This window comes from Agelaius phoeniceus, chromosome 2 (assembly GCF_051311805.1).
Source record: "Agelaius phoeniceus isolate bAgePho1 chromosome 2, bAgePho1.hap1, whole genome shotgun sequence".
Lineage (NCBI taxonomy): Eukaryota > Metazoa > Chordata > Aves > Passeriformes > Icteridae > Agelaius > Agelaius phoeniceus.
The window spans coordinates 49921274-50055796 of record NC_135266.1 but is presented as its reverse complement, the minus strand read 5'-3'; the positions used below and the strand labels follow the sequence as shown (position 1 = coordinate 50055796).

Genomic DNA, 134523 nt, shown 5'->3' with positions numbered 1-134523 from the left:
AAAAAGGAGAATAGATAAAAAGTGGTGATCTTATATCAGTCTATTTCAATACAATGTAAAATATGATTCCAACTGTTTATCATATGTTTTCCTTTGAAACTGTATAAGAGTAGAAGGTTGGAGGAATAAACCTCTGTAGAGTTTGCTTCTACATCTTAAATAAAGAAAATTCTAAAGATAATTTTATTGAAAATTAATATTTATTTGAATATTATTTTGGTTTGCATCTGATAGTACATTTAGAGATTAATTATTTAGAAGTAAACATAAAAGTATTAATATCTGAATTTTACATGACCTCATTAAAATACAGTGTAGATTATACTTTCTAATAACTTTCAAAGTACTGATATTTCTTCATAAATACTCATGAAACAATTTCTAAACACAGTCAAAATCTAATTCCCCAAATTTAATATTTGAGGCAGAGAAAAATTCAATTAAAAACTACTTAGCAGTAGCCATAATCATGGAAGAAATCAATAATATTAGCAAATGTAAGAAAAACCAACCTTTTTTATTTATCAGTATAAGTTCAATTTTAGTGTAAGCATTTTAAAATGCATTGTCAAACCCATCTATAAGAAGGGCTAAAGTGAAGACCTAGGAAACTCCACTCTCATTAGTCTTAGTTCAATTTTTGGGAAAATAATGGGATTAGTCCTCCCAGAAACTACTACCCTCCAAATGAAGCAGGTGACTGGGAAAAATCAGCACAGATTTACCAAAGGTGAATCACGCCAGATTAACCTGAATACCTTCTACAACAACATAACATCCTCTGTCAGCATGGGGAGTGCATTGGATGTTGTTTGCCTGGACTTCAACAAAGCATTTGACACTGTTTCCCACAGTTTTCTCCTAGGCAAACTGGCAAGATACAGGCTGGATGTGATCTGTGAGATGTGTAGCAAAGTGGCTGACAGGCTGCACTCAGAGGGTGGTGATCAATGCTTTTGACCCAGGCTGGCAGTCTGTTACCAGCAGGGTCCCTTAGGGATCGATATTGGGCTCCAGGCTGGTAAACATCTTCATAAATTATCTGGATGAAGGGATTGAAAACACGCTCACCAAGTTTGCTGATGATGCCAAACTGGATGGTGAGGTGGACTTGTCAGAAGGGAGAGCCCTTTGTCAGAGACTGAAACAAGCAGGAAGAGTGGGCCAGCAAGAACTGTATGAAGTCTAACGAAGGCAAATGCAAGGCCCTGCACCTGGGATAACATAACCAAAAAACCTCAGGGCAGGCTGGGATCTGTGTGGCTGGGACCAACCTATCTGTGAGAGACCTGGGGGTCCTGGTGGACCACAATATGAACACGAGTCAAGCTGCAGCAACAAAGGCAAATCAGGTCCTGGACTGCATCCATGAGGGCTTTACTAGCAGAGATAAAGATGTGGCCACCCACTGTATTCAGCATGTCTTAGGCTACACTTGGACTACTGTGTCCAGGCCTGGAAAGGTGCAGACAGGCTGGAGAGGGTCCAAGGAAAGGCCAGAAAGATGATCAAAAGGCTGGAGAACCTATCCTCTTGGGAAAGATTGAAAGAATTAGGTCTTTTCACCCTGGAGAAGAGAAGGCATAGGAGGGACCTCATCATGGTATTCCAGTACCTGAAGAGCGGCTACAAAGACGACAGAGTCTCTCTTTCCACTAGGAGCCCCATGGAGAAGACCAGGGGCAATGGGTGCAAGTATCACCAGGAGAGGTTTCATCTTGACATAAGGAAGAAGTATTTCCAATGAGATCAGTCAGTCACTGGAACAATCTCCGCAGGGATGCAGCAGAGTCCTTACCACAGGAGTTTTTTTCTAGAAGCAATGCAGCAGGATTCCAGACAATCTCTGTCACTGCCTGGTCCAGCCCCAGGAGCACCAATGGAACCTTGATGACAAGGACTGGTGACATAGCCTGCCTGCAGGAACGCCACATAACGTCGGCGATGAAGAAGCAGAAACGATGAAGTAAACCCTGAAAACAAAACTTTAATAATGTACAAATGAAGGGATAGGCTGCACACGATATAGGGTTACTTCAAAGACCTCAAAATAGGGAAAACATGACAATATATACAGTGCTGGCTGAGGGAACAAATGAACAACAAGAACTACAAACATTACCTTATATGGAGAACGTAACTAACCAATAACAAAGAAGAACTCAGAGCATCACCTTATTTGGCATGAACATATTAACATAACCTTTCCCATGATTCCATGCACCTCTCCATAACTTAGCTGGATGTTATCCTTCTTAGCATCCTGTTTCCATGGTCTCAGCTTGATGCCACCTGTGTACTCTGTCAAGGCCAGGTCACTGTCCATTCCTGCTAGTCTGCCTCCCACAATTATCATCTAGGCCCCCTTTCCTATGAAAGGCTGGATCAGGTAATATTTCATGTTCCCTTCCTGCAGACTGTGACAGCCTGCTTATTTAGTTGTCTTGTATAAACATCAAGTCAAATTATTTCCAGGTATCTTGTAACTGATAGTACATTTCTGTGAGAAATTGAAATGATGTTTTAATTAGATGGTGAAATGAACATCTGAAGCAGTCAGCTGCAGAGTGAGGATTACAAATTCCTTCCCTCATTTTTTTTGTTTTGCATTGAAAATTTTAAATTTGTATTTAATAAATGTAGGCACTCTGGAGTTCAGAATAAGCATTTAACATTAGATGCAAAACTATCTGAAACAGCTACTAAAATACTTTTGTGACCTAGTTTGGGGAAGAAATAGAATATTTCCACATTTTATGGTAGGGCAGACATATATAATGAGTCTAATATAACAATGGAATTATTTTTATTAGCTCATCTGTAGTAATTCTGTGTCACAAAATTCTTGGTCAAGGACACTGAATCTTATAATTCTGATCATGATGGATGCTATAAATCATGAAATCTCACTGAACTCAATATGTTAGAAACCTGAATCTCTCCTGAGAGAAAGGCATTGCCTGGTAATATGAGCTTTTTATTATTAATCAGAAATGTCTTTGTTTTGCCTTAGTGGACTTCAGTGCTTTCCACTTAGTCAGTGTGGGATCTATCATGAATCAGAAATGGAGCATTTGTCAACAATGCAATGATGCTCTTTATTTTAAAGTGCAGTGGTATGTAATAGTAGGAGCACCATGTCCTGTGTTGGTCACTGTGTTCTTAAAAAACTTCAATGAACTGGAAAGTGTACAGAGGAAATCAAAAGAATGATAAGAGGGTTAAAAAAGTTTAACTATGAGGAAAGGTTGGAGAGCACAGATACCACTGTGAGACCACTGATGGTTGTCTTTGAATGCTCATGGTGATTGAAGGAAGTCCCTGATGACTGGGAAAAAGCAGATGTTACATACTTTTCAAAAAGGGCAGGAAGAATGATAAAGTGAACAATAGATCACTCAGTCTCCCTTCACTCTCTCGGAGGATTACAGAGAAAGACCTCATGGAAATTGTTTTCAAGCCTGTGACAAGAATGTGTTTGGGAACAGACAGCATGGATTTACCAAGGCCAAAGTATGCTTGACTGATTGCCTTCTTAGATGCTAGCGCCTCTTTGTATGGGCTGGAGGGAGTGGTGTGAGTCATTTGCCTTGGAACAAGCAAGGCCTTTGACAATAGTCTCCCATAACAAACATGTGGCCTAGAAGAGGAGATGCAGAGTGGATGGAACACAAACTGGATAGAAAACAGTCTGAAACAGGCTTTAAGGTAGTGGTCAACAAATTGAACTCTAACTGGCAGTGATATTCCTTGGTATTGTTATTTAACCCCAGATGGCAGCTCAGTGCCATGCAGCTGCTCGCTCACTCCCCTTCTGCTGGGATTCTGGAGAGAACTGGAAGGGTAAAAGTGAGAAAACTCATGGATTGAAATAAAGGCAAAGGAAAAAACTGCACATGCAAGCAAAGCACAACAAGGAATGCATTCACCATCTCCCGTGGGCAGGCAGGCATTCAGCCATCCCCAGGAAAGCAGGGCCCCAATATGCATTATGGTGACTTGGGAAGACAAACACAGTTATGCCAAACATCCTCCCCTTCTTTCTCCTTCCCCCAGCTTTATATGCTGAGCATGACACCATATGGTGTGGGGTATCCCTTTGGTCAGCTGGAGTCAGCGGTGTCCTATCCCAACTTCTTATGCACCCCCAGCCTCCTCACTGGTGGTGTGGGGTGAGGAGCAGAAAAAACCTTGACACTCTGTGAGAACTGCTCAGCAGTAACTGAAACATCCCTGTGTTATCAACACTGCTTCCATCAGAAATCCAAAACATAAGCCCAAATCAGCAACAACAAAGAAGATCATCCCAGCCAAAACCAGCACAACTAGGGGCCAGTATCAGGATGATTCTTCTTAATACTTTCATGAGACAAACATGATGGAGTTTAGCTAAAGCAAATGCAAAATCCTGCATCTGAGACAGAACAAATGCACGCAGCAAAATATGCTGCTGAGGCAGCAGTACTGCAAAAAAGGGGTGCTGGTAGCCAAAAAATTGAATGTGAATCACCAGATTAGAGTGTAGGTAGCAGGTCAAAAATATTAAAGAAAGTATTTATTCCCCTTCACCTGGCATTTTGAAGGCGACATCTGGTATATTATGTTCAGCTTTGCATGCTCCAATACTAAAGTTAGTCCAGAAAAATGTCATTAAGAAGATTGAGTGACTGCAGCACATATTGTATGAGATGGAGTGAACTGGATTTGCTTGATCTGGAGATGAGAAAGTTAAAAGGGGGTTAAATTTCTGTCTTCAGTAACCCCAAAAAGCCAGACTCTTGTAGGAGGTGAACAACAAAAAGACAAGAGGTATTTAATTGCCACAGGTTGCAATAAAGAAAATTGTAACTGAACATGAGGAACAAAATTTCAAAGTGAAAATTGTTAGGCACTTGAATAGATTGCCAAGAAATGTAATGAAATTTCCATCCTTGGAAGTTTCTCTGAAGAACCCTATATACTCTTCCATTCTGTTCACTCTGTTGTTAATGCTTCTAAGAAAGAGAAATTGGTCAATATGTTTTTGGTTAAAAAAATAAAATCTGATCTTCTCTACGAGCACAAGAAAGATCTTTGAGATACTTTCCAGAACTTCACTTCTATGAATCTTTAAGGCTGGCCCTACAAAACAGAAATTGTGTTTTGCAGCAGCTAGATGTTGGATTCTTTGATAAATATTAAAATTTATGCCTGCAAATAAGATGTAAGGAATAAAGCTTTGTCTGGAGTTCTGGAGTATTCAGGCACCTAAGAACTGGAGTCACAAAAAACAGTGTGTGGATGCACACTGTGAAATGTAAATAAACATAAATGTATACATGACAGATAAACTTTTAAAGTTTAAGGAATTTATTCAGCCGTATCTGAACTTATGATATGGTCAGTTTCTGCCCATAGTTGGGACCTATGGCAGAGTTGTGTGCTTATGAAAATATTACAGAGCACAAGTAGAAACTAGACATTGACATGTTCACATGTTGTCTCTGGCCTTTTTTGTTTTTTGGGGTTTTTTTTTTGTTTTTTTCTTTGTGGTTTTTTTTTTTTTTGTTTTGGTTTGGGTTTTTTTGTTTGGTTTTTTTTGGGATTTTTTTGTATTCTTTTTGGTTTTTCTTTTGAATCAGCTGTTCAATTGTTAGTATACTCAGCAAGGTTAGACAAGACACTGGGAGAATTAATGCCAAGTCAGCATTTCTTAAGTGCTTTGAAGATAAAAGACAATATAAAGCACTAATTATCAGTACTAATTAGCATCCCACCAAACATGACTCACTGACTGGTTTTTCAAGTCTTTAAAGGGTTGTCAGCAATCTTCTGGAAAGCTTGAAAACCTTTTTCTCACAGAGAGAAAGTGAGAGCTGGAAAGCACTGATGTAAAGCCAGTGAACAGCTCTGGGCTTGTCTGACTCCAGTCAGAGTAAATTCAGTGAATCAGAGTCTAACCTTCAATTTGGGACCACTATCCAAGCCATGTAGGTAATTGTTAAACAAATGTATGGGGTCAGGCTCATAACTCATACAATTCTAGGAAATTAATATTCGCTTATCCAGGGTACCCAATGAGTCTGCTCAGTAGATACAATTGACTCCCTGGCTTCTATCCCTGAGGATATTTTTCAGATGATAATGTTGAACTTATTCCCATGCAAGTCCAGTTGCATAAGAGTCCTGTCTCTTTTTCATCCTAGATTTTTTCTGCAGCTAAGGTAGGACACAACCTATCAATTTTAGGGGTGTTTTCTGTGTGTGAACTAGGGGGTTTAGATCTAATTATATTATACCTAGAGCTAGATATGATTGATAGCTATCCAGAGCTGGAGATATATTCAGATGCTGAAGTGTGTGGATGACATCAGCAGCTTTCTCAAGTCCTGTGACTGGGCCAATTATCTCTCTGTTAAAGTAATAGAAGCCCTCAAACTTCTTTTAAATGTAGAACATCTACATTATAGAAATAGACTTGAGCAGGCTGAATACCATCTGTGTCTATCAGGCAAGTTTAAGTTTAATGTCCCCATTGGCCTAATCAATGACAGTTGAACTGAGCAAGCCTAACACACGTGAGAAGAACTAATCCCTTCTCAAAATGTGATAGAAGGGTCTTAACGAGACAGAGAGTTGTTAGTGATGCCTCTCCTTGCTCTATTGTCAGTGTGTGCTGTGTGATGTTACCATTCCACGTTGGAGCATTTGGGAAGAAGCAGCTGGTTGGCTTGAATACCATCATCTCCCTGAGGGATTCAAATCTGTATCTCTAGAGAGTCAGCCTAAACAGCGGATGCTCTGTTTTGAGAGCAGATGCTTTCCATCTTATTTCCCAAAGAGGTGCCAGCTATTGCAGCAAGAACTTCAAAGTTTATTGCACCATAAAAAGTTAATTGAATTTCCTCCTGTGCAAACCATATAACCATTATGTTGTCTTACAGGAAATGTCATTCCATTTTGTGAGGAACCTGATCCCATCATTTATCACTGGGCAGGTGTTTTTTTATCAATTAATTGTTGCCTGATATAACATTTGATAGCCTGACACTTCCATCGACCTATTTCAAAGGACAGGGATTGCCACACCTGCATTTTGTGTCTGCACCTAGCTTTCACTGCCTTGGAGAGCCTGTCATGGACAAAGGCAGAGGACAGCTTAATTGCTCGTCACAGGCAGGCTTGGGCCAAAACACTTGGTTTTTTAAGACTGTTGCTCTTTTAGACATGCATTTAAATTCAGGACATGTGGGAAACATGCAGAGTTTAAAGAGTTGTGCAGAAACTGAGGAAAGATTATGAGAATCTCAGATTTAGATTTATATATACAAGTATATATGCAAGTGCTTTTTAGGCTTCTGCCCAAGATCTTATTGTAACTACTAAAAATAATTCATGACATCTGTCTGCAGGCGCAGTTTTAAATTGCAGCTGCTTCTCATTCATAAACTTTCACGTGTGTGTGTTCAGGGTAAATACATTCTTCAAACCTTTATTGATTTCTGGGATGAACAGATCTGACAGTAAGAGGAGACAGAGCTGCTAACTTCTGCAAGCTTCCAAGATTTAATGTACTTTCTATAATCCATGAGAGTATGAAAAGACTGGCCTTAGCCTATTAATTATCAGCATTAACACATAAAATATAAATTAAGAATCACAGAATGGTTGGAAGGGACCACAGCGGGTCATCTGGTCCAAGTTCCCTGCTCAACCAGGGTCATTCTAGAGCACAAAATATAGAACTTAAGATATAAATCAAATCATGCATTTCCTTAGACAAGTGGTTTTCCAGAAAAGTGATTTTTTTTGCATTGTTCCTGAAGGAGAAAATGGAAAAAACCTGGAATTACTGTAAAAGGAGAAGTCCAAAAAACAGCTTACAATGTTAAGACTCTAGAGGCTTTGGAAGGAAATGCTGTTACAGGCAGAGGCTGTAGGCAGTAAACATCTTAATTGTTTAGAGTTAGAGGTCTTAGATGCTTTTAGGCATTTGTGTCTATGAGCACTCTACAAGAAAATTGGGCTGCTGACCTGGAAATCATGTGCTTGGAAAGGAAGGAATTTGGAGCTTCAGAACAGGAACCATTGTATCTGACTTCATGGAGCATGCTGCTGCAGAGCAGAAGCATTTAGAAATGTACCCGAGTTCTGCCCTTCTCTGAAGCTCTGGTGCCTTCACAGGCTGCATAGAAATGTCTTCTTATGCCACAAGTGCACCGTCTTGAATTCCATGTAAAATACAGTGTATATGTCTCCTGTGCAGGGCCAGGAGCTGGAATCAATAATCCCTGGAGGTCCCTTCCAGCTCAGGATATTCTATGGTATCTATTTACTTCTAAGAATCATGTAAGGCAGTTTTATTTAATCGATGTATAGGTTGAATTATTTTACTTTTTCATATTTTAACCCATAATTTGGGATTATATCCAAGACCACCTGGAAGAAGAAAATAAGAGTTGAATGGATTTATCTTCATAGATTAATTAGTGTCTTTTTATATGTGGTAAAATATAAATATTGGATTTGTGATGGCCACCAAAATGAAAACCAAATACCACAATACTAGCTTTGTTGTCACATTTGCACAGTTTCTATAACCCACAGCCATTCATGTTCTTGCTTACAAGTTGCTAAGGGGATTCTTGGGTTTTTATTGGTTTGTTTTTGTTTGTACTTTTTGGGTTTTTGCTTGCTTGTTTGTTTTGTTTTTGTAGTTGTTTTTTTCTTTGTTTTGTTGGGGGTGTTGCATTTTATGATCCTATTTTATCATAGTTTTGAGCATACAGGTCATATCTGGGAGGCTAATCAAAGAAGGATGAGTGCAGAAGGCATTTAATTTACACAAGTTCTCATGGTGCAAGTGTTAATCCAGATTCCTGACAGGCTTTTCTGGGAACTGTCTGGATCTTCAGTCATATTCCAGTTCGGGATGCTGATGGAACTTGAACAAGATTAAAATATCTGTTGGGAAAACTGAAAGTAAATAAACTGCTTGAAAATTTAAAACATAAGGTGTTGAAAGGAAGAGGTGGGATGATCCTCCTGTTGTCAGTGAGGCTGCAAAAGCATATTATCAAGCATAACATTAGGGGCAAAAATAATGATGCCAGAGGGCTGTTCATTAGTCACTTGTTGTGAAATAGAAGGAGTTGTGTACTTTGAATGGCTCTTTGCTTACCTGGAAGTGATAACAAGGATTGACCTTATAGCAAAACAAAGCTTCTATAGAGACATAGTGAACTGCTAAAGAATTAGTAAAAAAAAAAAATCTCTATTATTAGCTAAAAAACAAGATAGTTGAGATATGAAAGAGAAAATGAATTTTCAGTGGAGAATGAGCAACTAATTTACCTTAATTAAAGAAAGATGAGATCTGAAATGAGCTTGAATCTTACTGCAAAGGCCTTCTAGTACATATAATGCACTGCCATAAAGAGAAAAACATAATATTCATGGTACATTGCACTTTTATTTCTTCAGTTTTCTACTTAAAGAAAAGATCTCTTCCCCAAGAAATGCATAAAGATGTCGTATTGCAAATACATGTTTATGTAATTATGTGTGTGCACATAAATATCTCCCACCAGAAAGGAAGGTGAGTCATTTAGATGCTAGTATTATCACTTCTGAGCAAAAGTTTTAGGCATGTATGTCTTAAAGAATCATCATCAGATTTCACTATCTTGACTGCTCCTGCTGTCTCAGATTTCATGATCACTGACTCAGTGATTCAAGCCAAGAGCTCCTATTTCTGAGGGGTGACCTCACTGTCGGGATGTGAGGAGGATGGTGGCAAAAGGCATTTCTTTCAAAGCTCCACTATTTACTGGGCAGAAAATAATTCAAAATTTATTATGCTGCTGAGGAATAAATGAAAGAGAAATTTTGAACTTGGTAATCTGGTTAGGACCTGGAAGGCAGAGACTGGCATTACAGTGACTGAATTGCTTATGTGTGCTAAGTAAGTGTGGGCCAGTTTTAGTTGTTTATGCACCTCTGATAGTCTTCTGAGCTGGGAGATGGTCCTGCTTAAAGAAAAAACATTATTTTATTCCATTATTCAGATTGAAGATGGAGGTATGGAGAGACAACTTACTGCGAATTGAATGAGAGCAGTTTGGAAAATCAGTACTGAGCCCTAAGAGCAGCAGTGTATTCTCCCAAGGTTTCTTAAAGTGAACTAAGGCAGGCTAGCTAAAGTAAACTAGAATTCAACTGTGTTTTCATATAACCTTAAATTTACAGCTGAAGGTGATATCTTCTTAAACAATTGGATTTTTTTTGTTGTAGGATTGCATATGACAGTCAGCAAACTTTTATACCATTGTTATCAAACAAGTATTCATAGCAACTGATTAACACCAAAGGGCACTAATAAAAACTTATTCAATCATCTCTCCTAAGCCAGGTGTTGGAAAATGATATTTTTCTTTGTCTGTACAGCTCATGTATTGGGAAAATTAAGTTTTTTTCATTTGGAAAAATATTTCTCCATTTTTCACTCAATGTGAGCATTACATTCATTACAGCTAGCTTGGCTGCCTTGGCAACACTAAGATCAATATAGGTCCTTAAATAAAATTTTCTGGGTAAGTTCTTCATAGGTCACAAAGAGATAAATAATATGCATTGCAAAACAAAAGAAAATACAGGAAATTTTAGTTCCATACGATAAGAAACTTCACTTTCATTATGCAATGTGTTTAAAAGTTAGTGTTAAGTTCAGTGATACTAAATTTTGGGTTCTGAGCATGATCAATTCAGAACATTTTGTACAAACAACATTGGTATTTCAGATTTCATAAAAAATGCCAACAAGAAGTAAAAAAATTACTTCTCAAAATTCCTTCATCAGTCAGAACCGATTAAGGGCACTGGCTTAGGATTCTGACATTTTCATTAAACCATATGATATAAAAATTAAAAATGTGTTACTTACAAATAAAATATCTCGCTACTGTAGCTGTGAGAACTAGAGAGCAGTAATTTCAATAAAGAAATAAAATACTGTTCATCACTCTTCAAAGAATTTTGATATATTTTCATTATTCTGTTATGGCTTAACCTGAGCCAGTAGCCAAGCCCCATGCAGACACTTGTTCACTCCCCCACCAGCAGAGAGACTGGAGAGAGAATAGGAAGAAGACTCATGGGTTGGGATAAAGGCAGTTTAATAGGGAAAGCAAAAGCCTCACATGCAAGCAAAGCAAATGCAGGAATTAATTCACTGCTTTCCATGGGCAGACAGGTGTTCAGCCATCTTCAGGAGAGCAGGGCCCCCTCACATGCAAGGGTGACACGGAGAAACAAACACTATCACTCCAAACACCCCTTCTTTTTCTCCTTCTTCCCCCAGTTTATATACTGAGCATGATGCCCTAGGGTCTGGGATATCCCTTTGGTCATTTGGGGTTACCTGTCCCAGCTGTGTCTCCTCCCAACCTCCCAAGCACCCAAACTCCCTCTCCAGTGTGTTGTTACAGAAAGCAGAAAAGGCCTTGGCTCTGTGCAAGCCCTGCTCACAATAACAAAACCAGCCCATTATCACCAGCCCTGTGTTCAGCACAAATCCAAAACAGAGACCCATACCAGCCACTGGGAAGAAAGTTAACTCTGCCCCAGCCAAAACCAGCACAAATGCCAAAAGAAATACATGGAGACTTGAATATTTTATATTTCAGACCTATGAAATTAATTTGGAAGTTTGTCAAGCTAGGCAAAACTGAAACTGACCTGCTTGAAAGAGTTTGCATGTGAGAGAATAATGAGAAACCTTACATAACTTCAATGTTATGTAAAAACCAAAATTTTCCCTTCTTTAGTACTTAGTTTTTAATTGTTTGTTTGTGATAACTGGTGTTCTACAAGATGTTCTTTTGGATTGGAAAACCACCTAAGTGGATGTTTTATTATTAGCTTATATTTTAAAACTTTAATGTGGAAATTAATTTTTCATTTCTATTGCCACAGTTTTTATTGGTCTCATTTTATTCTTCATACTTTCTCACATTCCAAGTAAGCCTCTTGTGCACATGTTAAAAAATACAAGTTAACAAATACTGGAATAACAGAAGTGTTCTTGCTTATTTTCACTTACCCATATTCTGAGTGGAACTAGTTAATAATGTTATCAAAAGTAATACTCAGGTATCTATGTTCTACAATTTCAAAGATATATTTTAAAATTAATAATTTTGTTTCCTCACAATTCATGGGAAGTCAACATATTGCTCTTCTTTTCACGGATAACAGAAAAATAAAGTTGTTGTGGAAAACATAAGCAGAACTCTAAGGAAACCCCCATAAATTAGATAAATACAGTAGACTAGATAAAATGATGAGCAACTTAAGTGCCTGAAAAACATCTAGATTCAATATATTTGGTGTTTAAAATTATTTATTTATGTATTTATTTTCTAATCCTCAATTCCTGCACATGCATCTAAGAAGCCCATTCGTGAGAACAGGACAGGTTGAACTGAACATTGATAGTTAACATGGTCCTGATTTTGTTTTAACAATGCAACAGAGGACATTTGATCTTGCACCATCTAATTTCATGATAGAATTGTGGCAGGTCTGTACTCTTGTACTAGATTAGGATGACAGCAGAAAGGAATAAAAGCGTATCAACTTTCAATTCAATTTTTATTTCCGGGAACTAACATTGCAACATATTTTTACTTGGATAAAATTGTATGCAAATCAGTGGGTTTTTCTGGGAAATGCTATATGTCATAGCAGCATTTGAATAAAAGAGCAGCATTTTAAATACATATAACTAGCAGCTTTTCACTGGTGTCTTTATTGGTAACTTTGTTTTCCAGTGATAACAGAAATTACTAGTGAGGAAATGGGGGTGACAGCCCCTGAAAATTGATGGTTTTATGGATCCTTGATTCATAGAAATCAGATATGGAAAGGAGTTTTCATGGTGAATCATCTAGTATAGTTTGCTGTCTGTTAGAAGTTTTTTTATTCTTTTATGTTGCAGCATTTTAGTGTGTTAAGTGAAGGAGCTTATAATTGGCTCCCTTGGGAGAATATTTTGAAGTAGAGATTTCATTGGGCCTCGTTTTATTTACATATATAATTGCTCATTTTATTTACACATGCAATAACATTGAAGTTAATAGGACAAGATATGTTGGTACCAAGGAGATTTTTTCATGATATCCACTGTCATTGCTACTCTTCAGTTTCAACTGTTTTTCTTAATAATTTTTGAAAATTGAGATATATTCAATTAGTTACCACTTGGTGAGCTTTTTCCTTACCACAAAAAATTATATAGGCTAGTTTTGAGTTTGCATGATCTTTGAAATAAGCTTGAGGCAGGGATGGTTTACTGTCATTTCCCAGGGAACTTTATAAAAGGTAAATATATAGAAGTTACTAGATTTGAAATTATTAACTTCCTTTATTTCTATCCCTGCCTAATATTTTTTATAATTTTCCTTTCTTTAACATTTCTTAACAAGTTATCAAGAACTATCTGACAGCTTCTTGGTGTCAATATTTTTAATCTAGATACAGTTTAGAAGCTGTGACTGTGTAGGTGGCTTATTGTGGATATAATCAATATGAGCTGAGGCATGTGAGAAAAGAAATCTGTCTCCTGAATATTTTTATCTTTCTCACATTCATTCTTAACTTTCTACCTACTTTTCTTTTTGTACCTTCCCTAGAACCTTTTTTTTTGTTTATCTCTTTGCTCTCTTCCCCAGCAAAGCTGCAGATGACAGTATATTGCAGCTTCAGGGAGACAAGGAAAATATTGCACTAAGGCCACCGACATGCTGTTGGAGACTGATACCTATATTGGCCTCAACACCTTTGGGAATATGTACCTGGATGACAGAGTAAGAGCTGGAAACCCAAGGAAAATAACTGTCAAATAGAGAAAAATAATTTCTGAGAGTGACTTGAATTTGTGAAAATACCATGGATGATTGTGCCCAAGAGGAAAGTGATCTATTCTAAAAGTACAGCAGGGAAAAACACATTTGTCGAGTTTGAGTTGCCAACAGAGTGAGCTAATGAAAGGAGTTGGCCAAATAGACTCTATAAAAGCACATTTCCAGTCTTATAATTGAGAAATGATAATTTGTTTAAATTGGGGTTTTTTTCATTCATTTCTCTTAGCATTACATGAATGGATACAGCCTGTTAGAAATGCATTTGGAAAGGAAAATGCCATATATACATATGCCATATCCCTTTGGACATATATAATGCAGAAGTCTAACCATGTAATCTTTGGACCAAGTATAGTCATCCTGAGAGCTTTTAGGGAATTCACAAACGACAAGGAGATAATACTCTAAAAATAGAGAATTTAAAGAGATCAGACTGATGAACATCAGCTAAAAATCTGAATGAGCATATGTTGCTCCAGTAATTCTGAAGGGAACAAGTTACAAAAAGTCAAGGAATAGCTTTGATCAGTGGGAAAAGAAGAGGTACAATCTTAAGGTAAATGTTCTTAAATAAATCATCTATTAAGAGTTGTTACAATCAGAACAGGGAAGTGAGATCCTACTTGGGATGTGGAGTACATATATGTGCATCACATAAAATGAAGAGAATAAATGTGGTTAAGAGTGGGATGGAACAGTCAGGTGGGTAACATTTTTCAACTTAAGTAGGAAATAGTGCTTTTTCAAGGGACAAGGGAGAAGACAGTGTGCTGGAACCACAGAATAATAGTGGTGGGAAGGCAGATTAATTCATTTAGCCAAAGTCCTGGCACTGACAGCTTTATAAGCCCAAGTCATAGGCTGTATGGATGATGCCAGGAGCCATCTCAGGAAAGTAAGAGGCTACATAGCTCCTGGAGTAAAAATGAGAGCTGAGCTGGAATTCCCTTTAGTGTCCATAGCTATTGGTAACAGTCCACATAGGTATAGATAAATTGAATAAAAATGTGTATCTGCAGACTCGTAGGCAGGATGACTTGATTTTCACTGCCCATGAGTGATGTTCTTAGGGGGACAACTGAACAGGAGTTCATTTCTTCCACTGGAGTTTTCACTGAGGTCATACCAAAGATGAAGGCACATTATCAAAGCTATGGGAGAGAAAAATTTTAGTCTAGATTAGGAAATGATAGAAGCATAAGTTTACAGGTCAGTCTTAAAGGCTTAACATAGAAAAGAAGAAAGTTACTGTGCCAAAATGGTGATAGAAATTATAAAGCTGTATTTTAAACAGTTTAGGTGTTTCATCTAACACAGTAGAATAGATTTAGATGCAAATGATGGTCTTGATGTCTTAGTACACAAATGAAATAATGATTTAACTTTCTTTATGGAAAATTAGTTCACAGATTTAGAATATTGATAGCATTGAAAATAAAGTGTGATTTTGAATTGAAAAGAAATGAGATATTGCCTTTAATATAAAAGATACATGTAAAGGTATTCAAGCCCTCAAAATGCTCACAGAACGCGTTGAACCTAACTGGTGTCATGGTGTAATCCCAGCTGGCAGCCAAGTCCCAGGTGATCACTCATTCACTCTCCTCTGGTGGGATGTTGAAGAGAATTGGAAGATAAAGTGAGAGCACTTGTGGGTTGGGATAAAGACAGTTTAACAGGGAAAGCAAAAGCTGCACATGCAAGAAAGCAAACCAAGGAAATCATTCACCCCTTGCCATGAGCAGGCAGGTGTGCAGCCATCCCCAGGAGAGCAGGTTCCCATCACAGGAAGCAGTGACTTGGGAAGATAAATCCCAATATTCAATCTGGACATGCGACCCTGAGATGAGCTCAGCTGGTCAGAGCATGGTGCTAATAACACCAAGGCTGGGGGGCTGCTCCCTGGATGGGCCATTCACTGAAAGTTTGGACTCAATGATCCTTGTGGGTCCCTCCTAACTCAGAATATTCTGTGATCTGGGAGTATTTACAGAACATGCCCCTCTTCCTCCTTCTTCCCCTGTCCTTATATACTCACATGATGCCGTGTGCTGTGGGGTATTGCTTTGGTCAGCTGTCCCAGATGTGTCCCCTGCCAAGCCCTTGTGCAGCTTCAGCCTCCTTGCTGGTGGTGTGGGTGAAAAATGGACAAGATCCTGACCCTGTGTAAGCACTGCTCAGCAGTGACTAAAACATCTCTGTTGCAACACTGCTGCCATAAGAAATCCAAACCACAGCCCCATAGTGCTGTGAAGAAAACTAACTCCATCCTTACCCAAACCAACACATTCAGGGGCCTATGAATAAGGGTTATTTACTGTTGTGTTCAAGGTCTCCAATAGAATATAAGCAAGTATTGGATGTTGTGTTTTTAAATGGGGAATTACCAACTAAAACTAGGAAGGTTTCTTTTTTTTTTTGTCAGTGAAAAACTTTTAGCTCTTCAGGCATCAGCTTGCAAAGAGGTAGAGCAGACAGGTTTAAGTGAGGTGATGGACAGTAATACATGTTTGAACTTGGTTGTGGCCAGTTGGGAAGACCTTACTGAGAGAGTGAAAGTGGATGGATAAAGGTTAATATGAAATATGAATTTTGAAGTTCTTTTCTCTTAAGATGGAGAAAGAGACAAATATAATTTTTTTTTCAGGAAAGCAGACTTGCATAAACTCAGGGAAGTGATAGATAAGAAGCTAGGGAAAGTGAAGTTACAGAAATAAAGAGCACAAAGTCTGATAGACTCTTAAAAGCAATTTATGGGTCACAAACACAGAACTCAGTGCAAAGAAAGGCTAGAAATTATGTTACACCACAAATTTAACTGGGATATGAACTCTTCAGCAACCTCACACGCCAGAGGGGATTTCTCAGAATTTCTTAAGGGTGAGTATAGAAGAACAACATGAAATTGTAGACACGAAATCAAAAAAGTATAAAATTTATATAAAGCATATAAAAAGTATATACTTTTATAAAAAAGTATAAAATGACATGCAGTTATCAGGAGGTAAAAATAATCTGAAAGCATACTGGTATTTAGAAGATTAAAGAAAGATCTCTACACAAAGGGATAGCATATCCAATAGTGGAATATCCTGAGAATTCTGAGTGTTTAAATGTCTTTTTTTTTTTTTTTTTTTTATTCAGCAAAATACCTAATTGGCTAACACAATTAAGACATATGGAAATAGAGGTAAGAACCACTGTACTATAAGTAAAAAAGAGGGGAGAGACTCATGAGTCTTTTTCAAATCTGTTCAGTCAAGTAAAATTCCCAGCAGGAGATTCAGCAAACTGAATGGGACCATCTCAAAGCCGTTAGCGTTTATATCTGGGAACTCATGCAGAATGGATGAAGTCCCAAAAAACTGTAAGAAGGCAAAAATAGTACTAATCCTTGAAAATTGTGTGGGGGAAAGTAACCCAAGATACTATATACAACTAATCAGCTTAAATTCATGTAAGAACACAATAACAAATAAAATTATTGAAAACAAGATGTAAAAGTGAGAGCTTTCATCAATTTGTCCATTACAGATCATGTCAAACCACATTATTTGTCTTTTTGACAAGGTAATGGGCTGATGGGTAAAGAAGGAGCAGATATGATTTATTTTGACCACGGAAAGGCTTCAGGCACCATTTCACATGACAGTTTCATGCAGGACCTAGGGATCAAAATAATCCTACTGCAAGGCTGCACAACTAGGTGCAAAAATAAAGCTCAGGAGGATGGTTTCAATGGCTTAGGGATGGATCAAGAAGGGCTGCACAAAAGCCTATCTGAGGCTGGACGCTACTTAGTGCCACTCCTAATGTCTTGTCTCAAGGACAGAGAGGGTGTTTTCTACTTTTGTAAGCAATACAAATTTGTCTATGAGCACTAAGGATAACTCAAAGTGATATTGACTGACAGGAGTCAGTCAGACTGAAATTGTTATGTTTGAATTACATAATGAAGAATGAAAGGCTTTACACATTGGTAGATAAAAGTCAAGTGCAGAAATATAACATAGAGATGGCTGTCCCAGCCATAATTTTTCTATGAAACAACTGGCTTGTTGATTAGAAACCAAATGTAACTTAAAGTAATATTTTATATGCTAATTAATTTTTAAGGCATAATGTTAAATAGATAATAATGGCTGGAGAATATCTCCCTGTGCCCTGGCCTTTAGTCAGATATCTCTTCTCTCTTCTCTTCTCTTCTCTTCTCTTCTCTTCTCTTCTCTTCTCTTCTCTTCTCTTCTCTTCTCTTCTCTTCTCTTCTCTTCTCTTCTCTTCTCTTCTCTTCTCTTCTCTTCTCTTCTCTTTTTTCTCTTCCACCTATTTCATCATTTAGCAGTGGATGCTCCATTTTTGCTGTTGTCTTCTGCTGTGTATCATAGTACCATAAGCTTCATTTATCATTTCTTCAAAAATGATTAGGCGAATTGAAGCAAAATCTTTTATTCTTGGATGGCCCTTGTTCAACAGCCAAGAAAGGTAGCTTGTGTCAGAAATTCAATGCCCTATTTATTTCTAGTTGATGGCTACTGCATTTGCTTGAACCTCAGGCTACTTAACTGGTGATACTTTTGAAGTACTGCTGTGAATATTACTGCTTTCTGCCTCCAGGAGAGTGGGGCCACTCCCTTGTCAAACATGTAGAGTGAATTAGGCTTAGCTGATAGTTTCCTGGAGTTTAGGAAAGGATTAGGCAGTTGCTTGAGGTCAGGTCCAGGGGCCTACCCCTCTATAAAGGTCCAGACCCTGGCCTTAGAAATGTATTTGTATAAAAAAACAAAGAAAAAAGTAAATATATGCATATCTAAGTAATTATTCATATACTGTATAAATTTGTACAATTTCTAGACGTATATGTATTTAAATTTTCTTACATTTCGCATATGGAGTGTTTAAAATTGAGGAGTTGGTTATCTCTAAATATTTGAACTGATTGAAATCTGAAGACAGTGTTACTCAGCAAAACGAAGCAAATTAATGAAATTTAAGAAGATTATCTGGAAAAATGCCTAGGGCTTGAGATCTATTACACTATAGTGGTCATTCTTAAATTAGACTAGACAGAGTAGTAATAAAAGCATATTAGCAAAGTGTTGAATGCTTCAGTGTTAGGTCCATAACACATAAATATGTGAGAGGGTATGAGGGAGCTGTGAAGTTACCCAGCTGTCATTAGAGGAATGAAAGTGGGTTTGCACCATAGATAAGCTTCCACAGACGACAGACTGCCTATGATCTCAGACCAACAGACCTAGAATTTAGCTAGATTTTTATCTATTTCTGGAATTAAAAGTCTGCTCTTATGAAAGCTGTCATGTATTTAAATGTCAGACCTTTGCTACCATAAGCATTTTTACCCCTTGTGTTGATGTTCTAGTGAGAGTTCTTCCTAGAAAAATTAGTTTGCTCCACAGTGAGTCACACAAGAGCCTGAGGAGTGTAAAATATTTAGTATGAGCATGATTAGCTTTGTATACAATGGCATAAAGATGAAGGTGAACTGCACACAAATTATTTAAATTGTTTTAAGGCAAGTATGAAGTATTAGCATTTTCTTAGTTAGAACAGAGATTGTATTTACATAATTTGTCTTGATTGTAAATCTTCTTGCAAGGCCCTGGGAGATGGTACAGAATCATCTTCAGAAATGTTTTCACTGCATTAGTATTGGGAAGTATAGTAGACAGTGGGAGGGTGTTCAAACAAGGTACAGCCTAGACAAGGACTCAGTGAGGTTTTAGCTTTTATTGAGGCTTTAAAAGATCTATTACCAAGAACTATCAAGATTGGCATATCCAAATAATGAACATTTGATATTCACAGTTATTCCAAATGGAACAATACTGAATTGTGATTGTATAAAGCACATGCATTTGTAACTAGAATTGAATGGCATCTGTCTGTTTTGTTCCATTTTCTTTGTAAACATGTTTTAGCTAAATTCCAATGACAGATTTTTTAATGAACAAGATCTTTCCTTAAATAATGACATCATAATTAGGATCATATGCACAACATGGTAATGTTTCAATTCTGATATTCTTTTTACACCTAACTTCCATGTATAGTTACTAATATTTCTTTTGTGTTGAAACTTGCCTGTGAAGTTGAAACTAGTAAAATAAAATGCAAAAACTGAAAAATTATCTACAGACTACTTTTGTTAGTGAAGTCTCTGAAGCACAAGCTTAATATTTGACAGATCAGTGACTTTTCTGATTTTTAGAATATGACATGTAAGGAAAATGATGGTCCATTGGCTGCTTTTTTTGTTTTGTTTGGTCTGGTTTTTTTTTTGTTTGTTTTGTTCTGTACCAACTCTATGCCACTACATTTTGTGAAAAATCTGAAGAGAGAATAAGTTTTGTTTCCTTACAAGGAAAAGATTCTAAGCATATTCTAAATATAAGCATAACTGTTATGTGTGTAGAAATAATACTTGTAAGTAATAATCAGTGCCATGGACAATTGAGACTGTATTGTCCCAAGACTTGCTCAGCTCCTATTGAGAACTGAGTGAAATTTGATGATACAAGAGCTCTTTAAAAAATGTGCTACCCAGAATTTACATGATGTCTCTGTCTTTAAGCTCCCTATCTAATTGAGATACTAGACTGTGAGGTCACTAAACTCTACCTAAGTCCCCTAGAGAAACCCAAGAATCCAAGCATTTTAGTCAAACTTAATCCATGTAAATTGTACTGAGGCATGCACAAAGGTCAGTGTTTTCATTCTCAAAAACCACAATGGACACAACAGGGCCTTTTGTTTCACTGAAGGCTCATCACTGTAACATGTACAAAAGAACTGGGAAACCTGAACTCCTATCATCTCCAGCCTGAGGTGATTCATTTGCACATAGGTCCTTTCATGAGGACACCTTCACCCCTATCAAAGTGTCTTAGTTTGTCTGGAGAGTGGTGTCTCCATTCTTCTTGAAACCAGGATATATTGCAGCCAAAAATGGGGAAGGTATAAAAGATGTCAGCTCAGTAATCCAGGGGCTGGAGGCACCTGTACAGTTGTTAAATCAAAGACCTATCTAAGGGAAACTGTACTGGTGGTTAAGTTCTTATGAAAAAGACACGTTTCCTATCTAATTAGCTGCCTACTCTGTAAGAATAGTCAGATTTTCTAGGTCCTTTGTGACCATATCTGTCTAATCTGTAGTGTGGAAGACATCTTTTTGGTGTGTGCCTTTACATGACTGTCTTTTCACTCCTGTGAAAATTACTTATTCCCATCAACTGCACAGCACCCATCTCACCTCTGGCACCCTGAGTAATTCCAGTTGATCAAGGTGCTGAATTGCTGGACGGTATCAGCCAAAGCATCTCTGATCTCAGGCACACAAGGGAAAAAACCATGGGTCTTCTACATCTTAAAGGCTCCATCTAAAAAGTTAATACATAGAAACACACACTCTTGCTTCTGTAAAGGTCTGGACTGTGACTCCCATGTGGATGCATGGGATTTCATGCACAAAAGAACAGGGTTTAAAATATGCAGCTTTTTTTAGGATAGCTGTTCACTGCTCTAAATTCAGGCAGCTCTTTCTGCATTCTGCATCGAGGTCTGAGCTCTGTTCTGACCTGCTGCACTGGAGCCCTTCCTCTGAACCTAACCCTAATCCCCTTTTCATAATATAATAAATATGATATGATTGATATGATATGATATAAAATAATCCTTTAAAAGGAGCTAGTAGAAGCACAGAATCAGAGAGGCCTGTCTATTGCCTGAAACTATTTCTAACTGCCTTTTGAAAGTCAACAAGAGATTATTGGCAGTTATCAATTGCTCAGATGTTACTATTTTTAAAAAATCTCAGATGAGATAAAAAACAGACAAGGAATCTTAAAATATTTCATAGAATTTACCAGGGTTTCTAGTTCTTTAGTATTAGACAACAGGCTTAAATGGGACTGAGCACTAGGAAAGCTTCAAAACAAAAATCTGTAAGGGTGAATACATGAAACTTTTCAAGTGTATTGGTATTTGTAGTAATATTATTACTACTCATAATGCAGTAAGTGCATACTGTATTTGGTGATGTATGAAAAAAACCCACAAATAAGTTAAAATTATTACCTAGGAAATTAATTTGTGCCACAAAATGGATATCTTGTCAATTAGCAGCAAAACAAAGACACCTTTTATCGCTCTAAATTTTTATTGAGTATTTGGGTTTCACAAGTTTAGTCTGGTCCTGGCACCTCTCTCAGTGCAGCCGATTCTGTCCCTATTCCTTTGATTGAAAGAAGAGGTTGATTGTGTTATCCATATGAGCAGCAGGCTGAATAACAAAGATTAAAGGGCACATGATTGTGCTCTTGCCAGTGACAACAAAAGAATAGTGGCATGTTGCCACCTTCTATCGTTATAAGCCTGCCTGTGATTCTCCCCGCTGCAGTTTCGAAAGGGGAATTTTAGCTTTAGTTAAAGCACAAGGTAAGATTTTGTGAACTTATTCAGTAGTACCAAATAATAATGATTAATGTATTTCAGAAGTCTTTCTTTGAAATGAAAGACATTTTCTTGCAGTTTTTAATCAGTTTAAACAGAACATCCTGTTGGTAAGAGATTGAGCTGCTATTACTGGAATGTAGTGCAAAGAAGACGTGATTGACTCCTGTAATCTGATCAAAGCAGGTGGAATTTTTTAAGATTCTGTGGAGACTCCAGCAGGTAAAAGACTGTTAGACTGTGTGTACAAAATGTGTTGATACTTGCAATAATTCTGCCTCTATCCAGGCTGAATTTATTTGAATTCTCTCATGCAGTACCTACAGAATAGTTTCCACAGTTTGTGAGATGGGACACTGCAGATTAGGGTGTTCTTGGCATGAAATACACACATTCCTGGTGTGATATGTGCTTTGTAGAGTTTGTTAGGAGAAAGGAGCCATGTTGATATCAGATTAACATCTTCTGATGATCCAAGTATCACCCAGTGAAATGAGTTGATATTTCTGTCTGCTATAAATAAAGGTTTGTGTGTTTAGTTAAACATTTTTGTTGCATAACAAAAGAACTTTTTTGTTTCTCATGGCTTTATTTTATTTATATATTCTTGGTTGATATTTATTTATATTTATATAAACTGTCTTAAGCAATTAAATTTTATATTAAATTAATTTTTTCCATTGTTTATTTATAAGCATCATAATTTGCATAAGTGTATCAGTCAAGGTTAGCCAAGCTACTGCCAAATTTTCTGACTTGCTGTTCATGATTGTCTATGATGCTGGCAACTCAAATCATAAGATGTCAGTTTTGTTTCCTAATTAAAGTCTCAAGAAGTAACAAGTAGTTGCTGCCCACAAATTAGTTTGCTCACACATGCTTTGCTGCACTTGTGATTAGAGGACATGTCATACATACAAATATCCATTCTAATAAGAAATCCTTCATGAAAAGCTTCATGAACATTGAACCATGAGATAAAAGCTTGACTGAGCAAAACATCTGTTGATGAGTGCCTTCTAGGTGCTTGAAAAATATTTGACTGAGGCAAGCATCCACTGTGAGATCTAATTTGCAAGAAATGTTGTAAAATGTAAATAAGGCTGCAGTTTATTATAGAGCTTGCAAAGAGGCTGTTCTTCAGTAGCTGAGTAGAGTGAACACACTAAATAGGCCTATCTTCAGGAACCTGAACAAACTAAAATCTTTGGTTAAATATTTCTTTTTCTGTGTAAATTTTTGCATGAGTTACTATTTCCCTGTTAAAGCCTCAAATTATAAGATATCTGTTTATCCAGCTTCTCTACCGTTTTCCGATTAGATAACGAAGTGGTCCCTAATATCTGAAAATTCGTTGTGCTAATAATTACTAAATAATTCCCTTTCACCTTTTATTTACATAGCTCCAAACTACAAGGAGATTTTAAAGAAAACTAGAATCCAACAATGTTAAGATAGATTATTTCCTATTACATCTTGGAGTTGAATAGACCAGAAAATACAGTTTCTTAGTATTTCTCCTCAATTTATGTCTGTTTTGTTATTCCATGTACAGGGCATATTCCTGCTAGGCTGGGAACGTTAGTAATTAAGTAATATCTTCAGTAATTCTCTTGAAACAATCATTGCATTAGCAGTTAGAGGCAAAAGGTGTGGGAAGCAGCTCTTAAGTACCCAGTTGGGGTGAGAAAATGTTGAAGAGCTGAGCTGGGAGATTTATGGGGTCCCTCAGGCAGTTCAAAGCCATATCTCCCCTTTTAGGATAAGGCTCACAGCACCCATCTAGAAGAGTGAGCAGACCTATATCCTATCATAACCCCTGGTGCTGGGTCAGAATTACCTTGCTGGTTAAGGTTTTGCCTTAGGAGTCCTTGTCTTAGGACTTTTGTGACAATGCCAAAGTTTAGGAACAGAGAATGTTTCAGAGTACGTGTTTATAGGTTTGCCATTCCCATAGCTACTTCTTCTGATTAATTAGCTAGCATTAATTAGCTAGTCATTCATTAATGACTTAGCAGCTGGGTGGCTTGTACCTTTCTCTAGGAATCACATTAATAATGAAAAAAAGCAGAAATTTTATATACAAGATGATACATATTTATATTTTATGTTTCAAATCTCTGAAAATCTGATGCCAAGTTTCAGCAGAGAAGCTGAATCATGTTATTGAAATAAGACTTGCTGCATGTGGCATCCCCTGATCAAATAAAACAAACCCAAATGAAAATATAAAAATAGTAGCTTATATTAATGAATCTTATTTATGTTCATTTATGTTTAGTTAGAATTTTGCATGAAGTGCAGCTAAAAAGCTGATCTTCTTGAATGGAAATCATTAGTCCCTACAGAGGAGAAGAAGAGGAAGGAGGATCTTTTAAAGTGACAGCTGATTTCTGCAATCTATTAATGATTCCCTTGGAGAGTTTTTGAAAGCTTCCTGGAGACAAATGAATAAGAATTACAGCATCAATAGTTTTCTCTTGGAAGGCACTGTTGCTGCAAAATTCCTTGTTCCAGGCAGAGTGGGAGGTGTAATTTGCAAGCAGCCTTACTCCCTGCAACCTGAGACCACAAAATGTGGACCACATTAGCTGAGGAAGAATGCCCACATCCCTGTGTACTGAGCTCATATGTCAGCAATTACTGCATTGCCAGTCTGCTCAAGTTTGGAACACAAGTAAATAAGCAGATGTGATAGCTCTGCTTTAGTCAGGCTTGCAACTAGAGGCCACCCTGCTAAGCATCCTTGATGGAACTGAGTGAACCAGCATGAGGGTAACCAAATGAAAATTCCGATATAATGAAAAATCACAATTCTTTTTCACACTCAGATATGTTGCAAAGCATTTGTAAGATGTATCAAAGACCTCTGCTAAAGTCTAATCAATCAAAAACTATAAGAATTCAAAGAATGAGGTCTTTGGGTAAAAAGTGGGGGGGGGGGAAAGGCATATCTTTGTTGAATACATTCTGGGGTATTTAACTTCTGGAAGTTTAAAAAATAGATAATTTTCATGTCTTGTTCTTATCCATCTTCCTGAAAGGTATTGTAGTCTAAAAACTCATCTGCCCATCACTTGGGGAAATGAATTGTTACCTTCATCTCATCGTTTGTCAGAATTTGCCCTGTGGGTTTGTAACGAAGTTTGCCAGCATTAATAATGAAACAATTGCATGGTGTATTTTTTTCTGGGAAGTTTCTGACATGATGTTTATGCAACAAAATCACCTTGAATTATCACAGTGTGTGGGCAAGGTAACCTAAATAATTTCCAATTTATTTTCAGCATCTCTTTCAAAACTTGCAGATGTCTTTCTGTCAGTATTCTGCATTATGTTCTACAGCAAAATTTTAAGACATATGAGTAGCCAATTTAAAATATTTTCATGCTGGACCTGACAAAACTAGTTTTAAACTTCAGCTGAAATGTTCTGCATAGACCTAAGAATCTGTTTGGGCTGTGAGATAGTTTGGCACTGCACAGTTGAAGCAGACATTCTTACAAAAGTGGTCATTTGTGCACTTGCATTTTGTACCATAACTGGTCCATGTAGCATAACCTGTCTTTCCAATTTTCAGGGGGCTTTGATGAAACCCATGTAATGATTCCTCCTCATTTCCAGTTAGCAACTTGAATTTAAAATTTATGTAAAATATAATAACGATTTTCCTTGTTTTTTAATTCAATGCAGACAGAAAACAAGACAAGAGAACTTCTGTGTGATTGTAAGTGGGAGACAAAAACATCCACAGGATTCATCCATAAACCAACTAACCATCTATCCATAGTTTCTCTTCTAAAATGTAGGTCATATTATTAAATACTTTGCTTATGGTTTAAGTTCCAAGTTCCAAGCTCTAACTTAACAGATTACTGCACTTTTAAGAAGTTATCAGTAAATTTGAAATATGTTTTAAATATGCAAGTTGCCTTGGGATTTCAATATTCATATTAATACTCAAAATGGAAATTATTTCAAATACCTAATTTAGATCTATGAATATTTAAAAGACTAATTTAATGTGTAGGTTGTACCACAGTGCCTAAAGACTGTTTGTAAATGAGTGAAGTTTAATGAGATGGTCTCTGTATTTTCATTTGCAGTCATTTTAAAATATAGGTAATTTCTATGGAGTACCACATGGAGTTTTTTAGCCTATGTTTTGTTAAATATAGCATATATGTAGATATATATTTAAATAATGCAAATTACTTAGCATTTATTATGTTCTTAACACAGTAAACTGATGAATCATGTCTGCATGGGGCTCTGGTGTGCTGTTTCAACCAAAAATGAGCACAAAACCACAGACAATATCGATATAAAATATTCTAAATAATCATCTATACAAAAATATTTAAATACTTTTTGACATTAACATGTTAGGAAAAGGCACAGGATTTGGGGAATTTATTTTACAATTTTTACTATGAAGGCCTCAATCATTCTTCCAGGTTGCTACTCATGCTGTCAATAAATTAATGTTTGTCTGTCACAGAAATTGTAAAAATTACAGTCCCAAGACATTCTTTCAGAACTGAAACAGTGATATATAATTACTATGATTGATAGACTTGTTTTATGAAATAAGAAACAGAAATCTAAAGGAAGAGTACTGAATTGCAAATATTATATAAATCATTATGAATTACAATTATAATAAATAATAATCCAGGTATTTGACTTTTTTATCTGCACAGCTGTAAATGCTATCAATCATGATGGCATCCTATGAACACAAGGAAGGAAATAATGATCAGCCACAAAACATGGGCTTTTCCAGCTGCAGAGCGGAGAAATGGCTGCATGGTGTTTCTATAAACTTGGCCATGCAGGTGACAGCACTGTGCTGAGTGCACCTCTGGTACTGCCTGGCTTTCCTCTCAGTCCAGCAAATGCTCTCCTAGAAAACACATGGAAATAAAATGTTTTGGTTATGGTGGTGAAAACTGCTACCATGCACATCAACCAGGAGGATGCTTTCAGCTAACTCATCCTGCCCTAGAGCCTCCTTGGAGTCCCACGGGATTTTCCTTTCTCTGCTCACAAAACAAACCTGATCATTTTTCACGCTGTTTATTTTGTTCTTGAAAAATTCTGAAACCATGAGAGTACTGCATTTGTAAAGTATGAAACCAGAAGCATGAATCCAAGCATTCCCACAGAAGGGTTTTCAAAGAGAAGAGGCCTTCCAAAAGCTTTGTGTTGTACCTACCAACCTGCTGTGGATGCAGCATATGCTATAAAGCAGGTAAAATGGCACTACATGCTAATGGATGCGGGTTCAATACCAAATTCTCTTGTTCTGAGGGAAAGCATGTCTTCAAAACTGTGTTCTAGAAACTGGCATACTGCATGTGCATATTCTTGCTACATTAAGAAAAAAAGAAAACAAGAGATAGCCAGTAAACTTTGTCTTTTAAAATAACAATGATAACATACTTAGTTACTTTCTTCATTAACCGTGAGATATTAAAAAAGGGAGAACTAGTAGCTACAACACAAAATTTGTATTTAGAAAATCCTTCTGATTAATATCACATTTTCCAAATTCTGACCAACTCTTCATCTGTTTTCTGACCAAAATTTGGTCATATATTACTTTAAAAGTTGTAATGGAGCTCAAAGCTACAAACCATTTCAAACATGAATGATTTAAACTCACACAAAACTCAGATTTACTTTGCATTTATATTTGTACTCCAATAAGAGAAAACATGGTGTGTAGCAAAATTAATTGAATGAGTATTGAATACTTCCTTGGTATTAACTGGAAAGCAAACATAAGTACAAGTATGGGTTTTTTTTTTACTCTAAGTTAGATAAATACTAGGACAGTATCATTGCAAGTAAGCCATATATAATAAATCTTAGATTATGAGCAGATGTGTGTTTCCTTTTTCTTCTTTCATTTGCATCAATTTTTCTTTTATCTCATCATATTCAGATGCCCTGTTCTGAAATTAATACAATTGAAATATTTTCAGGTTTTTTGGAGATAAGTACATATCATACCCTTCCACCATAAAGCAATTTCAAAGAAAATCTTCCAACTTTTTTTAAATGCAAGTGTACATATATCTAAATGCCTACACATATATTCCTTTACTGCCTACACTTTCCTCAAACCATCTGATTAGAAATGGTTTCCATTTAAGATGCATTACATCTAGCAGAATTTATTACCTTACTTAGAGGCCCTAAAAAATAAGTTCTCTTGTCCTTTGCATATCCACTAACACACAACTCAAATATCAAAAGAGTATTTGGAGTAGTTCCAACAAACATAAGGAATCAGGCTTCTCTTAAAACTTGGTTGAAAATGTCTCCTTTCTTACTGAAGAGAGCTAGAAGAAGGAAAGGAAATAATTCTTTTTCCAGTAACCCAGAAGAGTTGCCATCCACCCAACCTGTGTAACTGACTCAGTAATGTGTTTGAAGGAGGTAGAATCTATTTGTTTAATGGCAACATCTTAACAGCAGGCTCTATCCTGCCCCATGTCAAACCTGAAAGCAGTTCAAAGCTTTGGGAAGCAAGAAACTAGCAGAGAAAGCAACACTACTACACAGAAATGCCAAGAATAATTATTGAATGTTCAAAATCTGGCTATTGTGCTGACATGATTTTACTTTTAGCAGTCAGGTAAGTATGAGTCTTGTTGAGTTGTGACAGTGGTGTCACTAAAAGTGCCATCACTTTAAAAAGTCATTTGCATTCATACAAAGTTCATTGAAATAAATAATGTGGACCTATATTTTCAAGAGAACATTATGCAGATGGCAAGACCCTGAGCTTGAGCAGTGGGATTTGAGATGCCTTTTAGTTAAGTCTAGACACTTGCCTGCTTAGCATGCTGGCTGTTTTCAATTCCATTCTGAGACATCTCCCTTCACTGTGACAATGCAGATCATTCTCAGGAGACATTTTATTACATCACATTACTTCATCACATGATTTTTAGGCCTCTAAGTTCCTTCTATGGATTTGTCTTAAAATGATCATCTCTGACCTTTTAATGTGAATTATTTTATGCAAAATGGAAGTTAAGCATCATTCTGAAGGAATAAAATTGCTTTTTGCCATTCTAATTCAAATATATTCTGTCATTGTATTGACAATCAGTTAAAGCAACAAAATCCAAGCTATTTCTAAAAACATATGTATATATTTCAATATAAGGCAAGACAGCCTGTGCTGAACAGAGGTGCCATGATACTGCAGTCAGAGATTCTGAGCTATGGGCTAAATGAAGCCTTATCAAAGAACCTCAGTAATGAAATCTATTCCTGCTTGATTTGCTACAGAAAATGCATTTCTGAGGAGAGGAAACCTTTATTCACAAATATTTGTTTTTTGAGCTTATGGGTTATGGACTTTCTGAGCTTAGCATTAAGGGTTTGAGAGCAAGACCGTGTGTCCTCCACAGCTCTGTCAGATGTGCTTTATGCTGGTCACAACCGGTAGAGAGAATTCTACTTCACAGAATGGTTTGGGTTGGAAGGGACCTTAAAGAAAATCTAGTTCCAAACCCTCTGCCACAGAGAGGGATATCTTTCACTAGACCAGGTTGCTCAGAGTCCCATCCAACCTGGCCTTGAACAACCCCAGGGATGAAGCATTCACAACTTCTCTGAACAATCTTTTTCAATGCCTCACCACCCACACAGCAAAGATTTCTTCTTCATATCAACTCTAAACCTCCTCTCTTTCAGTTTAAAGCCATTTCCCTTGTCCTGTCACAACAAGCCCCTGTAAAAAGTCTTTCTCCATCTTTCTCATAGGCTCTCTTCAGGTACTGGTAGGCCTCAGTTAAGTCACCCCACAGCCTTCTCTTCTCCAGGCTGAACAATCCCAATTCTCTCAGCCTTTCCTCACAGGAGAGGTGCTCCATCTCTCTAAACATCTTGGTGGCCTCCTCTGGACATGCTCCATCAGGTCCATGTCCTTCCTGTGCTGGGGACTTTGCTGGATCATGTCAAGCCTCTCACCCACCAGCATTCCCAAAGTCCCTCTCAGCAGGACTCTCTCCATCTGTTCATTCCCCAGCCTGTGTTGGTACTGGGGGTTGCCCCAGTCCAGGTGCAGCACCTTGCACTTGGTCTTACTGAACCTCATGAGATTCCCATGGCTCAGTTCTCGGGTTCTCAGTCCAGGTCCCTCCAAATGCCACTCCATCCCTCAGTGTGCCAACTGCACTGCTCAGCCTGGTGTCATCTGCAAATTAGCTGAGGGTGCACTTGGAATCTTTGTCTATGTCATTAATGAAGATATTAAACAAGTTTAAACAGTATGAGCCCCTCAAGGGACACTGCTTGTCACTGACATCTGTCAGGACTCTGAGCTGTTGACCACACTCTCTAAATGCAATTTATTACTATCCAAGATCTACTTACAATCTAGTTACTACCAAATGCAATGCAGGTTGGCCATATATTTGCAAAGTCAATTGCCTGGGCCTACATTTAATATTAGTGAAGTTCAGCACTTTTTTAATCCTCTGAGCCACGCCAGACCTCTAGCAATCCTATGATTAAAGAAGTAATGCATTGAAATGAATGTTTTATTTACAGCCCATTTTACCTGCAAAACGTTTATTACAATACAGTAAAGTCATGCTTGGGTATCTTACAGAGTTAAGCATATCTTTGTTTTAGCATTTAATTTGTGACGTTGTAGTATTTCCGTGAAATATCACCAGGAAAATAATCTATTTTTCACTTAGCTCTATTACCTCTATAAGCCTTTGTCTGTACCATGACCTTGTATTAAGTGTGGTTAGATGCTGTCTGTTAGCTGTCAGTCTGAACAGTTCTTTGAAGAGTGAAAGGAAGTGTCTAATTTGTACCTCACATTTATTAATCTGCTGTATTATTGTGTCAAACATCTTTCCAAAGTTTGTGATGTGCTGTGGTTTAACCCCAGTGGGCAGCTCACCCCAAACAGCTGCTCACTCCCTGCCCCACCTGCAGGATGGGGGAGACACTAGAAGGAGAAAAAGTGAGAAAACTCATGGGTTGAGATAGGACAGTTTAACAGGGAAAGCAAAAGCCACACGTGCAAGGAAAGCACAACAAGGAATTCATTCACTGCTTCCCATGGGCAGGCAGGTGTTCAGCCATCCCCAGGGAAGCAGGGCCTCATCACAAAAAATGATGATTTGGTGTGGAGGGATAGAATGTAAGAGAATAGTGCATAAGGTAGTCTCACCCCTGAGGAGTTGCAGCTGTGCTAATCACCAAAGATTAGGAACAGGCCTGCCTTTAATAGGCCACAGCTGTGTCCAATAAGAAGACAAGTGCTACAAAAGAGTGGGTTAGCTGGTGGAGAAGGGTACTGGAGTTTGTAGGCTGTGCTGTGAAGAAGAAGGAGTCAGTGCTGTGAGGAGCTGCCTGTGAGAAATCACCAAGAAGGTATGGAACTTTGCAATAAGATGACAACAACTTGGGATGACAAATGCCATCACTCCAAATGTTGCCCTTTTTCTTCTTTTCCCCCAGCTTTACATGCTGAGCATGATACCAGACAGTAAAGGATATGTCTTGGGTCAGCTGGGATCAGCTGTCCCAGCTCTGTCTCTTCCCAACATCTCATGTACCATCAGCCTCCTCTCTGGTGGGGTGGGGTGAGGAGCAGAGATGGCCTTGGCTCTATGTAAGTACTGCCCAGCAACAACTAAAACATCATAGTATCAATCTTGCTTCCATCAGAAATCCATAATATATCCCTATACCAGATACTATGTAGAAAATGAATTCCATCCCATCTAAAACCTGCACAACATGTTAAATACAAAAGTCAAATCCCAATTTCACCGTATTTGTTATGCCTCCCTTCAGGAGCTTCTGACTTTTTAAAGCCAGATCACATATTTGACTTTGCACTTGAGCTATAAATTTATCCAGGGTATTTCTTGCTGCAAAATCAGAATTGCCAGATAATTGATTGGGTTTTTTTCTCACCTTTTTTGTTAAATTTGTTCAAGATCTGGCATTTTAGACTCCTGTATTCTGAGACACCTTTCCCTCAAATGAGTCTTACTTCCAATTTGGGACAATGCTTTTTTTGGGAAAAAGCCAAAGCAAGAAGGTTTGAGCTGGCAAGACATTAAAAAAAATGAACAACCTTAAAGCTTCAAGAAATAAGACCTGAAATATTTATTCAGAAAAGTGTGCCAACTTTTGAGCTTTTGCTCCTCAGTCAGAATTGTAGGTAGAGGTGCCACATACCCAGGAGTACTGACTTCTGTAGAATCAGAGTAGGCAAATGCAACTGTAAACCTGCTGTCCAAACACTCAGGAAAGCACCTCAGTTTCTGAGGGCTACTGCTTCTAATGAGCACCATTTTTCAAAAAAATTTTTAGTTTTGGAAGGCTGAACATTTTCACATAAGCAGCAAAGACTCACACAGTGATCCTTGCTGCAAAGTTAGAAGTGCTTAAAATAAACCATAGGGGTTTTTAAAATAGAATTTTGAGACACTGTAAATGCAGACAAATGGATCATATTTTCTTAAAATCAGATTCAACATTTAAATATGCACTGCTAAGCTGTATCCTTTTCCTGGTTTTTCCTCATTTTTTAGTTTCTCTTTGCAACTCAACACCTTGGTATGATATATAACCTCATGATATATTACTATTTTCCTTTTGTGTGACAGTGTTCACAGGGGTTCTTGGATGAGGCAAGAGACGAGAATGTTGACTTCATGTTCAGAAGGTTTGATTTATTATTTTATGATATATATTACATTATAACTATACTAAAAAGAAATAGAAGGAAAAGTTTCATCTCAGAAGGCTAGCTAAGCTAAGAGTAGAATAGAAAAGAATGATAACAAAGGCAGCTGGCTCAGACAGAGAGAGAGAGCCAGATCTGCCATGACTGGTCACTAAATCCAAACATCCACAGGAGACCAATCATGGATCCACCTGTTGCATTCCACAGCAGCAGATAACCATTGCTTACATTTTGTTCCTGGAGCCTCTCAGCTTCTCAGAAGGGAAAAATCTTAAGATTTTCACAAAAGATGTCCGCGACACTTTTGTAATAATTTTCAGTGATACATAATGTCAATTTTCATTTCGTTAAAATAAAAAAATAAAGAAATTATGACATTGACTTAATGGTTTCATTTGAGTTTTGGGGGTTTTTGGTAAAAAGATAAAACAGAGGTTTGGTGACAAATCAAATTATCAAAAAGAAGCTCTTGAAAGATTCAGCATAGCTGTAGAGGTAAAGGTATGCAATTAGGAATAATTAGGTGAGGCTTCTGATAAACACAGGACAATTGTGCAATTAGGAATAATTTGGTAAGGTTTCTGATAAACACAGGAACAGTCAGTAATCTGTCAGTGGTGTCCCATCCAAAATAACTAATATATATGTTAAAATGACAACTTACATATTAAAACTGCAGTTCTAATCAAAATATGTTCTTGGTTACAGATGAGTTATCATTGAGTAATTTATTTAACTTGCTAAAGACATTCTAATGAAGGCAGCTGTAAAGCGGTTTCACAGGATAGTGGCATGAATTGTAAGATAATGTGAGACTTCCCATATTTCCTGTCAAATCAGGGTCTCTCCCTCAGCAGTACAGTGGGGCCAAGAGGTGAGAAAAACTTGTCCGCATAAGAGATAAAATAAGTATAAAACCATGTTACAAACTGAAAACTCAGGGATCCAACTGATGAAATGAATTCTCTATGAGAAAGTTTTTCTGTCTGGTTTGAGATAGATTTATCCATCAATATGTATTGGTATATATTTTAAAAATTGCAGAGGACTTACTGTTCCACTTCCATCCCAATTATTCAATGGAAGTTGAGTATGTTTGTGGTAGAGAGCAGCCTAGGAGAAACCATCAGGCAGCAGAATCAGAGCCTCATTGTGCTGAACAACCAACAGATGAATCAAGCTGACAACTGAGAGGTGACTATTTGCATTTGAAAACAGAGTGAAATGAACTTGCTACTCTGAGGTCTTAATCTTTCTACCTCTAATCCTGCAGGTAGCTTAATTCAAGTCAATGGCATCACTTGCCTCAGTAAAACAAGCAGGATTTAGCTCTTCCTCAGTGCTGTGCATTGATTAAATGAGGGGCAGAGAGCACTGAAACAGACATACAACAGGCTTGCCTTCAACTCCTTTGTGTTTGCCTTAGGAAGACAGGCACTCAGAATTGTTATTTTGCCTTCCAAAGGGCAGATTGTGCATGCTGCTCTTTTTATATTTTAGTCTTTCATCAGGAAGTAATGAAAGACAATGCACTTTCCTCTACAAGGCTTGTTTACACTGGAGAATTCACCAGTGTATTTATGATGGGATATAATCAGACCAGTGTAACAACCTAATACTGATATGCCAGAATAGTTACATCAGAAATTTCTCCATTTTAGACAGTGCTTTTGTTCTGAAATTATAAACATATGACACATGGCTGCACTGCTACACCTACAGAAGTCTTCATCCACTGCCTAGGGATTATTTCCTATGTATTTTAAATGTCCTCCTGCATATTGGTTGATGCTCTTGTTGAAATACTCAATTCTATATTTACACAAAGAGCTCCAACAATCGCCATGAAATCTCCTCTAGTTGAGTTTATCACAGGCACCCACAATGCCTCCTACCAATATAATTCGGGGATTAACCCCCATCCAATAGGGAGTTTGGAATTGCATATGACCGTCATATAAATCAGGGCAATTGTATGATCAGCCTTGACCTCTCCACTGTGATTCTTGTTAGACCTTTCTCTCCCTTATCTCCAAAGCCATCACTTCCCTTCTGGCTAAGGACCAGAACTAACTCAAGTCTTGTGACAGTGACAAGTTTTTCCAGAGAAGAAGGTTTCTAGGAGCGTGGTGGGATCCCATGGGGATAAGAGATGAGAGAAGAAGATCTGTAAAGGCTCTAAGAAAATCACAGGTAGGACCAATAGATAGCAAGAGAAAAGAGGTATGAGATCCCATGAATATGAAACACCTTCATTCCTGTCTATGGCCACTGCTCTCCTTCAGACTTTTCTCATTCCTGTGGTGGCCTGGATAACCATGTTGCTTACCTCTTTTTATCCTCCAGACTCTCTCAAATCGTACAAAAAGCAGAAGAGGCAAGGCAAGGCTATTCCGTGGAAGAAGGAAAGGATGTAAAGCACAGCAAAGTCAGAATGACACCATACAGTTGTAGGCATGTATTCCTCAGGTGGAACAAAAAACTTTATGGGAAGAGACAAAATTTTCCAGTGTAAAGCAACTCCTTGGCCATCTCAGGAACAGACAAAACAATCCATCCTGCCATAAAATAGCTGCAGGATAATCTGTCCTGGAAAGGAGCTTTGTAGAGAAGGACCTGGGGGTCCTGGTGAGCACCAAACTGTCCATGAGCCAGCAGTGTGCTCTTGTGGCCTGGTGGTATCCTGGGGTGCATTAGAAAGAGCTTTGCCAGAAGGATGAAGGAGGTGATCCTGCCTCTCTACTCAGCCCTGGTGAGGCCAAATCTGGAGTACTGTGTCCATTGTGTGGCTCCCTGGTACAAGAAAGACAAGGAATGAGAAGAGGATCCAGTGGAGGGTTGTTTTAGAAGATTGGAGCAATTTTGTTATGAGAGAGCTGGGCCTGTGTAGCCTGAAGAGATGACTGAGGAGGGGGTTTTATCATTGTATACAAACATCTTAAGGGGAGGGGTTGAAAATGTGGGGCCAGGTTCTTTTCAGTGGTGCTGTGACAGGACAAGGGGAAAGGTGTGCACACTGAAACACAGGAAGTTCCATGTGAATATTTGGACAAATTCCTTTGCTCTGAGAGGGACAGAGCAGTGGAACAGGTTGCCCAGAGAGGTTGGGGAGTCTCATTTTCTGGAGACATATGAACCTGGTCACAATTGTGGGCAGCCTGCTCTAGGTAGACTGGCTTTAGCAGGGGGTAGGACCAGATGAACTCAGAGGTCCCTTCAGCCCCAGCCAGGGCTTGAGATACTCTGAGATACAGGAGAGCCAGTACCGGATCCTACTTGAAACCACAGGGCAAGAACTTCAAATGCAATGATACAAAAAGTGAAAAGAAGAAAAGAGCAGCACCTTAGCTGACCCTTATTTATCTTCCCCACTCAATAATTTTCTCCTTGTTAATTTTTCCACTTCATCTGCAATGCTAACAAAATATTCCACTGCAAGCTTCACACCTGCCAACACAATGATTCCCCCCTTTACCAGCTCCTTTTAAATCTTGGGTTGGGAACAAGAGGAAGAGAAAATTAGAACCATCAGTAACTGTTTCTGGGCTGTTCCCTTATCAGAGATGTAAATTGCATCATATGAGCCTACATGTAATTTTCTTTATTAATTTTCAATGTTATAATAATTAGGCTAAAAGCAATAAGCTGGGACACGCAATGCTGTTATCTAATGTGATGTCTCAGTGCTGTAATTCCAACAAAAGGCAGGGTGAGAGGTATTGTGAGTCATTTTAAATAATTCTGAAATAGGAGAGGAAATAAAACACTGATTTTTTTTTTGTCTTGCCTTTTTTGTAGTAAACAGCAGAGCAAATGTTCTTCTAACCTAAATGGGAATGTAAAATGAGTGCTGTATCATAGCAACAGCCAGAGGTTTGTCTCAATATTTGAATGATTATGAACATCTTTGTTAAGTGTGTAGTATACTGCTATGTCATAAGGAAAACCTAGTAAATTACTGCTATAAAAGTGAGCTGTTGAAGCTGAGTATCTTAGATTCCTTAATGATGGTATTTATTTAGCACTGCAAGAGTGAATTCTTATTCCCAGGCATCCTTTTTAATGACAGGAGACAGATCATAAGAAGATGAATAATAAGTCCTGTTTTACTGGGAGCAAAAACTCTCAGTTGTGCTTTGAAATTGTGCTTCACAATTTTCAAATCAATGTGCAAAGTAACCTTTTTCAGGAATAAGTTTTCATGTCTACTGTTGAAACTGGGTGAATTGTCAATGAGCTGTAATGGGGAAAGCTTGTTTTATTGATTTTTGTGGCAAAAATAGCATCTTTATTAGCATTTCATCTGTATTTGTCCAGAACAGGGGTTTTGTGGTAGGCTGGAGTTTGTTTTTTTAGATGATTTCTTGCACCAGGTTACTTAAGTCTGTTTTGTCCAGTTCTTAAATATTGTGTGCTGCATCCAAGCAACACACCTAACATTTTGAAAAGCACCTAAATGGGTTCTTACACCAGGGCTGCATTCACAGAAAGATGTGCTGTCACAAAATGTGCCTTGCAGAGACACTGCTGGCACATTTTGTAGCACCATGGGATGAGAGCACCATGCACACCAGGAGACTGTGATGTTTTTGTGTGTGCATGTGTGTACAGAATCAGGGCTTTTGAGGGGGAAGCATAAAACCTCATCAAGTCAGATAAAGAGCTGTTGCAGCTGCTGGCCAGTAAGACACATGGGGGAAAGGTATCTTAAAAACGACAGCAACATGACCCTGCATGCAGTACTTGCATTAGTCTAGGATCCAGAGTAATGAACCTAATTGGACACCAGGCTTCATTTGTGTGCTGACACTCCCTGTCACAAGTTAATTGTTTTATTCAAGGTAAAAAATATTCAACAGGAAGAACTGAGAGCATTCCCTATTTACAGGACAGCCTTCTTACTGCCTGAAAAATGGAAATGGTTATGAGGAACATGGAGAGTAGAGCTGAAATCATGTAACACAGCTCATTACCCTTTAGATGTACTTTAAGGAACAGAAATGGGCTTTGAGATGTGCCTTTAATCTGTAGGAATCAGTTAGTATTTCCCAGTGGTGAATGCTGACTGGAAGGAGCCACTTGTTCCAGCTGTGACCACACCTCTGCTTGTTCGACTCAATGAACTTCCAGACAAGGTTACTGTTCTTCAGTGGGAAGTTTGGAGGAAGAAAAAGCATCCCCATTCTTTAGCCCCAGCAGGTTAATCAGTTTTTCCCTAAAACTTCATGACAACTGGTACTCTGACCACATCAGATTAGTTAGGGCTTGGCAGCACCCCCATGGTTAACCCATGAACACCACTTCCCATCATAAGGGAACCTCACCACTTCATCCCATTTTGGTGCTGAGTGCCAGTCTCTAAATGCTAGTCAATGGATATGTTTATTTTGTGAAATGCTGATTGCTGATTTTGGGGATTTATTGGCCTTAGCATGAACTGGCTGCTCAAGGTTGGCTTTCTCTGTGGCAAATCACTTTTTTTTTGGGTTTTTTTTGGAGCTACAGTATTTTGATCTCATTCTAAACTAAAAAATATTGATTTTGCTAATGATGTGGGCCAAACTCATCTAATACACTCCTTTATAGAAGCTCTGACAAATACAGAGAGAATGTAAGGAAAGATAATAGAGAGGCTAAATAGGATATGCATGGAATATCTTAATTTTGCTACAAGCTGGGCTAATTACCTCTAATTCCTTTTAATGAAAGGGTGATAAATAAAGCTATAGTGAAGCTTTTGTCTCTTGTCCTTTCTTTGCTTCAGTGCTGGTATTTCTCTATTGTCTTTCTCCCCTAATTTCTGTAACTGTATGAGAAGAATCTGGCCCTTTCATTTTAAGGAAGAAATCCTTGAAAGCAGAACTCTACTCTGGCACTAAAAACTATTGCAGAGTACAAAAGACAACAATTTCCCTGAGCTGGTTTCAGGAGGGTACCTGAAGATGTCACCCATCCATGGAAACAGCTTGTCTGCACTGTAACATTACTTTTTTTGGAAAAATGGGTACGTTCATTTTTCCTGAACATGAAAATTTGACATGTTTGAATCAAGTTTCTTTTCCCTGTAACCATCCTCTCCCCTCAAATTGCTATTGTAGAGGTAGATTTTCCTTTAAATTAAAATGAGACTTTCAGAGTGCCCCTCTATTGTGTAATAGCATTGGATAATGGCCTGTAGTCCTTTGTCACTGAAAAATACATGCTTTCAGCTGAAAAGATGCATTTTTCTTATCCTTGGTCTCTCTTCCCAGCCTCTTTGAAATCTGAGAAATGATGCAGCAGATGCTGAGCTGAAACTAGAAGACATATATGATTTAAGTGTCAGTTGCCTGGTATTTTTTGACTCATTCTTTTAGTTCACTATGATAGAAGACTGCAGCTGTGCAAATTAAAATAGAAATCTTAAAAAGATCACATTTTTTATTTCTTTTTTTTCCCCCAGCTATTTTTAAAATTTTCAAAACTATATATTCTTTGTCAAATAAAATCAGTATTTATCTTACTATACTTTTTTACATGCTATTTTTATAATTTCCAGGCAACTACAGAAGAAATAAACACAAACAGCCAGTGTGTTCCATGTTTGTTTTCTATTTATTACTGTGTCATGGGCAAAATGTTTGGGAGGATAAACTCATCATCAAAATTTTGTTCTGTTAAATTGGCCAATTCTTAGTTCTGTTCACAACAGCCTCAACAGATTCCAGGGAGACAAAAGAGTTGGTGGGCTACATTCTACCTCTTTTCCACATGGGAATTTGGGAATGAGGTGGGGTTTTATAGTTGATGACATCACCCATATACCAGCACAATGATCATTTGTATTGTTTAACCATGGGCCATTAGCTATTGCTTGGGAATGTTTTAAATATGAATATCCTGGACACCACTGCTGTGTGGGTTTTCTTGAAACTCACCCTTCTGTGTAAGGAGTAATATATAAGAGTAAAAATAAATAATTTGGCTGTGCTACAGCTAAACAGCGTATATTTATAAGGGAAGCTCCCTGTATTGTTATGTGCTTCGATGATTGCATTTCCTTTTATTCTGTTCTCCTAAAACTGCTACAATCACTGTGCCAGTTTGGTTTCAGTGTCATGATTCAATCTTATAGCTCAAAAGAGAGAGTCCAAGGAATGATGATTTATAAAGCTGAAAATTCATTTGAATGCTTACCAAAGAATACTTTGTAGCCTTTGCACTTGCTGCTTTTCTATTTCAGATTCTGTTTTAGGGTACAATCCAACCCGAATGCATTAAGGTCAGACTATTTTTCTTATTTAATTCAGCTTTTCAAATTTGAAGCAGACTCCACTCCAGAAATGAGCAGCCCAACAGTATATCTTACTAATATCAGAAAAGGCAATGCCTGAAGGGGTTGCAAAGATCAATGAGGGAGCTTTGGAGAGATGACTGACATAAACATTTCAGCTATGGAAAGGAATGAAGCTATTGAAGAGGGAAGAAGTCACACTAAGGAACCAGAGACCTCTAAAACAAAAGATTCGGCTCCAATTCTATTGAAGATACAGTAAAATCACCATGATTTTTCTGTAGGCTACAAAGAAGGCTTAGGTTTCAGTTACTTTGTTAATAAAAGTCAGTCCTCCACATATAAAGAACCAAATGTTTTCAGAAAGGTGAAATATTTTGCAATATTTTGGTGCTCTCTTGAGGCATTCTCACATCCTCCATGTGAAGATTGATTTTTCTTCCTTTTTTCTACCCATCACCTGATCATTTTATCCATTGGATTGATTAGAGATTATGTTGCTGTGATGGTTAATCACTTGTGAAGGATAAAAATATGACAATGGAGCTGGATGAGTTAAATTTAACGGGTGTGTAACTGACAGGCATGTACAGGATAAGCACTTTTATTACACACTTCTCAGCGCCACTCAGTTCACAGTGTGCTCCACAAATATTGGCAAGGAAATATGTCATGTGCCAGGGAATGAGTAAGAGAGATTTGTGTGAAATATGGATGCCAAGAATGTCTATTTATAGCTCATGAAAGACCAAACAATAACCAATTACAAAAAACAACAGAATCATTCCCTCAAACCAAAGGTGGATAAATGATTTTTGCAGACAACTGACAATACCAATAGCCACTGAAATTCCTATGTGGTCAAGAACCCATGGGTAAAGAAGTGGCCTAGATCTGTGGAAAAGAGGTTCATGCCATGACAGAATGAAGGATGAAATCATCTTTACTTGTGCAAAAGGCACTCCAGCATCTTAAATATAAAACTGTGTGTTAAGCTCTGTTGGAATCGGGAAAGGAGCAGCTTTTTCCCAACTAGAAAAAATAAATCTGACTTGTAGTTCCAACATTCAAAATAAGGCAGCAGATGGAGTTGCTAGGAGACAGAAGGCAAAGAACAAGAGCATGAATGTGCTCTAGTGTCTCTACACAATAGCAAAGAGTATATGAAATGAGCTGGGGCTTTAGATCTCACCATCAGCTATGACTGTTACAAGTGATGAAATGCAGTCTTTGTGCTAACCAGAATGCTTAATCTGAACAATTTTAATAAGGAGATCTATGAGAATTGTATTATGTGATATTTAATGCTGCTCTGCAGGCAATCCTTGTAACCAGGGAATTACAGTATAATTCGGACAGGAGGGACCTTGGGAGGTCCAGCCCAACCTCCTGCTGAAATCATGACCAGCTCTGAGGTCAGACCAGGATGCTCAGGGATTTATCCAGTCATCTCTTTCATGAATGGAGATGGTGTAACCTCTCAGCACAACCTGCTCCTCCTGACAGCACTCATGGGAAGAAAGGTTTTCCTCATATCCTCTCTGAACCACTCTTGTATTAATTTGTTAATTAATACAAGCTGGCTGCTGCCTCTCAGCCTCACACCTCTCACTGTGGCTCCATCTCCTTAGTGAAATCCCTGCAGGTACTGAGGGCTTCTGTCATGTCCCTCCAAAGCCATCTCTTCTCCTGACTGAGCCAGCCCCAGTCCCACAGCCTCGCTTCATGGGACAAATGGTCCAGCCACAATCATCCTGGCTGCTCCTGCTGAACTCACCCCTGTTTATTGCTGCTTCCTGTACTGAAGGCCTAAAACTGGACACTCTTATTCACGTGACCTAAGAAATGCTGGCTTTTCTCCTGCCAATACAGTTCTGGATGATGTCAGCCATCCTTGGCATCTTTTGCCAAGGTGAACTGCTGGCTCGTGTGTGGCTCATGCCTAATTTTGAGCCCACCAACACAGGAGGTCAGCAGGAGCCTGCTGTCTCTCCAGGGATTTTTGTTGTCTGGCCAATATAAGTACAAAGAGACAGTGCAAGGTGGAAAGAGTAATAGGGTCATGTGCAATGTTGATGAAATGTGAAGTGAAAGTAAAGCCTGTCTGAGAAGTTGTCTTGGGAAAGATGAAATGGATAAGGAATGAAAGAAGTGTCAGTAGGGTTTGATTGTAGCACACTTAGAGTAAGAATGATTTTGTAAGAATTAATTTTCTTGGAGAAGAATCTCAGGTAATTTTACCACCACTGAATAAGAAACCATCATGAAATGGGCTTTGTGAAATAGATTAGAGAACACGTTTAGAATATAGGTATTAAAATATCCATTGAATGCTTAAGTTCCTAATCTACTTTTTATGATAATTTTAATTGGTGGAAAAAATGAAAAAAACCTATCCAGTTATGGAAAAATATTCTATTTCATAATATATAAGAAGAAAAGAGTTTATCAGTTATCGTGTTATGAGGTCATCAGATTTTCAGACAGATGACTGTAGAACAAAGAAATATGGTGAGCAATATCTAAGTCAGTACTTAATTGGTTCTGAGTGGAGAAAAATTGCCAAAGAAAAAAGTTTGCTGGAAGAAAACTGGGTGAAAGGCATAAAGTAGTATAGCTCTTATGTGAATTTTAATAAATTACTTGAATAACTATCAATTATTTCTTTAAGTATTTATTCCAAAAGAAGTTTTCAATTAATTGTCAGTTTATTTGAATAATAACTCATAAAACTACAAAGATTTCCACTTTTGAGCAATTTATTGAATGTAGATGATGTAGAACTCTACTCGTCCTGTGTAGATTTCAGTTATCATTCTAATCATAGTTGTTAATGATCAAAGAAAATCACCAAGCTTGAACTGTGTGTTTGTGTTCTTGTGCAATAGGTTTCAGGTAATCACAGAGCTGATATAAAGAAAAGGAAAACAAAACCAAAACACCAAAAACCCAAATAAAAATAAAAGTAGATAAAAATAACAAAATTGTTTACAGATTCTACAAAATGCAGATAATAAAGCATCTGGACAAAACCACAAGAAGGACAGAAAATAGAAACAGTCATTGGGGTGAAAGTGGACAATGAATCTGGGAGGAGTCACCAAACAAGAAAAAGTAGGGTGTGCATGATGCAGGAATCTGTACACAGCACGAAGCTCCAGGGCAATGCTGGTTAACCAAACCTGATCTACAGCATTCAGCACTGGCTTTATCAGTGGTTAAAAGAAAAACAAACAACAACCCCCTCAAAAAATAGGCAAGTAAGTAAAGTAAGTAGGGCATGCAGTGCATGACTGGCTGATACTAGTTCTCAAGCTGAGACTTAGAAGGAAATGAACTTCAAATAAGCTTCAGTAGTTGGCATAACCAGACTTTTCTCAGTTGCAGCTTCTCTGGGTTTGGCTTGCACACAACCTCTGTCTGAAAGGATTCAGCAGGGAAAGGATGATTGTGTCTGTGCTGGTCCCACCACCTGCTCTAAGGATGGATTCCCACTTCTTCAATCAGGGAATTGTGTTCTACAACTTGCTGCACGCCCCCTCGAGCAGCCTGGCCCTATCTATAGCACTAGGATATGACAGATGCAGCAGCTATCCCTTGCAGCCACTTACTCCCAGGCATCTTAAACACTGGTGTATGTGTGCAGGATGCCAAGGGTGTGTTTGCATAAGGAGTTATGTATTACGACAGCTCACTGCCTGCTAGGAAGGGGTTGGAAGGCTGGGCCAGGTGGAGGTGATGGGAGCTGGCTTGCTTCCACCCATAATGCTTATTGGAGCAGGCCCTGAGCTGGTTTTATCATTGAGTCATTTCCAGGTTTAGCTGGGTGGATACCAAGTTGCTCCATGAAGGATCCAGCATGTGCACGTGGGCAACAGGAGCAGGCCCAACTGACAGCTCAGATGTAGCAGAACTCATGTTTGCCAGGTGCTTTAACTCAGTCTTAACACCTGGCAAGACTTCAAAGTGAAAATAGGCACATCTCATCTAGGAAAGCAAATGTTCACAGTCTTCACTGCAGTATGGAAACCTTCTTTCTGCTAATTTTCAAGTCTCCTCATCCAGAGTACTATAAATATTTACAATATTTCCCCATGCGCCTCTAGAATGTAAATACCAAACTTGTAGAGAAATAATTTAATAAGATTCAAACCCAGCACATGCGTTTTTAATACCAGTATAAAAATAAATAGCTGATAATATCCCTGATTTTATTATTCAGGGACATTATATCTGTGCTTTAAAAGGCAGAAAATCTAGGATAAAATTAGATAAGAAAAAACATTAATTGAGTGGGGAGAACACTTTGTGGTGCCTGCATGCTTTGTGAAGGGAACAAGTTCCCTAAGTGCTCAACAAAAGGTTCACCAAGTCAGCTTTGAGGGGAAGAACAAGGCTCTGCACTTTCTTTCTGTCTTGGCTGAAGGAAAGTTAGGAGGGAGCAGAAAGCAAACTTCCCTCATTGCGCTGTGGTTCAAGAGTTCCTTGATGCCTTTGCAGCCATAAAAAGGTGGTGTAGATTTTCCATTCCTTTCCCAAGGGTGATAGTGTGCACTGAAAGCCAGACTGACTAGCACTTCATGGTATGGCACCACCAAGCCAAGTACAGCATCTGAATTGGCAGCCTGTGCTCTGAGTCTTTCTGTGCCTTGCTGCTTTTACAAAGCCTTTTTCTACTGGTGATGTACTACTAAAAGCCTCCTCCTGAAGACAGGTTTTTTTTTCCTTCAGGGTGGGCACACTTTTAATTTTAAAAGTTGAAATCATAACATGGAGTTGTTCTCTTTGCTTTTTCCTTTATAATTTCAGCTCATGCTCAAGCATTGAAAAACTAAGATTCAGATCTCTGCTGCTGGAGAGCTCAGCCCCACCTTCTTCACATCCTAGAATAATCCTTTCTCTACCAGTCAGCTTTGGGTTCACATGCTCCTTCCTTCTGTTTCTGGAGCTGTGGCACTATATAATTCTGCCATTTATTTGTTTCTCTGCATGACTTGTAGCCCCATAATTAGATTACCTTTTCAGAGATGAGAGTTGTGGATTTGAGTCTCCATCGGGTTCAGGACAAAAGCTGGAATATGTTCCAGGTCCTGGTGAGTGTCCTAATATTTGTATAATTTGACACAGAGTGGGTAACACCATCACCTTTGCCTTTAGAGGTACATAAAGAAAAATTACAAAGCCCATTTGCTATTTTTATGGAACCTCACTTTATTGCAGATTGTATTATTTTTAGATCATGTACTGGATTGGGATCTTTGTGGAGGTGAAGCAGATGGAAGGTATCAGGTTATGGTTGGTGTGACACTTGAGATACGTATGTTAAGCTGATCCTCATAAAGCAAATTAATGCCAAACAAGCAGGTGATTGGTGAGTCTGTGTGATTTTGGGGGTAGGGCACATAAAGCAGACTTGCTCTTGCAATGCTGGATACAGAGCCACATATTCATTCTCAATACTGCTCCCACCCCAGGCTCTTTTAGGTGGAAAGAAAACAGATCAGCTCTGGAGGAAGCCTCTGTTCATCTTTCTCTTCACATGCACATCCCTGGTGTGTCTGTGGCACTTGGCACATTGCAGTCTGTCATCATTCCACAACTTGGCTTCCTGTGGTGTGAAATCATTAGCTGATTTAGACTTGTCAGGATTAGCTCTGCCCCGTGCTGCCGTGGGAAGACATCCCTGTAGAGATGAGTTCAAAGCAGTGCTGCCACCTAGACAGCAGATGCCACAGCAAGTGGCACTGGCAAACTAGGACAACAAGACTTTTCTCTCCTCTGACCATCTTAGCAAACCTTTCAAGGTATCTCCATTATATTGTTAATTTCTTGTGACTCTCGCTGGAAACAAAATTTGCTTGGGGGTCCCTATATTCCTTAAATTTGTGTATTCTGTATGTTGTTGTCATAAATTTTTATATGGGTGTGGCAGTATAATGAAGATGTGGTAAGGAGGTAATGGGTGAAACAACAATTTCATAAGGCAGTAAGAAATGCTGTAAGATGATCTCCTGTTTTTCATTAGAATCTAGTGTGTTATTTATCAGAGAAAATGCCATTGCAGAACAGGTTCATACAGGAAATGAAACTTCAGCAAAAGTAGATGGCAGATAAAATCAACATTCAATTCAGCACACTCTATGTAAAAGGAAAATACCCACATCATTTTGGGCTCAGGGACATGCAAAATCTTTGCTGGTTTGGGGTTTAAATTAATAGCTACCTAAAACAGCTGTAAATATGCTTTAGTGGTACCAAAACTAAATTCATCTTCTAATTAAATGAGATAGTCAAAACCTAGCACTTAATCTATCTTAATGAATTCCTAAAGAAGGAGTAGTGTTTAATAGCCTCTTTTGACTTTGTTGTATTAAGAATGATAAAGGAAAAGAATTTAAACTGGTGAGTCTAAATGAGGTTTTTTTCATTTACAAGTGCAATTGAAATAATCCTTATTTGTTTCAAAGTAGTTTTAAAGGTGATAGAAACAGGTTTTTAACCTTGGCAATAATCTCCAAAAGGGATAATGATATAAAATTACCACTCCCTCCTCCAACACAAAGCAATTATTAAAATGTGTCAATCTGACTTCTTACTGCAGAGGTAGTGAACCTAACCAGTAAATTCAAATTAATAAAGAGGGCTTATTTTTGCTACTGAACTTGATGGTCAGCTTTGTGTACAGATAGAAAATCCATTTGAAAAGATTATAAAGCATGATAATTTAGGAGATGTGCACTTGCTCCTTTCCATTCAGTTTGATGAGTCTTTTATACATCACAATAGTTTGTCTAAAAGAATTGGCAAATTTGAGGGAGTTTACTCAGCATTTTGGATTTATAACGAAAGTCCATGACATGGAAAGCTCATCTTGGTTTGCTGTAATGCCAACAGCTCCCAAAGCCCTGAAATATAGTTGACCAAGATACAAAGGAACACAAAAAAAATTTTGAATCTTGAAAATATTGAACACATCTGCAAACACTGAGAAATAAAAAAAAAAGAAAATCATTGGACTTTTAATGTCAAAAATGTGCTGCGAGGAGCCTATGTCCCCCCTCTTCTCTGAGCAGCTCATCCATTTACTCCATCTGCTTTCCTCTCTACTCAAATCAACATTCCTGTTCTTCAGGATATAAGCTGTTTTTCACCTCTCTGGCTCTCTTGGCTCTTCCACAAGTGTTATTAATGTTGGGAGTCATGCTGATTTCATCCCATTCCTAGTAGTAAACACCACAGATTTTGTCTCATCAACACAGGGCTATCCCTGTACTTGCAAATACAGCAGTGCCAGGATCCTTGCTTCAGTCCTCTCTGGCCAGCTGGCATGGACTAGTCTTGTTCTTACCACTGAAGGCTCATAAACAAGTTTGCTACATCCCAGCTAACTATTGGGAAATAGTGCATGGCTTTTTCTAACTCTAGGGCTAAGCTGAAGATTTATTTGGGAACTGGTCAGGGCCTCATACCAGGGACTGTTTTACTTCTTTAACAACAGAAAAGGTAAAAGCACAATGCATCTGTCTGCCAATATAGACATAACCAGGTGGACTGCTTTTTAAGATACTCCTGGATCTCTTTCTGGATCCAAAGTCTCCTCTGGAGATGGTGGGAAACCTTCATCTCTCTGCTCCCAGCCCAGGCAGTAGCAATACAAGCACAGGGGGACCCCCTCAAAAATATTTCTTCACTATCCTTGTCCAAACTGTGAAAAAGGGAGAGAAGTCTGACTTTTGTTGTACAGGGACAGTGTTGCTTCTTTTTTACCAGCAGTGTCTTTATTGTCTGTCCCTTTTGGGAAATAAAAAATTTATCAGGGGTCAGAGTCTGAAAGTTTTTCAGAAGGGAAAACAACACAGCACAGCAAGGAGGTTAATTTTTAGAAGATTCATTTCAACCAACACCTTCAACAATCTGGTAAAATCTTACATGTTTCCTAGTAAAAGATATTATTTCTTTATTTCAGATAAAGCAGGTTAACAGCCTGATATTTCCAACCCAATGCAAAGAGAGCATTATGAGAGCTGAGGCGGAACATGAGTCCCACGCAAATCTGACTCTCTGAGATTTATTTCTGTAAACTGACAGCCACAAACTCCAAATCATGAAACTAAAGTGCAAAAAAAAATTCCTCTATTACAGAATATCTTGCATAATATTAAGCTTTAAAGATTTCAATTTCTAATTTTATCATAGCTTTTTTATTTTTTTTAAAGTTTTTGTCACACAGCAAGAAGGGCAGGGTTGCCACATCCTTGCATCTTGTGATGTGGTATGTAAGTCAGCTGAGTCCTAGTGTGAAAAAGAAAACAAAGCGTTTCTAGTTTGCCCCAAACACTTCTTTTAAATGTAGTACATTTAATTCATCATGGGCCTGTCAGATTTCAGGCAACAGAATAAACAGGCTTTCAGAGATGCTGATCACTCCAAGCATGACTTTATTTTTATATTGGAACAGTTTTTAGTTCTGTTTTTTGCTACACAGTAATTTCCTCAGTGTTTTTATGCTGAACTGAGGCTTGACAATGTTTTCCATTGGAATGTAACACTGTCATCATGTAAGGTCAAAAGGGAAAATGCCAGTCGGTGTTTCCCAGTGATTGTACACATGTAACATTATTTCCTTTCATTGAAATCAGCTTTTATTTCTGAGAAACAACTGTTATTTTAGCTTGCATCACTGCAGATATTATTAGTCATAAACCTATGCATCTCTTTATGTCTTATGTTCAATAGTCAAAGAAATATTCCTTCCTTCCTTCCTTCCTTCCTTCCTTCCTTCCTTCCTTCCTTCCTTCCTTCCTTCCTTCCTTCCTTCCTTCCTTCCTTCCTTCCTTCCTTCCTTCCTTCCTTCCTTCCTTCCTTCCTTCCTTCCTTCCTTCCTTCCTTCCTTCCTTCCTTCCTTCCTTCCTTCCTTCCTTCCTTCCTTCCTTCCTTCCTTCCTTCCTTCCTTCCTTCCTTCCTTCCTTCCTTCCTTCCTTCCTTCCTTCCTTCCTTCCTTCCTTCCTTCCTTCCTTCCTTCCTTCCTTCCTTCCTTCCTTCCTTCCTTCCTTCCTTCCTTCCTTCCTTCCTTCCTTCCTTCCTTCCTTCCTTCCTTCCTTCCTTCCTTCCTTCCTTCCTTCCTTCCTTCCTTCCTTCCTTCCTTCCTTCCTTCCTTCCTTCCTTCCTCCCTCCCTCCCTCCCTCCCTCCCTCCAAAATAGAGATTGAAAATTCTTTCTTTTATCTGTAAACTCTTTAAGAGTATCTGTGTACAAATCTATTATAGTCTCTGCTAGAATCCCTCCAAGTAGTGTTTAGAAGCTTTTAGAGAAGGAGAGGATTGGATTCATTCATTCTTAGATTTATTTTGAATCACAGCCTTTTGAATGACAGAAATGCAATGCCCATTACCTTGGAGATGGACACATCTGCAAATCTTTTAAATAACAGAGTATTGCTTGCACAAGCTGTAATTTAAAGGTTGAAAAACCTTGCATCATCCCTGAAATATAAAACCACAGATGCTCAGTGGTTTCCCAACACTACATTTTACAAAGCTCTGAGCCAACTCCTTAAGTAAGCCCTTATGTAGTCCTGTTCAGTCCTTTTGAAGAGAAATGAAGGGTATCTTTTTATTTCAGTATGAATTCGTCTGAATAGACACAAATTAAGAATATATCTCTTTTGTTCTGTTTGATCACTGGAATGTCAGTGGGAAATGAATCTTCTTCATTACAAAATAATTTCCCTTTCACACATGACCTTGTCTGAATACATTTTTAGGCATTTTGCACTTGCCTAGTGCTATATTATCATATGTCTCTAGCTGCAATAGCCTGTGGGTTTATATCAGAGGTGAGATGTCATAGGACTCTAACTCTCTACGATAATTGTGAGGGTTTTAATTATTTCTGAAATGTCCTTTAAATCCCATTAGAGACCGAGGTCCAGCTACAAAATTGAGTCACACATCTCATTCTTGATAAATGATCTTGATGTGATTACTCTTGGTGTTTGAACTCTTGCAAGCCAAGCAACTTTGCTGCAGGAATGTCATTAACCACAAATAAAGGAGGCTTGATTATTGTTTCTATTATGTTAAGATATCATGTTTATACTGAGCAAACTCTCCAGTGAGCTTCAGTGAAGCACAATGCACTTGGAATGGGCAGGTTTGGCCCAGTAAATATCCCTGTAGAACCATCAGCTCTGCTCCTACAAGCAGTAGATGTGGCTGTGTTAGCATGGCAGTGGCCCAGGGTGAGTATTCCCACCTCCAAGGAAGGGCTAATTCCCAAAAGTGTAGTGCCACATTGAAACTGCATTCTATTGCAATTAGGCTAAAGCAAGCTGCAATATCTTCACACAGTGATGCATTTCAGCCACATGCACACCCAGATATGTGCAGCAGGTAGAGACTACTCATCTCCAGAAGTATATTTACACTTCAGTGTTGGTGAACCTTGTGTTTATCCCAGGTTCCAACACCTTGCATTGCAGATGTGTTATTTTAGTCTGATGTGGAGCAGGGTGGTTCCAGCAGGGGGATGGGGGATGTAACTGTGAACTGCTTTGCACTGGAGTCCATATTATATAAAATGGATATGGGCCTGTACATACTCCATCCCTGCAATACAGGAGCCTTCAGGCTTTGATTGGGGTAAGGAAGACAGAAAAACCCTGTCCACTCTACATTATAAAAAAGCTGTCCTTTGTTAGAAAGATTCCTGGATCAAACACCAATTTTTGCATGATGTGGCCATTTTAATTTTCTCTCCTGTGCCAAAAAGAATAAATTTTTTATTTAGGTACCAGTGCGAGGTGGGTGGTTAGAAATACTTTGACTATTGAACAACTTACAAATGGAATACAGATAACTTTCACTGATTTGGATGGCAGAAGCCTCTTACTTCTGAAATTCATCTTAAAACTAGAAATCAGCTTCTCTGTTGCTACACTTTGCAGTGAAGTCATAATTGTGTGTTTGACATTAGTCTGTTGCCATGGATAGTAGGAATCAGGGTAGGATGTGATGACATTAAAGGTCACTTCAATCTCTAATAGCTATGGTTCTGGAAATGACTAATGGCATTGTGCTGCTACAAATGTAGAGCTGGAGCAACATGATGAACTGTAACTGGCTCTTGTATAAGTATAAATACCTCTGAGATTTAGAAGAAAGGATGACAGAGCCCTGTTAAAAAAGTGAATGGGTTTATTTTTCATCTTGTTCCTTTCTGAAAGAGATTGCATACCTGGTGATTGGAGAGGGTCATTTTGTTGGTACAAAAATGCAACAGCAAGATGGATGTATCAATAAATGTTATCTCTGGTATAAACCCATGGTTATATTTAAACTGTTAACTCTGGATAATTATTTACAGGAGATTTTCTTGGACCAATAAACATCACTATTTTGGTATCTCAGAAATTTCAAGACTCTTTTAAGATGTGGCTCTTCTCATCTGATCATAGGAAATAAGGGATAATGTTTATTTTCAGAAGGACATATTTGAAGTGTCTAACTGAAACCACGGAGTTCCAGCTTGATTTGGAACAGTTGGGCTTGATTTGGCAGAAGAACATGACCGAGTCATTCTGGATTGTTAACACAGTCCTGGTGATTATGTCAGAAAAACTTTAGGGGATGGGAAAGAGATGGAGCACAGATTTCTACTACAGAAAAAACTGTTAAAACAAAAATAAACTCAGAATATGTAAATTGTGGAGGCTGTTTTGTAGAACTTCTGTGATGCTCTAGTATAATCCTTTTATTTACTTATGCAGTTCATCAGGAAATTAAAAAAAATTCTATAAAACAATATATATGAAAAAATCAAATACAAAGTTTTTCCACCATCCCTCTCCCTTTTTTTTTATATTTTCTTCCACTTCCATTCCCTTCTCTTCTATTCCCTTTCTCCCTCCTTTGCTTCCTCCCTTCTTTCCTTCCTTCCCTAAATTTTTAAAAGTGAAGGCATTCTATAAGCTGTCCTTCTGTTAAGCTGGCTGTTTTACCACTTAGTTGTGTAACCTGTGATGTATTTATTAATCATTCAGTGTTGCCACATGTTTCATTGCACATTTTGCATTCCTGAGAGCTGTTTGTAGGTGGTTTCCTGCGTTTGCAAATCTGGGCAATCCAGCCCAAGCTGCTATTCCCTGCTGCTGAGAAGAGGGGGAATCTCCTGGCCATTTGCAGACACAGTTGCACTTTGCCTGCAGCAGGAAAATAACCAAAGGAAGAGTAAATCCTTTCTTTAATCTTGAGTGCAGAGGTAATTTTTTCTCCAGTATTAAGTTTCCTTCTGAGGATGCACAACTGCACCATTGAAGCATCTGTCTTGTGTCTTGGCACATGCTAGAGATGATCAAAACAGCAGTTTTCACTTAAAGAAATAGAAAAGCAGGGTTGCAGAACGTCCAGGGATGAGTATAAAACCACAAAGCAAGGAAGAATCACAGGAACCAAACTATATCAAATGTGGTTTTTTTCAGCAGTTTGCCAGTGTGCAAAATGACAAGGTAGGTCAGGGGACACAGTTCTGAAATAGTTTAGTCACATGTGTAGAATTGGGGCATGTAGATTTTTTTGGTATCCATTTTTTGGTTCTATAGATAATCAGTCCAGCCATAAAAATAGTGTTGCTATTTTCCATGGCAGTGAGAAGCAGCATTTTTTTACCAATATTTTTTGTTACTTATGAGACAAATTTAAACTCTGCTATTAAATGACAATGAGTAAACCTTGGCATCTGTTCATGAGAAAAAGATTCTCAAAATGAAGCTGATTCCATTCATACTCATACTACTTTTATACAAACATAACTTTGAATCAAGCAAAGCATTTCCAAAGTATTTCTATAAATTATGAATTAATTTCATGTCATCAGTATAGAGAAGGCAGACATCCCCAATACACAAATAATCATTGAAATACATATTTAAGGCACTTGATTTTTTCAGGAATTTGAGCTCTCAAGTATTGCTTGTGAGTAATCATCAGTATCAGTAACATCCACAAGATTTATTAATGCCTTGCTAAAAAGCACTGATGTAACTGTCCAGCACTGTTTTCCTTTTCATATAGGGAGATGAAAATCCCAAGCTCTGTCATCATCAGCTGGCTTGCGTCCAATAATTTAAAATGAATTTAAGTGATCAAGAACTGGGCGTGAACTTCTCTTAAATATCAGGAGAGTAGGTAATAAAATAAAACCAATCAGTCAGATTGTAGCAGCTCTTTTCTCAGTCCTAGTGGGAGGAGAGGGTGAGATCACTGGTTCTGTGAAGCTGGAGTGACCAGCTGACTTCTTTGTCTGCTTGCCTGCGTGCTCTTTTCTGGCCCAGCAAGAGACAGGCATTGCTCCCTGCTACCGGGTGAATAAAGGCTTTTCCCATGCAGCCCCTCTGCACAATGAAGCTCAGAGAACTGGTGACAGTTCATGTCTCCATAATTTTGTTTTTTCTTATGTCGCACCTGTAGAAAGAAGTGGGTTAATTAATGAGAAGAGTGATGCACAGCTTTACTTCTCATTGTTATGGTTCTGAGAAAAGCCTCGTGAGAGCACTGGGAGTAATTATGTTATATTTCCTTCTGGTTTAGCTACCAGCCCTGGATTTGTTCACAGCAGACTTTACAAGAATTTCTTGCCGTCTATAAGACTGGCATTCATCCTCGATGTCTTGGAATAGTTTAGGATGTGTCATTTCAATTCTGAAGAACAGATTTGCTGAGCTACCTTCTATGAATGAAACAATTGCACCACTGGGAGTTTTCAATTTTTTTTTCTCTTAAAGTTTCATGTGTCCATACTGCATTGTAATCGATGGCATGATTTTGTGATTTCTTTATTCAAGACCAAAAGCAGTTGATTTCAATTTATATACAACATGCATTTTTATTATTTATCTTCTCTAGAGTGATAGAAGGTACAGTACAGTAGGTTAACACAAAATGCTACAAACTGAATTCCTAAAATACAAGTTACACTTCTATATATTGTGTGTAGTAAGACAAGATTTCCTTTTTCATGTGCCAAATCTGAAGTCAAATAGGCTTCTATTTAAAGCACAGCTATGAGAAGATATGTTCTCAGTCAAAATTCAGCTTGGTTTTGGATTGTTTATCTAAAAACCATCTAAATGAATTAATCTAAATAGAACAATGAAAAAGGAGTTGTGTCTACTTGTAACTGAAAGTCTGTTGTGATTTCCTGTACTTTGAGGAAGCACCAGTCAATGAGAATTCCTCAATAGTTCCTGTAATTTCAGCTGGAAAGGAAAGTATTTTTAAGAATCTCCAGTTAGAAACAGCAGAGAGGGGCTTAATACACTGTAGTTACTCTGAATTAAGATTAAAATGTTGCTTGATAGCCCCTGGCTTTTTTTAGTAGCAATTATTCTGAGTGCATGATAATACTTGTAAGTGACTGTGTGTGCTTTAAGCTCTCCACTCCTTGATATGCTCTTGAACTTGTGCCACTTTGCACAGGGCACTGAATCAAAGGTTCTGATGGGGTGACAGAGGACTGACATTACAAAATTAACACGTCCTGAATTACTATCCAAGAAACACAGACAGTGTATATTTTTAGAGTTACACTCATTGTTAACTGACATTAAATACACTCTTGCCATATTAAAATGCTCTTAGGGCTGCTACTTAATGATTCACTGTGATTTTATGATGGCGTATGCTAAATATTCTAAGAAATTTTCAGTTATGAACTAGCTAAATAGGAAAGAGTTGTATCAACCTAATGTATTATTATATAAGTGGTATTTTCAGTGCTGCTCACTGAGTATTGTCAGATACTGGTCTATTTGGTTGTATGATATCATTACAGTTTATGAAAGCCAAGACTGCTAAGAGAAATTTGATGTAAAGACAATTAAATATGAGTATGTTCATGCATGTGCACACCTGTGTATGCAGAGCTCATAACTAACTGCTTTCAGTTATTTTAGTTACCAAGAGGGAGACCAGCATCCAAAAGCTAAGCAAGCCACATGGATAAACTGCTTTTTGCTTTAGGTAAGTCTTCAGCTTCTAAATATTCCTTACAAGCAGCTCTGCATCTAAGATGCTTACATTTTAATCAAGTGCTGTCAAACTTTTTGTTGACTAACAGAGAGATTAACCTATAGCTGTTTACTCAAAGATCCAATAGCAAATAAATTTTACAGTGTTAAAGGATAGTGGAAAATTATCTGAGAACCATTTGAGAATTCTTTCATGCCCTGCCAGTTTGATGGTCTAATTTGAGTAATGAGCAAATTTTTTTTTATGCCCTGCATACGGATTTTGGAACTACCTGGGTTGCAGATTTAACATCACTGCAAGGATCCAGTTTTCTGCTATCTGTGATAAATGTATACTACAGTGGCTGATAAATTATATTATCCACTTTACCTTACAAAAATGCATTCTAATATAAACAAAATTCAGAGCAGTTCACAGTTTACAGGATGCCAATGACCTTTACAGGATGTCAGAGTAAAGATCAAAGGGTTATTTTTAATCCTAAAATATTTTAGGGACGAAAATGCACAGATTCATAAGTAGATAAGTAGGTGATGTAAGTAGCCACTCATGGAGGAATCCTGACTTCACTTGAGTCAATCTTCTTATTTCTTTCTGTCTTCTTTTCTCCTTGAATTTTCTTAATAAACATTTTGAAAACTGTGTTTATATCTGTTCATTCTGCTTATTTGAGATAGCAGGATTAGGCAGAGACTGCAAAGAATATAGCCATATATGTCTGTTTCTGTCTATGACCACCTTATTTCTAAACATTTGAAACACAAATTCCTGATGTCCTCCCATGCAAAAGCACAGTAGCAGTTTGTCTATTGAATATATTTATATTTATTTAACATTCCATATATGAAATTCCATTTTTACTATGTCAATTAGTAGTAGCTTCTATGAATAAATATATCTTACTGCTGGTCACCTGCTTAAAATCCAGTCTGTCTGCAGAAGATATTCTCCGCTGCCAAGACTTTTGTGGTATGTGTGATATTAAACCCAGGAAAGCAATTGCTATCCTCCTGATGTATAGCACAAAGACATACTCTAAAGAACTCAGCTGAATGACTCTTGCTTTAACACAGCTACTGACCCAGAAAATAAAAAATTAATATGTAAATATTCCAGATAACAGTATTAGCTGGAATTTCACTTGGTCAAAACAAACAAGAATATAAAAGCAGCCTGTTTGAGGAAACAGGACAGGAAACAAGGAAATTTGTCATGAGGGGTTTTCTGGTAGAAGATACTGGCTCCAGATGCAGAAGATTTAAAGAAGTGGCCAGAACAGTACAATAGAGAGGAAAAAACTGGGTTCTGAGGGAAGTCTCCTCCAAAGTGATCTGCAGTGTCTTGAGGCACTGCCATTATTCTCTTGAGATCAATGGGATTTTTCCCTTGGCTTTACAGCAGCCAGGATCTCACTTTTGATGCTTATCACTCATGCTTGACCTCGCAGGCAGGGAAGTCATTGCAATTTCAAGTGCCTCAAAAAAGAACCTGTGCCACATGACTGTTGGGCTGAGCATGAAGCCAGTCTTTATGTGTCAGAGAGGCAGAGATACACTTAATGCATCTGAAGTGCTTTAAAGTCAGATTTCTGTATCAGATCCCTGTGTTTACAGAGCAGGAGGAAAGCTGGGCATGTCTGGATTTATCCCACATGTTGACTCACAGCTCTCCTATTCAGAGCCAAAACCACTCCTAGTAACACTTCCAGTCACCAACAGCAACTGCCAGCCAGCAAAAGCAGATAACAGCAGAGGTAAACTTCCAGTCTGCTTTAGCCTGAAAACTTGAATCTTGGTGGAAAAGGGATTTTAGCTGTTGGAAATAATTGGAAACACATCAGGCATCCTCTATTCAGTGGTCAAGTCTTCAAAGGCTTTGTGAGCAGTGGAAGTTTCTGCATCTGGACAGCTCTCCTGAGCTACAGTCTTCAGTGCCAAAATTGGTAAGTCCGTGTTGTAGCAATAAGCTTACCTGAGAAACTTTAAATGGGAATGAATTTGAAATAAAAAAAGAACATCTGTGCTTGACTTGCACCATTTTCCATATAATCTCTGTTTAATTTAAGAGTAGAATTTCCCCTGTACTCCTGCTATCTGTAACATGGGCTCTGACTGTTCTGAAAAGTACTTTTTTCCTTCTTATTTCAGAACCAACATGTGAATTCTTTAAGTTGATGTCATGAAACTGTTCAGTCATGTAGCTAGACTACTAAAAAGTCCTATTGATACAAAATCCACTCTCTAAATATTTAGCAGATTTGGAAAAATAGGATAAATTGAATGCATGCCAGTATCTTCTGACACTATTTCAAGCAGAGATGTTAGTGAATGTACACAAGAACCTCTTAAAGATGTGTTTAACAATTCCTGTACTTTATTTAGGAATTCATCACCTTTCAGTTGTAAGTAAAGGATGAGTGACACTCTTATTATATTGCAAGGAGATTTTCATGCTATTTAATGTGTGTCTTCTCCAAAAGATAAACATAATTATAAGGATTGGGATGACCACCTCATGAGGGACAAAGGACAAAGTAGACACTATTTGTCCAATGGAATTTATTTATTTTTTTTAACTATTTTCAAAAATCTTTGAGGAAATATACAGTACCAAATGGCAGGTTTAAATTAATGGCAACTGGCACTGAATTCCTCAAAACCTTTACACAACCTAAGGCTTTACTTTATAATTGCATTAATGTCTTGACCTATCTAACCTTCATTGTACACATCATGCACAAACTTCCTTCAGGATTGTGGACAGGAGGTTTTTGCACCTATCTGATATTAGCTCTTTGAGTTTAGCTTAGATTTGTTCCTACAGAGTTTAGAAAATGTGTTTGAAATAATTTAAACTAACTTATTGAATATATTTACCCAGTAGATAGAAGATTATATTTTCTTGGATCTGGAACAATGGTCTTAGTTACCCCCAAGCTTCAACAGGTTTCAAGTTCAGTTCAGCTTTTGATTTGAATTCCATCAGTATGAGTACTTGCTCTGGCATCTGAACCGATTGACTAAGTCACCTCAGGCAGTTGAAATCTGCTTCAGTTTGTAAAATTGGCTTGAGATATGAGTGGTCTGGCCTTTTCTTGGTTAAAAGGTGGGCATAGATGCAGAACTTGGGCAAAAATACATAATGAAATTGAGCAGCTTATTGGTAATCACCAATGTTTTAGCTAAAGAAAAAAAAAAAAGAAGAATTTGGAAGAAGTGAAAATGAAACAGGGTAGCAGTCACAAACAAAACAGCATGTCATGCACTCCAAATAAAACTAGAGATGTCCCTTGCTGTTGTACCAGCTTCTTAACCCAGACCTTTCAGGCTCTGCAGACAGAGCTGAAAGGGTGAGGGATGACCAGGTCAGGCTCTTTTGAGGCTGCATAAATCATGACTATATCCTTTCAAATGGATGGTCTTACACTATTGATCTTGGAAGTAACATGAGAAGGCCTGGGTGTCCCATCCTGACCACGAATGCTTGGACCAGAACTGCTGTGGTGTGTCTCACCTCTGCTTTGTGGTTTCCAGTGTAAGGCCACATCATTTCTCCTCATTTTTATGAGCTTTTGCTGCAGTTGCATACAGACTTTTCTGTAGCCAAGTTTTCCACAAGCAACATAATATATAAAATATGGCTGCCATCCAAAGCTAAATATTGTTCCAGTTCTCTTTCCTGAGATGAAAAAAAACCCCAAAAAACATTATGATAGAGTCTCCTAGAACTGTCTGATAAAAGGAACAAAATTAGGGTAACTTTTCTAGCTCTGATTTTCTTGTTGCATAAGCAAGTGAAAGGAAAACATTACATTTCTATTTTCACTATTTTGTTTGCTTAGAATCTATAACAAGGAAATGGGAGCAGACAAAAGCAGCAGTATATATTCAGCATAAAATTTTGCAAAACTGCAATAGCAATAGAGGAAAGATTGCTATGTGCCTAATTTCCATGGAAATATTTGAAGAATACCCAACAGAAATGTATCAGAGCACTGTGAATAAAGATATCCCAAAATTTAAAGCAAGAAATTAAAAATCAATTTTAAGAAGACCAAGGATAATATTTTCTTTTATTCTTGTGTGAAAGAAGAGAGAATGACAGAAGCCCCCCAACAAAATGAAGTAGATTTTAGCTGCCATTCCTCCCTTCTGGGATCTGTCACGTTTGTTGAGAAAAGCTCTTCCATTTCTTGTGCTGAAGGGTCGATATTGGGTCTTATTTTCATTGCTCTGTTTCCACCTAGTGCTGAAAGTGCACATTGCAGCGAGCTGTGCGTATGTTCTAGAACCCAGAACGGCAGTTCGGTGTCGCTCTCTCTTTTCAGGGAATCTGCAGTACAAATAAGCACGTGTAAGATTAAATATCACTTTTATAAAAAGCACCCGTTCCCAGAATAAAGTCTGTCAAGTGTCTATATGGCCTTTGCTGCATGATCTGTGCAGAAACACGAGTGTCAGTTATTTGGTTTAACTCTCAGAATCCCTCTTGTGGATGCATTTTTTGGTGGTAGTTCTCTTGTTAACTGAAGACAAATTAATGCATGTGAATAAAAAGGACCACAATAATTAAGAGACATTCATTATGCTCACAGGCAAAAGTGCATGCTCAGGATGTAGACTAGAGGGGGATTGCTAAAACACCTGGAAGCTCTGAGCTGGACTCATCTGGATAGTCTTTCCCCATATAGTTCAGGGTATAAAGCACCTTTCACAATTTATAACAATCATAACTTTTTAGTAACACAAATAGAGGATTCAAAAACTTGATGGTGTTGCAGGATGAAAAAAAATGAGAGATTTTGTGATAGACTATGAAATTTGTAATTTTTCAGGAGGTTGAAAAGAGCTGAAGACACAACTTGTGGATTTACCTTGTCAAATGTAGCAGGAGGCTTATGGACAGATGCAAGCATACACAGAGAGGACAAGTGATGTTTTAAATAATTTTCAGGTTCTAAGACAAAATTGGAATGATATGTATGGTTATAAAAAGCAAAACAGCTAAATAACTCTTAGCTGTACCACAGACACCATCTGAAAAACACAGGATGGTTATTTCTCCTGGTGTCTGATGTGTGGGAAGATGAAACCTCCTGTTCCAGAATTTGTAGTTTGAACATTTTCTTTAGGAAAACGGTTTGAACTCCTGCATTTCCATTGTGCTTTCACTTTCAGCATGTGCAAAATATGGATGAGATAATGCCCAGACTAAGAAACTGCCATGTCCTTGGTTGAGGAGAGCGTAGTAAACTCTGGTTTAACAGGTAGGAGGCAGCACAGCTGTGGCCACCTTTCCCTGGGTAAAATCAGGGTACCAATCACAAATGAAACAACATGTCATAAGCTCTGAGTAAAACAAGAGAGGCCCCTTTGTACTACACCAGCTGTGATAACATTTGTTTTATAATAAAGCTTCTGCACCTCCTCTGGTGTATTATGTGCCCAGCACTGACTGCTGCATTAAGCCACCCTGAAAACCTGTAGTTCACCAAACTCCTTTTAGGTCACCTGGATACTCCTCTCCCAGTTTAGATGTGAGGCAGACACCAAGCTAGTTGCTTCAAGCCATGCAGATACCTCTACAGAGGCATATATGTATGTCAGTAGGGAACTCCAAATACAGTGATCTTCCTACAGAATTTACATTTTTCTGGGTAGAGTCAACAGGCAGGCTGAGGTCTTTTTTACAGTTCCAGTTTTAGATTTAAATTTCATTTTACAGAACAACTTGTTTAATCTTTCAAAAGACTAAGTGCATAGGACTGTCTAGGTCAGTACTTTTCTAGCAGAACCTCCTTGTTAAAATACTGTATCTCCTTTACCACTGTGGACATTGCTATGAACTCTGAGCTACAGAATCCTTCGAGTTTACACCAGTTTCTGTTATGCAGCCTTCTTGCTTGAATGGCAAAATCAAAATTTATTTACAGTCAAATTCTCCTTATTTGTGAGATAATATTAATTAAATAATGTTTTTAATGGAAAATGCATGAGGAAGTATAAGTGAACAGCACTACTGTATTATACTGTTGCTACCTGAACTCCTCATTCCTGAAAGCAAGTTTCCTGCATTGAAGCATAGGTTTGCTTTGGTTTGAGTCCTTAAATGATCTGGCAGGAAATGTAAACTAGGGAAGGGATTGCTGTGGATGTAAGTGCAGTAGAGAAGGCAGCCCTTGAAGAGGGCAGGGTCTGTATGTGGGGTCTGTGAGAAAGTCCCACCCCTCTGGAAGCAGCTGTTCTTGTCTTGGATCACAGTAAGATGAGGGGCTGTTTTATTCTCTACATTTACCCAGTCAGGTGAAGACTGTCTGAGTCTTGTATTATTTCAGAGAGAGTGTGTCTTTCCAAGGGGATGGAACATACGACTTTGTTACAGGAGAAAAACCTACTGCCTGTGTCTGAAAGCAACTATCAACTGGTGCAAGCAGAATAAATGAATTTTTGAAAGAATGTGAAGCCTCAGTATTATCCAATATAATTAAAATTAGTACTTTTACTTCTAAATAATCTTTTGTAATAATATGTTTACAGTTTCTTGCCATATCTTTCAAGGAACTGCTCTTGGCAAAATAAAAGCTTATTTCCTTAGAGGACTGTATTTATGTAAATACTTAATAGATGATTAAATTAAATTAGCACTATGTCTCCTCTTCAGACTTGTCTATATAATCCTGTCCTGTGATCTTTGCACTAATGAGTATTTGGATGAAAAAATGATTTTTTTTTGAGAGAGAGTGTAGAAAATTAAATCAATTAAATAAATTATCACACTTAAAAATAAGGGGTGACCCTGCTTCAATATTTGTAACATTTCAATGGCAATATCTTGGTTTGAATTGCTCTTTTCTGTTGCAAAGGGTGGTAGGAAGAAGCAAACTTCTGCTTTTAATGTTTTCCTTTAGAGAGTCATGGACACATTAGATTAGACCTACCCACCATCCAGGACAGTAATTTGCTTCTGATGGAGCCTGGAGGGAGATGCTTCAGAGGAAGGTGCAAGGACCTGCAGTCAGAAGTAAGGGCACTGCTCTTCCTCTAATATTAATATTAAAGTAATATATCTGTCCATGCAGCTTGAGCAGCCTCCTGAAAATTCATCTTGTGGTGCCAGAAATAATGAATAAACCCTTCACAGATTTTTCTGTCTATTACACTGAGTGATTCTGAAACAGCAGAAGCTCTCAAGTCTGATCCTTCTTTGAAGCTTCAGTGTTACAGAATGGAATGGCTGCTGAGACTTGAAGGCATAGCATGGGGCTAGGAGGCAGGGGCAACAATAGCTGGGGCACATCCCAGTCCAAGATCTGTAAAAATTCATACCTGGACATGCCTAGGTATGTTTACTGAAAATCACTATCCACTGAGAGAGGTGAGCAGATATTTCCTTGTGTCTGTTCCAAGGGATTAATCTAATCCCTTGTGTTTGGTGTTGCTCTATGATGATTTCAGAACTTGCACTTTTCTTGGTCTTAATCTCAACTTTCTCCCTGAATTTATGGACAGAACTTTCAAAGGTCTCAACAATAAAATTGAAGAAGTTTGAGGAAGGTCGGGTATAACCAGAGGATATGTGACCTCACCACACCAGTGACTTGTCTGCCACTTTACACTCAAACCTGAGTCAGGCTGTCTCTGCCTGCCTTAAATAATGCATGGAGCCAGAGATCCCTGATTATGGAGCCACCTGAAATTCCCTTTCCCTTTGTGCAGTCACCTAGGAGTAGTCAGTGCAGAATTACTGAGGGCAGAGAATGCCTTACATCTGGCTTGCAGGAGCCTTATTCTGAACTCTACCCATCTGGAACTGGAGACAGGTGGGTGTTCACCACCATTTCCTCAAGGTATTGACTAAGGACCACTCCATTAACTGCAAATTGATGAGAAAGTAATAGAGAGGATGTGTGGCCACCTTGGGATCAGAGACTGCATGAATGGCCCAGGGGCCAGAATTGAGACTCCTCCCAGCTGTACCATGGCACACTTTTCAGGACAACTGCAGAGAAAGCTTGTTATGTGGAACTTTAATTTTGTACACGACCATATTTAAGCTCAGTAAACTAATATTTATATTATACATACATTAAATTTACTGTGGAATTAAAACACATAAATAGTGCTTAAAGTTTCACTCATCTGCATACTATCTATGAAGTCTGCTTCTAGTATGTGGTCATATATTTACCTGAATGCATATTCTGTACCTTGTTGATAAATCAAAGCAGTTATTTTACCTTCCATAGTACTATTGCTAATGAGATACAGTACATCTGTACTCTGATTAACTTGGATGTTGATCACGGAACAACTTCTCTAGTACTTACATAAAACTGCAACTGATTAAATACCTCAGTGGAAATACTGCAATAAAACATGCCTATTTATTATGTTCATCTCCTTTGCTTCTAATACAAATTTATGCTTACATTTAAACATCTTCCTGTGTATGAATTTTGGATTTTGGACTTCTAATATTCTTTCTTTTTGCAAACTTTTTAATAGTAATTTCTGTCAAAACTGAAGAATGAAAATAAATCAGTACATTTTAGTAATTACAAGAAATTATTTAGAAGGCAGTAGTGAAGATGGTTTACATTTAATTGACTTTATAATTATAGAGTTGCCAATGTATGGGTGATTACCTCCTTCCTTCTTGTTTGTTATTAAATGAAAGGTTCATGGAAGCCCTTAATTTTTTGCTGCATGGTTGTCAGAGATGAGATGTGGCAAGAATGGGACAAAATGAGGAAGGAAGCAGGTTAATGCTGTCGCATAAAAAGAAGATCTATATAATTAAAGAGAGAAAGCACGGGCTTCTTTTCAAAGTTATTAATTCTGGCTTGGTCTTCCCTCTGGGTAGTAGCAATTTATATGGTGTATATGCTGCTTAGGGAGAAGAGAAATTGGCTTTCATCACAAGAAGCGGGATGGTCACAAGTGCTTTAGAAGGTTGAATCTAATCTGGTAAAGGCACAGTGCTGTATGCCAGGGCTTAGTGCTGGGGCTGATACTGCTCTCCATATTTATGAGTGATCAGGATGAAGGGGCCCAGTGCACCTGCAGCAGGTTCACAGCTGGTACAAACTGGGCAGACTGGCTGGCGTGCCAGTGGTTGTGCTGCCATTCAGAGGGACTGAAACAAGATGGAGAGCAGGGCAGAGAGGAATTTCAGCTTCAGCAATGGTAAAGGCAAGCCCTTATATCTGTGGAGGAATAACCCCAAGCACCAGTACATGCTGGGGACATGCTGGCTGGAAAGTTGCTTTGCTTAAAAGGTCCTTGGAGTGAAAGTTTTCAGAAAATGGAAAACCAGATGATCATGAGCTGCCAAGACACCCTTCATGGCAAAAAAGGCAGCAGCTTCCTGGGCTGCATTAGTAAGAGCATTGCCAGCAGGATGAGGAAGAGGATCCTTTTTCTCTTCAGTGTTGGTGAGGCCACATCTGGAGTACTGTGTCCAGTTCTGGATCACCCAGTACAAAAACATTATGGTTCACTGGAGTGAGTCCAGTGCAGTGATGATTAAAGTACTGGAGCACTTTTAACTACTTTGGAGGTCAGACAGCTTCTTTTAAACCTCAAGTGACAATAGTTCCTGTCATTCAAATCCTATCCTCAAATTTTACCCTTCCCAAAAGTGCCTGAAAGATATCAAAGACCATTTATATGAAAAAAGTGTTAATATCAGACAAAGATGCTCCATATGGAAAAGGACATGAATTGGTAATAATTGGCAAATCACCCATATATACCAAATTATGTTTTTACTAGCCTTTCCCATACGTATGCATGTAGAGATCTGAACAAAATGTGATTTGTAGATGAAAGAAAAGCTAATGTAATACTTCAAGAAACTTTGGACACTCTCAGAAAGGCCATAGATGGTTCCTTCTAAGTATTAGAAAATCCTTTCAATTGAAATCCTGTGGGACACCTCTTGTATTAAGAACACTGTAGCTGTTAGGACAGGGAAATTACTAATAACAATCACTTATAACAATAAGACTGAATTTAGAGAGAGGTTAAAATATTGGTTTTGAGGGTTTTTTTGGTTCCAATTGTTACTAAATTAAGGTGCTAACTTGAAAGAGCTGGTTTCCTGACTGATGTAAACCACTCAAACACGCTCTGGCAATGGAATGGACTTGGTCTACCTGGAATATTTTTTTTCTCCACATGCTTTGCTTCAGTCCTTTTGATTATGAGACTTGCAGTGAATTAAATCTTGATATTTGGTGATCTGACCTAGGCAATCTAGTTGGAGAGCACAGCCAAAGGCAGGACAGGCCAGGCACAACTGTTACTTTTGGTGGGAATGTGGTACTAGATCAGTTTAAACTGATAAAGAAAGCACACCCTTGCTGTTCACTGCAAAACCTATTGTCAACACCCATTTACTGGATCACTGCACTGTGCAGTTAGATAAATTACAGAGATACTGGTTCATGACAATCTCTGTGGTGTTTCCTGAACGTGCAGTCCCTGCAGTGATACCTTTGGCTGTTTAGGAGGCTGACCTTGAAAAACCCTGAGAAAAAATTGTATTGAGAGGCTATAAATGCCATTGCCCTCATGCCCAAACTTCTGAGTTTTGCTTGTTTGTGGCATTGTCTTCCAATCACTTGGTTCCCTTGTTTGCAACTCATCAACCCTCTTTCCTCATCTTCTGTGTTTGCCTTTATTTGCTCCTTCTGCAGCATAATTCAGATATTAATCTGTCCCAAACACAAGCCATGTGGATGGAATAGCTGACATACCATGCATTGTTCATGACATAGTTCTCATGCAGCACCACTGCTCATCCTGTCTCTCTTCATTTGATTGCAGTTTTTCCAAAGTGTACAATTTCTGGACAAAGAATTTTCTATTTTTTACACAAACATCTCTACCATTGCTTAAACCAGAAGGAGACGTTAATCTTCATTTACAAGGATACTGTTCTTGAAACCCTTCATGAACACTGCCATGGAGGATTTGCATTGTCAGGATATGAAATCAGACTGATCTTTGACCTTTGAGATCCTTTCTTGCTTCCATTTTTCCTTTGACATATTTTTCCTTCAACATATTTTTCCTTCATTCTTATTTCAAATCCTCTTCAGTTACTTCGATACCTGCTTCCAAATTTCAGTCTCCCTCTGTTCCGTGTCTTCCAAACAGTGGCACTTGCAAGGCACAACTCCACTCTCTCCTATTCATGGACTAAGTGTTGCTCTGGCAAATAAAGATTTGTGAGCATGTCATGGTGCTCCCTTATTACCTTTGGAAGGGGGAATTTAGAAGATGTATTTACTCAAATAACTAAATACTGAACAGGTTTCTTGGGAAGAGGTCATGACACAAAGTCTGACAGAGTTCAAGAAGTGTTTGGACAATGATCTCAGTCATGGGGTGTGGTTCTTGAGGATGTCCCATGCAGGGCCAGGAGCTGGACTCCATGATCCTGTGTGTCCCTTCCAGCTCAGGATATTCTATGATTCTCCCAGACCTTCTGGTATTGAATGTTTTTATTTTATAGAATTTTGAATAACATTGCAAGTACTATAGCATAATGCCACAGGAGAGAGAAATAAAATTAACAGATTTACCAGCTTTGGGAAGAAAAGTGGTTTCAAAATGTTGCCTAGGGAATAACATTGAATCCTTCCAAACAAAGACTTCAGTTTTGTTTGCAATAACGGCAAACGGCTTTTTGTATGTACAGAATTTTGTATATACACTCCGCTCAGCTGATTCTATTCTCCTACACTAAACAAGCTATTGAAATGGATATTCCAGACATCTCTTGTGAAATCTGTTTAAGAAAGTTTACTCTTATTTTCAATTCAATTGGAATTTTCCTTAGTTCCAGTAGGATATCCAGAAGAAGGAAATACCCACTAGGTCTCCAAGGCTCAAAATCAGTGCTATGTCTATAAAAGATTTAAAATTATGTCAATTCTCCATGCAAAACTTCCAACAAACAAAAACCATTTAGGTTCAAAATCATGTCACTTTTCCAAGGGTCCTGGGAACTTGCAGCCCAGACTTTGTACTGGGGAGTTTCAGACCTTGAAGTGGTGGCCCCAGTAACACTATCAAATAACTATTATACAACTCTGAGCAGAGAAATTGTTTGATCCAGAAGCTGCTTGTCCTCACCACAGCTATTTTTTGCAGAAAAACCACAAGATTTTACTGGCTGAACTCAATGGCATGTGCATTGAGCTCTCCAAGGAGTTCAGAGAACAGCAATTCTGGCAGTTTCGTTTCCCCACTGATGGCAAAAATAAAGAAAAAAAGGAGAGCAACAGTGTGACACAAAACTGCTACACTGGATTTTGTGGTATTGCTTAAACAGAGAGTCAGTGTGCAACTCAGCTGTTGTAACCACAGAAACAGAAAATGTTATTTGGAAGGAGGGAGGATGTACACCAAATCTACTATGTTTCAAACCTGACAGTGTTTCTTTAAAATGTTCTTAAACCTGTTTAACACACCCCTACTCTTCACCACTCCCTGGGAACATGCACCACTTATAGCAACTTGTAAATCAAGAAAAACCAAACCCAGCAATTTATTCTCCAGTGCGCACTGGATATTTTCACACACCCAGCTTGGCCATATAATTAAGTTACAACAAAGCTCACTGGCTTGGAGCTTTCTGCTTCAACCTAAAATGAGTTCAGCACTGTGAATTTAGAAGTCTCAAATATTCTGGAGCAGAATTGCTTCTTTCAAAGTTATATTAAGAAAACTAAGAAAAATTTTAGAATTCAAAGATTGTGATTATGTACAATGCTATGAGGTTCTATTCACAAATTCATAGAAGATGCCAAAACTCATTTATACTGTTTTATCTGGAGGTCAAGGATGTGAACACAGTGAATATAGACACATACAAGTAAAGCAATTAAACACTAAAATACAAGTTTTACTGTTGCTATAGCTAGAGAAGTCAAATGCAGAAAAATATGACATATTCTTTCTAGGAATGAAAGTAATATTTCCTTAGTACCTGTGAGTGAAAGGGATGAAACTGTCAGGAAAGCACTTTTTTGTTTGTTTGTTTTTCTCTCCTCTCTATTCTTTCATCTTAAAATTTCTTTGTGTGTCAGACTCCTACATGGACAGATTATAGTGTTCTAGACACACTTTTTGTGTGAAGGGCTACAGTGCAGTAGGGAGTTTTTATAGATGCAGTACTGTTGAGGCTGCAGAATAAGCTAGAATTTTGTCCAGACAGAGAGAAAAAAACCCTGCACCCTCATTTCCTTTTCCTTTTAATATAACAAGAAGCCATTGCTTTCTGCAAGAGAAAAAAATATTTGAAATTCTGCTATTACATGGAATTCATCTGACATGTATAGGTACCTACAGTGTAGGTGCCTAAATCTGACTTGTCATTTTTAGGCTTCCTTTCAAAACAGTGGAGAGAAATAGTAACTTTCACAGCCCAAGCCTCTGACCTACTTTAATCTGCTTTTATGTGATATTACATTAGGGGTGTCTTGAGTGATAAATTTAGAGATAGGAGACTAGCTTTTGATGTAGTCTAGCTTTTTTTGCTAAATAGGGCCTGTGATGGAAAGTCTCACCCAGCTCTGAGGAAACAAGTGTTTGAAAATTCCTGTCACTGCTCTGGCGTCTCCTTCATTGAGTAGAATTCAAATTCTTTACTTACACATTAATTGGCATTTAGCTCTCCCAGGCTAATAGCCTGAGAGATCCAGAGAAGATGAGCTAATGGAGAGAGAGATCCAGAGAAGCCTACACCTGAAATTACTGGGTTCTTCATGTTATGCTCTTACTGCACTGTGGCAGGATCTGGAACCTGAGGAACTTATCTGGGCCTCTGTGATTACATCCAGATAATTATAATCATTCTGTTTTAATTCTTTCCCTTGTAATATCACCCAAATTATTTAAAAATCATCCCATTTCAAAGCCCAGCCTTGTTTTAATTTCATTTAGCAGCAGCAACAAAAACAAATTAAAAACTTTCAATTCTTTTTCATGTACTGAACATTAAAACTCATGCAAAAGTTCTTTTTTCTGCCAACATTCTTTCCAAAGTACTCACAATTTGGAAAACAATTTTTAGAAGAATATAATTTACTCAAAATAAAAGGGAAGGAAAAATTGATATTTAAAATGTACTGACTTTGATACCAGTCTATTGGCCAGTTTATATCAAAGGACAAGTTTTTTGAAAAGGCAAGAAGAAAACTCAGTTATTCCTTCAGCTTCCCAGCTCATAAGGCCCTGTTTGCAGATGTGTTGATTAAGGAAGTGTATTCTCTTTTCCTTCACATAGTTTGTGATTGAAAGCTGCACCTGAAGTTTATTCCTTGGAAGATGCTTGGAAATGCTACTAAACCTTCTAATTCTGTGGATAAGGGAGAACAATAAGCCAGCTGAATTATTTTCCAGGGAAGGGGAATATGGACGGCTGATGCCATTTCCGTGATACCATTTTAAATTTTACTCCTGCAGATGAACTACATAAATCTGCTTTGCTATTTTTCTGTTATTTGAACAGGTGAAAAATTTTTACTGGATTGCAAAGGTATTTATTAGTCAGGGAAGGGTCTTAAACATGTACGAACAAAGTAAAATTCTCTCCATGTTTACATATTTGCATACTTTCCACATTTGTCATGTAAACAGAGAAGACAGTCTGAAGAATTAAAGTGACAATGCTCTAAGACTCTCAGTTGAGGGGCTGAATGACAAACCCTTCGCTAAGATTTATTTTAATACCTGACAAATCAACATTTCCACAGAAAAATGGTATCACTTTGATTGTATTGCTAATTGTTTGCATTATCATCAACGAATTAGAAAAGAATTTTAATGCACGTGAAGTTATGTGCGTTATACAACTTTTGACCATAGGGACATAACATGACAGTGGCACTCCTTGGTCAGCCCCGTATTCTGCCCCCAACAGCTGCCAAAAGCAAAATTCCGGAGTTAAGGAAAGAGTGGAAGAACAGGGAGAGCATTTAAGTTGCTATCCCTAAGTGTCCTTAGAGTCTCCATCAATTTGCTTCTCAGGCTTCTCTTTAGCCCAATGGAATTTCTGTTTATTTAGTAACCATCACTGCTTTTCTCTTCCTCAAGCTTGTGTCTCATTCAGCTATTTGACATATGGGTACACACACATGCCTATATAAGTACATACTTGCATACACACACACACACACACACATGCACAAGTACAGGCAGGCATGAGTACAAATAAACTATTTCATAACCTATTGGAGATACATCTTCCTGCAGCAAGGAGAGCTTACATCCTACATACAGAAAGAAAAACCTCTCTTTTTTTCCTTTTCCTTCTCTTCTCTTCTCTTCTCTTCTCTTCTCTTCTCTTCTCTTCTCTTCTCTTCTCTTCTCTTCTCTTCTCTTCTCTTCTCTTCTCTTCTCTTCTCTTCTCTTCTCTTCTCTCCTCTCCTCTCCTCTCCTCTCCTCTCCTCTCCTCTCCTCTCCTCTCCTCTCCTCTCCTCTCCTCTCCTCTCCTCTCCTCTCCTCTCCTCTCCTCTCCTCTCCTCTCCGCTCCTCTCCTCTCCTCTCCTCTCCTCTCCTCTCCTCTCCTCTCCTCTCCTCTCCTCTCCTCTCCTCTCCTCTCCTCTCCTCTCCTCTCCTCTCCTCTCTTCTCTCTTCTCGTTGATGCCAAATAGCTCTTGTACTGGGGGAGAATTGAAATACACCCTCCTCATACTGTTTTATGATGTTTTTTATGATATTTTTACACATCCTTTCACCACATTAAGACAGTCTTAGCTGATGCATTTGTTCGGTGTGGGGAGAAGTAATTATGCATCTTCAATCATCTTTTTTTTTTCTTCTCTGAACCTTTTTAACTTCAACTCTATCCTTTCCCATTCACGTTTTTGGTCTGTGTCTTATTTTTGAAGTTATTGATTTTAGAACACATTTTCTAATAACTCTTTTACAATAAGCTGTTCTGTGCTAACTATACTGCAGTCAGCATCTTCTAGGAACCTTCCTTTCTTCCATGTCCACATTCAGCTTTGATGTGGATAGAGAACAGGATCACAATCTGTAAAATTTAGCTATCATGCACAGCAGTTAAGTGAGATGATAACACCTGTATGGAATTTACATCAAAGGAAGATTTCATTAAAAGGTAGGATATTGGTTTGTTGAGTTGTTTTGATTGGTATAGATTTTCCATGTAGGCTTTCAAATGACAATCAAGTTCTCAGTCAACTAATTTGATCCAAATAATAAAAGAAGGAATTACAAGAGAAGGCTGCTTAGCCCTAGCAGAAAATTGGAACACAACACCAGGGCAAGGAGAGGAAAGCCAGTCTATCAGACAAGTGTAATGTGAACTTCCCCACATGGATATAATTCTTTGGGGCAGATACATCTCCTTATCTGCAACCTTAAAAAAGAAGAGCCTGTGGGGGTTGTCCCCTATGTATTTACAGTGCCCATGACCAATTAAATGCTATAAGAAAATTTCAGACAAGGAGCAGGAAAAGACTTTTCTCTTTTTAACTTTGCCTCTTCTAACATATTTTAGAGATGGCTTTTCCTGAGATCTGCACTGTTTGTTCTTTCCCAGAGCTCTCTCAGAGGGGATTTGATAGAGATATTACAAAGTCACTTTTTAATGAAAAAAGCCCATCTAATCCTAATTCTCACACTCCCTCTACTACTCTAGGTCACAATCTGATTCTTTAGCCACCTATGTGAATGTTCTTTGTTAATTCAGAAACTGGTAACAAATTAACAAATAAGCTATTTATCAATGACATAAGCTACAAAACTGGTTACACCCATTCATCTGGTGTCACACAGATGTCATTGGACTTAGCCAGATTTTCAGCACAGTTTTCCTCAAATAATTGATCTTATCAGTAACTGATAACATTAGTAACTATGTTCTTTAGCTAAGGCAGTAATGGCAGTGGTGCAAGATCAAAATACTCAAGTTTAGCATGCTATGGACCAGACTTTTGTGGACTTCTGAAATATATTTTACTTATTTGCAGAGTCAGGACCTATTCAAATTGTGAGAAAATGAGGCCAAATAACACTGAAGACTGTGTACCTCCATGAAATGCACTGGCACCTGCTATAAGCAGAAGACACTGCTCAGACATTTTCTGGGGCAACCAGAAGATGTGAAAACTTTGAGACATTTTGCATAATATTTATGACATTTTTTCTTCCTCCTTTAGTTTATGAACTTTGCCACACCCTTTTGGGAGAACAATGGGCTGCAAATACGTCTGTACTGTGACTAAGGTTTTCTTAGCATTTAAAAAATGCATATGAAAAAGCTCTGACAGTGCTCCTTCCTGTATTCAGAAAGGTGTGGTTAAAAAAAGATTGCATGCCTTAATTTATCCAGTTGAAAGGTCTTCCCCAGGAACACCAACCTACAAGAACTAAAGGAAATAGCTTGGCTGGCCAAAGTTAATCCATAAAACACAACATTATCTCTGGTGCATTATGGTATTTCATACCAGACTTTGTGAAATGCTGTTCTCACTTTGACAGTAACTTAATCTAGTGAAAGTATTTATAAGTTCTTCTGCCTCTGTACAACAGCTGTTGCTACACCATATTACAAAATAATTCTCGTGTCTACCTATTTTAATAATTTAAGTGATAAAGTGCTGAGAAATTACAAAAAGAAAAAATGAGAATTCCATACATATTATTTAAATATTCATTTTGACAGTAGTGAGGCCAATATTTGTATGCCATATTAAAAGGGCTGTTGCATTATTCTTTCTCCAGTGAATATTTAAACTTTCAGGAGGTAAAAAACCCTAGGCAATTGTGTTCCCTTACATAAAAATCTATAACTCAGTGGTTAAGGTAGTCTGCTGGTAAAAATAAGCTGTTATCAAAAGGAGGAATGATTTGAACTTGGGTTTAGTCATATGCTAAGTGACTCTTCCAATTGGTGAGCTATTGCTTTCTTGTCCTGTTCTTTGAGAGAGTTAAGTGTGTGTCAAAGAAGGGATGAATTTGAGACAGGAAGACTCTCATTTCAGGCCTGGTAAAGGTCAGCACATTCTGGTTAATGGATCTGGACAGAAATTTTCACCATGGCAAACTGTGTGAAAAGAAACAATGGCTAATGGCATATCACTGGTCAAACAAGGATCACCCCAATTATGGGACAGATGGCATCTGAGACCACCAGTGGCCACCAAGGCCCTTCAGATATTTCTCTGTGGATACCTGGAACTTGGGCTGTATAAAGGTGGTACTGTTGTCTGTGTGTTGGAGGATAAATTACTTGTCTGTAGAACTTGCTGAAGTTGAGGGCTTGACACACTTCAGTGATCTCAGGTCTAGGGGGAGGTTAGCAAAGCTTGGGAAGAAAAATGTAAAAATGTATCACTGATTGTGGACACAAAGAATGCAGAGTCTACAGGCTACAAGGACATTGGCATAACTCCCAAGATAAGAAAAGACTAATAAACACAATTCACAGGGGAGATCATGACAACCAACACATAACCCACTGACCCATGAAACCCACCAACTCAAAAGAAAGACTGAGCACTGAGCATGCAGACTAATTTGCTTTGGAGTAGAGGGGATTGTTTCACCAATAGAGAAAGATTTCTAATTAATAAGAGATGTATATATGGTGAAAAGTTTTGAACAAGCCTGGGACTCTCTCTCTAACTCTCTGTCTCTCTCTTCCCCCCCCCCCCCCCCCCCCATCCCTCTTGTCCCCTTCACCTCTTTTCTATTTATTTGTATCTTTCTACCTCACACTCATTGTTCAAATAAATCTGTATTATTGACTTGGGCATATGGTCTCATCTGCACCTAAACCTGTGCAGAGGCACCTCTTAATCACTGGATTGTAACAGCATGAGCCTTGCACATGAATTAGGCAGAAGAATTCTAATTTTTGAGCATAAAGGAAAGAACAAAGTTGTTACACAGTACTGCAGGTAATTGGCACTGCCAGTAGTTGCCCTTTGCAAGGAAGCCCAGGACATTGCTTATTTACCTTTAAAACCCATATCCTAGTAGGAGCAAGGAATCCCATGAAGAAAAGGGCTTTCCATCTCATATTGGATCATTAGTATATTTTATTTTGTCTTTCAAGGAGCACGAGGACCAGAATCTTCAGGGGGAATTTATCATGTTAGATTAACCAGCCCATGGGAAAAAGTCATACTTATTTCTCCCTCTCCTCTGTGCTGCAGCCATGAATACTGGGATTCAGATTCATAGAGACATTCATAATCTGGTTCTGAGTCACACATACCTCTTGGTAAGGGTGTACCCATAGGCAATATATTCTCTTGATTAATTATTTTGACCAGAGTGAAAAGTAACTCTGTATAAAGACGTAACACAGGTCTCAACCATCAGCTTATTTTATGTAGGGCTGGACTGGGAATTTAGGGAGGAGCAGGCTGTGTGTTAGTCACCTTCAAGAGGAAGGTGTCACCCTATGCATGAGCATCACTTCCTTTTCTATTTGCTGCACTAGGTTTTTTGCATTAGTGACCCCTTCCCTTTTGACTCAACCTGTTGGAACTGCTGTCTATGTACATAGGTGAGCTTACACTAAACTTAAGCAAGAAAAATGTGCAGGTGGCACAGATGTGCAACCCACATCCCCGAAAAAGATTACATTAACCAGCTGTGTTAGTTTGCTAAATGCTGCCTTGCACCATCCACTGCCTACACCTATCTATATGTTTCAGAGTGTTTAGTTTTAGTCATCTTTTGACATGAGCTCTATTGAACACAATTAAATTTAGAGAAATCAGGGCCAATTATTAGGACCATACTAGTTAACTTAGTAGGAATAGCATCTGGACCTAAGCAATATCCTCTCTTTGTCCATACTATTATCACACACAGTCCTTGACACAGTATTGTTCATGACAATTATCTGTCTTGGAAAAAAGACTTAGGCATGGACAGATCTCCCTGTTACAAGCTCTGGACTGCTTTCAGTAGGAGTGTGAATGAGGCCACACAGTTCTTTTCAAAAAGCAACTTAAGTGATACAGGTACAGAACATGCTGTGCTCCTTGTCCTCAGGCAAGATAATGGGCTTTGGTATGTTTCATTTAATAGCTTAAATGTAGCTGCTTTACCCTATCTTGAAACTAAAAAAAAATTGAATATTATTTGCTAGGCTGCCTTCAAATCTTTCGGACATACCAGTTATAGACTCTCATAACCCAAAACCTATCCTACTTGGAAAGTCTGAAGTATTACAGGACTTCTCTTCTGGAGGACTGAGTGTATGAAAAAATATATTCAGTAAAGTATTCTTCTCTTTTTGGGAGGAGTCACAGAACCTTATTTGTCTAAAAATTTTCTTCTGAGTCACTGCTCATTCCCAGCTCTGTGTTGTGAATCTACATAAAAGCGCAATGGAGCTAGGCTACACTATGCCGTTTTCATTATGCTGTCTTATAAACCTTAACAAAGATGTGGAGGTAGCCCAATATTTTGCAGTAGTGTTTGTACTGAAAAATGGAAAACCAACAAAATTGACAAGAAAATAATGTAGAGAAAATGTATTTTATTAGCAATCAAGGGACATAGAATGTCTAGAAAAGTGGATAAGCTGAAGCTAAGAACACTGAGCACAATCATCTTGTTCAGAAAACTGTGAGAGTTGGGAAGTATGGTAATGTATTGCCACTGTAGGGTGCTATAAGCTTTTGACTTTAATGACACTGAATAAGCCATTCAAAACTAAATTATGGCACTTGTGAAGTACTTCTGTTCAGTTTTCTGCCAGTGCTACCCTGCTTTAAAAGTCAACATTCTCTACTGGCAGTTTCTTAGCAGGCATTATGAGAATTCCTTGGATGGCAAATAAGCCTTCATTGTAGATGAGGTATTTAGAATGAGCCTGCTTGAAATGTCTTCCAAACTGTGTCAAAAATCTAAGCTGCAAGAGATAGTGGCCTCTCATTACTGATCACTAATGTGTACCAATTGCTGGTTATTAATAAAGGGTAAGGAGGATTTATTGTAGGGAGGAATTCTAAGATATTTCTTGTTTTCTGTCATAAATTATGACAGGCTACACACTCTGCTAAATCAAGGTATCAGAATGATTTTGATGGGGTTCTATAAGCCTAGGATGTTGCCAGTTATGTTTGTATCTACTTTTCAGAGAACTTCCTCTTTTCTTCTTGAGAGAATGACAAGCAAAAGCAGAGTATTTACTTAAGTTCCAGCAAGTAGATTATTGATAGATAGATATGAAACAATTTACTGTTTGCACCAAAGCACCTCACTGGTTGAGCTAAAAAGAAAAAGAAAAATATACTTGAAATGTGATAAATCAATAGTAGTACATGCCCAGTGCAATGGTTAGGTAAATTACATACTCAGTTGATAGTCATCAGTTGTCAATACAAACTTGTCTGTATTTTTTGCATTGCTCTTTTCTGACACTATGGAAAAATCTATGTCTAGAATACTGCCTGCCTCTGCTTCAACTTGGATGTTTTCTTAAGAGTAAGAAAGGTAGTAAGGAAAATATAATTCAAGTTCTGAAATAGTCTGAGAAATTACATTTTGCTGTATTTCACTTCTATCCTTCCTTCAATTTAATATGGACCTTAGACTAGAGAATTGAAAGAAAATGAAACCTGACTGCAGAACAGTTCTCACGCTCTGGGCATGGCTGGATTTGTAAGTGTTACATGTTATACTGAGATCCAAAGGCAAAGTTTGAGTTCCTCTGAATTTCTGAAAGCTTAATTTCTTCAGAATATGAGAAGTTTTTCATGGAAAATAGTTATGTCATTTTCATTGTTATGGTTATGCTGAAACTGTTCAATTCCTGATATACAGCACTGCATCATATATTCTTTATTCCCTAGGAACAATGCTTGCATGTGGTTACAACACAGAAAATGAGACAGACTGTTTATAAGTAAGTCAGATTTACTTCAGTCTAAAAAAAGGTTGAATTATTTTTTACAGCTTTGAAATATTAAGTAATCTGCATAACTAACACCAAAAATTCACCATCCAATGAATATAGTGGTTGTCATTAAAAGACAGCTGGCCTGCTTTATTCCTAGGTTGAGGTCAGCACCATTGCTGGAATTTCATATGTATGCATCTTCCTATGGGCTGTCTACTCTGCCACACCAGACACCAAAGACTTAGCAAGGACTGCCTTAGAATAAGCCTTGGGCTTATTTGAGGTAGCAGAACTGGCCTGCTGTGCCCCAAAGTTTCTTCTCTGTGTTCAAAGGCCATACATACAGGAAAATATAAATTTAACTTCTCCAGACTGTATTGTTTGCATCTCTATTTGTGTTTCCCAAACACTTTGGCTAAAGAAGGTAGTGCTGTGAGACAGGTTAAGCATATCTCTGATTTACAAGTGGGGCTTGTCTGGTTGAATGGAAACTGATAACAAATTCATATCACGTTGCACCTGAATTTTGAAAGAAAAGTGTTTCGAAAAGAAGATATTCCTACTCTCAGGTGTTACTATGAATAAAAGCTAGATGTCAATTTCAAATTAAAATGTATGTAGATTTTTTAAAGCTAATTCCCATTTAATGCTAATTCCTCATTTCTTATGGGGAAAGATATTTGTTTCATACGGGAGGCAACTAAATTTTCAATGTGTTTGCAAAGACATGTATTCACAAAAGTTTCTTCTTGACTGTAAAAAGATAAACACATAGTACCTGAAAATTCCAGGACTGCTGTAAGTATTTTTGACTTTAATAGACAGAGAACCTGAGATGTACAAAATTTAGAAATGTGTGCATGCTTGTATTCATTAATTCTGAGATTTGTGGTAGTTAATAGTTTATACCATTTGTATAATATGTGGTATTTTCTTGTCTGCTGCTCTGCTTCATCAGCTGTCTTTTATGAAATAGAACCAATGTTTGGAGAATAGCTTCATCCTACTAAGTACCAAGCCTATGAAAAGGTAACCATGGGCAAAAATACAGGCTATTACTAAGTTAATTCATGCCAGTTTGCTTTTTTGAGTTCAAAGAAATTCTTAATTTTCACAAAAGATAATAGGACTAAAGGTTGCTAAATGACCTCTCACATATTTCAATTCAAAAGTTGCCCAAATATAAAATAAGGTGGGCTTGTATAAGATACATTAAAACCAGCCTCTGTATCTTAAAGAGAAGCATGGAGTTGTATACAGCATACCTAAAAGAAAAGTACTGATTTCATACTACTCTATTTACTAACAGTAAAGGCAGTTCTTAGCCTACAAATCTATCTGCAGCCATTTTAAAGAGAGAAAAAAAAAAGTGAGCACAACTTCTTCCCTCCTTTGTTTATTGCTGGCAGTACAGAAGGAGAAATGCAAATGTCCAGAGATAAGAGAGACATGCAACAAGATCTCACGTGGGAGGGATTTCCCCCCAGATCTTTTGCCTCTGCCCACATACCCAAATGGTGCAAATAATGCAGATCAGATCCCAGCGTGTGATACCCATGTAACATTTCTGCAGAACTTCTCTTTGGTGAAATGTGGTGTTACTTCATGTTCATCCCTGTAAATACCTGAAACTCTGGCTGAGAGGCAGCCCTATAGCTCTGCAACACGTATTTCTGTGGAAAATCCAAATTACTCTAGCATATTTTTCCAAATGGTAATTGTTTGGTTTTCTGTTTTCAAGGTCTGTGAAGGCGGTTCATTTTGTGAAACCCAGCCCTACTGCACTTGAAAAGAACAGCAAGCGCAGAAGGACAGCAACTCACCCGTACTCTTAATTGATCTGGTATTTCTACAAGGTGCCACCCTTTTCCACACCTCCTACCTCCTCCTTAAGTGACTCAGCCTCTGAAGGAGAAATCTCTTGACTTTTCAGACAGCTGGATGGAGAAGAACAGTTCAGCTCTCAGTCTGCTTTGATTGTGCCTCCCTTCCAGGCTGACCAACCACGCTGAGCCACACTAGGACACCAACTTCTGCCATACCTAGGTAAGGATGTTAACTGTTCTGGTTTTATACTGTTCCCTACCATGTAGGGAAATTCCTACATTTTCAGTTGTTCTGTGATTTCTTACTGTCCAGTTTAGGATGCCATTTCAAAGGATCTGATTTTCAAGAAGTATGGAGAACTTGACTATGAAAATGCAGCTCTGAAAGTTATACAGTTTTGGTGTTCAGATTACTGAGATTTCTGACTTCTGTCCAGACCATATTAATTATTTCATTATTTATATTATATTGCTAATTGTATTTTATTCTAGTGATAATTCTCTGATAAATTCACTGTTCAGACCACTTTTCATGAATTGCTGTTTTAATGTCATTTTTGCTCTTTGGTTCATTTTGTTTGGTTTTTTTCTTTGTTTGGATTTTTTGTCTAAAACTAATGAGTATTTACTCTTTTATAATTTTCTTGAATTATTTTTATTATTTTGGGGAAAAAAAAAAACCAACCCCAAAACAACAGTTGTCTTTAATTTTCACCTTTGCAAAAATACCCATTCTACTTAAATGCAAGGACTTAGCTATACAATGACCTGAACACATGGATAAACAGGAAGTGTTCTTCATCAAAAATCTAGTGAATTGAATGATGACAGAGCTGAATAAAGAAAATTAAAATTATCACCCCCTTTTCTACACTCTATTAGAAAAAAAAGCCTACATTTACAACTGAATGAGTATTTCTAATTTGAAAATACATACAAATTTGGATTGTGATTTAGTTGATTTTACATTAGTGACAGCTCCACAGCTTCTTTCAAAACAGAATCTCCTCCGCCCACATCTTGAAAAACCAGTTTTGAGAGCTCTTTCAGCTACAAATACGTGAATGATTGCTGTCATATATTCACGTGGCATCTACTCCTATCTTGCCTGTTTTCTTTCTCACACAAATACACGTTATTTCTGTTTTCTGAGTGAATTCTTTTCTGTGTTATTAGTTCTGTGGACAAAATGGTAGAGTAAAATATTTATTTAAACACAATGTGTTATTTTCAGAAGTTCACAAACGTATTATATGGCTATTGCTCTGATGTGTAATTCCTGAAAAAAAAATCTGTCTAGGAACACATTTTTGTGATTGTTTAATATCTGTAAAATAAATTTAGCAATTTTTAAATGTAGTTTTCAGCAAAAGGACAAAAAAGACTAGCTAATTGCCAAACAAAGAGAATCATGTTACATGCAATTGTGTAGGGAAGAAATTAGAGCATCAGTTATACATAGAGATCTGCACCTGACAGAAGGGGCCTTTAAGGCTGTTTGAAGAGATAATATTCTTGTCTGTAATAACAAGTTCGGATTTATGGAGGATTGCACAGCCTTGAATGGTTCTGGCTGTGATAGTGGTTTGCAAAACAGCCTCTATCTGCAATCAGGAAATTCTTATTTGAGTGTAAGTATAGGTAGGCAGATCTGACAGCTCAGTCACAGCACTGTTATCTGAGGGGAGAAAGGATGGATGTGGACAACAGCAAAATTGCTGTTGACTTCCAGACCAGAAAGATTTTACCTCACACAATTATGGGTACTTGTCTAGAAGAAAAGCTGCAGTTATGTGTGTCCTCAGTGTCTTAGTAGGGCTTGGAAATCTTTATCCTGTATCAAGTCAGGATTACTTAATTCAGTTGCTGGCTCACACTATATTCAAGAGAAATGAGGGAGGAAATAATGAAGTTTGCTGACTTGAAAGTTGTTAACTGAAAGCAAGGAAACTCTGTTGTGTCTTTCATAACTGTGATTCAGACCAAATGCGCTTTTCTTTAAACCATCGTATTCTCTACATTCAACTCACATAAAAGAAAGATAAGCTGCATACTATAGAATTAAGATTAAGAGTTACAAGGGAACACAAAGGAAAACAAAAGGTAGAGCTGAAGTAAGTCTTCAGTTCTAGTGGAATGATTCTACAATTTTTAGCTCTGGTTTCTCATAGGATACTGACTGTTCAGCTTCGTTCAGAGCAGAATAGTTCTTCAAGAAAATCAAATTTTGGTATTTTGGTGGCAAGCTTCATATTTGGGATAGAGAAAGAATGAAGTATAGGCCAATTTTTATTTTCACATGGCAAATATTAGATGCTTTCAGAAAGCTGGAACTTGAAGATCATGTAGCAAACAGCAGCCAGCAAGCTGTGGTTGTGTAGAGCCATATATTGAACCTGTTTATTCCAGCTGGTGTTTAATGTGGACATGCCAATCCCAGCAACTTCTCTACAACTGAGGCTGGTTTAGCAATACAGCATGAGAAGTTGGATGACAGCAAATTCTGAAACACTCCTTTTTTAAGTCTGTTGTTCAGTTACCACTTTTTGTATCACCCAGTTCATTAATAATAGTGGGAAATTTGACATTTTAGGCATTTAATTTGGCAATGCTTTATATGAAAAACTTCAGGATAAAAACAAATATTTTGGCTTCTAAGAGAAGAAGGTATCTTCTAACAAATATTTTGGCTTCTAAGAGAAGAAGGTATCCTTCTCGACATTCCTTCAACATTTACTATGCTGAATTCCTTATTATACAGATAATGCAGAGGCCTTTTGCCTCTAAGCTGTGGAAATTAATCTTGTTTTATTAGAAGCAAAATACATGTCAACTGTCTTCTTATGAATAAGGTCTTAATGACTGTCATAGCTAGTAGCCAAAGAGCAAAGATTTATTTTGTTGGAACTAGTTCAGTCTGATGTGGAAAACATGAATCTTACAGGAAATGCTTCTATTATTATGTATTTTTTTAAATACAGCAATGCATATGTGTGAAGCCTAATCACACAGATAGCCACAGCCAAGAGCAGAAGGAAGGCAAAAGGACTCTGTGGTGGAGGAATGGGTGTGGTCAGATGATCTGAAAACTAGAAGGTCTGGCTTTCAGAATTTAAGGCAGGCCTGAGGTATTCTGATCAGTCACTGCAGGAGATGAAAAGGAGCTGTAGAAGTATAAATATAGGTATTTGTGATAAAAATAATATTAGAGACTTGTGCTGCTTTTGGAGGAATTTCTTGCCAGGTTAGATGGACTTTTACTTTCCCTGAAGCCATATCTGAAGTTTTTCTGAATTTCTTTGGGATTATGTTTGGATTTTCCACAAAATGTTTGACCGTCTGAATCTAGGACTGGCATGTCTTAAAACCATTTAGGAGCTGCTTACTGGACTGGCCAGGGCAGTTTTAATTTTCGTTTAGAGTTTCCTGACGCTGTTTTTAAATTCAAATTACACTGGAGTTGCATTCCTGTTTGTTTTTGTTTTGCATTCCAGCTGAGTTGTTTTGCTTCGGTGGTTGAGATCTTATTAAAAATGTCTGAACATAATTTACTACTACAGCATAGTACAGAAAGCTATAACTCTGCTTTCTCACAATCTCATTTACAAAGTTAAAAACTTTTTGTTTATCTCCCTATGGTCTGAAGATGAGCTGTTCACTGACCTATGTGAATAATGTGACAGTTCCAGATCTTTATGAGCTGATATTTTTAAACTAATCGTATCCTCATAATCTCTAGTCCACTCCCCTTTTCAAATACAAAGATACAAACACACACAGTTCAGAATAGTGAAGGCCAAGGAAAAATGCTTTGATGAGCTCTATTCTGCCTCTTTATGCAAGATTCTTTTCATTTCTAAGCCCTAACATTTAAATCTTACCCTGATGATTCTTGATTGTCTGTGCTACAGATTAAAGTAAGATTTTTTTTTAAATTTGCATTTTAAATTTTAATGAATTAATCTTTGATATACATCTTGAAAGCTCAGAGGTAAGAGGAAAGCCTTAAGGACAAAATGGCAGTATTCTGTAGGACTAAAATGCTTGGGTTTAAAGTTTCAGACTACCTGGCACATTTTCAGTGCTGACTGTAAAAGGGAGTGTACCTGTTTCTTAGACTCATTTATGCATACTGCTTTTGGGCTAGGACACTTTGCAGCACTTTATTCTGGATGCTGTGCACATGTGAAACAGAAATATTTTTTTGCCCTAAAAGTATTAAAAAATTAATATAGGATGAGAAAAAGCCCAGTATTAATAAAATGTTGGAGGATGAAAGAAACATACTGGACTCTCATGGATACAAGAGGAGTTGCAAACCTCTTTATAGTTGCTTTTGATTTGGTTTAATTTTCACAAAAGAAATCTCCTTTTTCAAAGTCTTATGATTAATTTCCCTTAGCAAATGGCTTTAAAAGTACTTAATAGAAAATAAATCCAAAATCCTTCTATGCAAACTACTACTTCTTGGATGAAGAAGTTCTAGTTCTCATTGCTTGAAAATGTACTGAAATATCAAACTTTCTATTATCCTGGGAATGACTGGATCAAATGTCCAGCTGTACTTAAGCTGAAAAAGTAAACCAGAGACCTCTCTATCATCTTGGACAGTTCAGGAAAATTTATAGTGAAAGTGGTAACTATCTAAAAAAACGGATTGCTTGATAACCTACCTGAACAGTTTCTAGGAAATTCAGTTCATATATGCTTAAAACCTTACATAAATATTTTTAAAAGGCATTTTATAACCCATTGCAAAATAAATAAGCCTCACCATAGCCCCGAGCATATTTTTATTGTGTGGGAACCAGATCCAGCAGTCACATGTTTTCTACTACCACTGTGCCAATGCTTGCTTGATACCAACAACTAAGGTTAAAAAAAATGGAATGCAGGTAGGAGCCTTTCAAAATGCCAGAATTTTAAACTCTAAGAAATATTTGGAATTTCACAACTGGTTAAGATACATGCAGACTTCAGACTTCAATATTAGTTTTTTTGTTTATATCTTTACTTTCTAGAAAGATCTCTAGTTGTTTAATGCTTCTTTTTGTTTGTTTATGTTGGGATATTTTTTGAGATGTTATTTTTTGAGGGGGTGGTTTGGATTCTTTTTGTGTTTGTTTTTTTTTGTTTTGGTTTTTTTTTTAACCATAAGCTTTTTTTAGTAATTGTTGGGCAGCAAAACCATAGAAAAGAAAAATCTGCTTTAAGTTCAATCCTTTGTGGCATCCACAATGTTTTATTGTCAGTGTAAGCATTATTCTTAAGCTTTTGCCAGAATCCAAAATCTTCACCTTCCATCAGTAAAGAAAGAGCCACAGGCCTCGGTGTCTCCACTCCATTTTACATGTGTGAGCAATACACTTTACATCTTCAAAAAGAAAACAAGGATAGCTCTGTCATCCAGAGAACCAGGAATGTTTCTGATTTTTAAGGACTGTTTCTGTCAGTTTTCTGATGCTTCTGTAAATTTTAGCAGCCTGACAATGGAGCTGGTTGTGAGCTTTCCAGCACAACACTGTTTTCTTGGAAAATGCTGCTTTACAAAAATGAATCCAATGGGTCAGTTTTGCCCAAACTCCAAAGTCAATGTTAGTATCTGGGGCTTTTTTAACTTAAAGGAAAATTTTCTGTCATTAAAATGTCATTATGTTCTGCTTGAGGCTTTCTCTAGGAATCCTGGTATTCACAATCCACTTTCAAAGCAAAACATGAAATCTTTTGAGTGGCTCAACTCCCAGTTTTGATTTTTTTTTTTTTAATCATCAGTCTTGGAGGCTTTTAAGCTGATTTGAAGTAAGGGGAGAAGTCAGTGACTGGAAAACTGTTGCAGAGCAGCAGAACTGCTTTCTGTCCTGGCCCTCTGCATTAGGAGCTGGCCACTGAGTCAGAGTGACCCGTCAGCAGGGCTGGATGAGCTCAGCTGTGCTCCAGGTGCTGTGCCAGGGACTGCCACCATCTTCCCTGAAGCTTGTCACCTCAACCCAGCCTGCAGTGCTCCTCTTGCCCCTGAGGCCTCTCACCACACCAAGTGCTCCCAGGGCAGGAGCTCCCAACAGGGAAGGGGCAGGGTGACAGCACAGGGGGAGGGCAGGGATGCACATGGCTGTCACCAGGCAGGGAAAAGCCACCAGATTCACTCTGAGCAGGGCTGTGGGCAGCCCTCAGCCATTCCAGCCTGTCAGACTAAACTTGTGCAAGGAGGTGACTGAAGTGGACAGCAAACCTGACGTGTCTTTGGGGCCGATTCCTAATGTGGCTGACAACGCTCACTTCCTTTCTTTGTCACTTTTTCTTTTAGATTCCTGCAGAAGGACAGAACAATCCCACGGGACAAATGTCAGCTTTCAACATACGAAAACAGTCTCCAAATCAAGGTGGTAATACCGAGTCTCCTCCATTTCCTGCTCAAGGGGCACTGCAGGCTGAGGCCTTGCTCCTGTCCAGGCCTCTGTGTACCCCTGGCACAGCTCCCTCACGGGGCAGTGGCAGGAGGGTGACCAGGGCCACCATGACCCTGTGCCAAACTCTGGGTGTTGGGCATGTGGCTGGCAGGGATTGACGCCAGAACATCCCACTGGGCAGTGGAGTGTGGTGGAGCTGGGTGGTGAGGGGCAAGGTGGTGTGGTTGTCATGGAAAACCCACCGGAGCAAAGTGGCTGCAAGGGCAGTGGGAAGATCCACTGGTCTCCTCACCATCTCTTTGACTCGCACAGGGAAAATGAGGAGAAATTGAGGAAAAGCAGAATTGGGGAAGGGGAGAGAAAAGCTGTTGAATCATCGTCTGGTAGGATTATTTACTCCTCTGTAGGAGTAAAATTCAAGGAGGGCTGGAATTTGCTTTCTATGCAGAGAAATAAGCAGAGGCAAACTAGAAACATGATGAAATTTTCCATTTCCCTGAACCTCAAAAATATTTCTAATGACAGAAAGATTTTGAGATGCATGAGGACCTGGTTCAGGTGGGATGTGCCAGGCTCAAGTGCACCAAAATTCATGTAGCCACAGCAGGGAACTGCTTGGCTCTACTGCATTGAGGACATAAAGTTTTATTGTCAAATAGAGACAGGGATGAGCTGCATCTGCCTGTGCTCGTGTGACCTTATCTGTTAGATCAGATCTATATTTAATTTTTTAGCTGAAGCTCGGGAGAAAATTCATTAGGGCAGAAAAGAGTACTGTTCTGCTAGCCCAGGGCCTCAGGCATTAGCAGATTGCTTCCTAATCCGCTAAACACTTGTCAAGTGTTTCTTGACAAGAAAACAATATATATTCCTGGGCTACCAGCTTTACACAAGGTTTCATGAAACATTCTTTGAGCCATCTCTGAGCCATTTAAAAAGCCATGATTTCTGAGAAATCCAAGTGATTTTTGACAACCCACTGGAGCTATTCAGGCAAGCCTGGGATGCCATCATTTCTTTTTGAAGTCTTTAAAGTCATATTTTAATAAATATTTTTAAGATAGAAACTAGCTCAATAGGCAGTGAACAGGCTGATGCAGAATTCATGCAATGAAGATAGATTAGATTTTGTTAATCCACCATGATTGTCAGCTCATTCTTACAAACAGCATTTTCCCTGTCCCTGGTCATTCGTCAGTTGGCTGGATCTATGCTGCTTAAAAAGAAGAAAGCCAAACCTGGGTATCAAGGCCAAGAGATGGAAGGACACATCTGTGCTATCACAGCCATGGCTCCTAGAATACCTGCCACTTCTCTAGCACCTCAGTCTTGGAGAGAGCAAGTCCAACACAGAACCAGAGAACATATGCAACTAGGCAACATCAGTGATGAGTCCAAACCTTTCATTCCTTCTCTTTCACTAGGCAGTATGGACATATCTATAGGGAATTGAAACAGGCACAGTTCGAATTACACACATTTATACATTTTTAGACTGAATTTTATCTCTTTTTACAGATCTCTTTTTATTCTTTTTACAGAATTTTATCTCTATTTTATCTACTTTTAGAAAAAAAAAGTATTTAAAAATTTGCTCTTGGCTATTGTCATGAAAGATAAATGTTTTGATGTTTTATTACAATTCGATCTTCCACTCACTGTAGCTATTTGTCATTTTTTCATGTTATCACTACAGGTGAAGTTTTGTATTAAATGCAAGGAGTACATTTTCTTATAAATCAGAGCAGAATGCCAAAACACAGCTCTGAAAAATGACATATTACTGTCTGCATGTGTTTTCTCTGGAGCCATGTTCTTTCTGCACACAGTATTTACAGTCTAGTTACTGAACACCAGATAGTGATGTCTCCTGAAATTTAAAAATCTTTTTGCGTGAATGCTCAGAGAGTGAGGAATTAATGGAGAAAACCATGAGGGTCTTTAAAGGAAAACACAAGATCCTCTGTACTTTCCATATTTTTAAAAATTCTTATTTGGTTGTATTAACAAAGATTTTGCATATTTAATACTTCACCCTCTCTTCTCTGGAAAAATTTGGGGCAAATATAGCAATTAAAAAGATGGAATTTCTGTTTGGTCTTAACTTCTATCTATTCATTTTAATAGGCCATGTTAAAATATCACTAAAATATTTCCTCTTACCTTAAATAGGCTGATGATATGAAACTTAGGTGGACTGAGAATAGTAAACAATAGTCATTGCATATTTTGCTTGCAAAAAGGGCCAAAATTCTCATGAAAAAACCAAAGGAGATAAACATCTGCTTTCTAATACAGGGAAGAGTCCATAGTCTCCCAAATCAAGTGAATATCATACTGTTACTTTCCCAATACACTAAATATCAGCCTTGTTGGACCAAGATATTTTAGGTTGTTTTCAAAAGTAAGTAAGGCTTCCATGTTTGTTCAGCGTGTCAGTCTGTCTCTCCCAATAACCTTTGAAACCATACACCAATTTTAGTTAAATTTGATGTAAAGGTATTGCTTTGATTAAAGTTCAGATTAAGATTAAGTCACTGACTAGTAAAGAAACTCTGTTCATACAGCCTTTGAGGAAAAAGCTTCAGAGGGAGTCTGACTCTTTGAGAAACATGAAAATCCACATATTTTGAGCTGGGTGTAGTAGGGGTGCCACGTGGTCACCTGAAGTTTAGCTGTCATTCAAAATTTGTATCCTGTCACACATCTGCAAATACAAAACCCACAGACAACACCCCAGGAAACAGGATTCATTAGTTTGACTTTCCTGGGATTACTGTGGTATGCAAATTTCATAATTGCTTTATCAGATCTGTGAAATGTGTTTACATTAGAAACAGGCAAAGCAGTTTCATATTAAGGATGAAACTGAATTTAGTTTGCTATGCTGGGCTTCTGCAGGCCCTTCAAGGTGAAACTGCAGACTTTTCAAGAAGCAATCTGGATTAAACAGGTGTGGTAACTGAAAATTCAATTGGTATTAAATTTCTACCCATTTCAATCGATGTAATAGTAATTTAGGTTGACAAAATTTTTCTACATGTTCATTTTCAAGACATGTTTCTCTGCATTTGCAGATAAGAAGAGCCCCTCTGTTGCAATTAAAAGCAGACAACAGGCTACTTATGATGTTAATAAACGACGGACCCTTTTGCAAGATAACAGCTGGATAAAGAAGAAGCCTGAGGAGGAAAAGTAAGAAAAATGTGAAATGCATTTCTTCCATATTTAGTTCAGTATGCCATGTACCTTTGCATGGAGCATCTACTTTTGCATGGATGGTGTCAACCAAATTAGGGGAATTCAATCAAATAACTCTTATTTATTTATCTTGATGAGGTATTGATTGCCTTTTGGAAGTTTTAGTTTGATGAATATTCACTGACTGTTTTTCATTGGGACTTTTGAGTGCTGAGTATTTAATGAAGTTCTGCCCTACAAGCAAAATCCTACATTTCACATGCAACATTATGATCTTTTTATAAGCAAGAGGATTATAAATCTTGGCAAGTTCTTTTAAGGACCCTAAGTCAGAATCAGTTTAAATTTCCTCTAGTGTAAACTAGGACTAAAATTACAGCAGAAACAATGCCTTGAGACCATGTTATCATTATCTGGTCCATGAACAGCTTGTAGGAAGAGATAACTCTTACTCCAAAATGTCTGGAGTTTTGTACTGCAGAGTTCTGCAGCTGGTGCAATTACAGTGGTAGTGGACAGCTGTGAAATCTGATGGAAGACAATATCTTTTGCCAAGAAAAAGTGATCTATTTTTAATACTTACTGTTTTTCTTTTGGTTGAAGTGCTGATGAAAACTACGGAAGGGCGGTGCTTAACCAATACAAATCCCAAGATAGCCTACACAGGTATGGTGGAGTATCTGAACACCTTTCTAATTATATTACCAAAAAAACCTGAGTATCCTTTTACTATATCATGAACAAAGCAAAGAAATTGCTTTGTTCAGTTTTAGTCTATACATATTTTCACTGTATATCTGACTCCAGTGTCGATAAATGATTACTGCCATGGATCCAGGGTTTGATCTGTTGACACCTGGATGGTCTAAAACCCTGTATGATACTTTAATCTGAGACATAGATACTCTTTCATTAATGAAAGTTGTTTAATAAAATCAGTGAACAAAGTGGCATTTCTAATTTTTTTATTACAGCAGTAGCACAAATGAAAAGGAAGATCAGAAAGCTGTTCTTGGACGATACAGATCTGATACCACCTTGGACAGGTAGGGCTCTTTTTCTGGATGTATTGTATGTTGTGATTGTCATATATGTGAGAGGTCTTTAAAAGGAAAGGACAAATGAAGTCAGTGCATTTTTAAAGTTTTCTTATTATTAAGCATCTAAGCAAAAGACTTTGAATGATATTTGCATGAATTTTCAATGAGACAAATGAAAATGTGATTTGAGAAAAGGTTCTTTTGATATCTTCTTTTTTTTGGTACCTGTTTCTGTGTATTCTTGTTCTCATAAATGCAAGTATCTTTCCACAACTGATAACCACTCCTACCCAGTTTCCTCCGTTTCAAATTCTAAACCCAAGTCCTATCTCCAACAGCTAAGCACAATATGGCTTAAACCAAAGTTCTTTGCAAATACTATGATCAGTACCAATATCAGTCATGCTTGTCATACAGGTGCTTAATTTGAACTTTCTGTTCATCCTTGACCTCTGCTGAGTGAAGACATGACCATGCTTGTGTTTGCAGATTCTTTCTGTGTTGCATCTTCAAAATCCAACCTCCATTGATATGTGGTAGGGCTATGAGAACCATAACTTAAATGCACACTGTGGGAAAAGGGCACTTTATTTAATTGGGATTTAGCACTGTGCTATTTAATCTCATGATCCTTAATTCTCTTGTAAAAAACAATGCAAAATTGTTATATAAAATTTACCTTCTCCACAGGAGTTTGAAAAAGAATAGGCTAGGGACCTGTGCAGTACCATCACCCTGCCTACTCTTCTACACCCCAGTGAATCCTGGTTCACTGTATTGTTTCATTCATCACGAGGAAGCCATTCTATAACTTCAATTTACCTGTTGCTCTTCTTTGTATCTTTTCTATTTCCATATTAGTTTTTTGATGTGGGAATCCAAATCTCCATGTAGGTATTTAAGATTTGTGCACACCTTGTATGTACACAGAGCAGTAATAACAATGATTTCTATTTCATTTGCAATTCCTCCCGTTGTACTTCATAACATTGAGTTTGCTTTTTTGAGTGCTACTAAGAATTGAGTTTTAATTTTCACAACATTATCTATGTAATTCCAAGATTTCTTTTCTGAGTGATAATTGCTGGTTCAGAGATCAATTGTTTTTCTTGGCAGGCATTACTTTGCATCCAAGAAAAGTGAATGTCATCTGCCATTTTAGAAATCTGACATGTTAGCAGATAACTTCTGAAAAGCTTTGCCAGTTGCCATTTGTTTTGACTACCAGGAAGCAATGACATTGGCAAGCAACATCATTCCACTCTCCTTTTTTCAAGATAAATCATGAATGTATGGAACAATACAGGTTTTTTACAGATCTCTCCTTCCCCTCTGGAAACTTGTCATTTATTTCAAACCTTTGTTTCTTACATTTTAAGCAGTTTTTTTCTCTATTACCCATGGGAGGTCAGTTGATTTAAAAACACTTAAAACAGACTTCTATGAAGTTTTTTGGAAATTCAAGTAGCAAATATCACCTATGTTACACCTATCCAGGTGGCCACTCACTTCAAAACAATTTTTAAAGCTTGATTTTCATGCCTCAAACCCTGATTGCTAATTTAGAAGTCACAGGACAAATCCAGTTTCTACAGGGTCACTGAGGAGCACTGTTCTTTTGTACTTGTTATCTTTTTGGTTTATGCTGAGATATTAAAGTATCTGAATTATTTCAGGTTGTAAGCTGACTACCTTTGTCTTTGCATACACACAAATATCTAACATAAAGGGTTCTTTACATGCAGCTGATGACAAAGTATACCAAAAGAGTACTTTAGGTATAAATAAGAAATGTAGCAAGTGGAGAACATCCTTCCCAGAGGAAACAGAAATATTATTAGGAACTAACTAAGTATTTGACAAAAGATGGGACAAACCTTTTAAGTCAGGTGGGGATGAAAATTACAATGCTATTTTTCCATGTACTAAATAATCCTAAATCCAGAATAGCTTCCAGCAACACTAAATCCCAACTGCATCTACAGCAATTAGATCTGGATAGATGAGACAGAAGCAAATTACATACTTTCACTGTTTGCTTCATTAATAATCTAATACTTTGGAATTATAGAAATTACTAGGATCAGAGAGCAAACCAGAAACCATTGTAGTGTGTGGTATGAACCTGCTTTCCACATCTTGAATGCTGCATGCATCATTTCACTGAAGAAACTACAATAGAACCAGAAAAAAAATTAAAGAGGAAGGTGAGAAAGGATGGAATAGCTCTTATATGAAAAATGTCTGAAAAGAATAAAAGTCTTCCGTTTGGAAAAGAATAATACAGGGAAACTGAGTCATGAGAGAATATTTTCTGTTTGTTGTACTGTAAGAATGGGGAGATACCCTATAAATGTTTGGCTAATAAATTAGGAAAAAAAAATGAATCAGAGAAAGAAAGAGAGAAAGAGAGAATGAGAGAAAGAGAGAGAGAAAGAGAGAAAGAGAAAAAGAGAGAGAAAGAAAGAAAGAGAAAAAGAGAGAGAAAGAAAGAGAGAAAGAAAAGAAAAGAAAAGAAAAGAAAAGAAAAGAAAAGAAAAGAAAAGAAAAGAAAAGAAAAGAAAAGAAAAGAAAAAAGAAGGAAAGAAAAGAAAAAGGAAAGAAAAGGAAAGGAAAAGAACATTTATTTTTCATTTAATGCACATATCAATTGTAGGAGTCACCACCACAGGATACTGTGGAGGCCAGAAATTTAACTTGGTTCAGATAAACATTACTTGTGTAAATGGACGATTGATCCAGGGCTGTCTATTTGATTCCTTATCAGAAGCTCGAAAGTTATACAAGAAGTTAACACAATGCTTACCTTTCTTTTACTTTTTTTTTAAGCAAAAAAAGTGCTGGCTTTAAAATGAGGAAATACAAAGCTATGTAAAGCATTGTGCTGGAATTTTGAAAATTCGCGATGAAACGTGAAAGAAATGCTGGTTCGCTGGCGAATGAGAGGGAACGCTCGGGTTTGCATCCGCAGCAGTGCCAGCAGGGTTAGTGAGACCTCTAGTGACCTTCCAGCAACTGTAGCTGCTGTCACATCTCATGCTGCCCTGACAGGAGAGGGTTCTTTGCAAAACTGCATTTAAGATTTGCAAAAGACACAGAGCACACGCTGGTGCAGATTGTGTCCCAGAACTCCCCGGACGTCTTTTCATTAAATACAACAGTATCCTGTGCTGCTTGAAGGCAGGACACAAAATATTTTATACGTAACATCAGATTACAGGATTAATAATTTTTGCATCTATGGCTTCAGTTTATCGATGAGAATAAATAATTTTTAAAAATTATATGTAAGTTGTAGCTCAAGATGTGTTTCATCTGATTTAATCCAATATTTAAGATCACCCTCTCAACTTAGTATTTGTCCTCTATTTCAGTATACATCACTTTAAGCTTTTCTGAGTCCCCCAGTCCTTACTAAAAAATACTCCATATATAGGAAGTAAACTGGAATAAAATAAGAATCTAATCTGCTTCAGCTATGATAGCTACATGGTGTTTTCTGTGAAAATTTTGAAGGGCTTTAGGCGACAACTGTAGCATATATAAAGGGCTTGAAAAATCATGTGGTTGTTCCTTCATGTAAATTTCATGGCTTAGTGAAATCAGTTCAAGCACAAAGAATCCAACATCTTTGATAGAAATTACTCCTGTAGGTCAATAGTATGCTTTGCCAGGAATTTTGCACTAGAATATTTTCGATTTAATAGATCACATTGATCTATGAAATCTGTAAATAAAACAAGACTGTTGCATCTCTCTAGGAATAGTGAGGCAGAGAAAAAGGCAATAGTTCTGTGTGTACTGCTTGACTTAACATTGCTTTCTTTCTGGTATTTTGACCTAATTCAAAGGAGTTGTAATAAATTGTTAGCAACAGAGTGGTTTAATACAGAATGGTTTGAACATCATCTTGGAAAACTTTTTCAGTGAGCTACTCAGAGTCTTCAGATAATAATACACTAAATTTATATAATTTCAGCTTCTGTTCTCCACCTTTAGTGATACTGGGATATTTGTGATACTGGGATATCAGTACACAGGGCAAAATGATACTCTATCTTTTAATTTAATTGAAAATGGATTTTAAAAAAAATAGAGTGCGTATCATAAATAATTCCTGTGTTTCTGACAGAATTCCAGCTGGAAGTGATACTGATAAAATAAATAAGTCCCCAACTCTGAACCATAAGCAAAACAACAGGTATGAATTTCAGAAATATTATCATCTAAGTATTATGTATTATAATTTATCATGTATCATTCATCATGCTTTTTTATCTGTTATATATTACCATAACTTTAGAATTCTAAGTGTTATATATTACCATAACTTTAGAACACACCAACATTATACAGAGAAATTATTTGCATGGCATATGGCCTGGTTTAGGCTTCATTTGACCACCTGACCTCTGGAATGTAGGCATCTTTATCTAAATTACCTCTTTTTAAAGTTGGTGAGGAGAAAAAAAAAATCATTAAAACCAGAAGAATTTTCCTTAAAGAATCCTACTTCTCCACACAGTTTAAAAGAGACACCACCTCAGATCACGCATTTACTCACCATAATGATTATTTAATAATTACAGGATTTTAATACAAAAAAAAAAAAAAGAGTAAGAGTATTATGAAAAATGTGGGTGTGTTCTAGAGCTCCAGAACTCCCTGCATAAGATCTACCAAATACAATACATAATTCTGAGGAAGATAAAGAAAAAAAATCTATTTAATGCTTTCAGTGGAAAATGCCGTTGTACACTGCCAGTGGAAAACTTGAGTACCAAAACATAAAAAATAGGTTTTTGATAACTTAGCTGATTTTTCCAGTGGAAACATTTTCTTTGGTCAGAATGCCAGTCTTTTGATTAAAACAGTTTTAATTTAAAAGAAGTTACTACAACATTGTTGATAAATTATTTAAAAAGTTGCTATGATTCAGAGGTGGTCACTCTATATATGTCATATAATTCCACAACACTGAAAAATTATTTTCTAAAAATCTTCCACCTAGTACCTGATTGAAATTTTCATTTAAGAAAGTCAGAAGAGCTCAGCCACCATACTTGTAAATGCATCACTTTGTGTCTTCATCAATGTCAGTAGAGTTGTGTCAGTAATAAATTACACAGAACATAGTTGCTAGAGAGCACAGCAATTAAAAGTCATCTTGTGGAGAATTGAGATATTACACTGAAGAGAAAATCAGTATCTCTGGCATTTAAAGGTCAACTGAGGTCACTCTTTCAAATTATAATTTTGCACCATTATGTTGTAAATCATGCTGATGATGACACATGAAGCATCATATAAAATTAATTTTATACGGTGTTTTTTGGAGAGGGTTTTTTACAGACCAACAATTAATTCTGAAGTGGGACTTAAGAGAGACTTAAATTGTATGTATTTTTTTTCCTGCCAGAGAGCAAAATGATTTATAAAGCACTCTTCTTCAATTACTGTTATTATGAATTGCCAATTACTATCATTAAGAATTGCAGAGGATAAGACAATAACTTTTTGATAAATGTTATAAGAAATCACTGGCTTGGATTTTTTATAGTTTAGTTTTACAAATATATCCTAGCATAAAGCATTCTAATTGAACAAGAAACAAAATTTAAAGTAAGAAAATGAAAGATATTATTATTATAGTGTTTGGAGACTAAAGTGTAGGTAGAGAAGTCAAAATTTTAAGAAGCCAGAAATTACTTTGAATATCAAGTAAAAATGCAGTTGTGTAAACATCAGAACCCCTTAAGGTCTCCCACATCTTGTGTCCTTTGAAGTATATAAACATAGTTATAGCATTTACCATACCCATTTGTATCATTCTGATAGCAGAAATACAATATTTTTTTTCTTTTAAGAATATAAAATTATGCTTTTTCTGAAGATTAACTCACTAAATATATTTCCTTAACAGACAATCTTGGACTCCTAATGCAGCATCCACAACCACTACAGTCATTTCTCCAGTCAAGAAAAAGAGGTATTCATTATCACCACTGCTTGGTTGCCAGAGTGTCTATAGCACTGTGTTAAGCCTCAGTAACGTATCACAATGATATTAAAAAATCATCTACTTCTTCCTTCAGCACACTAAAACTCAGCAAGCTTCAAGAATGAAACTTTTACATCCTCTGTATCTTTCCATGGGATTTACAACTTTTATCTCTGTTGAGCCTGTTTGGTGAGCTATGGCACAATAGGTGCTAACTCTTGGCTGCAGCCCCTCATGAGCTGGTGTACTCATTCTCAGTGTCCAGTTTTAAAGCATTGTAGCTCACTCTAATTGTGAAATCTCTGATGCCAAACTTCACCCTGTGCTGTTGCAGCCCATATGAATCACAGTTTTCTTACAGCTACCTTTAAAAATCTGGATTTCAGGTAGCATTATCTAGGCAAGAATAAAAACAGGGTGTGCACCTAAATACATTTTTAATTTAAAATGTACTGCTGGTGATAGCCATAATTTTCTGCATCCTTCCCAGCTGCAAATTCTGTTCATTCATGATTTTCTATTTTATATTTAATGAATAAAAATGTGATCAGTAGGATAATGAATGTAGAAATGAAAATGTCTCTGTATTTATATTAACAGACCTGTTTAGTGGAAGTTTATGCTGTTTTCAGTCCAGTAGTTCTCTTCAGGCTCTTGGAAGATATGGAAGGCCAACAATGAATTGCACTGCTTCTGGTGTAATTGTTTTTACCTCAAAAACAATTGCTGGATTGATAGTTGTGAGGGTAAAAAAAAAAAAAACAAACAAAAAAGGAACTGAAAGTGCTTGTGCTGTTTATGTGACCTCTAATAGCCTGATTGTGTTTCTTGTGTTGATACTTGACACCCTTTGTGCATTTTATCTGGTTGTCCTTTCCATGAATGATCCATTTATTTACACCACTCAGATTGTAGAAAAAAACACCTAGAGTCACAGAACATTTTTCACAATAAATAAAATTACTGTACTATTTCCTATTCCATTCAGTTTTCTGTAAGTATGGTCTAAAAATTATCAACGTGCAGTCTTTAAAAATACTGATAATTTAAGAAAAGTTCCAGGTATTTTTACATCACTTCTATTCTAACATTCACAGTATGCTGTTCAGGTCCAGAACATTAAACTAATACTGAAAAAATTATTTATTAAAATTTACAGGCAATCTTGGATGCCTCCTCCAGTTTCGAGCAGTAAGACTCCAACAGTAAAAGTGGAAAGCAAACGGTGCGTATCAGTGACCGCTGCTTATTTCCTAACTCTTGGCTAGAGCTCATTTTGGGAGCAAGAAAGCAGGGCAGTCTTTTGGTGGACTGAGAGAGATGCAGAAGATGCCATGCAAAGAGAAAGCATCTCAGGCCTAAGTACTTTTTTGGGCTCTTGGCAACCTGATGCCCAGCATTGACTGGGGCCTGGGCATATGAAGTGCCAGCAACCTGAGGTTATGTGAGTGATCCCAAAATTTTTCTATCATGCTTGCAATTCTTTCTTCACGGTTTCACTTTGGACTATTCCAATTAGTTCTCCTCAAGGCAAATGTGTTGTAGAGAGACTGACCATAAGGGCAGGGATCTGTTGGTGCCATTTGGATTCACAGTCAGGGGCTCACCCTTGGCCCTTTTGTGAACAAAACCTCAAAATCTACTAATCTACTGTCATCAAAGTATCCAATACCAATCAGACTAAAGTTACTTGAAGATAAATGTTTGATGTTTATTTCTGAAGTTGTGGTTGTTTTCTGGCAGAATAGAAAGAGAACAGGGAATGTTTCTTGTTTCTTTCTTATCTAAAAGCAGAATTTGTATGGTTTAAAATATTAATAAATAAGCCTTCATGATCTTTTTTTTCTTGTGCCCACTATTTGCTGCAGCAAGGCCTTCTGCTTCTCTAGTTCTAACCTGGGCAATTTCCAACATGAGTCTCATGTACAGCAATGATGAAAATGAAATCAAACAGAAATGAATGGATACACTGTGATGTTAGATATAAGTCTTGGTAGACAATTGCCCTGGGAGCTTATGGAATGTCTGGCACTGGAAGACTTAAAACCAAGTTTAGCAATTATTTTTAATCTTATGCTTTGTTTACTACCCTCTATCTTTTTGGCCAAGATTCAGTCACTCTCCACCCAGAAGAAAGATGGCTCAAAGATGTTAAAGTTTATTTTCTTTGAAGTCAGTCATTACTAGATGTTCTCAATGTGCCAACTGAAAATTTATCTGGCTTCATTTCAATATCTTGCTAAGATCATAGTAATTTTGAAAGCATAGGATAATGCTCTATATGGCATCCACCCAGCTTCCAATAGCAAGCTGGAATTCCTGTGTTCTTCTTAACACTAATTATCCAGTTACTCCTCCAGTCTCACAGCTCAGAGAAGACTGAAAACAGGCATATTCTTTCTGAAGCTTTCACGAGCCTTCCTAGATCCTCTAACAATGCTGCCATCACAAACAGCTGGTAAAAAAAAGTGATGGGCATTTAATGACTGCTTGGTTTAGCTTTTAAAAGTGCTTTGAAGATGTGAAAGCTATTTCAAGTTGTGAATATTATAATAATTAAAAATAGTTATCAAAGAAAAGCCTCTTACTTGCCTGTGAGTTTCAGGAAATAAAGTGCCATGCATAGATGCTAATAAGCAGAGTTTCTAAAGGTCACTATCTGTCTTAAAGACTGAGCAAAGAGATATTTGCTATTTGTGTCTTTTCTTCATATTTGAGAATGGCTGACTGCTCTGCTGTCCTCAGGAAGGAAGTCCAGCAACCATGGATATGTGGGCTTTCTTGGTCACGGTTTATGTACTTTTGTGATTCTGAGATGTTCTAGACTTTTACAGTTAAACATGATATATATAAACTTCCAGAGTTCTTTGCCTCAGTTCCAGCTGATTAAACACACTTTAAAGAACACTTGAAAGAAATTGCAGTTGGAGCTACGACTATAAGCAGCTCACTGTATTTGAGTTTTATGGTTGTGGATTATGTGCTGAAAACAAAACACTATTAATCAAAGTGATTAACTGGAGAATGTTAATTGAAGAATGATTGTCTTAGTGAGATAAAGGATATGGCTTGAATTTAGTATTATGTTTCTTGAGTTAAACGTATATTCTACATTTAAAAAAAAGTATCTTGGAAGGAAGGGAAAGTAAAAGTACTTGCTGTTGCTTGAAATCTTGAATCTTAGAAATATACTAATCTTGCAAAGTGCTTCAATACTAGCATTTGGCTACTTGGTTTCTGAAATGCTTACTCTTTTCTTTCTCTAGAACTACTTCAGAAAATTCAGAGGCTCCAACAACGTATGTCTTACTTTGCTTCTTAGTAGATTTAGAAATTTAACACGCTCCTTTGCATAAACCTCAATTATATTTTACATTTATTTATAATACAAACACTGTGTAATTTACTTGGGAGGGCTCCTCTGTAGCTGACATTGCAGAACTGCATGAAGAAGACTTCCTTTCCTGCAGAAATGCAATTATTTGCATATAGCTTAAAATATTTCACTGGATATTTACTCAAATTGAAAAAAACCCATTAAACTGCATAAAACATTAAAAACTGCTTTGCAGTTTTAGTTCCACAGTCATATATGTTGCTAATGCAAATACTCTTTTATATACAACTGCTGCTTTAAAGTCAGTGAAAGAGTGTGAGCTATGCAAAGAAAAAGAAACTGTTAAAGAGCATGTAAGCAATGTGAATAAACAGAAAGTTAAATCAAGGAGCTCTGCACATGCAAAGGCCTGTAATAGAAGGCATTAAGATTAATCAATGCAAAGTAGTCTAAACTTTAGTGTCTGGAAAGATTGCTCTAATTTTAGAAAATAAATTTATTAAATTAATTCATTAATTAAATGTCCATTTCACATGGTCTAAATTAAGAAAATATTACTTAACCAGCCTCCAGTTTCATTACTTATAATTAAGACCTCTATGCAACTTGTCATGGTTTAGTTGCCATACTAACAGAAAAATACTCTAAAGAAGCAGGTAACCCTCATCAACTCTATCTGCCACCTTCTCCTTTTCTTATAATCACTTATAATTTTACTATCCCTGTAGAGACCAATTTGGTTGGTCACATAAAGAAAAATAAGAAAGTGTAAATGTTTATTTATTTAGCTTTTTAAAAATCAGTACTTTTCTAGTTAAATAAAAGTTTTGTCTTTACTAAATAAGATATATTAGGAAGGAGAAGAGGTTTTTGAGTTTTTTAACTACTAAAATAATTTTTGAACAGTAAAGGAAACTCCACTTTATTACTACATCCATATTAGCCAAATAACTAGTCCAGGGATATTCGTTTTTCAAAAGGCTCAGTGGATGTGGTAATCCAGTGAACTGAAGAAGAAGAAACTGAACATTTCTTTTTTAATAAATGTATAATTCTTTATACACATATTATATACAGATATAAAACATATATTTAAACAAAAAAACAGAAAAAATTTCTCAAAGGCAATGTGAACTCCTTGTAGTTACACCTGAAAGAAGGTGTAGTATCTACAATGATAAACCATTTAAATGATACAATATTTTCAAATGTCTTCTTGTGCCTTAAATATGCTTTCACCATTCCTGTTGCAGGGCTGCCCCTTCATCAGAACAGGTGACTCCTCAGAAATCAGAGACTGATGTGGACAATCAAGCTACAGCAAGGTAACATTAACAGTATAATCAAACCAGTGTTTTCATAAGCATTGGTTATTGGGATGTTAAGTTCTCAGTTTGCTTTACTTCTATATTTGATAGCTTGTTTGGCCATGGTGTGTGATTAATGCAGCATTTAAACAGTCTTAACCATTGACCTAGAAGTCCAAACTCTGAGTTCCCTCTCATTGACTTGCTAGTTTATAGCTTTTTAATTTTTTAATCTTCCAGTCTGTCCAGCCTGCATCCTAAAAAGCAGCATGTTTCTTAAGTTGCTGTAAATGTTTGGAAACAGAAAAATCAGGGTAGTATGGATTATACAGTGTATTTTCTTTACATTTCAGACATTATAAGAGAGGTAGTAACTATACTTTACTATGTATCTAAAAACACCCCAACTTGTGCACTGTGGTGTAAGCATTTCGAATAGTGAAAACCCAACATATACCCTTTAGGGTGACAAAATTAGCATGTCTCAACAGATGGACTTGTTTCTGAGGGATGAGTTAGATGCCATATCAACTAATCTTTGAAAGTCTGCAGAATACCATAAAAATTGTTGGTGGAAAAGACACTGACTTTTGGGTTTTTTTAAAACATTTTTAAACTAAAATTTCAGGAAATTGTAAGGTCCTGTACTGATAGAGATGTTACATTTTTCAAAGCAATCAGCAATAACTGCCCCATCCCTGGAAGTGTTACAGGCCAGGCTGGATGGGGCTCTAAGCAACCTGGTCTAGTGGAAGATGCCCCTGCCCAAGGGAAGGGGATTGGAATGGGATCATTCTTAAGGTTCCTTTCAACTCAAGGACATTCTATGATTCTATGATTATATAAACATGCAAAAAATTTTACTCTGTGACCTTGACCAGAGTAAAATGCCTGAATATGCAATTATAAAATGAATTAAATTAGAAAGAGATTTCTAGATATGCACTGAGAATTACAATAGCTCATTTGCAGTTTTTATGTGGAAATATTAAATGGTGCAAACATTAAAATTAATTTAAATTAGTTAATTTTATTTAATTTGATTCATAAAGCTCAGTTTTATGAGATCTGAAGCTAGTCTTTACTATTTTGAATCCTGTTCCCCTCCCCCAAAGTCCTAAAAATGTAAAACCAGTACAAAATGACTAAGGAAGCATCCCAAAGATGTCTGACAGTGTAATCCCTAGGAAAAGGGAAAAAAAGAAAGGCAATGTTTCTGTGAAACATTTTCCTGTCAACAAACGTGGGAGATCTCAGAGAATTAAATACGCCTAGTATTAAGTAGGGAAGTCACAGCCATTCTTCACTGCTAAGGGCTTGTTAGGGTCTGACTTAATCCTCACCCTCAATCAGTTCACATTAATCATCCCCTGGTTGCTCTCATTACCATACCAAGCTCTGTATTCCTGTCCCTTCATTGGTGAAGAGCTGGAGGAATATTTTACTGGTCTACAAGTTTCTATGGCAACACTGCACTGCTATTTGTGTCAGTATATAAACTGTAAGTAGTCTGTAATCTTAGTGGGCAAAATTCAGCCCTCTCTACTGCTTCTATAATTCCTTTACATTTGGCTAGTGCTTCAGATGTCATCCATCTGCTGCTGATGGGTTAGCTTCACAAAACTACAGATTTTTGTTGCATTTTTGCTAGAAAAAATTGCATTAATCAGCTGCCAGCAAAAGTTACCCTTTTTTAAAGATGTCACATAAATACTATGTTTTTGGCAAAAATGGTTGTGTCACACAGGGCAAGGAACCAGTTACATGAAGAGTATATATAGTAATATAAATGTGTATTAGAACACTGTCTTAATTTACATCCTTTAGGTACCTCTATTGTTATTTGGAATAGAAATATTTTCAGGTCATGCTTTTATTCAGACTTAATTCATTAATTGTCTGTCATTCAGGACTCTGATAGGGATGTTAAAGGAATAAGGAATTAATTTCAATATAAAATAACTGGAAAATGGCAATTGGCTTTCTAACAAACTGTTCAGTGATACAAGGAAAATCTTTCAGAAGGGATTTACCTGAAAAGGATGTCAGATACTCTCTTCTGGCTAAAATTGTAAAAAGAAAAAGCAATTATTGTATTGTTTTTAAGGACAACAGTTAGACCTGGCATCCATCTTAAAACACAGCGTGTATGTGTATAAATATATATATATATGTATATATACATATACACATCTCACATCTGAAAGCATGGATTTATGGACCTTCACCTGTTGGATTTGATTCAGAGAATGGGCATCTCATGACTAGCTAGAGCATCTATAGATACTCTAGGCAGCATAAGTAGGCTAGGACACAGAAGAAGAGAAGATTACTGCCTAAGAATTGTGAACATTTCAGAGCATAACAGGTCAAATCAGGTCTTTTGGTATCTCACAAATGCAGCAGGAGATGAGCACTACACTGGATATGTTCAGAGATATTTTTCTGATTTCCTCAATGGGCCTGTTACTTGTGGCTTATCAAGTCCTTTTTGTGCTTTTTTCCACATCAGTGAAAATGCAAGATTCTCCCTCTGCCTTTTTCCTTTCCATAATTGTAGTAACCATTAAATGCAGGTGTTAAAAACCATTTTTTAAAGAACAGTGTTCTGTAGAAAATCATGTTAAACCACTTCAAACATTCTGAGGGTGTTTAACACAGCTTTAGTCAGTCTTTCAATAATGATTACTACTGGGATACAAAAAAACCTATGTTTCTATAAAAAGGCTTTTATAATGGAGTTCATGTGTATTGAACTACACATAGTCACAGAAAGTAATGGTGGCACAGTGAGCCACATTTACCAGAGCATACAAAATTATTACCAACCAAGAATGCAGAATAATCAAAATGTTGTATTTCCATAAGTTCACTAACTGTCTAACTAATTAATTTATCTTTTATTTTTCATAGATATGTCAGAATTAATTCATGCTGGACATACCTTAGGAAAAGCTTTGAGGTGATAGTAACGGGCTATACAAGAGATTAGAGAGAGATCTCACTCAGCTCTTAAAGCATCTGTAGTGAGATTGTCTGCTAGCAGGGAAAGATTATTAGTCTGTGGGGACAAAGGGCATATTGCAGAAACCCTTACATAAAGATGTCTTTTTGGTATGGCAGCTACAGAAGTTGTCTTGAAGAAAATAGTTCAGCTGTTTATTTGTAAGTATGTGGGTGAGAGAGGCAATTTCTAGGGAAGAGAAACAAGGGACTAGAATAAATTTTTCTGGCATTATTAACAGAATCCTATATTCTTGCTCCTGTACAAGTTTTTCCCCTAGTGTACAGGATAACTCACTATTATTACTCCTCTCAGGTAGCAGAAAATTCAGACAATGCTGTAAATCTGTGTGTACTATGCTCCTTTTTAATGATATTCCTGTTTGACCCAAGATGTGTTCCCAGTTATCATTGCAATAGATTGTGAAAGAAGAACACATTAATTACCTATGCTGAAACTAACTCTTCTGATAAGGACTCACGTTGCTCTGTCTATCAACAACTGGGAACTTTTAAAAGTTGAAAAAAAGCTAACTTACAGGGGTTCTATTAAAAAAAAAAAAATTAGTGACATGCTATTGACGTGGAATTTTCCAAACCAATGGAATTAAAACCATGATGTCAGGTCTCCTAAACAAACATTTATTGACGAAACCTTTCTTGCTCTAGAGCTGTGTAAAGCATAAAATTGAAAGAACGTGTAGGTACATTTTGAGACATTGGCCAATTATGTGTTCTCATTAAATTGCCATCCCTGGGAGTGTTCAAGGCCAGGCTGGATGGAGCTCTGAGCAAGCTGGCCTAGTGAAATGTCTCCCTGCCCATGGCACGGGGGTTGGAGCTGGGTGATCTTTTAGCTCCAACCCAAACCATTCTATGAGTCTGTAAGATATGCAGTTCCAAAGAGCCATGAGAAATATTCAAAGGAATTATCTTAGATTGGACTGAGGTTTAGATGGCCAAAATTTAAAGACATGGCTCCTACATGAGTAATTTCTGTATGAATTTTCCCTTGGGATGTCTTTTATTTGCTTTGACTTTTTAGCTAGACCATCTAGAGACCTCTAAAATGTTCTGGAGGTCACCTGTGTCCCTCAAAAGTTGTTGGAAGAAAGGATACTGAAGCAGAACTCACAGAAGCACACCCATAATTCACTAGCTTGCTTTTGCTACAATGACAATTGTTTCTTTATGGTAAAGTGAAGTCACTTTACACTTTCTAAATTTTTTTGATAATACAAGTCAATGCAGTAGTTTTTTTTTTTTTTTTTTTTTTTGGTATTTCAGCAGCAGGCCCTTCCAAGTGACACACTCTTTCTGCCTCTCAATTCTGATAGATTTGGCATTCACTGTAACACTTGTTTGCAGCTTTTCTGCATGTTGATACAAATGATTCACTGTTGCACAGCTTCTTTAAGAGATCCAAGCCCTTTATTCCAAAATGAAATTTTAATACAGTGTTTACAGGGTGATACATATCTTTCCAGAAAAACTGAATAAGTTGTCTTCTTCCAGTGATCTTTCTCAGTCTATCTCCCATAAAACATTCTGATCAACAGCTTCTTCCTCTGTATATAACTCCAAAATCCTCTGGGCTAAGCATTACACTTGTTTTGGCACATTATAAATTGGTTTTCACAGTTGACTGCAGTCATCTTCTGTGCCCTAACTCTCAGCTGTTATTGATGAAAGGTCTGAGCGAGGGCTCCTGGCACTGATTAGTGAGCATAGCAATGTGGAAGGAAATGCACCCTGCTCCAGGATAAATGCCAATCTTCTCTCAAAAAGTTCTTTTATTCATCCTCAGTTATACTTGACAAAAGCTGATGGACAGGGATTTACAGGGACAGTAAAGCAGCCATAAAAGAGGATCAAAATTCAGCTGGGCCCATGATGCTAAACTTTACCCAGTAAGATGGCTGGCTTGTTTAATATACTCTAGACCAATTCTTTTATTTCAGCATTGGAAGGCCCACTTGGAAATTGGTTGTTTTTTTCTTCTCCTATGCTGATATGACCAAATCAAAAATATCCTTATGGTTTTAGCCAGACTTTCTTATCGTGTTCTTTTCATATTCCATCATGTCAGAAGAAGAAGCTGTTGACCAGAATGCTTTGTAGGTCAACAGGGAGATCACTGAAGAATGGACATCAGATAGACCTTGTTTGGTATCACATTTAAGCATATTACATATATCTTATTATATCATATATTAGAAATAGGGAGTCATCTTGGTAGTTTTTATAATTCTGTTCAGGGCTTTTAATCAGAAAACAGATGCAGATCTATTAAAAATACTGTATATGATTCCTTTAATAAAGCTGCCTCTTGATTGCTCATGATTATGTCGATGATGACAGAGAGACTAAATTCAAAACCTCACTGAGTATCCCTGGATTTCACATCAAGTGCCTCAACTAGGCATGGTCCTTTAGTTTTCTAGTCTATAAAATAACAAAGTATTGGTGCTATTGGTGCTTGGGTATTATGTCAACTGTTGGTGTAGCTGCTAAGATGGATGATAAAATTCTAGGCAATAGGGAAAGAATGCCTTCAAGAATTAGGGAACATTTGGAATTAGATAGAGGCTCAGGACTTCTACAGGTTAGGGAAGTATTCACTAAATAATGAGAGAATTGTGGGCTCATACTCTGCTTCCTGATCCTTGAGGTTCAAGAGTTTAACTGGGGTCTGTTTAAAATTTTGTTTTTCACTCCCACATGTCTAGAATGAACTTCAATTTCACCTCAGCATTAGGGACAGTTTATTTGCATTGATGCTTTCTTCATTGCCTTCAGAATTTTAAATGCAAATATTAAAAATATTTTCATTGCTTTCACTAAAGAATAACATCACTAAATCTTTTTTGTAGGTGTGATTCATGTTTCCTAATTGAAATTTTATCTGTATGTTTTCAATATTAAAAAAAAAACCAAGAAATCAGAAAGAACTAGGAGATGTGCTTGAATGTGTGGATCAGATTAATTTATGTTTTTCTTTTTGATGTAGTCTGACTTCTCACCAGATACACCAGAATTTCAAAACTACTATCTGAAATAAGTGAGATTCACAAGCACAGATCACAGAGCAGAAGACCTGAAAAATATTATATTATTGCTCTATCTCAAGTGAACTGAGTTAGAAATCAAAGGCAGACTGAAAAGCAAAGCAAAATGTAGACAATTGAATTTCTCTAACTTTTTGATACAGAGCATAAAAGGAAAAAGAATCACTCTTTGTGATTACATATTACATTAATTTTTCTACTTTTAAAGATTGCTTACAGAAGATGTCCATAGATCTTTCATACATTTAATCAAGGAAGGCATTAATACAATCAGGTAATGCAAACCACACTTGTTCCATAAAGAAGGAACATTTGCTGATATTGATATAGGATCAGAGATATTAAGCTTTTGGAATTTAGCTGACTTCTGTAGAGTTTGTCACACAAGCCTTATATAATTTCCCTTTCTGATTGTGTCTGAGGGGCATAGGGATCCAAGATATGGCAAAACAGGAGTCCCTGGCTAAACTGAGCAATACATTTTGCATGCAGCCTGCCTTGACAGCTTTTTTTAAACCTACTTATACTCTTTGCTACTCTTTTATTCTGCTGGACTGTCTTCATTAGTTGTCAGATTTCTAATCCTATTTTACACAGGCAGCTAGAGGCAAAACAGCACAGAGCAGCAGCAAATTTCATGGCTAACAAGTCTACAGCATAAGACCCACAGCAGCAAAGCTGCACATGAGCTTTTCTATCATTTAGGGTGGGGCTTTCTTTGGATTCACAGTGCTATTTGGTGCATTTTTTCTGCAAAGATGTTGTTAAAGACAAAGTAAGCTTCTTTTTTTTTTTTTCCATGAGGTGGTCACTTACAAACAGAAAATTAAATGAATCAAGAGAATTGTCTTCCATACTTTAACAATAATGACAAGCATACCTAGGTCTTAATCCAAAACTTAATGTTTCTATTTTATAATAAATTAATTTGTTTTCTTCAGTACTTGGGAGCCTTTTGTACCATATGCAATACAAAATCTTCTGTACTGCCATTCTAAGTATTTTTATGTAGAATGCAAAAATGGATATTAGTTGTCCTGAGTTAGGTGCTCCTAAAAACTTCCAGCCATATCCTGAGTCTTTATTAAAATATTTCATCCTATTAAATTTGTGAGCAAACTATATATTCTCCTCCTGGCAGGCTGTCTGACCTACCTCATTTTCATCCATTTCAAAATACTCACCCTAGGCAGAATGTTCACAGGGATTTAATAGCTGTCTCAGAAAATACTATACTTCAAGGTGGCATCCTTTGGAATGACCTATGAAAAATGTCAACATCTATTCCAAGCCACCTACTGTATTTGAAATATATTACCCCTAGTTTGTCTAAACTGCTTTGTATAGAAGTTTTATGCTGCTGTTTTCCATCATCATCTATGTTTTAAAAAGTTGTTGACAAATGTAAGAAGTATGAATTCAGTTCAGCCAGCCTTGGACACAGCAATAGTTCATTTTTTCAAGTGAAAATTATACTTGCAACTGGAAACTCTTCTCCTGGAGAAGGGTTCACAGGAGCCTTTCACTGTTACTGTGATTCAAGGAGCTTTTTTAATGTATGAATATACTTTAGTTTTTTCCTACTTTAATACTTGTCATCTTTCAGAAGTATTAAAAAAGGTGTAAGTTGTTGCTGATTTTTAACACAGTAACAACTCTCAAATGAAACCTAACCTGAAATTCTGTTTAGGTTCTGTAATGCAAATCTACTTGAACTTTCAATGTGAGGCTGGATTATGTCCTAATATCAACACTGGTTGATAGTACTGAGTGCTACTGCTAAAGCAGACGTAGCTGTGTGAGCAAAGAGAGATGTAAAAAGTCAGCAAAAGTATGCCCTGAGCACAACCAGATAAATTCTGAGTTATGCTCCATGTCCTACAGCTTGTTCTACCTTACATTTTGTCCTTTTTATAAATAACAGCTCTTTAATTTCAGGTGCTAATAACCTGAACTAACCTGAACCAGTACCTTGCAGTTGTGTATCCTGTGACCTCTGCTTTGCACTAAGCCAGCCATCTCAAGGCAAAGAACTTGCAGGACATCAGTCCTGGATACTTGCTGCAGTCATGTCAAGATGTGTCCTGGGGCTGAAAGTTTGAGAAGTGCACAATAAATTACTATCTTCCAAGGCTCTCTTTTACAGAAGTTCTCTTTCATAGGAGCCATAATGTGTAGCTGAACAGGTCAGTCTGCTTGTTTTTTGTGCTGCAATCTGCAGCAGCAACTGTTTCTGTTCTCTTATTAGGACCCTTCAGGGTTGGTGTTCTATGAATCAGGCTGCAGGTAACAAGGAGTGCATGAGTAGTCTCACCTAGATAGCAAGTAAAATCTTCCTTGCAAGCCAGTCAGTGCACTGGGATACCCAAAGCACTGACAAGAGCAGAATAACGTGAGAGGAAATAACAAAATGCTGTCAGCTACAAAGTCAGGATGATTTAAAGATTACAGAAGGGAACTAACTCATCTATCCTTCGAGTTGCACCAAGGATTAATATGGGCTAGTACATGCCTTTCTGAAGGAGTAAGTCTTAAATTATTGGAAATTTCTTTTTCCCCTTATTTCCAAACAGGCAGAAGCCAAGTTTGAACTATTTTAGATAACTGTCATTCTGTTTTTGAAAATTCTGTGCAAAGTGAACAGAGCAATTTAAGGTAAAGAAATGTGAAGTTATGTGGGAAGAGTGTTAAAATACATGTGAAAACTTAAAAAGAACATGTCTTAGAGCCAGAATCTTTCCTGCTCATCTCAAAGGAATTTCCTGCACCCCTTTTGACAGAAAGTTACTACCTAGAAGAACAAATATATAGGTGATACAACTTCCCAGTGCTCTAAAATATATTTCTATAGCATTATTCATGCAATTATGTACTATTTGATACAATAATACTGAGATATTTTAACATTTCTTACAAGGATTAACACAGAAAGTTCTAGTTTTTGGGCCTTGTTATGGGAGCATATTTTATCTGCATTGTATTGGAATATTTTTATAGGAAGGCTGCTTCAATTAAGGTATCTAATTCTGAAAGAGGAGCCCACAGGAATTATTAAGACTATTAAATTGAAAATCATACAAAAGTGAATGTAATATTTTACATCTACACCACGAGTAAAAATTTCAAACATATCTGTATTACTGAGCAAAATCTCATTGGAAGTACATTGGGATTTGGTTCTGCAAATGCTTACATGCCTTTGACAATCAGACATTGGAGGGTGCAGACACAGTGGCCTGCAGGGCACAGCTTTGCTACTGTCACAGCTTTTCCATTGCTCCATGCTGGGAAAGGCAGCAGAAGTCAGCAGAAAGGTTACTGATAACTGTGCTGAGTAAACTGCACATAATCCTGTGATTGCAAGCAGAATGTGAACAGGAGCCTCAAATCTGCTTCCTGTGTTTTGGGTCAATATACAATACTGAGGCTGACTTATATGTGCAGGTTGCACAGAGCATAAAGATCATAATTGAGATTGCTGCAACTTCAAACCTTCAATAGACTTTAGAGAAGACTTGAAGTGAATATTTAAAATACCTCTAAGAACAGAAAGACATGGAGGATGCAAGAGAAGAGAATAATAATACATATTTAATCAAGCCAAACATATGCACAGCTGGGTTTGGCTGTTGTTTTTTTTTAATAAAAGTTGCAAAAATATAAGTTAAGTAACTACCTGAGCTCTCATTTACACTTATTATAATTTTAGTGTTGCTACCTTCACATAGTGAGGAAGCACTTTGCCATCCGGTTCAGCAAGGAAAGGATATTTTTGGATAATTGCAAGGCTTCAGCTTCTGAAGGAATACTCTGAAAAGTGTTAAGTCGGTGATAATATAAAAACATTTTCCACAAGTATATAGTTTATTAAGGACTGGTACGGAATTCTAGCTAAATGGCAGTCGACTCTATTTGCACTGAACTGTTTAATTCCTAAAAAAATGGAGATCTTGATAATCCTATCAAAGGCAGCCCCAAATCTGACAAATATGACCAAGAGGAAACCTGAAATGGCTACTTTTATGTTCCATGGAGATGTTGTTTCATGACAGAAAAGGTCAGAATGAAAAGTCAGAAAACAAACATATGGAACATTGTTGACTGCCAGGTTATATAACAGGTTATATAGGAGGTCATATCATCAAAGGCATCATTCTTTCCCCATTGCTTTCCTTTGAGGAGTAAAATTATAATTTTTTTGTAGTGAGCTAATGTTATAGATGGTAGCTTTTTAGGTAAAGCTGCTGGAAAATTTTCAAGTAGAGGAGTTTGCCTTTTGAAAATGCATTTTCACAGAAGTGAGGTATTTGACAGAAATGTTAACACCAGTGCAATACTTTGAAGGAAAATAAAGGTACTCAAAGCAACAGTCCATGTTTTGCCACGATACTCCTAAAAGTTTAATTCAAAAAGTATAAAATACATTAATTTGCATTTCTATTTTTAATAGTTTTGTTACATTAACATATGATTAATATTAGTATATTGAAAAAGGGAAAATAATTAACCAACAGGATGTAATTCAAGGAAGATTTTTTTTCTCCTTACATCAGATATTAATGATAAATGAAATTCTATCCCTGTGTGGAAGGGCAAGAATCATGGGTGTACCCAGATCTCAGCACCCCTCAGTTTTATATACGACATTTCTTATGAGAAGGGAGAGTTTACTTGGGAAGAAGGTGGTCAAGATAGCCTACCAAATAGATAAAAGGACTTGATTGGTTTTTTTTTATTTAGACAGAAAGACTTAGTCCATAATCACTTTTTAGGTAAGATATGATTCATACCCATATCAGGAGTACTTGGTTGATTGTGCTACTTGGTAAAGATTTTTTCTTATATCATAGCATGTTTGAGCTCAGACACTCTTTGAAGTGGTCCACAATGCATGTTCAGCAGGAATTATCATTTGGATAATAGCACTAGATATAACCTTTTGTTTCCAAAACATAAATTGGTCTTTTTATTCCAGGAAGAGGATGTACATATGGTGGGCATATTGCTGTATCTATGAATACCTTTGAATTACTAAAATGATTGTCATCTGTTAAATTTTTTTGTTCATAAAGAATGTGTCAATTATAATATTTTTTAAAATGAGCATTTGACTAATTGACAGCTGGCTATACTAATTATGATTTGATCTGGGTTTTGTTCTGTTTCTAAAGGAACCAAGACCTCAATAATCTCAGCAAAGCGATTCCAAGTTCTTCCACAAGTGACAAAGAGTAAGTGTTCAAAGTTCATACATTTCTAAGGCAGTGAGTAGTTTGCAACTATAAGAATGTCAGGAAAGGTAATGTTGCTAACCTTTAAATTGTCTATAGATTGATAAGTAGCATTCCTTATACAGAAAAATGAATATAGAAATACAGATTAATTCACTGGCATGTGCACAGTCAGCAGAACAAGTACTACCTAAGGCAAGCTTCCATACATGCCTCACATGTTTCCACATTGAACTATCACTGAAATATTTTGATGTGGTTAGAGAAGGGGCAGTAAGCAAAATATTGGAGAACTCAAGGATGGTAAGCGTTGCCCAGGGGCAACAATGCATTTCAATCAGCAAGGGAAGTGATCAATAGAGAACAGCTTGAACTTTCTTTTTTGAACAGTGTGTCAGTTCACAGAGTTTCAAGCCAATTTTCTGGAGATCTGCAAGCAGCCCTTCAGCACAGAGAAAGGGAGGAACTGATGGAGTACTGTGCTAGTGAGAGCTGTGTAATATTTGTCACATTGAGCACTGATACTCTACAAATAATTTCAAGAACCATGTTCTAAACAGTAACAGCAGATAAATGTTGCTAACCTGTGATCATCTATTTTATGGTAGACAATCTTACATGTATGCACACATAGGCATACACACAGATATACATTTAATTCTAAACTCTAAGTTGGGTATTTTTTAAAAGATATTTTTTAAAAAAGATACCCAAATAAATTCATTGAGAATTTATTAGGATAGAGTCCAAGGCTTTGAGACACAACTGAATTTTAGTAGTATCCAAAGTTTTCAGCCTATCATGAATTGAAGTGACCAAATTAGGAGTTTCGCAGAGCTAGCTTGGCCTTCTGTTTTGCTCTCTCCTTCTACCCAAAGAGAACCATGGGGTTTTTCTTACAATATTTTCATAAGTCATTCCATTCCTGAATCCATGGAACACTTTAAAATAGTAAAGAAAATAAAAAAACCCCTAGCCTCTAATTTAATTGCATTTAGAAATCAAATAAAAGGTTTCCTTATGTGTAAAATATGCAAGTGTTCAGATACTAACATTTTCAATATAAATACAGACATGATCAGTGCTTTAATTGTTGACCATGATGACACACAGAGGTAATTTCTTGTCATTCCAGGAGTGAAATTTTGGACATGTGGCCATATATTTAGGTTTTATCTTCAGAAGCTGAAGTGTCTTAATTTAAATAAAAATTTATTTTTGCAAATAAATGATGCAAACATGAATTAAGCTACTTGAAATCTGTAAATTAATGATAAATTCTTTGAAACTTCATGTTTCTTCTTCACTGTCTTCACTGGCAAAGAACAATCTTAAACTATGGAATTAATACAATTTTAAAAAGTATTTTTATTTTCTTGGATGTACTAGATAATAATTTTTATAAATAAATAGTACAGAACTTTACCTTTCTAGGGGAAAATTACAAACATATTTTTTTGAAGAACACTCATTTTTGCAAAATTTTAACATAAAATTAACTAAAAGTTTACTTTTTTTCTTTTAAATGTGTGCATATATATTTCTTTCTTTTATGACACTTTGTCCCTTCCTAGATAGAGGGAATATCTTAACAGTTCTATTTGGGGTTTTTTTTTCAGAGAAAAAAACCTTTCAGCTTTGACTGAAAAAAATACTGCTGATCACAAAAATAAGAGGTAAGCCTGTCATAATCTGCCTCTTATATACTTATAAAATATTTGTTGTGGATTTAATATTAGTATTAATAGGTTCTGTTCAGTAAAAACAATTAGATTTTTATTTGTTTTCAAATGAGGACAACAGTGACCTTTTTTCAAACTTAAACTATTTGTCAATGGGTCATATTTTTATTATAGAGCATTTACTATCCAATATGAATGTAAAATTATATTTTATATACCTGACGTATGTTAATACATGAAATTTATTATATTAAATCAGCTTTTTCACAGCCAATGATAGGTGAATTACTGGTATAAATGTGACCATATGGACCTAGAGATTGTACATAACCCTAGCTAACAGCAGTTGGAAGAGAGATTTGGACTGGATATGATAACAAAGCAAGGGACACACTTTGATAGCCATTTCCATAGCTCATGGTACTGATGCATGAACTGAATGAAAGTCACTTACCAAGTGAAAGTGACAGAGCCACAGTCAGTTTGGAAGATGTAGGCAGGACCTTCACCAGTAGGGTGGCACCACGATGTGACACAGTGGCCATGTGCTGAAACATGAGACATTCTGACTGGCTGCAGGCATAGCTGTCCAGCACTGGAGCAGCTTGCTTGGAGAGATGGTGCCATCTCTCTCCTTGAAGGTTTTCATGATCCAACTAGACAAATACTTGAGCAGCCTGGTCTGGCCTCAGTGCTGCCTCTGCTTTGAGAAGAAGGTTGGACCAAAGAGGTCCTGAAGTCCCTGAATTCCAACCTGAATTATCCTACAATACTATAATGGACTTGACATTTCTGAGCCATTTGTAATTCTTTTGCAGTGTCACATTGGAAAGAAACTGAAAAATATCATAACCTGAACAGATAACTCACTCATTGTAGTCAGGAGTCTTACCTGGGAAATGCACATAGCTTTTTTTTCTTCTTCAGCATAAATAATTTAGACCATTTAATATGTTTAGGTTAAATAAAATACTTCTATTAATTCTGAGGTCTTTCTCACTTTCAGAGATGAGGACCTTGGGGATCACACTGAAGTAAAGTCTGCTGATGGCCAAAGTAAAAAGTGGTGAGAATCAATGCATAATTCCCTCTAAAGTTTAATGATCAAATATCAAGACTTATAGCTGTTTAGTAGAATCAGAAAATATGAATTCCCATAACAAGCAGACAGAATTTGCCCAGTATAACATATCTGTATTATTTCTAAAATGTGCCTGATTAACCAAATATGACAATAAAGCTGCACGTATTTTGATAAGCAATGAGTCAAACCTGTAATCTCTTGTGGAGAATGAAAATGACTAGTGACAAGATCCTCCTTAGTATTTTTGTGCTTATCTAAGTGTTTTGTGAATTCAGCTGCTGGCATCTCAAACAACTAAAAGAAAATGCATTCCTAGTATAAAAGCTTAACTGCTACTAGATTTCATTATTTACAAAATCTAGGATCCATTTTGGACAATTAAAGTGAGATTAGTAGTATGTTTTAGGCACCATTCTGATGGTGTCTTTTTTGAGTCTTCCATTTTGTTGTATATCCACATGAAGAGGGAGAATGTAGTTATCTGTATAGATAGGCAGTTTTTCTATTTTTTAATAGAAAATATTTTTATCCCAGCAGTTCCACTGGACAGTCTGACCAGGGAAGCATATACTGAGCATCTCCAGTGAATGAGTTTCTCTTTCAGTTCTGGCAGGGGCCTGCCCCATCAGGAGTTGGGCACAAAGGAGGTGCTGCTTCCTGCAGCCCCGCTCTGCATATAAAGCACCATGAGCACTGAGTGAGGGTCGCTCAGCAGAGCCTCTGTCCTTGGCAAGCTCACTGAAATAATCAAGCTGCAGCCCACACATCCAGAGTTAAGGCAGATAATGAGCACGTTGTTCCCGAATATAACCTTTGGCAGAACCAAACAAGGGCAGCCTTTGTCTGAGCTGCCTTGTAAAATCATCAGAAACATTATTAGCACTTATTCCTGATATCCCATAATTTGTATGACAAGGTCTATTTTTATGTTTGTTTGCCTGGCATGTTTTGTGGCAGGGAAAACTGAGAAGAGGTTTCTCTTGTTTCAATCATAGTCCTGCTTTTTGAAATTAGTCTACGTATCCACATTTATTTAGTCATTTCTAATTAAAATGTAACAGTAGTACATCCAAAAAAGAAAATTCAGAACTAAAAGCCTAAGAATAAAACATTATGGAATACTGACAAGAAAATGTGGGATGCTATTAACAACTGAGAATTATTGCACAGCTGAAAACCCCAGTGGGCACTTTGAGAAAACTAGAGTTCAATTAAAGTTAGATGAAGTTTCCAATATGAATATATATGAATATATCAGCATAAAGGAGGACTAAAAATTATAGGTCAGTGACTGTATTATTTTTCACCAGCAATTATTTGACCAAAATAAGCTAAATTTATTTTACCTGCTTTTTCTAGTCCAAGCTTCTGCATTAATGACTGTAAGTGTAAATTAAAACTGTGTAGCTGAAAAAGATTTCTAAAAATTGTTTATTTTCTTGTTGTGTGGTTTCTTTTTTATTTTAGGATAATTGAGAAAGCTTATGAAAATCCTCCAAGGGCTCGAAATAATCTCCCAGAAATAAAGTACTCTAGTGACAATGAAAGAAAGACCAGGTACTGTGGAAAATTAATTGGGTACTGTAATGGCTAAAGTGCCATTTCTTGAAAATAATTCATAAAAAGCTTTTTTCATAAATAATCCATAAAAAGCAAGAAATTCCAGGAATTCTTAGAAGGCTCTCATTGGTCTCTGGAATCATGGCAGCCACTTTCCAAATCTACTTCCCGGATCCCAGGCACAGAAGGTCACAAATCCTAACTCAAATGCACAGAGTGAGGAGAACAAGACACACCCTATGTAGCTCTAGAGAGAGAGCTGAAACATAAAATTTAGGAGGGCAGCTAAGCCAGAATTCTTATCTAATCAATAGAGGAAAGGCATTTCTTGAATGCTCTTATTTCTTATGAACTTTTCCTTTATGAGACTGTAAGGAAGACATTACCTCTTCCCTTAAAGTGCCCTTTTAACTTCCTACACCTATATGGGATGAATCTAAACCCACATAGCATCAACCCAACCCAATGCCACTGACACTGTGGCATGGGATTCTGACTTTCTGACCAAGAACAAACTATTTCAAAAAACATTTCTCTTGCAGTATTCATGCTCTAGCTGGATTCTGCCTCTACAAAACCACACATTGCAAATCTGAGTGAAAAATGTGATGTAGGGATATTCAATAGAGCTACCTGTATACCATGTCTATTGGTATCGGGAAATAATTGAAATAAAAGGAAACATTATCTTGTTTTTCATGGTCAAAGTTGTTTTCACAAAATATGACAACAAAAAAGTATAAGATATATAGTTCTTGAGTGAAAGACCTTTTTGGATTAAGAAAACCTCTCTTCAGTATCAATCTACCCATCTATATGGATTAATTATTTAGGTAGGAAGGATTGTTTAAAGACATAACCTATAGGTTTGTATTGCTGTATAATAGTTGCAAACTGCCTGAGCCATGGTCGATGACTCAGCAGGGAGAGGAGAAATCTATTGAGCCTTGCTGACAGGGAAAGTAAAAGGTCACAGTCTGATACTTAATAGGAATTATGGTCAATGTCCCCATCCTTAACCTTATGCACACCTGATCCTTGCTGTAGATATGAATGGGCACAGGATCTTTATTCCCTCATATTCTTACATCTGCAGTTGAAATACAGTTGAAATCTGTGTATTCTGAAAATTCTGCATGACCTTGAAGGACAGACCCATAAATTGGCTGAGAATAAAAGCAAAGCTAAACAGCCTACAATTTAAGATTAAAAATTAATATTCAACAGAAAAATTAATTAGCATTTTTCAGAATTTTGTGCACATAACGGCTTTGAGTTGTAATATTCTGATTATCTTTGAAAGTTAAAATAGAGATCAGTAATAGAAGAATGACAGGGCAAAGAATGTGCTGCAATATGCAATGTTACCTTACACTTGATAGACTTTATACCCTCTACCTGAACCTCTAATCCCATTTTAATTCATGAAAACTTATTAAATGAATGGTCTTTGTAGGTTATTCTTTCAGGTGTTATGCAATAGGTTCTACAGAGTATTTTTTGTTGAGTAGTTTGCTGCATGAACAAGTCACACCATAGCAAGTAAAGGAGCAACTGATATGAACTGAAAGAAGGGACGTGATCAGATGCACAATTCTCAGGCTACACTGGGACTCACTTTTCACTTGGTGTCTCGTCAAGCTGTCAGACTATGCATTTATTTAAATGTTCTGAGTTTCTTTACATTTTCAGTTGACAAGGTTAGAAACTGATGCTTTGGAAATATTTTTGCTGTAGCTTCAGCATTTTTTATTTTACATACTCCAGTTGAGGTTTCCTACCTAAGCTGTGATTATATATATTTTTGTGTATTTAAACCATAATACAATTAGTAAAATCCAAGGGCTGCTGTTCTCTACACTAGGACACTTGATTTCCTGTAAGATAATGTTGCTTTCAGGCATGCAGCATGTAAATGCCCATATTATGTCGAGTGTCCAATGCACAGTACTCACTTTCCCCAAGATTTCACAGTTAAATACAAGTGGAATGGAAGATTTGGGAAAAAATAAGCTTAACAACAAAAATAACAAACATAGACTCATACTTTACAGGAACAAATAAATCATATTCCTTTGCCACTTTTCACTGTAGCAAGAAACTTTAGGCAACTGCACTATCAATTTACTGCACCTTGTGACATGTGTTGTGCACATTCTTGGTCAAGAGAATTTCTCAGTCAGAGAAACTCTTTCAAAAGGTGATCACTTTAGTTTGCATTCCTACTTAGTAAGCTTACTTTCATCTCACCTGAAATGTAAATGGAGCTCTAGGTGTTCATGTGAGGAGATAATTCCTCTGTGGTGAGCAAACCCAGGTTTGTTACATTCTGATTAAATAACAAGCCCATTGTTATTTCTATGTTATAGTCTATGAAATATAAATAAAACATTTATCATTTCACCTTATCTGTAACTGCAATTTAAATACATTTCTGGTGCTGCACAGAAATCAAATAAGATATATGTACTTTACAAAATACATGTATGTAGAAAAGAGTATCTGAGCTTCATAAAACCTTACACACACATGTTATCAATCTGTCGTATTTCCTGGAAAAAAAAATCAACATTTGGTAAACACACATGATTATAAACAGTTGCTCCTAATGTTACAGAGCATTATTCAGGAGTGATATGAAACATGTAACAATTACTATATGCCTTAAGAATTTACAGAGAATAGGATAAATGAATCAATTCAGAAATCTTCAAAACGCATATGGCAAGATAACTTCTTCAACTGTCACATACATGTTCATCCCTTCCATGGAAACAAAACTGACATTTAACTAACTTGGAAATGGGAGTATTAAAAATGGAAGATTTTATTCCCTGATAATTAAATTCAGTATATTCCTTTCTACTCTGATATAAGGAACAATACATTTACTGTAGTGAACACAAATCATACACTGAAAAGCCTGTATTATAAAGACTCTCACTCTAATTCTAGGGACATATTGTAATTTTGTTTGGCTGTTTGACAGCTCTTTGAGGACAAGTGAAAGAAGAAGAGGAAAATGAAAAAATGTAGTCTTTCACCATTCTCTGATATGTACATTTAGGTTGAGATATCAACACAGGAAACCCAATACTGTTATGTAAATTTTGCTCAGTGGACTCATGGATTTAATTCTGAAGGACTGAAGAATCATTCAAAAATAGAACACAGTCTAAGGACACTATATTAAAAATATTACTATATTACTAATTTACATTTTTCATTTGATATATTATTCTTGATGGTTGTGAAAAAAACAGAAAAAGAACTCATCACCAAGTATGTTTTTTTACAAGCATGTTGTTTTAGTTTATTTTGCATATTATCATTCATGTAGTGAAGCCTTTAAAAATGTAGTACTGTTTAGTGATAACTATGTACTTTTTGCTTCACAGCAAATCATCACTTGGTGCCTATGAAAAAAATATAACTGGAAATACTATCAAAACTGTTTATTCTACTTCTGATCGGTAAGTACACATTAATAACATCGTAGAGTAGCAAAGGACACAGACATTTACATAAGCATTCAAGTCTTCAGACAAAAGAGAGCCCTGGAAGTCACCATCATGAGACAGCTTTTCATACAAAGCTCTCTTTCAGTGAGATCTTGCCATCAAATCATTACCACAGTTCAGCAGCCTAATATTATGTTAGGCTTGTCACAGCTGACATTTGAAAATATCTATAGAAACGAGAGCCAATGCTTTAAGTGACAGAGTGGGCTTTGCGATTCTGTAGGTTTCTATCTCAGGCAGCCGCTTACTCTGCAAAATTTCCTTCCTTTGTGAGAATGGTAATGACCAAATTTATGTACAAGCATGGAGGAATAGGTTCATGTGACAGTGGTGAGCTGTTGAAAACTATCTTTTCACAGCAGTAAGGCATTCCCAAATATAAGAAGGATATTTGCTCAATCTGTAATAACCTACCTCATGGGGAAAAAGAAGTTAAAAGGACCCACAATTTTCAATTCCATTTGGACAGCCCTACTACGTGGAACTACCTAATCAGAAAAACTTGTATCCTTTCCAACTAAGGATAAGGAACTCTGGGGATGATTAAATATTAGTACAGCAGTTTGTCACTGACAGGCAAGGAGCAAGAGCCATTGATTTAGTAATGCTAAAACAAACCAACAGTTGTTTCTAGATAAAGTACAGAGTGATGTCACATAGGAGTGCACCAAGAGCTGAGAAAATTTTTTAAAATGTTTTTGTCACAAATACCCTGTAGGCTGTTCATACATTAATTTGCTATAATTGCCAAGAAGGTATGAGTTCTGTCCACAGTGCAGAAAGTCAAAAAAGTTTTCAGGCACTTCTGCATCACAGAGATTTCTGTGGATCAGACTGATCAAATTATGGGACATTGAATTCAACTACCAGATTACTTTTGAGATTAAAACATTAAAATAATTCCCCTCCACCTTATCCCTGTTTAGTATACATGCTCCCAAACATTAAGCAGCTTAATTCAGTTTACCAGAGAAGACCATTCTATCTACCAAGGTATTTTTGTAACTTGACAATTGTGCTCAGCAATTTGCCCATCACAGGAGCACATGTATGACACCTATCAACTGGAATGGAGAGAATACACAAATGACATTTTCCCATTATGGCCACTGTACAGTACACAAATGTCTTCCCCACGCAGTGTGCTAGCCTTATCAATTTTCTGCTTGAGATTTCAATTGCAGCTCTTTTTCTGACAGCTGATGTTATATTATATACACAGGAGTATAATTGGAAAAGATATATGTACATACTGCAGGAAGCCCTTGGGCATAGATGCCAAAATGATCTTAGATGCCTTGCAAATTCACTGTCATTCGACTTGCTTCAAGGTAAGAAGATTTCACCTGCTATCAAGAAATGAAATTTGATTGTAATACCTGCATTATAGTACACATATAATAAGAGCTTACTTAGGCCTTAGGCATTCTACACCTGTGAGAATAAGAAGTCTTGAGACTGGAGGAGTAGATTAATGTAGGAAATACTAATCTCTCTGTTTGCCTCTCTTCCCTACACAATCCCTTTCTTTTTCTTTCTATCTCCCTCTCTCCTTCTCCCTCTACTCTCCTCCCTTGCAACCACAAGAAGGATAAAGGATGCAGCTGAATGTATTCTTAAAGTCCTACACATTTATAAGCCTTCACTTCAAGTCCGATACAGTGAATTATATCAACTTATACTTTCTTCATGTTGTAAAATTTTATTCAGTTTTTAATGAAGTTTTTTAGTTGCTCTTGATTGACATCTAAAACAGTCTTAGTTATTAAAAAGTAGGTAATTTGTTCTTATTTGCATTAAGAATGAAAGCACAGAAGAAATTTCTCTTTTGTTTGTAATTCCAAGCCCTCGGCCTTAGCCTAAAATTCACTCTTTAACTTTTCTCAGGGGGTGCCTGGCAGTGCTCAGTCCCATAGTCTGTTTTCTTTCTGCCTCATTTGTCTTATTTCTGCTTGCATCCACACACAGAGTTTGTTGTTCTAACTAACAATACTCAGCAAAGTCACTGCATTAGCACAGCTCATATTTCTGCCCAGTCCTGCACAGCTTTTACTTCTGCTTCTGACAGCAGTCCCTATTTACTACATGAAAAGTAACACAAATCAGAATACAGCAGTAAGGTTGCACTTCACATGTGTGAAGCTTCATGTGCTTTTTGTTTACTGTGGACATTTTGAGCTCTCTGAGCACCAGAAAGGCATTTTCTTCCATGGGAACTACTATGTAATATGTCCTCAATACTGTTATTGCAAGTAAATATAAGTTCTGGTCTGCTTCCATTCTTTTTAGACAGATCAACCCATATAAAGAAGAATGGGCTTTTCATTTGGAGTATTTACATGTTGGTAGTGTCTATATTATCTGTTAAATACTTATGTTTATTTTTTAAACTATTTTTTTGTTACCTATTATCAAATGGGGACCTATCTGGCCAGGAATATTCAGCTTAATTTTTGTATAACTACAAACTTATGAAAGCGTTGGCAAAAAAATTTAAACAATTGATGTAGGTTTGTGGTTCATGCTTGTAGGTATATATTTAGCTAAGTAGTGCAATTTCTTATAATTAATATTCATTTATTTCCTAACAAATACCCTGTATCCATTAGAGATTTGCACATAGCTGACAGCAGTACACCATCTTCATTTCCTTGTAAAGGTATATACCAAAAGCCCATTATTAAATAACCCAAATTTTAGATTTTTTTTCCTCTGTGTAAAAATTCTAGCTAATATTGGTGATCAGAGCTTTAAACACATGTCCACCCTTTTGCTGATTTAAACAAAGAAATATAAAATCAGTGAAGACAGCAGTTTGTTTTAATAGCACCTTAATACTAATGCTGATTTTCACTTATCAGTGGATAAAATATGCAAAGAACCCAGAATTTACTGTTCTTTCATCAGATTTAAATAAATAAGTAAAATTATCTGGGTATCAAGATCCTAATTTCTGTATCAAATTACCATGCTTCTTGATCCACTGTAGGCTTTACCTGTCTGTGATCTTGGTAAGTCGGCCTGTGTGTGTATCTGTGCATTTTCATATGTGAAACATGGGAAATGCTTCTCTATCTCAAAAAATTACCTTTTTTGAGATGTTTGTGAAAGCAGTGTCCAGATACTGCAAGAATGGGAAACATAGTTAACTGTTAAGATAAAGTGTCATAAGATATTTTGAAATAAGCAGATCTAGATTCTTAAAGATCTACTCTGAGTTAGATGTGTTAGATGTGTGATCATTCTCCCTTTATTCAGTGAAGAAGTAAAAGGATCTCAAAATGGTGATTCATCTTATTGCAGGATAAACACCTAAGCTAAGACAGAGAAAGTAAAAATACTCTTTGGAAATGTCTGGAGGAGGGACAGGGTTGTTGAGTGTAATGAATACCTAGGCAACAAGTTGAGACACTGGTATCTGATTTTTAGATATCCAAAAGCGACATAGTCAGATATCTAACTTCTTGTTTTCTGAAACTACTATTTCAGAGTTCATTTTTATATTATACTCCTATTCTAGTCTGGGTTTGTTTGTTTCCTAAAGGAAAGCATGCTGGGTAAGAGTATTAGAGAAATGTTTCATTTCAATTTTTCTTAATTCTTTGACTTGTGTGTTGAAGTGTGAAGTATGTAAGAGACCTCTGGAAGATCTAAAAGCAGGAGACAGCATTTGGATTTACAAAAAAACTGTGCACTGTGAGCCTTGTTATTCCAAAGTTAAAGGTAAGGCACAAGATGTATAATACTGAAGGTGGGAAAAACCATTTAGTGAACTTCATTCAAAAGACTTCAATATATGACAACACAGCTGTTGCTTTTGACCATTTGTGTGTACTTAAACCTTTCCAAAGATCTACTTCAGTAAGTCTGGGTGCTTAGGATGATATCCAACCCCAGGTTCTAGACACAATTATTCTGCATCTGTGAGGGAGATCTTGGTCGCACTGCAAGTTCATCTCTTCAAGTCTCTCTGTAGAGTTGTACCTGTGCAATCAATAGAGACACCTAGAGGGGAGCAATGGCATCTTGCCCTGGAAGTGAGAATAAATTACAAGGCCATCTGAGAATCAGATTGTTCTACTGAAACAAATAAGCCAGAGTGAAGAGGTATTTTCACCTAGTGGAGTAATTGTGATCAGAGAAGATACAAAATCTATGATATTATAATGAAGATATTACACGTGATTATGATTCTTACCTTTGTGAGGAGCAAAGTGAGTAAAAAAATGTTCAAGGCAGGGACAAGTAAACGTTTTGTTTTATTAATTTTTCTAGAAGTTGATAGATTTTAAGTCTTCTCTCTTCATGGCAATTATTATTTCATAATACTAAAAGTCAGCACCTCTGTACCAAATTAATACAAACAGAGATGTAGATGAAATACTCTGACAAGCGGGGTTCAACTATGTAATTCTGAGATAAGATCATGTTAACTAAAATTATAATAAAAACTTGTTTTCTTAGAGTACTTTTGTTATTAACTCATTGCAAAATCTGATGGGAATGGGGAATTTTGCAAATAATCAGATCAGAAAATTAATAAAGCATAGTAACAGTTATAAAACTGTATAAAGACATAGCAAGGATCTCTATATTAAGCACAATAAATTGGCATATCCTATTTCATCAAGTTACAAGACAGACAGACTTCAGTAGACATTCTAAAAAAGAAAAAAAAAACCTGAAGTTTCCTTGTAGGACACTTAGAGCATAATCATTTGCTTGGCATGTCTGACCAATCTTTTTTCTTTTGCAGAAAAATGGATCTACTAATTTTGACACACAGAATGTATGATGAAGAAATTACTAATGTTAAGTTAACTGTATTGGCCTGTTAATTCAAAATACTGTGGGAAGTTATTCATTTTTACTGCTGGGAATTCTCTGAACAAAGTCCTACTGCATGGTTATTAAAAGAATTATTTTAATGAGAATTTAGATGCATTTTCATACACACATTGTAGGAAGCAAAACAAGATATTGGTCAGTATATTTATCAGATCTGTGAAACCACTAAATTTTAAGTAAAATCAGTGATAATTGATTGAAATGTTCTGAATGCCAGGACATTCCTATATATTTGATTTGAAGGGGCTGTATTCTCTTTTCCTCCAATATAAAGACCTGCTTGCTTAATATAGCATGAATGGGATTCTCCTCATCAAGATTAGCCATTTAGAAGTCAGTAATTCAGTTTAAATGACTGTTTTTCATGCAGAGGGAAGTAGGTTCGTATTGCACCTTCAAGGGGAGACATCAAACTCCAGAGAAAGGTTCTTCCTAAATAACTTAAACGATAAGTTTGAGATGGAACAAATAATTTTTGGAAAATGCATCTCTACTACTGCAGAAGCAATCTGGACAAAAATTGCTAGAGGGTTTTAAGAACTACCCCACTCCATGTTTGCAATTCTGGTAACTATTTAATCACCATTTTTTAAGAAGTGCACACTTAATAGTTGCAATCAAACACCTATTTTGCATGACAATATGTTGTATTTATCTTTCCTACTTTTATTAAACTGACTATCAAAACACTTTGGATCGATTCATCTTGCCTAAATTTATACATCTACAGTGTAGATTTCTGTTTCTGAGTTCCTTGATTTATTCTATCCTATAGAGAGAAGCAGGCATTTGTAGGAAGCAATTCAATTGGTCAGATTGCAAACATCTATTTTACTGTGACATTAATCAATGTACATCTTTACTTCCATGGTTTGCAAAGGAACCTGGAATGAACAGCTCAGATTTCTAGATATCTACACTATGTCAGTCACACTCCTTCCTTTGAGACTACAGTGAAACCTTTTGTTTTTTCCTTTTGGAGAGAATATAACTATTGAAACTGAAAGAAGAATTCATGCTTTCTTATAATATGTTGTCTGAAATAATCAATAGTTCAGTAGCTTACTGGACAGACAAAGGTATTGACTACTAGTCTCTGTCATGAGATGCTTTAGATTATGGTTTATTCAGAACAGATTTTTCTTCCTTACATCTCAGTTTAAGTGGACTTCCTGGACATGACAGAGTTAGTGTTTGAAGGTTGCTGGACCTAGGCAAGAGCTTAAAAGCATGCAAAGTATTAAAGCCATAGGTTAATAATAGACTGGTGAGTAGCTGTCCCAGTCAAACTCTCTCTCCTTGATTGCACATTTCACAGGAGAAGCAGGAGGTATGGATGTCTGTGTAATTTAAAGCACTGGGCCTGCAGCTGAGTATGTTGTCTGGCTTAAAGAATGTTCAGACTGATTATGCAATGGAGACATGAGACAGCAGATTTTTTTTTGTTAATTTTATGAATATCTTATTAATTAATGTCAGTAACTCTAATAAATCTTTAGTTATTGATAATTTTTCTGGTGTGTGTCTCTTGCTGATGACATGTCCTAGTGAAACAATAATTATTAACTCTATGCTTCACCAGTAAAAAATGGTACAACGGGGTGAAAAAAGTATTGGCAAAATTTTAACATTACAAATTTGGTGCTGTTGAGAGACCAACACTTATTGCTAAAGCCCAGTTACAATGGAAGATGTTAGACATTCATTTGAGCCAGCACATTAGAATCTAGGACTTCCTAGTGTTTGAGAGGATGAGAGATTTCAGTTCACTCCCCCAGAGACCAGGAGCTCTGGATGAAAATATCTGCTACTTAAATGCTCACTGACAGAGAAGTAGCAATAAGAAACAATAAATAATAATTCTGTGCTCATTAAGTCATCCTCACTGAACAGCCTTGGTAATTTTGCCATGTGTTTTTTTGTTATTTTTTATTATATGTTGTAAGTTGGCTAAGAAGAAACACCAGGTTTGTGATTTACCGTATCTGGCAGAGCAGTACTCATTAAGAAAAATCATATTAACATCTCAATACCAATGTATCAAAACTTACATGTTTTTTGTCGTTTTTGCATATCATTAGCCTGTGGTGTTTCATTTCCCTTTGACTAGTCCTTCCATGAAACAATCCAAATGAAGAGTTTGCTGGCAGCTGTTTTAATGAACGTGTTATCTTCAATAATGCATTAAATTAGACTGAAAAGCTGTATTGAGAGATGATGTACTAAATTATGTGGGGGTTTGTGATTCATCAGGCCCATTTTTTCAGTGTGTAATGGATACTTTATTTTACAAAGCTGGGGCATTGCTCTACGGGGAAGGGAATCAAGCAATCAGAAGAAAGGAGTGAAATAATGCATATAATGCATATTGATGCATTTAAATATGTAGATTGCTTCAAAACTACTGATACTTACAAGAACAAGGAATGTCATAAGAACATCTTTGCAGTGTTAATATATTCTGTTGTATCCTGTGTAGGGTCCCACAGAATGCTCAGCCTTAGCATCCCTGCCTATCAGTGCTTGACAGAGAGTGAGAAACATCTGTAACGCTGTCCCCTCATCCTCATTCTTCTTCACAGCAGCAGAGACATCCATCATTCCATAAAGGCAAAGGATAAAGAGACTAAATACATACGTAGGTTTGATGTGCTGAAGTCTGAAATTGTTGACCAAAACAGCTCTGTTTAGCTGCTTAACTGATGCAGAACAACCGAGTTCTTAAACTGATAAGGTCCTTCTTTGACTTCAAAGGCCTCCTCTTCTGTTTTGTGCTTTGCCTGGTCTGAGCAACTCAACTCTAAAATCATCAGCAAAACTAGGACTTACAAACATTCCTTGCATTTCAGAGAAGAATCTGCAGGTATTCTCAAATATGTTTGGCACAATCTGCTAAAATGAGACCTTCTTGAACACCTGAATAACTACCACCTCCTAAAACCATGGAGATTATGTTCTCTGAACAGAGGAACTGGCCCCAGAAAATAGAAGTGCCAAGTTCAATGTCTCCCCCAACATACCTAAGCAGGTTGTGCAACACGTGGAACAGCTGGATGTGTGGAATAAACAAGATGTTCCTGGTAGTCTTTTTGCCACACTCCCTACCCAGAGCAGGCTGGATCCTTATGGCCCATGTTCCACTGGATAGCCACACTTGCTTGCACATTCATTATATGCTTGTTGATAGCTCAGGAATGACTCCTGAACAAAAAATACATTGTCTTGGGACCAAAAACCAAATCCTGGAATTGCATCATCTTATCCAAGTGGTCTAATTAAGAATTAAAAGCAGTGTCAATGATTAGAAGGGTTGTCTACATTCAGATTTGGCTGGGGTAGGATAGTGAGAGAATTAAATTTTGAGGGTTTTCATCTGAAGACTATTACAAATACATCTTTGTATGATAATCTCTTCTAAGCCTTAGTGTTTTCTTTGCCTCCCAACCTCTGAGCCCTTTTGGACAGGAAGTCTCTCCAGTTTGTGCAGTGTCCAGCATAGCAGTGGCCTCTGGGTGGTACTGCTGCACCTGTATGACCCAAGAAAAATCCAGAGTTTACCTCCCTTTCCAAGAAAGCTGCTAGGAAATGGAATATTTTTTCATGGGGTTTTTATAACTGTGTCAGTTATAAATTGACAGCTACAGCATTGTAGGCTGTGCTGGGACTTAAAAGTGACTGGTTTGGTCCTGTTAGAATCAATATCTGAATATAATGATGCCAAAAGCACTTGTCTGAATCTTGGCATTGCTGTGCAGTCATCAGACATCTGTTTAGGGAGCTTAGACAGCTATTGTGGTCAAAACAATTGGCAGCCAACATTTTAAAACTACTTACTCAGGAAAAAAAGAAGACAATCCATTCTGGAAAGAAAGGACAAACTTCTTCTATCATTCAAGCCATTTTTGTATGTTTAAATACTAAAAGCAGTAGAAAAGGGAGAAAACATTATGAAAAAGATGAAAGCACTATGTAAATAAGTCAATTAAGGAATTTTAACAGTACTAGTGTTAATAATGGTGCCATTGAAATTAATAGTCAAACTTGACTGTAAGATGGAATATTCCAGAAAACATTGGTCTGCATATCTTCTCCAGGGAGAAGATATAACTCCTCCAGGGAGTTTCCACCCACAGAACTTTGAATTATATTATCCCTGTATGTAGTTCAAATCTTGGAATTAGGAATGAGAATCCAGCTAACCGTACTTGTAGCATTGTAATTTCAAATAGCCAAATAGTTAAACAATATTTGGGAAATCTACGGAAGTATCTGACTGATAATGCATTTGAACACTGTTTTTAACTGTTTTCACAATTGATAATGCTTTTGAGCATTGACTTTATCCATTTGCCCAAGTGACATATGTGAAAGTAACAGAAAAGCCTTTTGAACAAAACACCAGTTTTCTCAGAGCAATATTCTGTCTGGGAGCAAGCATACCAGTTCTGACATGACTGACATCTTTGGAAAGCTGAAGGACAAAAGCTGGGAAGGAGCAATGTTTTTTTTCTGCCTCTTCCACTCTAGCGAGAGACATCCCAAATATCCAGTCAGAGGAGGGCACATGCTTTGAGAACTGTGGTCTCTGGGTTTTAATTTGGAGATCACCAGGACTATCTAAAAACTCCCCTGCCTTCGAATTCAGAATCAGAATCTCCTCAGTAGAAACATAAATGAAACTGGGAGTGAAGATAGCAGGGACTTGCTTCTTATGATGAAATTAGAGCAAACACAAGGAAAAGATCTAGCTAAGAATACACTCCTTTAGTAATACCACAATTCATACACCCTTCATCAATCCAGTGAATGTACTCAGGAAATACCTTTGCTGTACTGCACTTCTACTTCCAGATTGTCCCAGAAAGGGCTGATTTTAGACCAGCTCTCCCCCAGCCCTGGAAGTGTGTCCAGCACTGATTGCACATCTCAAGGATGGACAAAAGGGATCCAGACAGATCCAGTAAGATTGATAGATCCATCACTACCCAGACCCAGGAGCTCTGGCATGGCAGGAGGAAGGGCAAGGGGTTTTATGCCAGTCTAGTGATGCTGCAGGAAAGATCTCAAGTACTCTGCAAGTTATATACAGTTTATGGAACATTGGGTCCAGAAAAAAAAGTTTGGATCTAAGTTTTCTAACTGTACCTAAATTACCCTCTAGGTATCTCTGCCATTTTATTGTATCTTTTGTGATTCAGTGGGTTATAGATAGTGCAAGGACAAGTTTTTATACACAAGTTTTTACACACTATTTTTACAGGCTTTTTTTCCTATCCCACCTCACAGTAAAAAATAAATGATAAAAATAAATTACATGAGCTTTTCTGGATAGTCAGCAAAGATTCTTCCTCAACCAAACTGAACCTACATGAAAGTTCAGGTACTTATTATTTTAAACCATTCCCTATCTGAAAAGCTAACACGCCCACTTTGACACAAGAAAAGCCTTTCAAGCAACTGCAAATTTTCCATGCTCCTTTGACATGGTGCTACTCAGATCTGCTTTCTCAAACACAATTATTGCTGGACTGAGGGTTTTTTCTATGATTTAATTTTTTTCCTACAGACATCACATAACCAATGCTAAGCATATTGCTGTTTATTTTTTTAGGATGATAACTTCTAAACCACTTTGCAGCATCAAGTCTTGAGTCTGTTGGCCTACACATACTAACATTTTGCAAACTGTAAAGATCACTTATGTATCCACATGATGGACTTGCTAACATAGATAGTAATTTTTTCCACTTTTTTGCAAAGTTGATTAATTTCTTCAATCTCTTTCCCCAACTATATGCAAATAGACAAAAAGTAAAGATGACAGAAGATGAATAAAAGGAAAAAAAAAAAACAGAAAAAATAATAACCAGGATTAGATGATTCCTATAATCATTTTATCACGAAATAAGGCATTTTTCCTGAATCAACTGCCACTGTTCCCTGAAGATAAGTCAAGCTGAAATCTGGAGTCTTGGCAGAAGGTGTGCCATGGATTTTTAGCCTTCTGGAGAGAAGCTGTATTCCTGTCATTATGATCTTCAGCACTTCACACTCAAACAGTGTTTCAAAAACTTTACTTTTAGATTATCAGCTCATTTATTAACAACCTTGAACATCACATCTCCCCCTCAACCTTCTCTTTCTTATTCATCAGTGGTGAACCAAATTATACTCTCCAATAGCTTTGTATACTGGAGACAATGTAAATATTCAAACTTCTTTGAAAGTCTAATTAGTCTTTGTTATCGATGAAGATCATTAGAAAGAAACCCATCCTGATTTGCAAGATTCAGCTTGATGCTTTCAGTTTACAATAAACAGAAGGGATGGGAAGGGGGAGAGGGAAGGGAAGGGAGTCTAAAGCATTTGAAAGTCAGAGTGATTTGATAACAATCAAATAACAACCCCTTGAACAAGAGCTGTCATGGATAATTCTGTCTAGATGGATCTATGAACTAGCAGAGCCTGAGTTGAATTCACAGAGAGTATCTCTGGATACCATAAGCACTGGAGCAATTTGAGCTCACTGAAATGATGCAATTTTGGATTTGTTCTTAAAGTAAATCCATTCTAATGGTGATTACAATGTACTTCAATTTAATATTAATTAAATAAGGAAAAAGCCGGAAGGAACCATGGTAGCTCAGAGAAGGAAACAGTATAAAAAAGAGAAAGTCAATTAGCATGAAATTAGCAACAGCTAGAAGTTAAAATGTTTGCAAGACACACTGAGAATGAAGAATCCATGCTGTAACTTCAGGAAAGTGATTAATTGCTCAAATAATGCAGAGTAAACATATAAATTTAACAATAACAAATTGCTAGGTCTAGGATCTATGCAAAACCTCTATGGCAGCTCAAGTGACAGTGTTGAACTTCTCAGAAACATTTACCCTACCAATCAAGGCAGGCTTGGTGCCAAACAAATTGGATGCATTAACTGGGACATCAGCCTTGAAAAAACCACGAAAACTGCTCTGGGGAACTACATTTAATGTAGTATTTTTTTTTTTTAATCAAGCCAATTTGTACAAATTGAAATAAATAACAGAATATAAAAGCTATGGATATGTATGATATATTGGAGAAGAGTCTACAGGAGGAGATTTTTTCAATCTATTGGAGGAGATTTTTTCAAGCAGGGCATGCTCATAAATAGATGAGTGTTTCTGAAGAAGCCAATATGCTTCTGGTTAAGCTGATTTCTTTAACTGAGAAAATTTGGCTTTATAAGAAAACATGAAGTGAGAATAGAAAGAAAAAAAATGGGTTAGAAAATTCCGTTTTCATTATGGAGTGAGACAGGAAACAATGGGAGGTTTGGCCTGACTTCTGTGGGGATAAGGCTACATAAATTAGGGCTTGTCAGCTGGGAAGAGAAGTATCTAAATTTTATATAGTCATGAATGACAAAGAGAAGCTGAATAGAGAATGATTAATCATTCTGTCTTTCTCAGAAAACCAGAACTAAGGGGCACCCAATCAAATTACTAAGCAGCAGATTTTAAAGTAGATAATAAGAAGCAGTTTTTCTAACAATACATTATTAAATTGCAGCTCTAATTGCCACAGGGGGTTGTAGAGCCCTCATGTTTAAATGGCTTAAAAATGGGTCTCAGCAAATGGAATATTATTACACACTGGTTGCTATCAAAATTAAATGATCCAGATGTCCTGATTCAATGACTTCTGAAAGAGGGAAAATATCCCTCAATATTTTTCTTGTTTCTGAGATATTTTCCTTACAAAGCTACTATAAGGCCTTGCTAAAGGCAGAATACTGGATAGGATGCACTTCTGCTGGCATGATAGTGGCTCTGTTTTTATAAAACAACTTTCATAGCCATTTTTCAGACTGGAACTGCACTTTAAAATAATCTCACAAGACTTGGAGTTTACTGTCCGTGCTCTGACCTTATTGTTACACATCTTTTGTATAGCCCAGACTGGATTACAGCAATTAATTCTGTACTGGCTTGCCTGAAAGGCAGATCCAGCCTGCCTGCAGCTATTGCAGCATAAAGCAACAAGCTTATTACCAGAAAAGAGCAGATGGGATTTGCGGACTTCCTGCTTCTTTGTTCTCTGCATTGACACCCTATTAGAGACTACACTGATTCAGAAATTCCTAACAGAGGATACAGTGTAAGTAGAATTCTGTGGTAGATTTCTACTGATTTAGAGCATATGATTTCTCAAGTCCAGGAGTAACAAGTTTCATGGCACATTAGGACGTTTGGGGTTGGGGTTAGACACATTTTAGCAATGCCTTAAAAAAAGAATGGAACCATCAAGCCTTCAGTGCAGTTTGTAGAGTGCTGATGAAGTTCTGGGTTTATCAAACTCATAATTTATTGCTGACATACTGAATGGAACTCATTAACAATTTATTAGTAATGCCAATATTGGGAGGAGAGTAATTTATGTTTAAAACCCCAAACAATTAGGTTAACTATTTAAACAACTAAGATGTTCAAATCATCTCTGCAGCATTCAAACTGACCAACCTGAAAACCATGGGACAGTGTAGTCATCGACATACATATTACCTGCCAGCATCTCTGTGTGAAGCTATGTTATTAGTGGAATTATGTGTTAGTGAAATTACATGTACATTTAAAATACAGCAACAAATACAACACAGTGAAATGCATTTTTACCCTTTACTAAATCCACTTGTACAGGAAAGGCCTGAAAAAGACAGAGTCTCTCACACTGACTGTGAGCATGGTAGCTGAAGTATGCATAACTTCAAGCTGCTTTCTACCCATACTACTGGGTATCTCACTTAAGAAGTCCCAGGCAAGGAGGAGCCAATCTCTGGACCATTTTCTTGGTGATATGATGTCTGTGATCAATGCATCTCTCTGGAGAATATGTATTTGTATCCATGCTAGGGCATGACACCGAGTCCTAAGCTTTTTCTCTTTGGCAGCTGAGTTCTGAAATGAATGCCTGCAAGCAACATTTGTGTAGGTGGCACAAACAGTAGAGATATGCACAAACAGTAGAGATAAGCAACTGCTTATACTCATAACTGAGGATAAGCTTTCCCATGGTGACTCTTCAGATCCTGTGCTGTGATGCTACATGCACTACCCTGTCTTCAAATGTGTCTCCTGATATATCTCCAAACTGGTATCTGCATCAGGATATTGCAAATCATGCAATATCCAGATCACACTGTCATATTCCTATTATGAGAACTGAAAATTCAAATAATAAAAACCCATTTAGTGGGTTTTTTTGCTGGTCCACTAAAAGACTTTGGATCCTTGGTTCAAATTAAAAAAAAAAAATCTGCCATTTTGAATCTCTTTTGAGTATTTCACAGAATCATCAGGGTTGGAAGACACCTTCAAGATCATCTAGTCCAACCATCAACCTGGCACCACCATTATCACCCCTAAACCATATCCCCAACTGCCACATCCAGACACCTCTTGAATGCTTCCAGAGACAGTGGTGGAACCACTAATGTAATAAATTACATGGGCAACTTATTGCAATGCCTAACTACTATTTCAGTGAAAAAAAATGCTATGATATATAACTGAAGCTCTACTTCCTCATTGCATCCTCCAGGACTGACATTATAATAAACTTCTTCTTGGCTTTTTTTTTTCATTGTACAATAGTGCTGTATAATAAATTCAATATTACATATGCTGCTAATTAGTCTTTTTATATAATTTTGCCATCTTACTGGAGTAACAATGCACATCTAAGAATTAAGGCTAGTACCATTATTAGTGATAACAAACTGAGAGACACACATTTTGCCTGGGACTAAACATGTAGAAGCTCAATTCTCCTTTTACTTGTGGGAATAAAAATTACAGGTATCTGTAGCAGTGAAAACTGGATTCTGTTACTCATTCTAATAAAACATGGTAGAATTGGGGTCAGATGGTTTTTACACTCAACATTTCCCCCTTCTTTCTTCCAAAGGGACAGAGAAGACACAACCAAAGTTTTGTCTTTGCTATCTGGTTGCAAAGTAGTACACTGGGGGCTACTGAGGGTATTTATTCTCTTTACTCTGATAGAAATTATATGTTCTGGAAGGCTGGATGATTTCAAAGTTGACT

The 134523-nt window shown here is 37.1% G+C and overlaps 1 protein-coding gene across 1 annotated transcript; it reads left to right on the top strand.

The window, feature by feature from the left end:
• Window positions 1-57078: 57078 nt before the first annotated feature.
• SCEL (sciellin) lies at window positions 57079-125941 on the top strand. Its single transcript, XM_077173582.1, has 19 exons — window positions 57079-57352; window positions 79058-79362; window positions 85447-85522; window positions 88627-88744; window positions 89354-89416; window positions 89725-89796; window positions 93923-93991; window positions 95714-95779; window positions 96951-97016; window positions 99058-99090; window positions 100382-100453; window positions 111678-111737; window positions 113357-113413; window positions 114426-114485; window positions 115971-116060; window positions 119462-119536; window positions 120807-120915; window positions 123205-123307; window positions 124341-125941. The coding sequence occupies exons 3-19, from the start codon at window positions 85483-85485 to the stop codon at window positions 124355-124357; spliced, it is 1170 nt and encodes a 389-aa protein (XP_077029697.1). The 5' UTR covers window positions 57079-57352; window positions 79058-79362; window positions 85447-85482; the 3' UTR covers window positions 124358-125941.
• The last annotated feature ends 8582 nt before the right edge of the window (window positions 125942-134523 follow it).

Excerpts from the sequence above, each read along its gene's own strand:
- SCEL (XM_077173582.1), top strand. The coding sequence starts at position 85,483 with ATGTCAGCTTTCAACATACGAAAACAGTCTCCAAATCAAG. Across the intron at positions 89,417-89,724 it reads TCCCAAGATAGCCTACACAG|CAGTAGCACAAATGAAAAGG; the intron begins GTATGGTGGAGT and ends TTTTTATTACAG. Across the intron at positions 93,992-95,713 it reads AACCATAAGCAAAACAACAG|ACAATCTTGGACTCCTAATG; the intron begins GTATGAATTTCA and ends TTTCCTTAACAG.